The 144,179-nt window shown below is 34.1% G+C and overlaps 1 protein-coding gene across 3 annotated transcripts; it reads right to left on the bottom strand.

The window, feature by feature from the left end:
• Window positions 1–49,250: 49,250 nt before the first annotated feature.
• On the bottom strand, window positions 49,251–132,856 carry SS18 (SS18 subunit of BAF chromatin remodeling complex). Of its 3 annotated transcripts, XM_051970316.1 has the most exons (11): window positions 132,505–132,856; window positions 124,855–124,931; window positions 112,264–112,348; window positions 85,490–85,643; window positions 83,581–83,802; window positions 67,854–68,021; window positions 67,085–67,189; window positions 64,293–64,385; window positions 63,395–63,517; window positions 58,242–58,375; window positions 49,251–51,025 (listed from the first exon to the last, which is right to left on the bottom strand). In XM_051970316.1, exons 1-11 carry the CDS (start codon window positions 132,571–132,573, stop codon window positions 50,999–51,001), a joined length of 1,257 nt encoding a protein of 418 aa, XP_051826276.1. In that variant the 5' UTR covers window positions 132,574–132,856; the 3' UTR covers window positions 49,251–50,998. The 3 variants fall into 3 exon arrangements, with proteins under 3 accessions (XP_051826276.1, XP_051826277.1, XP_051826278.1); XM_051970317.1 differs by lacking the exon at window positions 64,293–64,385 and having other exon boundaries at window positions 132,505–132,852; XM_051970318.1 differs by lacking the exons at window positions 64,293–64,385; window positions 67,085–67,189.
• Window positions 132,857–144,179: the final 11,323 nt, after the last annotated feature.

The following is a 144,179-nucleotide window of genomic DNA, read 5'->3' as shown; positions in this document are numbered from 1 at the left end:
AATGAAGGGAACAAGAATTTTTATTAAATACCTACTATGTACCTGACTCTGTGCTAAACACTTTATAAATATTATCTCATTTGATCCTCATAACAATCCTCTGAGGGAGCTGCTATTACAACTCTCATTTTATATATGCGGAACTGAGATAGATAGTAATTAAATGATTTGCCCAGAATCAACAGCAAATGTCCAGGAATCTCTGAAGTTCAAAATGAATTGAGACCATCAATGAAATCTAAGGACATGAAAAAGGGTTTTTCGAGTTATATTGAAGGCAAGAAGATAATCAAAGAAGAGAATAAAACACTATTTTAAAGGTTGGATGGTGCTAAGAGATGTAAAAGAGAAAGAAGAACTACTTAATTCTAATTTTACTTCTGTTTTCTCTGTCAAGGAAAGTAATCTTTGGACTGAGGTTAGAATAAAACCAAATTAAATGAGGAAGGAAGAGGTCACTAATTCCAAGTACCCATACCAACAAGATGAGCTACATGGCAGAGTATTGAAACCACCAATAGATGAGACTATGAACTGTCATCAAATGATCCTTGAATGATGGAGAGAGGTATTGTAAAACCAGATATGGGCAAATATTTCCCTGATATCTCAAAATAGAAATAAAAGATAGTGTCTGAAAACTACAGATTGGTTTCAATTCCTAACAAAGTTCATAACTGAATTATAAAGGAATGATTGGCAAGCATTAAGGAAATTGATAATAACAAAAATTCACCATGGGTTCATCAAAAACAAATCATCTCCATAAAATAGTGCAGAGAGAAAAGAGCAAAACCAAGAGAAAGTTGTATATTGTGCTAGCAATAATGTTCAAAGAGTAACTGAATTACTACTCATTCTAAGTAATGTGATAATTCAAATCAATTATCAAGGACTTGTAAAGGAAGATACTAACCACTCCATAGAAATAAATGATATATAGTAGCAAGTATTGCATGGTTCTGAATATATATCAATATCAAATATTGGCCTTCATTCATGTGGGGTTGGAAAGGAGAAAAACAACTCAAAATTTAAAATGTAACAAACAAGTAATACGTTTTAAAAGAGAAAGAGAGAAGAGTTCATGCCAACAATGGGAGATAACAAAACTCTTGCCAAATATAATGGCTTATGTTAATACCCTTCTATCAAAATTAAAGAAAATATGCCTTCTTTTTATTAACAATAGATAGATATTTTCTGAAATGGTACTTAATAAGAGAACTTGTTTGGGTCCTTACTGGGAAGTGAGTGCTGGTGCAAAACAAAATACATCAGTGAATATTTTTGATGTTCAAAAACAACAGTCCATGCCAGATTAACCTCATTTCCTAATTTTTTTTTTGACAAAATCATTGGAGATAAGTCAAGTTATCTATAGGCGTGGTATATCTACATTTCAGCTAAGCATTTTAAAAGATAAAAGAGGAGATGCAAGTTGGGTTTTATAGGTAGGGTGCTTTCAGGATAAGTTACATGCTCATTAATGATTCCTAGTGGAATACCTAGGGGATTTATTCTTAGTCCTATAATATTTAAAATTACTTGTATGAAAAGACAGAAAGAGGGAAAGGAATCAGGTGTGGGAAAACATTGTCTCAATCTCTAAAAAGAAAAGTGTTTTCTTCAAACCATAAGCTGATTAGTTTCATATGAATTCCTAGAATCTATTATTAAAGAAAGGGTTTCTAAGCCTTTAGTAAGTGAAGTTATGAACAAAATAGACCACCCATAGTCATACAAATCAATGTTACCTCATCTTTCCCACAAGGATATCGTGAGAGATTTTGTCATATGCCTTTCTGAAATACAAGTATATCCTGTTTATGTTATTCCCATTATTCCCTATTCATAATAAACACTAATCCTGTTTTTCAACTCCCCCCTGACCTCTATTCCCTCTACCACTCAGTTCTTTCTCAGGCCATCACTCTCCCCCTTGAAGATGCTATTCCCTATGCTATTCTCTAATCTAGAATCATCATCACCTTCATCAATAAACATTTATTAAGTCCTACTGTTTGCCAGTCATTGTGCTAAAACTGGGGATACAAAAAGAGGCAAAAAAAAAAACTGCCTCGTCTAGTGTTTCATAAGTTTAAATAATCTAATAATAAGAATCTCATAATCATAATCTCAAAATCATCCTTATAACTTAATAATAAGGGAGACAATATGCAAACAATATATATAAAGCAGGCTATATAGACATTAAATAGGAAATAATTAATAGAGGGAAAGCTGGGATTGGAGAAGACTTCTTGTAGAAAGTAGGCTTATAATTGGGACCTAAAGGAAGTCAAGGAGAGCAATAGTTATAGATATGAAGGTCAAGGACAGAAACTTAGAGGAGGACTCTAAATTTAAGTGGCTGGCAGACAATGAGAAGCAACAAAAGAACAAAGGAGACAGAAAAAAGTCAGGAGAACTGTGAAAAAGTAGTCATAAAAGCCAAAGTAAGAAAAAAAGGAAATAAGAAGGAAAGGTAAACCAAGTTAAATAACCACCTTCTAGGGATATCATAGAGGGGACTTATGCTTCAGGTAAAAAGTCTGTACTTTCTTCCAACTTTGAAATCAAGTGACTATGACTATATAGCAAAGTTTCACCAGCCTTAAGAAGATTCTAGTTACATATTCTGCAATTCAAGGATGAGGATAGTAAAAACATTTCTCTAAATAATGTAATTTCCCAACAACCAGAATATTCTGAGTGTAAGATGCCCTTATAGGCCAACCTTGCTTCTAGCTGACTCTCACAACACAGACATTTTTGGCACTAATATTTACTTCAAAAATATACTTTAAAGGTAAAAATTGAACCAAAAATCTACATTTTCTTACTTGGTGACTGAGGCGTAAAACAGAACCATGTGGGATGAGGAAGTGACAGAGTAGAACAAAGAAATAATACCATGAGCACAAAAAATGAGTTTTTCCCAAGCTCTAAGAAATATGTTTGAAGAAAGTTAAATCCCCAGGAATCACTTGCTTCTGTGTTGTAGTTTTTTTTCTGTTCTATCCTACCACTTCCTTGTCCCATGTGAATCTGTTTCATGGCTCAGTTGCTGAATAGGAAATGTATATTTTAATTTTGAAGTGTGAATTTTGAAACATCTCTGAAGTGTGTGTTGGGGCAATGAAAAACCTCAATCCCTGGGCTTGACAGATCACCAGCAGAGGTAAGATTGATGAAATGAAAGCTGAGACTTTTAAAAGTTGATTCAGCAAGAAAATTTCAGATGACATTGAGTAAAGAGATATAAATAAGTGGCACATGAAGCCTCCATCTTTTCCAAATCTGGTAAAAATGAGAGTCACCAAGAAAGTAATTCAGACAACAGCAGTCAGTAACAAAGAATAGTACAGCAAAGTTTTGTGTTTTGAGTTTTCTGGGAGAAAACACTACAATATTTTATCCTAATTAAAATAATTCTAATAATTTCTTCATTCCAAAAGAAGTATAAATCTACAAGAAAAAAAGAAATATACAAGAAAATATATACAATGCTTTTAAAAAGCACTAGGGCAGCATTTTAAGTGTTGGGTTACATTTTTTTTTCCTTGAACAAGAAAACTACAATTGTTTTTACAAGATAGTTGTTCAATATTTCTTATACTGTTTGCTCCTCCAGAGAAAATCTTTGGAGAGAAGGAATTGATGGTAGTGGAGGCAGCAAGACCAGTAGTGGAGGTACTAGCACAAATGGGCTCCTTATGTCTAGTTGACAGTTTTTGCCAAAGTAAAAGGCCATTTGGGGCCTGAATGTCACAAGCTATTTATGCTTATTTATTTATTTATTTATTATAATTTCTTTTTGCCTTTTTAAAAAACACATTGAGGAAAGAATCAACTTATTATATCCTAGGGGGTAAATTTATATCTCAGTGGGAAGGAACTTTATCCTCATATCTTATCCTAACAATAATGGTATTCATGTAATTCAAACAGCCCCTCCCTAGCTCTGAAATAAAAATCTATTCCTCAAAAAGAAAGATGATTCCCAAAGAGATTTATCCTATTTGGTTTTATTTATTGAGGCAAAGGAGAGAGTATTTTGATCTCTAAACCACTTCATGGCACTTTGGAAAGTATTCCAAGAATCAAAATTTGATTTGGAAAAGAGTCTCTAAAATACTTTCCTTGGGAAGTAACCACACATGTCTGGGCACCAAGGGAAATAAAGATTGGAAGCCTTTGATAACCAATAAAGCAGCCTCTAATTGTAATTTCTCTAAATTCCCAGCCATTTTCTAGATATTTATCTTTACATAGACTTAATACTAGCATCTCAAACTCAGTGTATCCAAAACTGAACTCATCATCTTATCTGCTCTCAATTACCCTACTTCTACGGAGATTACTACCATCCAACTCTCTAGTCTCTAATCCCATTCTCTTCTCTCTTCATGCTAGCATACAGTTATCAAAATAATCTTCCTAACGCAAAGATCTGATCACATCACTCCTCTCCTCAAAAACTTTCAACAATTCCTTATTTTCTATTGAGGTAAATATAAACCTCTCAATTAGGAATTTAAGACCTACCACAATTTGGATCCATGTCTTTCCAACTTTATTTCATAATTTTTCTTCTTAACCTAGCCATACTGAAACACTAATTGCTTCCCTATCTCATCTTGCCTTTTCTCATCTCCAGGCATTCATACAATCCAGCCATCATGATTAAAATGTATTCTTTTCTCATTTTCACCAGTTCAAACACCTTACCTTCCTTCAAGGTTCACCTCGGATATCACATCTTCTGTGGGGTCTACTTGATTCCATGAATATGATTTCTTGAATTTTCTTACAGCATTTTATCCTTTTGCTACCTTGCATTAGGCTGATATAGTTACATATTCCCTGCTGCCGCTGCCCCCCCATTCAATTGTAAATTTCTTGAAGGCGAGGATTATTTTTTTTTAATCTTTGTACATTCAGAGTATAGAATATGTGTTATTTTTAAATAGCATTAGTCAATCTGACTCTTCATGACCTCATTTTTATGTGGTTTTCTTGGAAAAGATATGAAAGTAGTTCACCATTTCCTTCTTCAAAGTTTCTATTTTACAGGTAAGAAATTGAGGGAAACAGGGTTTGCCTCCAAGTCCAGAGTTCTGTCCACTGTGTCACCTACCTACTCCATAATATATTTATTTAGAACAATGGAAAAGAGCACTGGAATTACAGTTAGAAAGACTTGAGTTCAAATCCTCTCTCAGACATTTATTAGTTGTGTGATCCTGAGCAAATTACTCAGCTTCAATTTCCTTATCTAATATGCAGGCTGATTTCAAAAAAAAAAAAAAAAGCCTGGAAAGACTTAAATGAACTGATGGTAAGTGAAATGAGCAGAACCAAGAGAACACTGTATACAATAATGGCAAGATTATGTGAGGATAAACTTAATGTACTTAGCTCTTCTCAACAATGTGGTGATTCAAGATAATTCCAATAAACTTGGGATAGAAAATGTCATCCACATCCAGAGAGAGAACTATATAGGCTAAATATAGACTGAAACAGAGGCATTTTCACTTTTTTTTTTTTTGCTTGTTTGCTTTTCATTTCTTGTGGTTTTTCCCCTTTGGTCTGATTTTTCTTGAACAAAATGACAAATATGGAAATATGTTTAAAATAATTGTACATGTATAACCTGTATCAGATTGCTTGCTGTCTTGGGGAGGGGGGAGGTAAGGGAAGGAGGATTAAAAAAAATTGGAAAACAAACATAAAAGTTGGAAACTATAGTTATTTGTAATTGGAAAAATAAAATACTGAGGAAAAATTCCTGCTCTGTAAAATGAGGATAATAATAGTAATTATTCTATAGGTTCATTGTAAGGATCAAATGAGAGAATATATGGAAGTAGTTTACAAAATTTAAAGCATCTATAAATGTGAGCTATCTTTTGATATTCACTGAATACAACTCTTGTTAATATTCTTAAAGAGAAAACAATAGCTTCATTAAGGAATTCAGAGATAAACACTTAGAAATATCTTTGAAAATGCCTCTACTGTATTATACTAGGACTAAAAAATTAAACACATATGAGTCAGGAAATTTAATAGTTACTGGTTTCTATAGCAACAATAAAGCTGCCAAATTTCCTGTGGCAAGTAATCCATGCTTTTTTAAGATCTATGGGGTGAGGTTTTTATTTGATGCAATTCCACAGGGTCTTTCCCCTAAAGATATTTGTAAAAGACCCAAAAAGTAACACATTAAGGGAAAGAAATCACACTAGACTAACTTCCAGAGAATCTGCATAAAAGTTTTCCATTCAATTTCTGTTTCTAGCATGAGATATCCAAAAACAGCTAACTTATAGTCAGATATCTAATAAGCTACACTTTCTAATGTTCTAAATAGTAATAATTTATTTTATATAGTTCTTTATAAAATTGCTTTACTTGTGTAATTTCATTTTCATCTTATTCTTCTGAGGTAAGTATAATTATTCCAAATGACAGATGAGGAAACTAAGGCTAAAGAGCAGAGACAGGTTGTGAACTTCTGTCTTCCTAAAATCAATTTCATCATGCTGTCTATTATACCACACTATCCTTAAATTTGGGATAACACAGAAGATATCTTATGGGTAGAGAAAAAGCAGGAGTAAGAAATACATAATATCATTTGTAACAATCTAAGTTTGCATAAGTAACAGTTTTCTGTTCGTTCCCATGGGTTTTCTAAATGTTTCTCAGAGGGAGGCTTTAATAGATATCTCAGAATTATTGGCCACCCCTCTGCAAGGGAGAAAATGATTTCTGCCTGGAGGAGAGGAGGAAAAGGAGCCATGAGATAGGGTGCTCTATTATTCTCAGAAAAGGAGTACTGGACTAAAATTATATCCACCCTCTTAAAAAAAAAAAAATCTAGGGATATGATTTTTTTCTTTTAGGTTCAAATTTCTTTCCTGACCATTCCAAATATCTTTGAAAATTTGACCACTTCCCACCAAATACTTATTCCACAAAAAGCAATCACAAAAAATAAAAAGCAAGTAAACTCATTAATGAAAGCAGATTATAAACAGAAATCAGAAAAATTATACATATTAGAATATACCAAACAATACACAAAAAGAAAGATCTCTTCTCCTGGGAACAAAACATCTCAGCTCAAATCAAGAAAGAGAGAATTCAGTCACACCCAAAGAAAAATTTTCCAAAGTCTCTAAGAAAGTAATGTGGATTGCTGGCATATTAAGAAGCTGATTTTCCCCTAAATTCCTATCTTCCCAAAGTATTTTTTCTCTCCCAAAATACTCTCCCTAAAGAAAGTCTGGAACCTCCAATGTACTCTCTCTAAGAAATAAAAAAGAATGCTTCTCCTTTACAAAAGTCTTTTACCAATTCTATCCCTTGCCTAGGTTCCCAAATTGAGTCATTTTTCTCCCTAATAGCAGGGAGAGTCTTATGCAAAAACTTCTGTTCTAATTTTTCCCCTTTTTCCCTCTACCCCCTCCCCTAGATGTCAAGTAATCCCATATATGTTAAATATGTTAAAGTATATATTAACTACAATATATGTATACATATTTATACTGTTATCTTGCTGCACAAGAAAGATCAGATCTAGAAAGAAGGTAAAAAAAATCTGAGAAAGAAAACCAAAATGCAAGCAAACAATAACAGAAAGAGAGGAAATGCTATGTTGTGGTCCACACTCATTTCCCATAGCTCTCTCTCTGGATGTAGCTGATTCTCTTCATTACTGAACAATTGGAACTGATTTGATTCATCTCATTGTTGAAGAGAGACACGTCTATCAGAATTGATCATCATATAGTATTATTGTTGAAATCACATAACATCAGTTATGGTCATTTTTTTACAGAACAATAATATTCCATAACACTCATATGCCACAATTTATTCAGCCATTCTCCAATTGATGGGCATCCATTCAATTTCCAGTTTCCAGCCACTACAAAAAGGGCTGCCACAGACATTTTTGCACACATGGGTCCCTTTCCCTTGTTTAAGATCTCTTTGGCATGGACCCACACTTAACACTGTGTTGGAATCCTTACTAACTGTTAACTAATTAGAGTTGATCTAATCTTACAAGAAGATGTTTTGGGCAGAACCTGAAACAAGGTACTAAGTAGAACTAATTAATACAAGGCTTGTGTTCACACCTTTACTCATTGGAGTTCAATGAGTTCATACCTCCCTTGAAGCTCTTTGGGCCAGAGAGCACTATGGGAGAAAACCCATAATCCCTCTCTCTGGAAGGAGCATAAATAGGCCAATGGGCCAGTCGAAGAAGTTCTTCAGAGGAAGACGCTACAAGTCGGGATTTTCACCGGAATGGCATGAAGAGTTGGAGCTGGCTGGAGGCTGAAGAAAGCAGAGGCAGAGGCTGAAGGACCAGACCTTTGGATTTGGCGACATTCGGAGAGAGCTCTTGGAACCAAGCAGAGAGATAGGCCTCTAAGCTAACCGGGCTATATTGGAGATAATAAAAGATCTGAACTTTCATCACCTGGCTGTGTTTTGAGAAGAAAAAGCTCACCACAACATTGTACACCAAGATAAGATCAAAATGGGTCCATGATCTAGGCATAAAGAATGAGATTATAAATAAATTAGAATAACATAGGATAGTTTATCTCTCAGACTTGTGGAGGAGAAAGAAATTTGTGACCAAAGATGAACTAGAGACCATTACTGATCACAAAATAGAAAATTTTGATTATATCAAATTAAAAAGCCTTTGTACAAACAAAACTAATGCAAAAAAGACTAGAAGGGAAGCATCAAACTGGGAAAACATCTTCACAGTTAAAGGTTCTGATAAAGGTCTCATTTCCACAATATATAGAGAATTGACTCTAATTTATAAGAAATCAAGTCATTCTCCAATTGATAAATGGTCAAAGGATATGAACAGACAATTTTCAGATGATGAAATTTAAACTATTACCACGCATATGAAAGGGTGTTCCAAATCACTATTGATCAGAGAAATGCAAATTAAGACAACTCTGAGATACCACTACACATCTGTCAGATTGGCTAAGATGACAGGAAAAAATAATGATGAATGTTGGAGGGGATGCGGGAAAACGGGGACACTGATGCATTGTTGATGGAATTGTGAACACATCCAGCCATTCTGGAGAGCAGTTTGGAACTATGCTCAAAAAGTTTCCAACTGTGCATACCCTTTGATCCAGCAGTGCTACTACTGGGCTTGTGCCAAAATGTTTATGGCAGCCCTGTTTGTAGTGGCTAGAAACTGGAAATTGAATGGATACCCATCAATTGGAGAATGGCTGGGTAAATTATGGCATATGAATGTTATGGAATATTATTGTTCTGTAAGAAATGACCAGCAGGATGAATACAGAGAGGCTTGGAGAGACTTCCATGAACTGATGCTGAGTGAAATGAGCAGAACCAGGAGATCATTATACACTTCAACAACGATACTGTATGAGGATATATTCTGATGAAAGTGGATTTCTTTGACAAAGAGACCTAACTCAGTTTCAATTGATAAATGATGGACAGAAGCAGCTACACCCAAAGAAAGAACACTTGGAGATGAATGTAAACTATGCATTTTTGTTTTTCTTCCCGGGTTATTTTTACCTTCTGAATCCAATTATCCCTGTGCAACAAGAGAACTGTTTGGCTCTGCAAACATATATTGTATCTAGGATATACTGCAACATATTTAACATATATAGGACTGCTTGCCATCTAGGGGATGGGGTGGAGGGGGGAGGGGAAAAATCAGAACAGAAGTGAGTGTAAGGGATAATGTTATAAAAAATTTATCCTGGCATAGGTTCTGTCAATAAAAAGTTATTATAAAAGAAAATAAATAAATAAATAAAATAAAATCTCAAAAAAAAATCTCTTTGGGTTATAAACCCAGTAGTAACATTGCTGGATCAAAGGATATGCACAGTTTGATAACTTTTTGTGAATAGTTCCAAATTGCTCTCCAGAATGGTTGGATCTGTTCACAATTCCACCAACAATGTATCAGTGTCCCAAGTTTTCCCACATCACCTCCATCATTCTGCATTATCTTTTCCTGTCATCTTAGCCAATCTCACATGTATGTAGTGGTATCTCAGAGTTGTCTTAATTTGCATTTCTCTGATCAATAATGATTTGGAACACCTTTTCATATGTCTATAAATAGTTTCAATTTCTTCATCTGAGAATTGTCTGTTCATATCCTTTGACCATTTATCAACTGGAGAATGGCTTGATTTCTTATAAATTTGAGTCAATTCTCTATATATTTTGAAAATGAGGCCTTTATCAGAACCTTTGACTGTAAAAATGTTTTCCCAGTTTATTGCTTTTCTTCTAATCTTGTCTGTATTAGTTTTGTTTGTACAAAACCTTTTTAACTTAATATAATCAAAATTTTCTATTTTGTGATCAATAATGATCTCTAGTTCTTCTTTGGTCACAAATTCCTTCCTCCTCCACAGATCTGAGAGGTAAACTATCCTATGTTCTTCTAATTTACTGATAATCTCATTCTTTATGCCTAGATCATGAACCCATTTTGACCTTATCTTGATGTATGGTGTTAAGTGTGGGTCAATGCCTAGTTTCTGCCATACTAATTTCCAATTTTCCCAGCAGTTTTTGTCAAATAGTGCATTCTTATCCCAAAAGTTGGGGTCTTTGGGTTTGTCAAACACTAGATTATTATAGTTATTGACTATTTTGTCCTGTGAACCTAACCTATTCCACTGATCAACTAGTCTATTTCTTAGCCAATACCAAATGGTTTTGGTGACCACTGTTTATAATATAGTTTTAGATCTGGTATAACGAGGCCACCTTCATTTGATTTTTTTTTTCATTAGTTCCCTTGAAATTCTTGACCTTTTGTTTTTTCCAGATGAATTTTGTTGTTATTTTTTCTAGATCAGCAAAATAGTTTCTTGGGAGTTGATTGGTATTGCACTAAATAAATAGATTAGTTTAGGGAGTATTGTCATGTTTATTATATTCGCTCGACCAATCCAAGAGCACTTAATATTTTTCCAATTGTTTAGATCTGACTTTATTTGCGTGGAAAGTGTTTTGTAGTTTTGCTCATACAGTTCCTAACTTTCTCTTGGCAGATAGATTCCCAAATATTTTATACTATCAGCAGTTATTTTAAATGGAATTTCTCTCTGTATCACTTGCTGTTGGATTTTGTTAGTGATGTATAAAAATGCTGATGATTTATGTGGATTTTGTATCCTTCAACTTTGATAAAGTTGTGGATTATTTCTAATAGCTTTTTAGTAGATTCTCTGAGGTTCTCTAAATATACCATTATATCATCTGCAAAAAGTGATAATTTGGTTTCCTCATTACCTACTCTAATTCCTTTAATCTCTTTTTCATCATTTATAGCCAAAGCTAGCATTTCTAATACAATATTGAATAATAATGGTGATAGTGGGCAACCTTGTTTCACTCCTGATTCAGCTGAAAAAAGAGTGCAGACATTCTAAAGTGTTCTGTATACTTTCCAAGTTGATGAGAAGTTTTCATTACATGACCTCCCAAAAAATTGTCCCTGGTTATCCTATTCTATATAAATAAGATAAGATGTTCTCTAAATCTCTGCACCAAGTACTCCAATAAAGAAGGGAGATGAACTCAATATATGTAATATGAATAATGGGGCCATGTTAGGAAATCTATTTAGAAACCTAATAGGATTTCAAGCTTTTTGCCTGCTTCATTTTCTACTCTGGCCATTACATTAGCATACATATTTGCATTTCATTTTTTCTTCTTGAAAAAAAGTATCAGGAGAAAACAAAAAAAGTCAAAAACTAGATTCAAAGACCTTCATTTATACCTTGCCTGAAGTAGCTTTAAAAGTTCTGGGGATATTCCATGGACTGGAAACTGACTTGTAATTTTTAATCTTCACATTTAAAAAAATATATTAAACCATTTTCCTTCTAATTTGGCATCAATTTCCTTTCTCAATGAGGACTCTACTCACATTCAGTTTGAAGTTTATGGCTTCAGCTATTTGAGTTATATAAGCACAAAAAGGTCAAAGTACTTTTTTTAGAGAGGAAAGTGTATTTTTTTTCACCCTCACATAACTCAAAAACGGCTAAAGTGACCTAGCTTAAACTTTTTAAAAAATTTTTGGGACTTGTCTGGAAATTTTTAAGCCAGAAGAACTTAATAATTACAACCAAAGTTGTAATTTTCCAATATTGTTTTCTTAACCTATCTTAATCAAAGATTCTTTCAGAACAGGCATTTGCCATTGATTAAGCTAATGATTCCCAACATTTTAAGAACAACAAAAATGCTTATTGTTTATTTGATTTCTTTCTGTCCTGACAATTTAAATAACTACAATTACTTGCTAATGAGATTTGTGTACCAATTGGCTACAACACAACTTCTCAAACCTTGGATACCACTATCCTCATGTCCTGCTCCACTTTGATTTTCACTCAGTGCCTAATCTGCTTTGTTTGTTTGTTTGTTTTTTAATCACTATTAAACCCAGTGTCACAAATACATCAAATAATAAGAGATAATCTGAGAAGTTGAAAGTAGAGATAAACAAAAACATATCTCAAGCCTTTGAGAATATCATCAAAAAGAATGTCATATGATTCAAACTGTGAACTACTTCAAACCAATAATTCACAAGAAATCTAACAGATGTTGGGTACAGCTATGTTTTCCCTCCTAAAATTTTAAATTTTTAAAAGTTATTGTAATTATTCATCAGTTATTTAATTAAAATTTTTTAATGATTTTAAATATCCACCATCCCTGTGAGTTTGCTTAAGTGCCCCCTAGGGGCATAGTTTGGAAAGGAGAACTCTAGACTAGGGCCTCTTAAACTTTTTTCACTCAACACCCCCTTTTAATCCAGAAATAGTTAAGCAACTCCAGATATATAAATATATAAAATAGGTATACAAATCAAACATCAATGATAATAAATATAAAGAATTTATTTTAAAACAATTCTTTGGTATACATATAATTTTAGCATTCATTAAAGAAGAAAGCAAATTTGCGTACTAATGAGGTGGGTGAGTTTATTTATTTTTACAAAAAGGATTAAATCTAGATGGAATACTTGATACTTTTTACTGTTGCCAAATTTTTCACGATCCCCACATTCAGTTATGTGACATAGGGTTGGGAGTCACAATTCAAGAAGCTTTGCTTTAAACAAATCTCTAAGACTATAAATTGCAGATAAGATACTTAGTAGTGAGTAGTAGAAAGGATTTCTTCACACAGGAGTTCCCTATCCCAATGGATCCAATCCCTCTCCTTAGGGTCCTCAAACTTTTTAAATAGGGGGCCAGTTCACTGTCCTTCAGACTGTTGGAGGGCTGGACTACATACAGTAAAAACAAAAATTTTGTTTTGTGGGCCTTTAAATAAAGAAATTTCATAGCCATGGGTGAGGGGGATAAAAGTCCTCAGCTGCCACATCTGGCCCGCAGGCCGTAGTTTGAGGACCCCTGCAAGGGGTAGATAGGGATGCTCTTATTCTGTCAATAGGTCCTTGTCCTTTATACAGAAGTCCCTATAGGGAGGAAAGACAATTCATTAAGCTATTCTGACTTTATGGAAATTTTCCATGTAAACATTCAACTATATTTGTTCTAATTCTTTAACTCATTCACCTGAATGGTTTTATGTAAAGAGAGAGTACCCTGCAGATGGTCAATACCTGCAAGTGGTCAAGTGCCTGCAATGGTAATAGGACACCAGTCCTATGAATTTGGTATACTAAATGGACTTTAAAAAAATCAAAGCTTTGAGCCTACAAACCTGAAGATGGTACGTGAGGAAACTCCTTCATATTCCTGATGGTGCTTCATAGATCTAAACAACCCAGCTCATGACAGCCAGCCTCAGTGAACAACTAGTCCTTTTTTAAAACTACTTTTTAATGGAAGCAATGGTCCTTCACGGTTTTCTTCTCTCCTTTCTTACATTTGTATAATTCTCCATTCTATTTTTTAAGAGAAACTACATATAAAATTCTTTGTAGTCCTCTTTTATCTTTTATAAACTGGAGACAGAGGGCTAATCTGACCTCAAGGCATGTTTATACATCCAAATCCCTCTCCTTCCACCCAACCCTGCTAGCACTATTTATGTAGCCCTTGGTGTACAAAGTTTAAGAACAAGAAAAGGATCTTAAGAGCTAATTAGTCTAACCCCCTTAAATAATGAAACTGAAACCCAAAGAAGTAAATGACTTGCTAAAGATCATTTTTGGACAGACAGCATGACATAGTATAAAGAGCACTTTATTTGGAGTCAAAAGATATGGATTCAAATTCTGACTGTTTCTGGATTGCTTATTAGTTTTGTGTCTCTGGATAAGATATATTTCCTCCCTGGAGCCTCAATTTTCTTCATTATTAATGGAGACGATAAGACTCATAATGTCTACCTTACTCACAATGCCATAAGAAAAATGCTATGGGATCAATGCTTTGAGAAGTAATATTGTTATTATTTGTCTTAATATTGTTATTTTATTCATATAATAACAATAATTAATATAACTGATAACAACAATATATGCTAACAAGAACAATTATCATTATCATCATTATTATTACCATTAAGCTAGTTTGTGGCCAAGGCCAGGGCCCTTGCAGTTCAGTGTTTTTCCCCTGCATTCTGCTGCCATCTTCTCCACACTCCTTCCATAATTCTTGAGGGGAAATATGAGAAATCTGATGCACAATGGGAAGAAGCTAGTTGGAACAGAGTAATACTGTGCTTCTAAGCACAGTAATTTACACATCAGTTAAACATTTGATAATTAATGATTCTATTCAATGATTCCATAGGATATTAGAAATTTCCTATCTTATGTGTCTTATTTCATTTTCACCATAACTAGTGCCATGAAACATAGGTTTCACTGCTATATATGGCTGCCCTTGATTTAGGCAGAATAGGTAGTCATCAATTCTTCAGTCAATCAACAAGTATCTATTAAGTTGCTGTTGCATGCTAAATGAAACAACATCTGCTTATGTTTGGAGGGGATGACAACAAAAAAATCCCCTTTCCCCCAAAACATCTTGCCCAGCCAGCAATACTGCCTCAAATGCTAGAGATTCCTTCTTTTGGAATATGGATTTATCCCTAGAAGCTCCCTTCAGAATGCAAATGTTCCTTCAAGAATCTAGGCAAGGCAAAACAGCATGCAATTATTAAATGTTTCCTATGTGTCAGGTACTATGTTATACAAATTAGGCAATGATAATAATAAAAGTCTTTCATTTTTTAAAAAGTAAGTTACTCAAGAGTAGGGGATTCTTCTTGAGCAACATATTCTAATGGGGGAAAGACAATAAACAAAAAGGGGCTGAAAAACTGAAGGGGAGTGGCTATACAGCAACAGAATGTTAGTCTGCACTGCCCTGAGAACTCAACAAGGAGCCAATGGGTCAACCTGACAAAGGGCTGTTCTAGGATTAGACAATAGCTTAGGCAGGATGGCAAAGTCTGGGAAATCAGAAGCTGAGTTTGGAAGGGAATCTATCATTTTGAGCAATTCACTATTCACACCTTCCAAAGCTAATTAGTCTATTGAAGGTTAGCACTTCAGTCACTTAGCAAAACCCTGTGAAAATGGAACACAGACTGGATAAATTTTGTTAAAAACAAAGGAAGAAGAGAAAGTATGAGCTTCTATGTCCAAGGAGAATAGGATTAATAGAGTAATGAAGAGGGTATTCTGGGAACCAGGAGGCAGTGTGAGGCTATCTGTAAGCAATATCCTAAATTATGAGGGATTTACAGAGAATTAGTCCTGTTGCTCTTGTGGCAAAGGAAAAAACAAAACAACAAAACAATAACAACAACAAAAAACACAGGAGTCATCTATAAGAAGAGAAGAAAGGCTTCTAACTACCCTCTCTATAAGATGATCATTGCTCTAAAACTAAAAGAGACCTCAGAAACCATATAGTCAGTTCCCTTCTTTTAAAGATAAGGAACTAAGGCTCAGATAAATTTCCCAAGGTCACATAGGTAAAAAGCATCAGGTGCGGAATCACCAGCATCCACCTGGATGAGGGACCCAGAATATTTAATAACATCCATCCATGTGGCTCACTTGACAGCACTGGGAGGTGACTAAGTGAAGGAAACACCAGAGTCATACCTTACAACACCTCAGCAATAGCAATATTGTCTGATTAGACATGATCTTCATAAAGGTGGTTAGGGAGGGAGGATTTTGCTAAGTTGGTTTCAGTGAGACTTTCACAATCTTCCTTAAGCAGTTTGCCTCATAGCAGGCAATATCCAGCTCTTCCTCCCTCTGTGCTATTATGTGGGGGTTTGGAGCTTCATTAGCCTCTGCTTAATTTTTACCAGATCCCTACTGAGTATACTCAGAAGTGATTTTTTTAATTGGCTATTTTTTTATATTTTGTACTTTTCCTTTTTTTTCTTTTCAAATTTATACTGTTTAGAGTCATTTATGAAGTTTTGAGTTTTATTTTTTAACCTGGTTTGAAGGTGTCCATGATAAAAATTAGCCTTTCCTTTTTACAAAATGGCGGATATATATATATATATATATATATATATATATATATATATATATATATATATATATATGGAAATAGATAATAGAAACATAGAAACATAGAGATAGGTAGACAGATCCCTCCTATAACAACACAAAAGTAATCAAAATTAGTTTTAAAAGAAAATCAATCCATCTTTGGTCTGATGGGAAAGACAAAAAATTTTAACACAAAGATGTTTTTTCCAGAAACTTTTGAACTCATAAAAAAAATAAGACATTCTTTATTTACATAATTTCATCTCTGAAAATGCTAGGTATGCACATAAATATATATACACATATTTGTATACATATTTGTACTATACCTATGATTTCACTAGTATAGCAAAATCCTTGTATCAATGCAAGCACAACATATTAGTTCTACAATTTATAGTCTGAAAGAACTGTTTAGGGAATTGAGAAATTAGGTGACTTACCTCTCATACATGTATACATGTTTGTAGAAATATATGTTTATTTTTCATACAAAAAGAAACAGGTATATCAAAGAGCTTTCTGAGCTATTAACCTTTCAGATATAAACTGACACATTAGTGCCAAGATTTTTTTTTACTTTTAATTTGACTGTTTCTTGATTATGTTCCAAATGCTTATAACCTACCAAAAAAGATACAGCTTTCACTCAAGGAAGCCCTTTAATTATGCAGCAGTTGTAACTCACATTTGATGAAAAACCAAATATTTTTCGGTTCATTCAGGGCACTTTTGTGGGGCCTTTGCTACCAGTAGTATGCACTTGCCATGTTGAAAAGTCTTTCTCCTGCTATTTTGTCACTGAAAAGTTAATGTTATTTTAAAATGTCCCATGTCGCAAACCAGATCTCCTGAGGAGCATATTCCTTTCCGTAGAATGGGCATTTTTGCAACTTAATATCTTACATTTGATTACCACTGGTACATATTTAAGTGCTGTCTTGCTCGTCTTGTTTATTACATATATGTATTAAAAACTAATAAAAGCAAAATAATACAAAAAATGAGCATTTCATTTGGCACCCTCCCTGCTACAAAACCCTGCAGATGTTTGGCTGCCTGTGATATATTTTAGACGATAGAGCTTGCAACTGTTATAATTAAGCAATACCATTAAGTCACCCGAGAGTAAATTAGAAGCTAAACTGGTGCTGTGTGCCGAGGAACCCAAGATTATGGGCTGAGATCTCTATTCAATGTGTGAAGTCAGCTCCCTTCAAACAGAACTCAACATAAAAGGTGTTCTTTCTATTCCCCACCCTCAGAATACATAAGTGAATTAAACATGTCCCTAATATTGTTTTGATGTGTTAGTTCATAATTTAAAATTGTTGGGGGAAAGAGAGGATGTGATGAAATGTTTGTTTTTTGTGTTGTTTTTTTTAAATAGAGCTATTTCAGCTTTGCTACTACTGTTTTAGTTGTAATGGGCGCGAGAAATGTGTAGGTCTGGATTGTTTCCAGGGATTTGGCTGGATTCCATAGATTCAGCAGTGGGTTTTGAAAAGAGAAAAGAGAAAAAAGAAGAAAAGAAAGAAAAGGATCCTACTACATTCTGTTGCAGTGAGAATTAGATGAAGGTAATATCACTTCTCCCTTTATAATACCATTGGAGGAGGACAGTCAAGCCCAAACAACCAAAATTATAAACCACTTATCTAGAGCAACTCAAACAACCACCAACCAATTCAGTATGTCCAACATATTAACATTTAAAGAAATCAAATTTTTTCTGTTATAGTGAATGCTTCAATATTGGACCATTTCCCATATTAAATTCCTCTTTCAAAGAGATGTTAAGAAAATATTAAGACAAGCAAAAAACACATAATTCCAGTCCTCCTTAGAGTGAACTTTGACTTTATCCATTACACAACAACACACACACAACACACATACACACACACACACACACACACACACAGCCGTCAGGCAAGCCAACAGTGCAATTAATCCCCCCAAAGTCTCACAACATTTTGGCAACCCCCAAGTATTATTCACAAACACCACATGTCAAAAACCTTAAGTCTCCTCTCCTCTCTTCAGAAGAGCTGCCTTCACTCTGCTCTCTACAGAACTGTTGACAACATATTGATGTTGTACATTTTCAATTTAGTTCCTTAGACTGATCTTTCTGCACCTGAATTGCTGTTAGGATGAATTGCTTTTCTCCCCAATCCTGACATATGTCTCCCCTGATCTCACAATCTGCTGCAATTTGGCAGCCCAAGCAGATGAAGTTTTCCATTCTTCTTCCAGTTTCTTTCCTACAAACATGACTTTGCTTTCCTTCTTCATTTGTCTGGCTTTGATCAGTTTTGATTTGGTAGCTTTCCTACAAAGGGCAACCTTTGCAAAGTGACATTGTCCTTTATTTATGTGACCAACCAGTAAGTCTTTCTCCTACCTTCTTTACCATGTCCTCACAATATTGTCCTCCCCTGCCACCCCGCCTCCAAAACTGAAATGGGAAGAATAGAATTTCCCTTTCTGCCCACCAGAACAGTCTGCAAATCATACCTGTCCCCAAGGTCATGTACTGTTAATGATCTTCAAAAAGAAGAACTAAACTCCATGGGGTCCATTCCAGTACGTACAGAAAGGTACAAAATGATTGAATTATTTGGCAAAGTCAAATTAATCAGTCCCGTTATTGGAGTGTCAAATACTCTTCGAAGATTTTCAAAAGGCTAAGATCTGCTTTGTACTTTCGACAGCCTCAATAGACCGAAGAAAGAAAGAAAGAAAGAAAAAAAGAGGCTTGTTTGTCAGCTGCCTCCTTGATTATGTTCAATACGAGCACACAGGGTTTGGTTTTATTTTCACTTGGCAATTTCTGTGTTGCTATGACTTCCATAATCTCAAGTCCATAAATCATTTGAGTAAACATTGCACCAACCAGCTCAAATCTAGGAGAAATTTCTACAAAGATAAGTTTTTCAACTCTCTATTGTCATCCAAGAATTCTAGAGGTACTTCTTCTTGGGGGATGTCACCAACTGAAGCTACCTCTGGCCATCGCCCCCATTTAGCTTTAAATTGTATTCTTAAGTGTATGTAACAAGAACTAAGAATAAGCTCCTACAGCTAGAGGATTTTTTTTTTCCTTATTTCTTTCAGGCCTGTCCGCTCTCAGCCTTAATGTTAGGGCCTCTCCTCTAATTAAAGGATCTCTGTGGCTCGTCCCACTTCTGAACTATTTCTCTCAGCCCCAGGGAAGCTATCAATTCAGAAGAGGGTTTGGAGGCTTTTCAAGTCCCCATGGAGTCACTCTCTTGAGCATCAAAAGGGGGAGAAAGCTCAACAGCAAATCAAACATAATTTTAGTTAATATATTTCTTAGTTATTTCAGTTTAATTTTTTCCCTCCCCTCACGTGAACCATTTTTCATGCTATTTCCAGTGGTTACAATTTCCCAGCCTCTTGAAACTCCATCTACTCCAGCACTGTGGGACCTAATCAAGTTTTCCAAGCAGTTCCACGCTGTGTTGTCAGCACTTTGGGACAGTAGAAGACAGCTCTAAAAACAATACTGAAAAACTCCTGTGTGTCTTTCTTCTTTTGCTCCTTGGTCTGTCATTGGTTCTCTGTTTCACTTCTGGTCTGATAGTCAGTAATAAAACCTCATCACTTAATGGATAATCTGTGTGTTGGATATTTCCAAAGGTGATGAGTTGAACTGGATTACTTAGCCCAAGTCACTTATTATTTTGACTCATTTATTTTGTTGTTCTTGAATGTCTTGGGTTTTCTAAATATTCATTCAAATACTGAATTGTTGTTCAGGCAATTCAGACGAGTCCAACTCTTCATTTTAGAGTTTTCTTGGCAAAGAAACTGGAATGATTTGCCATTTCCTTCTCCAATTCTTCTTATAGAGGAGGAAATTGAGACAAACAGGATTAAGCAACTTGCTCAGGGTCACACAGCTAATATTTGAGATCAGATTTGAACTCAAGAAGAAGAATCTTTCTGACTCCAGACATGGTACTCCATCTATTGCACAATCTCATTACACTAAAAATAGTACTACAAAACTGTTTCAGTATCTTCATTGATGAGGTTTTTCCTTTCATTTTCTTTCAGTAGAGGGCAGCTAAGTAGCTCAGTGAACAGAAAGTTAGGACGGGGATCAGGAAGATCTGATTCAAATATGGCCTAAGACATTTACTAGCTGCATGACCCTGTATGTCTCAGTTTCCTCATCTGTAAAAAGAGGATAATAATATCTCTTTGTCAGGGTTATTGTGAGAATCAAATAAAATAATATTTGTAAAGACATTAGTACAGTACTAAGTCTATGAAGGGTATCATGTGAAAGAAGCATTAGCTTTGTTTCATCTGGCTCCATAAGACAGAATGAGAAGTGATGTTTAGAAGTTAGAGAGGCAGATTTTAGCTCAGTGTGGGAAAAAAATTCCTGATAACTAGTGTTACTCAAAAATGGAAAGCACATAGTAGGTACTATATAAATACTTATTCCCTCCTCCTTAGTGATATGGAGTTAGGATTAGGGTTAGAGTTGGAGGAGAATTTAGACAGAGTCAGTGTCCCTATAGTTGTCATTTCTATGTTACATTGAATAAGAATAGTGAGTGGAAAAGCCTGATTTTTGCCTATTTTTACTATAGAATGCCTCTGATTTATCTATTATCCATAAGAGGATGGTCTGTAGAGTCAAGGATCTTGAGTACATGCCATACAAAAATCATTTGAAGGAACCGGAAGTGTTGAGCTTAGAGGAAAAAAAATTAAAGAATATAATGGTTGTCCTCTAGTCTTTGAAGGCTATCATGTGAAAGAAGCATTAGTTTTGTTCCATCTGGCCCCATAAGACAGAATGAGAAGTGATGTTTAGAAGTTAGAGAGTCAGATTTTGGCTCAGTGTGGGAAAAAAAAATCCTGATAATTAGTGATACCCCAAAATGGAAAGCTTTAACTTGGAAATTAACAGATTTCTCATCAATGAAGTTATTCAAGTAAAGCTAGATGGTTATTTATTAAGGATGTGGTAGAAGAGATTTTTGGTCAAGTATATGTTAAATCCCTTATATTGTAAGATTCTATAATTCTGGATTTGAGAGGATTTCTAATCATGAAGAAAAGACCAAGCAGAGTGCAGATAGAAAAATGAGAATTTAAACTGAACCCTGATCTGTATATCATCATCTGAGTGAAGTAAAAATTACTATAAGACCCCTGTCAATTTAAAAATACTTTTTCAAATTTAGGAAGGGTTTTAATAGAGTCTTTTTTAAAAACTTGGAAAGACAGATCACTCCATTTTTCTAAAATATTCCCATTAGGTTCTTCTCTTTCACATTGGGTTAAATCTTCTGCTGCCAAACCCTTCCCAACTAAGCTCAACTAGAGCTTCATGCAGCCTCTCTCAGGGAGACAAGCTAAGAGAAAATGTAAACAGAATTATAATATTTAGAGAGAAGCTGACTGATTCAGTAAAACCCTTTAAAAAAATTAAGATTTTGCAATTACCATTTATAAAAAGAAACTCTATTAATAAATAACATCTTTGTGGTGCTCTCTACCCTATTCTTTGCAGATCTCTTCTACCATCTCATTAGCCTCCCCTCAGGGTTGGCCTGAAGGGCATTGGTGCCCTAGGTAATTTTTTATTTTTGGCAACCCCCTCCCCAAAACAACAAAGTCAGTTCCCCACTGCTTTCTCTTCTCCATTCCTCAGGTTGTCCCATCTCTCTAATTGGTATTCATCCAAACGGAGAACAGTAGCTATCAGTTCTTGATGATTAAAAGCCTTGTGAGACCTTGTGATAGCAGCAAGAGTTGGCTCTTGTATCTACCATTTAAAAGGGATGCTTGAATGTGGGATTCTGGTTTCAAAGAGATACAGATGGATGGCATGGTGCTTCTGCCATCTGAATGGGTCACCAGAACATGGGGAGTGAGGACACCGAAATCCCTCCACAGGCTGGCTGGTCCCAATGATGCCATTTTGCCTTGCAATTTTTTTCTACTTGTTCTGATTGTGTGGGGCTTAAGCATCACTAAATGATTGGGATTATTTGACCTTTAGATATCACTTTGTATTTCAAAGCGCCTTGTGTTAATTTATTCATTTTTCTTCCCAACCTTCCTATCCCAGTCATGGGAACCCTCAGAATTCACAATTCCTGACTCCCTACTCGATACCAGTTTCACTGCCTAGCTGGAAATTGAATATTCTTCTGAAGTTTTTGCCTTCCCACTAATATTTATGTGCTTGCCAGCAGGTAGCGCAGAGATACAAGCAAAAAAATGACTTCGTTTCTGAAAGACCCTTAAGGTCTCCTGATTGAGGGAGAACCATTTATGCCAGATTTATGAGTGCACAGTAAGGGGGGCTTTTTCTTAGCAATGTAGCTGGGCAAAAGATTTTGAAAGCATGTGGCTTGGTCTCATAGAGCTACCAAGTACGTCTGGCCTGTTCCAGATTTGACAATCCATGGAGCAAATGGTAAATACTTTTGGATACAGACACACATTTTATAAATAGCTCTGGCAGGATTTTAATTCACAAACACTTTGGAGGTTTGTTAAATTTTCAAGTTTTCTTTATTTGTGCTTTTCCATGAGGCCTTATTTATGCAAACACAACTGTGGCAGTGATGGGGTGAGGAGGGTTTGTGGGGAAATGGAATGAGATTCAGATTAAGCAAATATAAGCAGGCCATTATACAGAAATTGGAACTGAGCAGGGGTGAGGTGAACTGATTGAAATAGTGAAAAGCAGCTTGTAAAGTTTGAGAGTAGGTTCTACTTTTAAAATTCATTGGACTCTATTCATCCCCATCCCCTTAAATGTGGGCTTCATGTTTCACATGGGGAAAAGATGGATGGCATTATACTTCTGCCAAATGGGTTACCGACTCGTAGCATGTGGTAGTGAACAAAATGAAGGGAAGATGCTGATATTCCTGCCTGGTTTTATCCCAAAAATGTCACATAAGTTCAAGAGGGTCATTATCTGGCTCCCCTTTGAGGTGAAAGAAAATGTGAACTCTATAGTCCTGCCTTCACTTTCAGAAAGTCTTATGTTTATAAGGCTTCAGGCTGAGGAGAGAGAAGTAGCCTTTGCTTCCTTAAAGGAAAGAATAACTAAGTGGTCTCTGCAGCATATATGTAATCAGTAAAATCATGCCCACCCTGGATATTATTAACAACTCACTGAAATTGGGGGGAAGAAGGGTCATAGTGCTGCTAGGGATGGACAGTGACTCAGGGAGATTAGGGGCTGGCTGTGCCCTCTGGTGCTAAGAAGAATTTAAAGTACTTATATATGGTACACAGTCCACTTCTAAAGGAGCTGTCCTGGCTGGCACTCAGGAAGCATGAGTAATCACAACTAGCTCTGCCTGCTAATCAGGAATACAAGGCTGATAGGGAGTGTTAGTCCAGAATTAATAGGATAGACAGTAAGGAAAGGAGATGTAATAAGTAATAAGTCACCTTGTTCAATGGAACAAAGAGAATAATGAAGGAGACAGGTGTGGCTCTCTGGAAAAACATAACAGTAAATACTTTTCTCCCTGATTTTCTCTAGAATGATTCTTACATAACACACCCTAAAAAGTCTCTGGGACAGTTATAACAGGGCAATTTAGCAGGACCTGTGCCACCTTTTGAATAAGTCAGTCCAGACCCCTTCTTGTTCTAGATCCAAGATACTAAATTACTGTGACCTATGACATTTTGATCCCACCCAAGGATATACCAGGGAAAATACAAAATATGTTGTATGAAGACAAAAAGGGACTTTTCATGACAAAGTACATATGTATGCTATATTTGTATATCTAAATTTGAATCCTAATTTTCCCATATTCATTACGTATATGAGAGAATGCGACCCAGGTTTTAGGGAATAATATTGTATATCAACTCTTCTTCCAAACCGTGCTTTAAAAAAATTATTTAAATCTACTGGCTGATTGTTAATGGAAAGCTCATCAGTGGGGGCTTATGAGCTATAGTAGTGGGAACAGCCACTCATGAGATTACTTCTAGAATACTGTCTATGGACAATCTGCAGGTGTGGGTATAAATTGAGAGATTAGCCTAGAGTGGGGTATTATACTAGCATTCACCCTGCATCAAAGTAGGGTAAAAAGAAATCACAGGTGCTAAAGACAATAAGAAATCTCCTGCCTCCTTCCCTTGCAGGGGTCTTCAAACTTTTTAAGTAGGGGGCCAGTTCACTGTCCCTCAGACTGTTGGGGGGCCGGACTATAGTAAAAACAAAAACTTTGTTTTGTGGGCCTTTAAAGAAACTTCATAGCTCTGGGTGAGGGGGATAAACGTCCTCAGCTGCTGCATCTGGCCCGCCGGCTGTAGTTTGAGGACCCCTGCACGGTTTAAGGTATAATTTGTCCCAGCTAATTGAATTACCTCTGGAACTCACATGATTCATTGTTGTTGCTGTCTCAAAATCATAATTCTTGTGAGAACCTATGACTTTCTGAGATAAGTAATGCCAGTGCTGTCATGCTTTAGATTAAAAAGTTCATTTGAAGGGTCTAGCTAGTCTTGTTCGTAATCAAGCCCATAGTCAGTCTGTAATTGTTTGTTAGACTCTTGCCAGATAATAACATGAGGTCTTATGTTCAAGTAGGTGTAGTAGCTAATAACTAGAGCAAGTACAGGATTATACTTTGTACCATGTTTCCCTTTTTTCTTTCTTAAAATGACAGAATAGAGAGAATAGAGGGGAAAAAATTGATCCAGCCACACAAGCACAGAAGATAGATCCTTCTGGGTTTAAATATGAATTTTTAAGCAGAAAGGTGTCCTATTAAATGTTTCACTTTTTTGATATAAACATTATTTACAATTTTGGGGAAAAGAAGGAAAGTAGAGTCATCTCAGTAGGATAAAAATTGTAGAAAAATGAAAATTTTCACATATTAATGGCAGAACCATCTTTGACTACACCATATCAACAAGAAACTTGTGTTCTGAAAAAATGAAGGTATAGTTTGTGAAAAATGACATTTTGTTGGCCCAAGTAAATGGATCTATAATAAAAGATTTGAGCTGGACAATAAGAAAGATTAGGGCAAAAGTCATCAGCCAAAACACTTAGAAACTTTACTGTTTTTCTCGAATTAAACGGGACAGCAGTCATTGAAGATAACTTAAAATACCTAAAAATATAGCATAGTGCAGTGGATAAAGCACCAGACCTGAAGTCAGGAAGACCCAAGTTCAAATACAGACTCAAATACTTACTGACTGCATGATTCTGGGTAACTCTTTTAACCTTTGTTTGCCTCAGTTCCCTCATCTGTAAAATAAGAATAATAATGCCCTACCATCCCAGGGATGTTGTGAAGATTAAATGAAGTAATAATTGTAAGGTATTTAGCACAGTGCCTGATATGTAGTAAATGCTTTATAAACATTAGCTATTACTATTTTCATTCAACCGTCCAATTGCAAGCCTTTAGTGACTTGAGATTGCTATTAATTAGAAAGTCAGAAAATTTGTTGTCCAGGGAAGCTTTTGATGGCATTTTTGTATAGAAATGGAAAATTTCAAGCATGAAAAAACTGATATAGAGTGAATAGACAGAACCAGGGAAAACTATAACAATGACAATAATGTAAGTGAGGAGAACTAAAAGCATAAGCGATCTCTATGTAATTATAATGACCAAACATCCATTAAGAAAAGAGGAGAAAATACAACTTCTTCCCTTCTTTGCAGAGGCAGGACACTATGGGCATAGAACATTACACATACTATCAGAATCCATTGGTGTTGATTACTTTTGTCAAAGTGCTTTTTTTTTCCTCTTTCATCTTTCTTTTTTATTCTTTTATACAAAGAATGAATGAGAAGGGAGGGAGGAAGAAAGAAATTATATTCAAAAATGAATGATTGAAAAACAAAAGATATCCATACTTTTAAACTTTTTCTTTATTTAAAACTAAATTTAAAATAAAAAATAGAAAAAGAAAAACTAAAAAACAAAACAAAATTTTTTCATGTGCCCAGCAAAACATCAGAGAGGATTCAAAATATGTAACAATAAAATTTCCATTTCAAGAAAGGATATATAATAATATAAAATATTATATTCATGACTGTCAATCTTTTCTTTGCTTCCTTGGAGGTTATTCTTTTGTTCTCTGCTGTGCACTTTTTACTTTATTGTTTTTCCCTTTCACCCCCCTCACCTGCCCCAAGCAGACTACAATTGAGCAGGATAATTTATATATGTATGTATATATCCACATTCACCCACATATCCCATACTTCTTTTTTAAAATCTCATCCTTTTGGTTCGTCCAGTGATATGAAATGACATCCATCTACACTTCCCTGTTAACCTGATGGATTCTTATCTTTAACCTCCTATGAATCTTCTCTAAGCTATACACTCAATATATTGGAGTTTTCCTTGTTTAAAATGATATAGGTAATTGGAACCTCCTTTTCCTATCATATGTATTTGATAATGTATTTTATGACTCTTCTGGCATACAACTTATAGTCTAGTAATATGACACAACCTAATATGTCATATATGTCTTCATTGTTCCTTGTATTACCCACAATTTTAATTCTTTGGAGATTGTGGTATTATTTGATTTAAGAGTTACAGTATGATAACATTATCAGATTAGCAGTGGAAAGGATATCTCAGAGAACATATAGTACAGTCCCCTCAAGTGATACAGTATTATTTCCAGAGGAAATGTGGAAAAATAAAAAGAGTACTATAGAATTTGGAATCTGAGGAACACAGTGGACTTTCACACTGTATGAATTAAGGTTGAAAGAATATAAGAATTTATTAGGTACCTATTTATTAATTATCCATTTATTAGACACCTATTTATCAGGTACCCATTTATTAGGTACCTATTATGTGTCAGACATGGTACTAAATACTTTATAACTATTATCTCTTTTAACCCTCATTGACAATTCTGGCAGACAGGTGCTATTCTTATCCCCATTTTATAATTGACAAAGTAACTTGCCCAGTGTCATACAGGTAGTTTCTGAGGCCAGATTTGAATTTAGTTCTTCCTGACTCCAGGCCCAATGTTCCCTCCATTGTACCACCTCCCTGCCTTTAGTGTATTGATGACCTTGGGCCAGTCAACTTAACTTATTTATACCTCAGTTTCCTTGTAATGACCACGTATTTAAAATCAGCCGGGAGTCAGGAATTCAGGTTAAGGGAAAAATCTTCAATCTTTATTGAAGTGAAGAGATGAATAAGGATTGCAATAGCAATATGGGCAGCTGCGACAGGAAGCCAGCTAACAGAGGGGGATCTGAGCTGAAAAGCCCTAGCAATGGCAAATGCAAGCAGTCTCTCCTTCCCCTTCCTTTTCCACTCCCCTGCCTCCACCCACCAAAATCATCATTTCCTATACAACACATCAGGACTTGCACAAAGAGTGGGTGGGGGCCATTCTTTCTCCAAGCTTATATATTAATAGAGTATGGTCCAATTACTATTTAGTCTCATGTGCTTGGGATCTCAGTGCATCAACTCAACCCTCAGCCCATTACATTGCCTCATCTTCAAAGTAAAGTATTTTGGCTAAATGATTTCTGAGTTCCCTTACAAGCTATAAATCTATGAATTTGATTTGATGATATTTAATCTGTTTAGAAATGTAAAGGATGGGAATAAAAGGGGAAAAGTAGGGGAAATTCAAGAAAAAAAATCTTTTTTTATGTTTAGAGAGACAGCCAAATAGATCCTCAGGGCAGGGGACAAGGAATCAAAGGGCATGTATTGTTTCTTTTGTTTCTAATCATGCTATCCCCATCTCACCCAGGATATTTGGATGCAGTGACTTTTCAGAGATTTAATCTCAACTGTTGATTAGCATGAGAATATTGACCTGCTTCACGTCTGACCTAGGCTAATTTGTCCCACCTTAGGCATCCTTGTGGCTATCTCCCCTCATTTCACCTCCAAACCCTGGTCCAGAATATTCACTTGTTGCCAGACTAAGTGATGACACTTAATTGGTTTTATCCACTGCTATTCAGAACTCACCAGCTTCAGCCTATCTAGTATCAGGGATAACAGAAGTGCACCACCATTTTGTTTTCTGCATTTTTCCCTTGTTTCCTCCAGGTTTTGTGTATATTGTGTATCTATCTATATATATTATAAATGTTATATATAGATAGATACACAATATACACATATATTTCTAAATATTGGGAGATGCCGGGAATAGAGTGCCTATGTTCAAAGTGAGTGTCTGTGTTCAAATCCGGCCTCAGACATTGACTAGCTGTAGGACTCTGTTTGCCTCAGTTTCCTCATCTGTAAAATCAGCTGGAGAAGGAAATGGCAAATCACTCCAGTATCTTTGCAAAGAAAATCCCAAATGGGGTGGGCACAACTGAAAAGTGAGTAGAAAACAATAAATAAAACTACTAGAATCAGATAAAGTCAACTTGCTGTCCCCACAAAATTCACCTATTTTATGCATGTGAGCCTAACATGGCAACATGAATGAACTAAATGTGCCAATTAGACCCTGAAGAGTATTCTCAATACTCTTTCCCTTTGGGGAGCTATTATCTTTGTTTTGGATCAGAAGGACAATGTTATGTTTACACAATAATGTGAGGACTTTCTCAGTATACAGATATCCAATAGCTTGTAGTATTGTAGGCTTTCCAAAAGCCTCAGGAGAAGGGAAGGGCCAATGAAAATGCTCCCCCAGGGAGTGCGTACCTCTCATTATCTCCTCACAGAATATCTCTTTTCCTTTAAGATGCAGCTCAGGCACCATCTTCTCCATGAAGCTTTCTGATGCCCCCAAACTACATAGTTTTTTTTTAACTACAGATACTTTGTGTACATATGTATTTATCAGTTTTATATTTATGCCAACATATTTTTCTATGTATTTACTGTCTCAACAGAATGCAAATGCATTGCAAGTAAAATTCGCTTTATTCTTTGTACTTGTATCTTAGAATTGTATCTGGCACGTAGAAAATATTTAATAGATACCTGATTATTAATCTTGGGAGTCAGGAAAATCTGGGTTCAAATCCTGCACTTATTATTCAGCTGTAAGATCCAGGTAATTCAATTTACTTCTGCAAGTCTCAATTTTCTCAAAATCAGGAATGAGATGGTCTCTAAGATACCTCCCAGCTCCAAATCTATGAGCCTATACACCTATGAGTTTATGAACCTCTGTGCATATCTATGATCCATATGCATAAGCTGTTTTAGTGTAGCTTACTACAGGCAAGATCCAGTTGTGGAGAAAGGAAGGGAAGGGAAGGGAGCCAGGACAGCCATTTGTACTGGAAGAGTGTCTCAACATTTCCTCTCTCGCAGGGGCTGTCTGCAGCCCATATATTTCAACTGGAGAGGGAATGTAATCATTGCTAGTATTGACCAACCCATTTGTGATGCTGCTGACACCAAGTGATAAAGTGTAAGGGAAGCAAGAGGAAGAATCAGTTGGGATCTTTCTTGCAGAAACATGACACAGCTGGTACCCAGGATCCCCAGGCATGTTTCTCCAGGATGGGAGCTCTCTGCACTGCTGGGACCTCTCTCTCCTAAAACAGGAAACAAGCAAAGCACGTCCTTTCTATATCTTCTTGATATAAATTCATTTGGTGTGGCTGCAGCCACATTTGCCAGTAGTCCCAGCATATGTCACACCAAGAGAGGGATTAGTGATTAGCTAAGTGCCCCAGGCTCATCCTCTCTGCCTGCCGGGAGCCAGCATTTCCAAGGCCATTCCCTCTCAGTGTGTGTCTGGGTCAGAGAGAAAGGATGCTCTGATATGACTCCCCACCTCCACCCCAGCCAATATTAAAAGATACAGGACAGAAAACTTTTCAAGTTTTACAATTGCTGAGCCAGGAGTTTAAAGTCAGGTGGGAGGCAGTTGGGGAGGGGGGATTTCTATATTCTAGTCTCAAGGTTTAAAAACAAGAGTGATTCAGAAAGAATGCATTTTCCCCTCTAAATTCAGACAAGCATTCATTCTCTTTACATTCTACCTTGCTACAAAAAGTTTCTCTAACACTTTCATCCATGACCAACTCTTTGGACAACAAGCAGAAACAAAGAAGTCCTCAGTTTGAGTCCAATAACATGACAATTTATCTTGAGTCATTCATGTGAAATTGGGTTCATTTTCACATTTTATTCAGTATTAATAATCAATTTGAGCTGTAAAATGACATATCTTTTTCTTTTCTTCCTCAACTCCTGGACTATTTCCAAGAGAATTATTTCAGAATTTTCAAAGTCAACCAAACTTTTCTTTCATGTTTTTAATTATTAGAGAACCAGTGCAATGGATAAGATGTGGTATCTACAGTCAGAAAAATGAGAGTTCAACATCACCTACTAGTTATGTGATCTGAACAAGTCACTTAACCTTTACCTCAGTTTCCTCAACTGATAAAGCATCTACCTCAAAAATATTTGTAAAGCATTTTGGAAACCTTTAAGTTATACATATGCTAGGCATTATTACATTAAAAAATTTAATAATAGGTTTTTATTTTCAAAATACAAAGATAGTTTTCAACATTCACTCTTGCAAAAACCATGTGTTCCAAATTTTTCTCTCTCTCTCCCCACCTCTCACCTCCCCTAGATAGTAATCCAACATAGATTAAACAATTTTTCTAAACATATTTCCACATTTATTATGCTACACTAGAAAAATCAGATCAAAAAGAAAAAAATGAGAAAGAAAAAAAACAAGTGAACAATAACAAAAAAGATGAAAACACTATGTTGTGATCCACATTCAGTCCCCTTTCTCTGGAGGAAGATGGCCCTCTCCATCACAAATTTATTGGAAATGGCCTGAATCACTTCATTGTTGAAAACAGCCACATCCGTTAGAATTGATCATCACATAATCTTGTTGCTATGTACAATGTTCTCCTGGTTCTACTCACTTCACTTAGCATCAGTTCATCCAAGTCTTTCCAGGTCTTTCTGAAATCACCCTGCAGATTGTTTCTTCTAAAACAATAATATTCCATAACATTCATGTACCATAACTTATCCATCCATTCTCCCAAAGGAAGTCTCCACATGCTTGGGGTAGATGTATCCCTTACTCACTGACCAGGTTAGAGTCTGTTGGATACTCTCAACTGCTGAGATGGTTCACCAAGGTGTAGCAGCTACACTCTTCCCTGGAGCCACAGGGAAAAGATGAGTGCCAGGTAGACAACAAAAGATGAGCAGTCCTGAAAAGAGCTAAGCAAGACCTCACACCAGAGGCACAAGTCCTTTCTGAACACTTCATAGACTCTAGTCATGGCTCTGAAGAATGTGAAACTTCTTAGAAGTGTCATATACATCCTAAACAAGCAGAGTCTAAGGATCTGGGATCAATCTGATACTCTGATTCCTGTGTAACTTTTAGCAAATTAGTAAAACTCCCCAGGCCATTCATTAGATTGTAAACTCCTCACAGCCCACAGATTGGCTAAGAGAACAGGAAAGAATAATGAAAAGTATTAAAGGGAACACTAATACATTGGTGGAATTATGAAATGATCCAAATATTCTGAAGAACAATTTGGAACTATGCCCAAAGGACTCTAAAATTGTACATATCCTTTGATCCAGCAATTTCACTACTGTGTCTATATCCCAAAGAGATAATAAAAGAGGGGAAAGGATCCATATATGCAAACATTTTTGCAATGGCAAAAAACTGGAAACTGAGTGGATGCCCATCATTTGGGGATTGGATGAATAAGTTATGGTATATGAAAGTAATGGAATATTCTTTTTCTATAAGAAATGATGAGCAGGAGATGTCAGAGAAGCTTAGAAAGATTTACATGAATTGATGCTAAGTGAAGTGAGCAGAACCAGGAGAACATTGTACACAGTAATAAGAAGATAATTTGATGATCAGCTGTGATGGACTTGGTTCTTCTCCACAAAGTAGTGATTCAAAGCAATTTCAATAGACTTTTGATGGAAAATGCCAATCACATTCCAGTGAGAGAACTATGGAGACTGAATATTTATCAAAGTATAGTATTATCACTTTTTTGTTTCTTTGTCATGTTTTTTTTCTCCTTTTGATTTTTTTTTTTGCACAACATGACAAATATGGAAATTTTTTTTTTAAGATAGTACATTTAATCTATATCAGATTGTTTTCTGCGTGGGAAGGGAAGAAGCAAGGGAGAGCAAAAGAAACATTTAGAACACAAAGTTTTACAAAAATGTATGTTGAAAATTATCTTTACATATATTTGGAAAAATAAAATACTAGTTTAAAAAATATATATTGTAAGCTCCTTGAAGGTAAGGAGTCTTTCTTTTGTTTCTTTTTGTATTCCCAGCATTTAACACAATGCCTAGCATATAGTAGGTGTTTAATACATGTTTATCAATTGATTTTTCATTAAAACTAGAGAGTTGCCCTTAATTGAATTGAAGAAGATCCTTTCCAGTTCTAGAGTTATGATTGTATGATGTCCAAAATGTAATTCAGAATGAAGTCTCAGGTGTCAGGAGTATAGGAATGGAAGTGAATTTAAGTCTTTGAGAAAAGCAAAGCTGGTAATCAATTCAGATTGCTTCTACTGCATTAGTACTTCATCCATGAGGATCCTCATATCAACATGACAGATGACAGCCATATAAAACCTTAGTAATTTCCCAAGTCTTTGGGAAATGCTAAGACCAAAACAGTTCATTAGCTCATAGCCAACTTTCTGATGACCAGCCCCCTCCAAACTTAGCACAGTTGGTGCTTGGATGCCTGATATGCAATCTATTGTTGGGTCCATCCTAGAAAACTTGCCAGCTTGACACAACATGACAGAACTTAGTTTACAAGAAATCAAAATCATCTTCCAGACACATGGAGGCATTTAAGAAGAACTCTAGCCGAGGAGTGCTTCCATAATACTTAAAAGTCAGCCTCTGTTCTGTGAGTGCTAGATGGAGGAAGGGGGTGGGTGGGGGACTTTTTTATAACAATCGGGGCAATAATATTCAATTATTTCAAGAATAGCAGAGGCAAATTATAGACAATTTCACAATGTACCTTGAAAAAGGTTTTAAAGTTTGACATGTACAAATGTCGAACCAATATTACTTTGAAGAGGGTAACAACAATGATGATGGCATTTAAAATCTCTTCTAGTTTTCTTCCCCACCTACACTTAAACACTTATTTCACATTACTCCCCTTCACCTGTTCTCTGTTCCAACCAAATGGGCTTCCATGCTATTCCCCAGACTGTGTTCTTTCTCCCACCTTAGTGCCTTTGCATGGATTTACCTGGAATGTACAACCCCCTTCCCTGTTAGAGTAGCAGAATAGAAAAATGAATAAGAATACTTTCTCCACCATCAATTTATCTTTTATTCAATTATATTTACATGTTTTTAAATCTTTTTATTGCAAACTTTTAAAACAATAATTATTTTTATGTACAACAGTAAAATGAGATATTTGTAAAATAAAATATGCTTTGCAAACTTTAAATACTATAAAAATGCTACTGTTGTTACTATTTTTATTGCAAAGAAGAACAAAGATTATCTTTGAAATTGTAAATTAAATGTATTACTTACTGGATTGTAGACCAAGGGATGATAGAGACCTCAGAAACTATCTAGTATAATCCTTTCATTTTACAAATAAGGAAACAGAGTCAGGCAAGCTAATTTACGCAAGGTCACACAGATTGTAAATATTAGAATCCAGATTCAAGTTCAATGCTCTTTCCACAGAATTTAAATTCTTTCCCTTGTGTTTTTATTCCTTACTTTTTGCATTCACTCAAGGAATAGTTTCCCTAGCTAGCTCAAATTATAAAAACTGATTTTTGTCTTTTAACTTTCCAGGTGCCTAAGAGGCAATATGGCAAAGCCAATAAACTTTATGACCTTGAATGCAGAGGACCTGGGTTCCAGTCCTGCTTTTGGCACATAACTTACCAAGTGGCTATGAGCCAGTCATTTATTCCCTATGCCTTCCAGTAACTCTATATGACTATAAATTACAACTGGACTGCTGATATGAATAGAGAAATTTCTCCACTGATGAAATCACATAAAATACTATCCCTCCAAAAAAAATTCCTATGTTCTTTCATATGATCGGTGCTTAATAAATGCTCACTGAATAGAATTGATTTAACAATATATTAATGCCAAAGGCACCATATGTGACTGTCTCATTAATTTGAGGTTTAATAAGAGCCTTACTCTATTCAGAACCAATTGAGAATCTATACAAAAAGCTGCATTATAAGAAACAGAAGAGGAAGTATGGTTATCATGCACTCTATTCCACAGGAATGGTTTTATTCCTTTGAAACAGTACCTCTGCAATATTGAAAATCCAAATGTTAGTTTTCCCACATCTGGATTTTATCATTTTCTAATAGGAACTGGAAAAAGTGTGGTTACTGTATAGTACTTGTTGCTGGAAAAGCAGAGGTGAAACTATCCTTTGGTCCATAAAGCTTTCAAACTGGGAAAGATTCAGGAAGTCATTTCAGGTGTAATTGTAATGTCATATCAAGTGCAAATTTGAAAAATTCATTCAAAATCTTAAAGCAGATATTTTCTTAGATCCATAACTCTTCATTAAGAGAGAACCATGATTAGAAGAGAAAGAAAAAAAATTGAGAAAAATCAAAACCAGTGAGATCAAATGGGAGTAAGAGAATGGAACAAGCATTTTTAAGTGCCTACTGTATGCCAGGTATTTTTAAAATATTATAATATTTTATCCTCACACTAACTTTGAAAGAAAAGTATTATTATTATCCTTATTTTACAATAGAGGAAACTGGGCAGGTAGAGGCTAAGTGACTAACCTAGGGTCAAACAACCAATAAGTTTCTGAGGCTGGATTTAAACTCGGGTCTGCCTGACCAGAGTTCTAGTACTCATTGTTCCACTGGGCAACCAACTGTTTCATGGGAAATTGTTTTTGCTCTTTCTTTGCTGCATTCATTCAGGGAATATTTTGCCTGAGTAGCTCAAGATGTATATATTAAAAAAAGATATATTACAAAAGTAATAATATTTTGACTAGATGCAACATTTATTAAAGCACTGGGCTTGGAATCAGGAAGAATCATCCTGAGTTCAAATCTGGTCTCAGACACTTATTAGTTAGGCAAGTCACTTAACCCTTTTTGCCTCAGTTTCCTCATTGTAAAATTAGCTGGAGAAGGAAATGGCCAACCAATCCAGTATCTTTGCCAAGAAAACCCCAAATGGGGTCAAGAGTAGGCACAACTGAAAGTCAAAATCTTAACTTTAATACCTTATTCTTTTTATTATTTTAAACTAGTATTTAACTTTAAAATGACAGAAGACCCTACCTGCCAGCCAGCACTAATAGTTTATACACAGTGAATATAAGATTGAAGCCAGAATTAAGCTCTAAAGATGAGCTTAATAGTTGGTAAAAAAGAACTTAAGTTTTCTTCATTTCTTTACTGCTCTTACCAAACCTTTAGAAAAAGTTTTAACTGCTACTGTAACCAGAGTAGTCATTCTAGATAGACAGTACCAAAGGGGAAAGATGAAAATTATAGATTATATCTCTCATTAAATTATCTGACCTACTAGGGAAGGACTAGAAGAATACATTAAAAGAAATATGAGTAAATATGGAATTTCATGACTGACAACATTTTGGTCTACTAGTAGTATAATTTAGAGGATTGGACCTTTTTTTAACAATTTCTGTAATTCATGAAGATATTTTTAAGTTTCACATTAGGCAAAAGAGGCCAAGTACATCCAGCTAAATTGATTATTTTTACATCTGCTCTAACACAAATAGCCAGTAGGCATATTATTTCCAGATTTCTAAAGGTAAGTGAAAAGCAGCAGAATTAATTCTTTGGTACATATAAGATGACATCATCTCCCCGTGTTTATATCCTATTTTTTACTTTTACACATGACATTCCAACATAGCTCCCATTCACTAGCCTTGATCTCTTCCTAAGACCAGTCTGATCTTTCTGAAAATTGGAATTTAAAGATTTGGAAGACTCTATCAGACTAAAGTGGCAAAAGCTGTAACATTCAGAAGAACCAAGATCCTGGATTTGTTTGAGGTAAGCTCTCAATAATAGAACCATTTCCAGCCTTGTTTCATTTCATTTTTCCTCCATCAGGCTTATTGTGAGACCCAACAATCCATACAAGTCCAGGTCCCTTTAGGGACTATAATGTGACTATGTCAAAAAACCATCTTTAGACTGTCAAGGCTGCTTCAGTTCCTGATGCTGTTGAAAGCAGAAAGGGCCAAGGGAATGTTAATGGAATCCAAATCAGAGAAGTAGCACCTTCCCCCCCTTCATGGATCTTTTACATCTACAATATCTGTTAATTGCTTTTGATTGTCCTTCTATGTTTTGCAGTCATTTCAGAAATCATCAGGAAGTTAAATCAGGTCCAGAATGAAATTAGTGCCTTAAATTCCAGATTTCACTAATCTGTATCCCAAATACTCACAAGAAAAATAGAACAGACTGACATCTTATGTGTAAAATACAAAGCTTTGTTCATAGTTGGCACTTGAAAATATTTTATGATTGATGGACAGATTGATCTCCAAGTATACTATGGTTGTGCCTTTTGAGGACACAATTGGATTTACTGTTAAGAATTTACTGTTAGAAACTGTTGGATTATTTTCAACCATGATAGCAATTGATTCCTAAGCAAAAAATCAGTAACCAAATACTTTATGCTATCCAAGCCTAATGATGAAAATAATCAGAACTTGTCTAGCTACTTTGGTCATTGAAAAAGATGGATTGGCTGTGAATTAGATCCACTTCTCTATCAAGTTACTTAGCTGTTGACCTGCAAATAGTTATTCCAATTGTATGTATGGAAATGACCAAAGATTAATTATAGATCAGAACCAAATCTTGGGTCTAAGCCTTTACAAGTCTTTCAGCATAATTCATTTTCTAGTTTTTCTGTACCAATTAACCAGCAACTCCTACTACTGGAGAAAGAGAGTGGTAAGTTTTCAAAATAATCCCTTTTTCTTTTTTAAAAGGGATTTCTTTCTTCTTTTATAGTAACTCTGTAAACATGTCTTCATTCCCCCTTTGTTGTAACCCATTAAGATATTAAGATTATCAATGTAAGAGCCACTGCTTCTGACCATGGCATTTTGAACTAATACTATTAACACCTGTTTCTCTGATTTTCTCAGTTACTTTGCCTGTAAAATGGGGCTAATTCTATTCACCTAACTGGCTCACAAAAAAAGGATGTAAAGATTAATTATTCAGAGTTTGTCTAGTGATCTGAAGATGAAAGGCACTATATAAGTGCTAAGTATGTCACAAACAGAGGGCTATGACTTCGGGGAAGACCATAAACAGCAGGCACAGATGAACTCTAAAAAAACAAAAACCCTATTCTCATGTAAATACCCATAATAATAAAGGCTGCTGAAAGAAAGCTGAAGGAAATATAAACTAAAAACAGAATATTTTCCACGAGGAGTCAGCAGATTTTATCAAGTTAATAAATTATTACAATAGAGTATATAAAATCAAACTCATGCAGAATCAGGCCAGAGAATATAATGTGTAGCTGCTGGGATTATCTAGTGGGAAAGATCTCATTGATTTTTGTAGAGCATTGGATCCTGGAGATTTTAAAATTAGGCAAGGATGATGACCCAGTTTGGGTGGAAAAAGCTTATAGGATCCCAAGGAAGAATATAGCCCAAGGAAAAGTCTCTGGAGGCACAGTTATTTTTAACCTTTCAGACCTGCATGACATAGAGAGAATTCTGAAAACTGCATGCAAAAGGAGACATTTTAAGAGCTTCAGTATCCTTTTCCCCTGATGGTGACCCTGGCATAGAAATTTAAAGGGGCAGGCAGACTTTGCTTATGAGTAAATGGGAATTCAAGAAGAACAAGACCAAGATTGCCATCTTATTTCCTCAAATGTGTCACAGAGCTGAAATCAGGTTTCTGTTAGATAAGTGATTTGACTATGAAATTATTTTGTACAAATTGGATAAAAGTAAGACATTAGAAATGTTGGTGCCAAAATCAAAAATCGATGTAAAAATTTAACAGAACACCAAATAACTCAAGAAGAAACTGTATTTTGTTTAAAAAGTTATGTATCAAAAATGCTTGGGGGAAAAAAGTTTCACAGGAAAAGCGATCAAGAGGTTCAATACAAGAAGATATAACAGACACAGCCTTTCAATAGAATATGTTAGAATGATATGGCTTAGCAATTATGTCTTCACTTAACTGGAAATATAAAAGGAAGTGTGCCATGGAAGAAAGGGGGAAAATGTAGGCTGGGAGTCACTAGAAACAAAACTTTCAATCCTTCCTCACATATTTAACAGCTGTATCACCATTGTCAAGTTACTTAACGTGAACCTCAGTTTCCAAATTTATAAATGGGGTTGATAATGCCTATTGTTGCTCAATCATCTTTCGTCATGTCCCACTCTTTGTGCCTCCATTAAGGATTTTCTTGGCAAAGACACTGGAGTGGTTTGCCATTTCCTTCTCTAGTTCACTTTACACGTGAAAAAAACTGAGACAAACAAGGTAAGTGCCAAGGGTTACATAGCTAGTATGTGTCTAAGGCCAGATTTAAAGTCAGGTCTTCCTGACTTCAAAGGTCTGGAACTCTATCCTCTGTACTATCTCACTGCCAATACCTATTGTAACTAATAGAATTATTATGCTGAGCTAATGAGTAAAAAAGTTTATACAATTTAAAGCTATAAAAAGGTCAAAAGTATGTAACAATTCAAGACTATTTGCTGATAAAGAAAATCCAAGTTTTTTTCAGTGTTTTAAACTGAATTTATAATAGCTTAAGAATATATTTTAAGTGTTAGCACTAACATAGGGTCAGAGCTCTCTATGTTGAACATTGTGAAAACTGGCTACTTCGCTGCTATCCTTTATATTCCACCCATTCCACATTTATTGAAAACTTAGTATGGCCCAGTGATAGATACACACTGCTCCCTATCTTCCAGCTACCATCCTCATCTTACTTCAACCCCAAGTTGAACACTATACTCTGAGCCTGGGTCTCCTGGGTCTCCTAATTGAACCTTCACCTAATATTGCCTGAATCAAGGCCATCTTCCCACCAAGAGAAACTCCTCTTTCTTCATTAAAATACAGATTCTTTAAACTGTACCCTCAGTATATAGTGCTTAGAGTATAGTATTTAATAAAGGCTTTCATCTATCTGTGAGGGGTTGAAATAAAAATTCACATTTTTAGGATAATACTTGAGATTTTCCTACAACAATCCTGTGCAATTATTATCCTTTACACTTTACAAATGAGGAAAAGTTCTAAAGGTTAAGCACCTTACTTATAACATTATAAGTGTCATAACTATTAAATAAACCTAAATCTGGTATTCTTTCCTCTATATATTAAGCTGCATCTCTTTATGCTACTTTATAATTATAATCTCCATTTTATAGATGAGAAATTGAAGTTCCAAAAGTTAAACATCTTACCTATAAGCATATAGCTAGTCATAACTATGAAATAAACAAATCTCATATTCTTTCCTCAATATATCAACCTGCACCTCTTTATGATACATTATAATTGCAAAGTTCTTCATATAGATTGCCTCAAGTCACAAAGATGACTAAATATAGTCTTTCCTCTAAGAATTAGTCCAGTCCAAATCTCAAAAATGTTTATTATTGTAAACTTAATCATTGATAAAAATAATAAAAGCAGCATATAAAATAAGAGATAAAATCTTGCATGAAACCTCTAACAAAGATTTAAGAAAGTAGTACCAAATAAAGCAATATGGTGTAGAGGAAGAGTGTTCTCTGGAATCCAAGGAATTGGTTTTAAATTCCACATCTGAAGTCACTTAACCTTTTTGAACAAATGACTAAGCCTCAGTTTCCCCAATGGTAAAATGAAGCAGTTAAGCTAGATAGCTTTTACATTCTCTTCCAATTCTAGATCTATGGATAAAGGGGAGAAAATAGTTTAAAAACTGACAAATAAGTAGAGAACAACCTTTGTTTCCTGTGCTCTTTTGGGTCCTCTAAAATCCTTCCCCAGTTGCCAAAAAAAAAAAAAAAAAAAAAAAAAAAAAAAAAAAAAAGCTTGTAACAATTAAATTTATTCAATAAAAGTACATCCATACATTGGACATATCCAAAAATAAATACTTTATATTCTGTAGTTTTGATCCTATATCTTTATGTCAATAGATGAGTGCCTTATTTCTTCAGTCTTGAGTCATTGTTGGTTCACATGTCTTGTCTAGTCTTTCATAATTTTTTTTTATAATTTTATAATCATAACTATATTATCAAAATAATTGCATATTGTTTCTTCTGCATGGTTCTCTATTTGGCATAACTTCACACAGGTCTTTCCAGGTTTTTTTGAATCCATGTCTTCTGCCATTTCTTGCAGTGAAATAATCTTATATTCATGAATTGACTTGTTCAACTATTGCCCAGTTGATGGATATCTCCATTGTTTCCAGTTGCTACCACAGAAAATGCCACTATAACTATTTTTGTCATATTAGTTCTTTCCATCTTTCTTTTGAGTTCTTTGGAGTATAAGTTTAGTAGTGATATCATTGGGTCAAAGGGTTTGATGACATTGGGGGCATAATAAATCATTTTGGACTCAGTTCCACCAATGGTATATGAGCATGCATATCCTTCTATACGCCCTCCAACAATTATTTTCCATTTTTGTCACTTTTGCCAATCTGAGATATTTATTACTGATCTGCAATATTTTTTCATATGGTTGTTGAAATCTTCCCATTTATACCCTTTGACCATTTGTCTATTGAAGAATGGCTCTCTACACATCTTAGAAATCAGACTTTTGCTAAAGACACTTCCTGCAAAGATCTTCTTTTCCAAAACTGCCTCCCTTCTACCTGTGTATTTTAATTGAAAGTTTTTCAACGTTATGCAACCAAAACCAAAATTGCTCCAAATTGTAATTTTTCTCTATCACTTTTTTGATCAAAAACGCTCCTAACCATGGTTACAAAACATATCTCCTTCCTTGTTCCTTTAATTTATGATGTGAACCTTTACTTCAGAGCTTTTTTATGGTATATGATGTGAGATATACGTCTAACTTTAATTTCTGCCAGAATGCTTTCCCATTTTCCCCACAGTTCTTCTTCAACAGATGGCGTCCTTGTACAAATACTATGTACATATTTATCTTTACTTTTTTAAGTTGTACACCTAATCTGTTTGACTTACTAACTTTTCTATTTTCAACCAGGACCAAAGAATCTTGATAACTGCTTTCTAGTATAGTGTTAGACCTGTCAGTGCTAGGTCTGCAAATAACATTTTAACAATTATATGAAATCACCACTCCACAATCTTGCTAAGTTCAGTTTCCATGAATTTTGGTGTGTTTTCAAAACTTAAAAGTCATTGAAAGAGGGAAAATACCAGGATCTCTATAGTAATTTAATAGTCTAAAGTGTTTGATATTTTCATGGGGAGGTCTCAAGAGTTTTGAGTCCTGAATTGTTGTCCAGGGAATGGCTAAATAAGTTATGGTATATAAAAGTAATGGAATATTATTGTTGTATATGATGATGAACAAGCTAATTTTAGAAAGGCCTAGAAAGACTTATACGAAGTGATGTTGAACAAAACAAGCAGAGCCAGGAATACATTGTACATAGTAATGGCAAAATTGTGCAAGGATCAACTATGAAAAACTTGGTTCTTCTCAGTGATTCAAGGCAATCCCAATAAACTTGAAGATAGAAAACGGCCATCTGCATCCAGAGAGAACTATAGGGATTGAATGTAAATTGACACATGCTATTGTTCATTTTTTGTTTGTTTTTTCCTCTTGTGGTTTTTCCCATTTGTTCTGATTTTACTCTTCCAACAATGCGTATTTTAAAGAGTTAACATACATATATAACCAGAAAAAAATTATCAAAAAAAATGTTGTCCAACAACTGAATTGAAGTTCATAATATTATAGCATTTTATCCAAATTTATTTTTCATACAAGGTAGTTGCTAAGCATTGGACACCAAGGACTAATAATTATTTAATCTCCATACTGGCATGGCTGAGTCTTATAATTTGAATAAAATTATTGAGATTGGAGCAATAGCATACTATTTTATCCCAAACAGTCTATTAGTTTTTCCTTAAAAGGTATCAAACATCCTTGAGACTTATTTGAGTTAGGCAATTAATACTTATTAAATCAATGCTGTATCCTTGCCGACTATCATCTCCATGTTATGGCTAAGTAAACATTCTTTTATTAATTGTTAGTTGACTAAGTGCCTCATTTTATTCTAATCTCAAATTCAAACCACCAGAATGTCCTAAAGTGATACATGGCTTACAACAGTTATTAAGGATGGTATTGATTTTGGATGGTTTTGGTTTTTTCCTTCTGAAAAGACTTTACATCCAAATAGTCTCTCTGAAACACTTTTAGTATCAACCTAACATTCTTGACCTGATCCTACTAAAGATAAAAACCTAAACAGTTGTTCAGTCACTGAACTTTATGTAAAATCAGCAATCAATCAACAAGCATTTATATCAAACCAACTATAAAACTAGGGTTAGTTGAAGTTGGAAGTCAAAAGACCTAAACTTGAAGCTTAGTTCTTTCCCTATTAGTTATGACTTTGTAGAGTCTCTTACTCATCTTACATTCTTCTATTCTTCACTATCTGACAGGGCTGTGGTGAAGTTCAAATAAGATAATTACATAAGGCTTGTGAGCTGCACAAAACACTATGATGTCAGTTATTTTTATATATATAAAAGAACTAATATCTTACAACACCATTCATTCAGATAAAAATTACCCCAAAGTATTAAACACAAGTACAATGGATTATAAAAGAATTTCAACACTAGCCAGTATTTTGGAGATCAGATCAAATTAACTGACAAATATTTATTAATTAAACATATACTGTTAGCCAGACATAGCACTAGGCTTTGGTTCTTTCAAGACAAATATGAAACTGTACCTGCCCTCAAGAAGCTCATATTTTATTGAGGAAAACTATATATAATAAACACACCCAAAATAAAGACAAAGTGTTTGAGAAAAGGAAACTGGCAGCTGGGGAATGGGGAAATCTGAAAAGGATTCCTGGAAGTAACATGACTTAAGCTTTGAAGCAAGTTAGAAATCTATGAAATGCAGGTAAGGAGGGAGTGCACTGCAGGCTTAATAGTCAACCTGTCAAAGAAATGAAGACAAAATGACCTTATGCTTTCTGAGGCTCATTTGACTAGATAAAGGAGAGTACAACAATGTATAAGCCTGTAATGTAGGTTGAATCCATTATCAAGGACATTAAACCCCAGATTTATTTACATTTGATTCTAGAATAGGGAAGGGAAAGAGAACATGCATTTATTCGGCACCTACTATGGACCAGCACTATATTAAGTACTCAATGAAGACCACAGTTAATGATTGAAAATGGATTTAAACTCAGGTCTTTCTGGCAAGAGGTTCTGTGTTCTATCCACTGCACCAGTCAGCTCTCTAATGTGAATATGATCACACACCTGAGCTTTAGGAATATCCAGTGAGCAGCTATGTGGAAAGTGGATTGAAGGCAGAGAACAGAGAGGAAGCTATTCAAATAGACCAGAGGAGCTGAGGGTGTAGAACAAGATGATGACTCTGAGTGAAAAAAAGGGACAGATGCTAGAAATACAATAGTAAAATTAAGCAGTGGGAAATGATTTTGGTGAGTGAAGAAATGATTACGCCAATGTTTTGAAACTGGATGACTTAGTAAGCAGGTAGCGCCTTCAATAGAAATTGGAAAAGTTCAGAAGAATAGATTTGAGGAGTCAATGATAAATAATGTTCCTTTTGTGGTGCTTAAAGAACAGCAATTGTGAAGTATCCAATAGGTATTTGGCACTATCCCTGGCATGTAAAAGATCCTTAAGAACATTATTGACTGATATGAGACTAGAGCTCAGGTAACAGAGGGACTGGATAAATGAATCTTAAAATCATCTTCACAAGAGATAATAATTAAACTATGGGAACTGGTAGAGTAACCCAGGAATAACAGTCATAGAAAAGAGGGTTCAGGATTATATCTACAAATAAAATGGGATATATTTGATTTTTTAGTAGACTGAGAAGGAATGTCTGACAGGTAAGAGAACTAAGAAAGCAGTACCATAAAAAATCTAAGTTATCTAAATATCTAAGAAAAGTCTCTGGAGACAGGCAAAGACATTATTCCGACTGTGTGTGGACATGGGGGGGGGGGAGGGAGGGGGGGAGACAGGGGTGAGTCAAGACTTTCTCCTTAGAATTATACATATCTGAGTGTATTTTTAAGTCTCAGGTCAGGAGCTAGAAAAGAGAAATGATAAAACAGCAACAGAGTGGAGGGATAATTGATGGAGGAAAGTCTTGAACAAAGCAACAGAACAATCCAGAAGCCTGCCTCGTCACAGAGAAGCCACCTGCTCCCTTTAAGAGATAGGTTAGAGAAAAAACAATTTTAAAGTGTGGAAGCAGAAAGATGAAGCAGCTTTCAAGAGACAGCTTTGATCTCAGTTAAGGAAATAAGTTCATCAATACATACCTTGAATAAGTTGCCATATGGATCTAAGTATAGTGCTCTATTCTGTGTGTGTGCACGCACACATATAAAGTGTGTGCACTTTAAAATTCTCTTTTCCATATCCAAATTACAACTGACCAAAAAAACACATTGATCTCCAGACTTAAAGGAAATGATTGTACTTCTCAGTTTTTATCCTCAAAGGAAAGTGCATAAGTAAAAATGAAATATAAATTCACATTAACAAAAGAAAATATGCAAAAATATCACCTTCCAAGGCTCATTTATTATTCCAAAGACATGAACAGTAGCTCAAAGTCACAGCATCATCAGAAAACACATGTAGATCTCAATATTTTACTAAAGGGTTAAATACTATTGATTGTCCTGCTTGAAATTCAATTCCTCAAGAAAAAAAGCATTTGTAACTTATTAAAACTCAAGATGCTTTTTTGGAGGTGTAGAAAGCTAGTCTTTCAGAATAGCCTGAGAATCGTGAATAAAGAAAAACATTCCTGTGTTTATTTAGAGAGTATAACCCCTTGGAGCCAGCGTTCCCACTAATGCATTTTACATTAGTGTGCCGCATCAGGAAATCCTGACTTTTGGTGCCAAGGGGGTAATTAATATCAGTTCATGTTTTCAAAATGGTTGTGTTTATGTGGGAATGAGGACTGAGTACTAACATGTAGAGCTTGAAGTATGAAAGCTTGCTGTGAAGCAAGATCTTGGGGAAGAGTGGAATACTGAAATTAATGAACAGGAAATAGGATTTCTATGGATAGAAGGATATTAGTACTGAGAAGGGGAAAGTCACAACACACACTTCTCTGCTCTTAAGCTACCAAGCAGTAACAGAAATGTTTCCCTGGAGTAGCTGTATTCACAGGGGAAGAAAAGATACACGCTTGAAAACTGTACACAGTATTTTGCTCCAATTGACCTCAGGAGTCCTGTGAAGTTACTAAATTTGTCCCTATTGGATATAACGGTTCATGAAAAGGGATAGCTACCATCCCCAGGCATCTTTCAGTATTGTGGTGCTGCTGACCATACCTGCTCATCACTTACAAGTTCAGAGTAGGATTCTCTTCATTTGTTTACACCTCACAGATTAACTACTTTGGCTATTTTTTTTAAATGCTACAAAATTTTATCACAATCTCTATTATGAAAACATGAAGATAAAGAAATCAAAATAATGTTAGTACTCTTCAATCTTAGGTCACAAGTAGCATTTTGTAATTAGCCTTTTATACAATCACAGATTTAAACTGAAAGGGACTTTAAAAACTATCTACCTTTACATTTGATTCTAGAATAGGGAAGGGAAAGAGTTTTTTTTTTTTTTTTTAAACTCTACCACTTTACAAATAAGAAAATTGAGGCCCAAATTAACTCACCTATTTTAAACTCATTCATGTATGTAGTATATGAGAAGTAGGATTATACTCAGGTTCTCTGATTCCAAATTGTTCTGCTATAGAATACTTCTTTCTCCTCAGAAGATCTGTCTTGCTTTCAAAGATAAGTTTCACATGAAATATTTTAGGAAGCTGTGGTTTAAATAGCAAATCCTGGACTGTTCAAATCAAGAAGCAGAGGTTAAACTCTGCTTTCAAATTCTTTAGTCCTCAGTTAATGACCCTAAAATCTGTGAGCTTGGACAAGTTTTCAGGGTCTAGACTAGATGAGATGAATGCTAAGGTGCCAATTCTATGATTCTGTTCTATTTCATTCGTCCCTAGGACTTGGCTTGCATTGAAGCTCCCACACAAACAAAACGCATACACACAGTTGTATTTTAAAACAGATCATTGTTTGCCATTATTGTGCAGAAACAGTGGTCTAGATGTACTGACCACTTAGAAAACAGACATTCTTGATTATAAGACTTTTAGGTGAGGACAACTGTAGTGAACTTTATTTTCCACAATCCAGTTTCTCTACTGCACATGACAAATGTTTTCATTTCTTTAAAATTCAACAAGAACTGTGTCAGTAGCAGCAAAAGGGATAAGTTAATCACTGCTTTCAAAGGTTAGCATAAACAAAGGAAAAACTATCAATCTGTAGGACTATCGAAAGACATCTTGTAAACAGTGATACAAGACTACTGTGTTAATTTTCAATAGTACAAATATACTGAAAACAAAAGTCTGAGAACCACTTCTCTATACCATGCTGTGGATCACAGGTTTTTAATCTGTGGTCCATAAACCTGGTTTTTAAACTATTTTGACAACAGTATTTTGATTATCCTTTGAAATAATTTCACATTTAAAAACATTATTCTAAGAAGGGGATCCACACATGTCACCAAACTGTATGCAAAAAAGACACCCTTCTAGTACAAGTAGTTCTTTTTGGCAGAAAACAGAAAGTGAATGGATGAACTGTTGGTATTGGGAGTCAGAAGAGCTGCATTCAAATCCTGCTTCAGATAATGCTGTGTGATTCTGAGGAAGTCAGTTAACTCAGATCCAGTTTCTTATCTGTAACATGGACATTAAATAATAGCATCTACCTCACAGGGTTGTTTTGAGAAGATAAAATATGTAAAGAGCTTTCCACACTAGCTAGTATTATTAATAAATATAAAACCATTATTAACACATACAGAACCATTCAGCTTTAGAAATAAACACATTCTTAATTATTAGAACACAAAATAATCTTTTTGAATTTAACACACTTTCCAATAAACTCTCTATAGAAAAATTTCAATTATTTGAAGGAAAAAAAATACTTTTTAAAATCTTATACTCATTAATCTAAAAAAAAAAAAAACCATCAATGACAGTAGTCACCACTTTTTTTTTCCATCTAATCATTATAATTTAAAAAGGACTCAAATAGATTTTAGAGCAGCATAAATTAGATGTATTTTAAAAATACAAAAACAAAAAATAATTATATGCTGATTATTATGCCCATTGTCACCACTATCCTCTCCAAAACAATATTGAATTGGAAATCCTAGCAACAACAATGAAAAGAAAAAAACATTCCGAAACCAGGGAATTCATTAAGTCCCATCTTCTCATTTTATAAAGGAATTTGAACATAACTTTCCTAAGTAAAAGAAAAATAAGTGTCACTGGTCTCACATTCCTAGTGCATTGTTTTCTAATATGTCACTCTAGTATGTATGTTTATTTCCAGAAAGTTCTCCATTTTCTCAAGTAGCAAAGTGTTTTCCAAAAAATGCAGTGGTTTCAATAGGCTTCCATAAAATTATCAACAATTAAATTCTCAAAGAATCTAGTACTTAATTTTCAAATTGATCTATATTCAATTTTTATTTAATGCTTTTCTACATTTTATTTTTATATCTTTATAAAACAAATTTTTGCCTATTACTGTAAACTTTCAAAAAATAAAATATCATTTCCAAAAATATATAATCTAGATGGGAGTACCAAATTTGGTGAGAAGCTATAGCTTAGGTTATTCTTCTAACAAGGTACCAAAGGAATATGGTAATTTTTGTCACCACCAATTAAAAACTTTTACGAAATAGGACCGTTATAAAACAATTAAACCTTGCAAATGCACTAGTCTCCAGGAAGGAAGTCCTAGAGGAAATTCTGCTTATTAAAATTGCAATTTTAGTTTCCATTAAAAGGAGAATAAGACAACAGAAGATGGGTTGGCAAGACAAATTATTTCTTAATGTCAGTTGAGCTTATTTCAAATGAGATAACATATCTACACCAGGTTGGGTTCAGCACATTTTTGTCTCCTCGACTCATTTATCTAATTCAGTCATCTTGATTATAGCCTCATGGACTTCATTTTCTGAGAAAGAATTTTGTAACAAACAGCCTACACAACATGCTGATTACTGAACAGTTAATTCTAATTAACTTGGGCATGGCAAGAGAATTTTGATAAAGTCCTAGAATACAAATACAGTTTTGCTTTTACTGGACCAACTTACATAAAAAAAAGCCACAGCAAAGTCTCTAGATGAGACAATAGAGTGAAAGAGATCTAATTTAAAGAAACAAATGAGAAAATTAAAATCACAAATAATTTATTCTTCCGTTAGAGTTGATACAGTTTTAAATAGCAATGAAGTACACAGTGGTGGAAAATTGGCACAGAACCTACAAGCACTTCACTCACAATAATGCTGTTCACGCTTTATCTGTTCAAACCTTGATATGCATTTCCTACTGACCAACTTAATAAAAGAAACAAAATTTTTCTTTTACAACAAATGAATTTAAATTCCTCCATTTGAGTCCACTGTATGTTTTATCTCATTCAAATGCTATGGTATCATAACATACACTTAGTTCTTACAAGTAAAAAAATCAAATTGAAAAGTCAAATTCAGAAATAAAAGAACATCCCCTTCCAAAGCAGACGCAAGTGATAAAAATGGTGTTTTACCTTTAGGCTAATTATGTTTTCAAATTATAAATGCACAATTGTTGAAAACCTGTGAAAGCATGGAGTCCTACACACTTCAATATTAATCTTGAATTTAGGCAAAATTATTAGGGATATGTAGTTCTCAAAATAACAAATAAGTACCATTCTATTGAACAAGGTGCTGCTGCTATCTCCCATGCAACATTTGTAGGCTTTAATCCATTTCACAACAAAACCTGATATAAATGCATATATATTTCACCATTAAATATTTTCCTAAACATTTCTTGGTCTCATCTTAACCAACAGGAAAATAGGACAAACACAAAAATGTCCCTTTCTAAAGATATTATTCCCAATTAAGAAAGTTAGATAAGGGTAAAGTCTCCTATGCTAAATTATAAACCAATTATTCATCTAAAGGTTAAAAAAAAATTGACTGAATCAAACTCTCCTTGACATCATTTATTGTATTCCCCCCCACCCCCACTTACTTCAAAGCAAGTAAAATTAATACTTTTGGTCTATTTGTTTGTTTTGTTATTGCTCTTAAGAAGAGATTAACATTTGATTTACACGAAGCTATTACCAAAGATTTCTCAAATCCAACCCAAAGTAGTTCTGTTATTGCCTCACATTTTAAACTGTATTATAAATGATCTTTACAAAAAGATTTCTCTCCACAAAACAAGGCGGCTTTTAAAAAACGTATTCTTTTTACTCAAAACAGCATCACATTACCCTTGATTATCTTATAGATAACAGGGATTCAAATTTCCTACACAAGATCTCTGGATAGTGGACATATGGCGTGCTTTGTCTTCTCCCTCACCTTTATCTTTATGTTACACCATTTTGAGACCAACCCAATCAAGCATTTACCATGCTCGGATCCACATTAACAGAGGGTTTCTGATCTTGCCCACAGCATAGTGTACTGCCTTGCATATGAAATAAACATAATATACAAAATATTGCTGCTGTAAAAAGTGTGCATTTCCCTCTTCCCCTTACAAAAGAATCTGTGGAAAAGTATTAAATTCCCTTAACCTTCATAAACATACAAAGCTGTTCACACCTTTCAGTCTGTAACAGGCCATTTGAAACACAGTTCTAAAATCATTGCAAATTGGCTGTTGTATTTTCTGTCCAATGTTGCCATCTAGAGTAGAGATGTGAAATCAGAAGGTTGGGGTTTTTTTGATACTATATAGCCTTTTTACAACTAGCCCATTAAGACTGCTTACTGAAAAACAGTCATTTATCCACAAGATTTTTCCAAAAACTAGACGGAATGAAATATTTTCTTCACAGGGAGGTGTCCACAGTGCTGAGGTGACAATATGGCTGCTAATAGATACTGGCTACTGGAATGTAAGTACTTTTTTCACTGCTGGTAATTTCCATATTGACCCTAAAAAATAAAATGTTAAATATGATTAGGTTAATAGCTTTGATCATTTTCTCTGCTTAAACAAAGAAAAGTAACAACTCATTTAAAACTATATCTTTATATGTATATATCTTACTAAAAATGAAAAATTATACATTAAAAATCAAGACTTTTTTAAAAATATCTTGGAATTTTTTTTAAAGGCCACTTAATTGCAAATTATTTTGGTAACTGAATATGGAAGAAATGGTCAGCTAAACCAAATATTAATTGTGAAGCTATATTTTTAACTTGCATTACGATGTACAGAATATATATTAGGTGTGTCATCTCCCAATATTAAAGAACTATACCTACTAATAATACTAAAAGATTTCCAATTTCTAGAAAAATAAAGAAAATACAGTAGTGATTGCTTTTTACTTTACATTTTAAAAAATATAATGGAAACTACATGGTAAGTAAACATATTTAACTAGATATCACATTAAAACATATTTATGAAAATTTAAGTTTTAAATCTTTTTTTTTTTTTACTCAAAAATTTCTCACATTCAGGACCAAATACTAAAATTTATCTTCTTTATTAAATCATTAGAAAGGCATAGGTAATAAAGCTTATCCATAGTATGACAGTATTGAATGAGTTATACATAAAGTCTATGAAAATATTTAAAAACAATGAAAAGTACTTCCAAATTAACCAAAAAAGTTATCACTTTCAATGCAAACATTTTTAAACTCTTTCACAACATATGCCCTAGTTCAGAGTACAAGCTAAAAAAGCAAGAAAACAGAATTCCTCCAAGAAAGGAAACATTAAATTTTAGAACTTTTAAATTCTTCTCAGTTAATCTAAGTCATGTAAAAATGTTTAATGTTTAAATACAACTTTTAACTGTTTTCATCTAATACTTATCACACTATGAACATTCGTAATAAGTATTCAATTAAATAATATTAATATGTTCAATCCTCAACTTCTGACAAGTTGTATTCCAAAAATTTGTTTTTAATTTGGGTGCTTGCTATTTGTAATAATTTCCTGCCAGAAACATTATAAATTACAATTCAATTACCAGACTATTTCTCCACCAAATAAGTTAAATTTAATCCATAATTCAGGTAGCATTTTGTATGCCCCTAATGAAAATAGAATTGGAACACAGTTATAGTAGAAAACAGAAATCCACAGGTTAAGTTGACTGAAAAAAAAATCTTTTTAAGTAACTAGTAAACAATAATTGCAAATAATAATTCTTTTAAAAGTTATTCTGCATACTAATTCCTGACAGGATGATCAAGAAGATAATGAGCCACATGATAAAAGAGTCTTATTAATCAGCATGGAGAGTTATTCCAGAAGGTAGGAAAGTTTTATGTCATAAAGTTAGGGGAATGAAGAATAATGGAGAACTAAAAGAAAACATGACCAGTGCAAGGCACAATGGATCACTGGGCCCAGAGTGAAAATTCTAAGGTAGGTAAGCTAATAAGAAAGGTTTGGAAAAAATTAAGAACAGCATTGGTCTCAGGAAAAAACAGACAAGCTAAAGGAAGAACATAAGAGGAATCAGAGGCCCAACAGCAAATGCATACAAGCCACCATGTTTTGATGGTAAATGCAAGAAAGAATAAAAAACACAAAGGTAACAGAAAGTGTAATTCATGAAGAGCAGAACACTAGGGTTCGTGCATTGTGACTCAGAAAGTGGGACTCTTCTTTCCCCTTACTAAAGAAGAAGTGAGACACAAGGGTAGAGGAAAGAAGAGTGAGTAGGAGGACTGCAGAGGGTGACTATGGGAATAAAGCAAGAGGGAGGGTAAAAAAGAGAGGAAAGAAGATTCCTGTGACCAAGGGAAAGCATTTAGCACAGCGCCTGGCACATAGCAAGTGCTTAACAAGTGTTTATGGGACTTACTGATTTTCTGAAAGTAGAAGAGGAAGAAACAAGATGAGATGGAAGAAGTGGGCCTTCCCACAAATCACTAAACAGCCAAATCAACATCTTTAAGTCATCCAAGTTTAAATTCTTATTGTCAGTGTTTGAACCTTCCCTTTTTTTAACCCAAGAATAAAACAACTGCCAAATCTTGTCAATTCTACATCCACAATATTTATTCGCTCCTTTCTACTTAAATTGTAAGCATTATAGTTTTTGTCTTCATTTCTTCTCATTTTTAAAAGCGAAGGAAATAGACTTCCCAAAACCAATGTATAACACTATTTGAATAATCTTCTAAACCCACTATTCTGATAGTATTCCTCCTCTATTCAAAAAACTAGAGGTGTTAAACTCAGAATATATGAGGCCTCCAACACTCTTGAGTAAAGTCTGAACCAGAGTAAAATACTGATCCATTATTAAAAAAGAAATGTAGATAATATGTGATTTTCTAAGTAGATATGTGACCAAAGATTTAGGAATCATATGGGTTAGTGGGCCTCTATTTCTTTGGTTCTGATACCACTGATTGAGTCACTTAAGTCTTGTTTAACTCTTCATGAGCTCCTTTGGGGTTTTCTTGATATAGATACTAGAGTGCTTTACCATTTCCTCTTCTAGCTCATTTTACACCTGAGAAAACTGAGACAAACTGGATAAGTAACTTCCCATGGGTCTATGTCTGAGGCTAAATTTGAGTATTCCTAGTATCATTTTCTTTGGCTAATTCTTATTATCAATTTCCTTAGCCAATTCCAAGAAATCAAGAAAGTTCAGATGTTCACTTAGAATCTTTCGTTTTTCACTCAGCTTGCTAAAGCTTGCTAAACACCAATAAAAAGACTGTCTTCAGTGACTATCTAGTGTATAAAGAGCTAAGTTCAATTCAAATCAATAAGTATCTACTGAGGGCCTATTTTGTGCCAGAAACTGTGCTAAATACTAGTACTGCAAAGAGAAAAATGATAACAGCTCCTGTCATGCATAAGCTTACATTCTGATCAGTTGGCTTTTCCAACACTAAGGAATAATTTATCTTCTCCATCCACACCAAAAAATTGCCTTAAGGATATTTTAACTTTTAACCACAAGTTATTTATTTATCCCAAGTACAAAAACACACTGGTTGTTCCAGTGTCCACTTTTTTTAGCAAAGTGTCTAGGTATTTAATAAGTGTTTAATGAGTAAGCATGAAAAAAACACAAAAAAATATTGGCACCAGAAACCTCAGATTCTAAGTATAGTCAATTAGCTTCTCCTTTCTACAAGTTGTACTAGAGCTCAGAACTTTTTCCACTTTTCAACTCCTACACTGATGCTTGGATTATTATAGCTTCTCCATCTCTGAATAAGACATATTCTGAGGGTGGGAACAATAGCTATATGAAGGTGCTACCTCCTTAGAAAGCCTTTCTAAATATTAGTTGTTAAATTTTTAACTTCTCAAATTATCTTCTATTTATTGATCTAATAACTATTGTACCTCTCCCAGGAAAATGTAAGCTTCCTGAAGCCAAGGGCACATATTTGGTATTTTTGTCTTTGCATCCCTTAGGTCTAGCTCAGTGTCTCATACAAAATAAGCATTTAAGTAATGCATTTGAATTAAACTGAATTCATCTAAGTACATATCAGTCAAGTAGCCTTGGAAAGACCAGCACTAATCAAATGGGTGGGGATTGGTCAGACTGCAAGGGATTGCAAGCAAAGTGATTAGGAAGAGAAGAAGTGACATCAACAAATAGTATTAATAATTTATTAAGCTCTTACTATGTGAGTCACTAAGCATTTATTAAATACCTCTATCTTAAAATGTAATTTTTCGTTTGGATCTCTGAATCTTCTCAAAATATCTTGGAGTTTACTAGTTAGATTGCTTTCTTAAGAACCATGCCTTAAACCAAAACCATTCAGATTCTCTTAGATTGGTCAATAATAGGTCCCAGGCCAAGTTCCAATTAGTCTTTGGCCCAGACTGACTCAGAGGACCTTATCTTCCAAGATTTATTTTATTTATTTTGGGTGTTGTTTTGTTGTTGTTTTGACTAGGTAAGAGACTATTCTTTGCTTCAGTTGCAACCTAGCACCTTAGCACTGAATGGATGTGACTTCAATCAAACTGAGAGTTGCGGAAGAACTAAGCTTAAAAAGGCCAATATCTCCCATCTCCAGTCATTCTGGACCCACATGACTCTGATGGGGAAAGTGAGGCAGATTACATACCATGGCATTACCTCCCAGATGTCAATTAGAATTAAGGACAAACAACAACAGTAACCATCACTAGCCAAATCCTAAATATCTATCAAAAAATTTTTTTAAAAGGTTAAGTTTACTTGGAAGTAAAGAATTTTTCTCCCTCTTTTATAGGATAAGACAAAATTAATTGGTAGTCCTATTAACACCACCTATACACTCCATTCTGCCTGACTTAAAATTACAAAGTCTTAGGAGCTGATTCCCTGTAATGCATCTAGTTCAATTCCCCATCCAAGACCCATTCATTTAAATTTCTCCTAATCTTATAACAGTCCCAGGACTCTGTAAAGACTAATGTAAAAATTCATATTCTTAAGTTAGCGTCTCCGGTACCAATCTTCTACCTATGAGACACTTTCATTTAAAGTCCTTTTTTCCCCAAAATTAATTAATACTGGGATTAGTTATACTTACATGTAGAGTCAGTATAGTTAAAAAAGTTTTTTTTTTTTAAATTCTAATATTAAAAGAGCGGCATTATAGTGCTACAGAGTTGAAATTAAAAAATGTAAAAAAAAAACAGAGATGAATGACTGAAGAAGCAGATGAACTGGTTGTAGAGGCTTCAGCTGGGAAAGGTTGGGAAAATAAGCAAACAGAAAAAGATTCTGATCACAGAAAGTTACCAGAGTGACAATATCAAAGTGCACAACTCAGAAGATGATTAAAAAAGTTCCTATATCCAAAGCCTTCAAGAAAAATAAGTGATCTCAGGCCATGTGGTAGGGCTCAAAAGGGATTGTGAAAATCAAGTAAGACAGGTAGAAGAAAAATGAAATTGATGCAAAAGAAAGTACAAAATGCTAATAGGAAAAGAATGCCTTATAAAGCAAAATTGGCCAAATGAAAAAGAAAGTACAAAACTCGCTGAGGAAAATAATTCCTTAAAAATTAGATTTGAGCAAATGAAGCTAAAATGATTCTATGAAAAATCAAGAAACAATAAAACAAAACCAAATGAATGAAAAAATACATGAAATATTTAATTGGAAAAACAACTGGAAAATAGATCCAAGAAAGATAATTTTTAAATTATTAAAAAGCATTGTCTACTTGAAGGCCATACTCAAGAAAAGAACCTAGATATCATCTTTCAAAAAATTATGGATAAAAGTTGTCCTGATATTCTAGAACCAAAAGGTAAAATAGAATTGAAAGAATCCCAATCACCTCTTGAAAGAGATAGCAAGAAGAAAACTCTAGGAATATTTATAGTCAAACTCTGGAACACTAGGTCAAAAAGAAAATATTACAAGCATCCAGAAAGAAACAATTCAAGTATAATGGAGCCACAGTCAGGATAAGGCAAAATTAAGCAGCTTCTATATTAGATGCTCTTTGACAAGTATTTGTTCTATACTATGTAACTGGTAACTAGAGAAAAAGAGGCCATAATACTTGGTAGTCCTAATGAAAAAGATTTAATAGCAGACTACAAAGAAAAAAATTCTCAAGATGAAGTCTGGATGATAGCAATCTATTCCTTAGAAGAGAATATCCTCCAAATTCAACTATTATAAATATTACTTACTCAAGATTAATAGTTTTCATAGACGCATGAATTTTTGAGCTAGAAGAGCCAACAGAAATCAAGTTCTCATTTATAGATAAATAAACTGAGACAAAAGAGGGTGAGATTTATTTTTAAAAAAAAAAAAATCAATAGATAGGAAGTGCAGAGCTATAATTTGAATTCAAGTCCAATCAAAATCCAATGTTTTTTCCATTAAATAAAGAAGCTAATCATTCAATCTGTAGATTATCTAGTTTCTTGCTTTTTTTCCTCTTGCATAGCTGGAGTTCATTTTACTTTTTACCAATACTGTTCATCAGATACAAGAAAATAATTAAAATTCAAACATCAAATTGTCTACTCAAAAACCTTTGTTAGGTTTGAGGAAAAACAATTAACTAACAGTTAAAATACTATTCTTTCTGTCTATTTCAATTATTACTATCTCCTTATCTCTATTATTGTTCATAGGTGAGAGTAGGAAGGTAAAATATTAGTGACTAAACTTTACAAATTCTGTATTTTAATTCTGCATAAAATATACTAGCTGTAATATAAGTATTAAAATTAGTAAATTTAAAAGTATGAACTATGTACTATGTTTTAAATTAAAATAAGGACTATGGAGGGAAAGATACGGTATAAAGGGTATGCCATCTTGCTGTGAAGATAAGATTTAAACATAAAACAATGAGATAATAATGTTAAACAGTATACAGCTATTATTCAAGTTCAAAAAAGGACAAAATTAATATAATCTGTAATTATTTGGAAGTGAACATGTAAAATCTGAGTTAAGCCTTGAAAAACGAGTACTTTAGACAAATCAGAAGATAAGGTAGTATTATTCTATATAGAAAGAGCAAAGGATAAGAAATAGGGTGTGAAGAGTTCAAGGGAGTGGTAGGTACTAGAAATAAGAACTGAATTACTATACATAAAATGAGATTACATATAAAAAGTGCTTTTTTAACCTTCAAGAGCTATATAATATTTATTATTACTATTGTTGTTATTACATGGGATTTATGGGAAACCGCTATGCGAAAGAAATGGACAAGAAAATTAGAGTTAAAATAAAATCAAATGATCATGAGAGGCTTACACATCACACTGAGCAATTAAGACTATTATTGTGTAGCCTACAGCTTTCCAAATGGTTGATAAAAATCATTAATATCAACAGGTAAACTGAGAACTAGTATGCTACAAATACGACCTCATTCCCATGACTTAGAAACATTTCCAATAGGCAGATGGGCCACTAAAATAAATTTAAAGGAGAGAAATGGGCTGTCAGCAAAGTGACAATTTATAAATGATAATGTATCCTGTTCAATACCTCCCCTCCCAACAAATGACATTTCCCAAAAAAGCAGGGAATTCTGGTTATAGACAAATGGAAAGCCATTAATAAGAATATTGAAGGGAAAATGGAGCCTTCTAAACTAAAAACCAGTATTAATGAAAAGGGAAACAAAAAAAAAAAAAGCTGAAATATAATCACAGGTACTTTACCTGGTCATATCCATAAGGCCTCTGTTGGGGTGGTTGTGGTGGTCCAGGCTGTGTAGGTCTGTACCCCCCATATTGCTGACCTTGTCCTTGTGGATAGTTGGGATATTGTGGTCCTGGACCACTCTGTGATGGACCTGTAAGATTTTTTACAAAAAATAAGGATTCATATCCCAAAACATAAAATATATATCAATAGAAGTCCCTTAGAACTAAATGGTTCATTTAGTAATAAAGAGGTGGCACAGCAGAGCAGAAAGAACATTGGATTTGAACTCAGAATCCTAGTATTCATTTCCCATATGATCTCAGGCAAGTTACCTATCTGCATCTATAAAATTAAGAGATTGGAACAGATGACCAAAGAGTACAAATATAGCCATCATTTGGCCTCACTTAGACAATCCTGTATAGGACATATCTATGTTTCTAAAGTATTTACAATTCTTTTGGCATCTTATTTCTTAAGTTACACTATAAAAGGGGGGCTACATTTAGATTTTTAAATAAAGTTTACCAATTTTGAATCAGTAATGATGATGAGGAGGAGGACAATGACAACAATAGCATTAATAGAATGTTTATTAAGTACCAAAACACTGTGCTAAGAACTGTTAATTATTGCCTCACTTTACTTTATAGATGAGAAAATAAAAGTAAAACAGACGCAAAATGATTTGCATAGGATCATCATAAAGCTTTTTAAAGAAGGAACACTTTGCCAACAAAAGAATTTAGCTTTTGACATTTCATTGATGAAATTATATTTTAACTACCAAAGCAATTAGTATCTTATATCCCAAACATTTCTAACAGCCTTAAAAAAATGGATAGCAGAAAGAGATTGCTGTAAAATAATTAAGAACCATGATAGCCAGATATTGTAACAAACATATCACTGCCAAGTTTACAAAGCTGAAAATATTTCAACATATAAAACAATGGGATTTATACATTTATATGATTTTAGAGGCATAATTTCAAACATTATTAACTAAGAGAGTCAAACGATTACTTTTCCTCTGCAGAATATGTTGCAACATAACATTCTTTTTTTTTTAAATAACTTTTTATTGATAGAACCCATGCCAGGATAATTTTTTACAACATTATTCCTTGCACTCACTTCTGTTCCGATTTTTCCTTTCCCTCCCTCCACCCCCTCCCCCAGATGACAAGTAGTCCTTTACATGTTGAATAGGTTACAGTATATCTTAGATACAATATATGTGTGTGGAACCGAACATTTTTCTTGTGCAACATAATATTCTAACAAATAAATAAATAGTGTCTCAAGCTGTATATTTTATAACCAGAAGTACCTTTACAGCATTGTTGGGTATCACTATTTTAAATGTCTTATTTGACCATGGCAAAAAAAATAATTTGGCATGAAAAAGATTGTAACGGATTGATGTATTTTTTTCTGCCTAAGTCTAAATCTAGTTTTCCAAATGGAAATGTTAGCTCTAAAAAAATTGCTATCTACCATAAATAATTCTGTATAGAGCTTAAACTGGAAAGCTTTGACACTTGAATGTTTCGTACAACAAAAATGAGAAAGCTAGCTATTCAAAATCTGCCTTAGAAAACAGATCTCAGAGGGAAATAAGAGGCAATAATAAATCAGCATTTTAGGATTAAAAATAGGAGAAAATAATTTTCTCATGTAATCCTAATCTTAAATAAATTCCATCAGTCTAATTATAACTCTAATTTTTTCCACTATAGAAATACTTGGCTTTTAAGGTTGGAGGGAAAGACAAAACAAACTTTTCCTCAGGTTTTCTTGATGTTTAGATGGTGACATTTAGCTACTTGCTAAAAACTTTATTTAATTCTATATTTCACCATATCATCCACCCCTCATGATCATTAATTATTTTTATATATCAATGCATGTGCTTCTTTCTTTAAATGTTAGACTTTCAACTAATGAAGTCTTATGTTATTTGTTTTTTGTTATCTATTATAACTATTTTCATTTGATAGCATTTAAACAAAAACATTTAAATATATGTATGTATGTATAGGTCTCTACCTGTGTATATAAAAGGTTACCTTCTCTATGCGTTGGTTTTATCATCTGCAAAATGGGAATGATATTACAGCACCTACTTCACAGGACCAAAGGAGGCAACAGATGTAAAGTGCTTTGCAAATCTAAAAGCTATATATAAACTCTTATTATTAAATCTAGAGAACAAAAACTAAATAATAATGAAATATAAAGTTTCCTCAAAACTACTCAAGTGGAGGAGGAAGTAATGAGCTAGAAGGTTCTGCTGTGAAAGACACGAATAAGCCGCATATGGGCAAAACATGATACAGCAAGAAAAATTTCTAAGACTTTAACATGAAATGGGGAAGGAATATTTTTTTAACTATCTCTAACAATTCTTTAGGACTATTAAGCTGCAATTCTATATTGGCAGGGGTAGTTAACTTCTTTACCAAATGTTCCTTTCATCAATGAAAACACAGAATCCAAACAAAAAATAATTTAAGATGAATTTCTTTAATGTTTTTAAAACAAGCAAAGCTAATTATGATGTATGGAAGCAAAGAAAGCATCATGTCAAAGTGAGACATGCTACAGAATCTCTAGGACCTAAACTTTACAGTACATGGGATTGCTACTGTAATACTCTGAAAATACTCTGAGACTGGTAAAACTCATGCCATTCCTTATTCAGTACTCAATGATTTACATTATTCATAAGTGAGAGTTTGAAATTAGAGAATTTTAAATCGTTGCCTAATATCATGACCAAGAGGTAAGAATAAGAAAATATACCTATACTTTACTATAAATTCTATAATAGATGCCCTAAAACTTTTTTCTTCCTCCTGAGGAAGCAAATATTGTGATTTAAAGCCAAAATACTAAAGGAAAACTATTTCTATACTCCTGGTTCTATTTCCCCAATCCTCTTCCCTTTTCCATTAAAAAAAAAAAAGATCTTGTTCACTGTTGAATACAAGCTGCTATCTTTGGACAACACACTGGTATAACAGATTACCAAGATACATCTATGAATTCTTTAGAAAACTGAAATAAGACTTACAAAGCATATGGTTAACTATCTTCAAATATCTAAAGGCTTGTCCTTTAAAACAGAGATTACCTTTCTCCTGTAGTTCTAAGACAGAATCAGCACTAATTCAATTCAACAAATATTTATTAAGAACCTACTATGTTCAAAATACTGTTAGAAGTTCTGGGAACACAGACAAAAATAAAAAGTTTCTCTCCTCATTACAAAACATAGAACCTGATAAAACAAAAGAACACATTTTCTAGCTGTTTGATAGAACAGGACTGCTGTATGGCACAATCATCTATAACAGAAAATGTTTAGTTAAGAGACTAGATGATCATCTTGCTGGATAATATAAAGGAAAGACTTGGGAACATTTATTAAGCACTGTGCTAAGCACTAGGGATACAAAAGGAGGCAAAGGCAGACTCTGCCCTTAAGGAATTCACAATCTAATGGGGAAGACAATATGCAAACATACATACATAAAACAGGATAAATAGGAAATATTTAAGAGAAGAAAGGTGCTGCCATTAAGAGGGGTTGAGAAAGGCTTCCTGTAGAAAGTAAGATTTTAGCACAGACTTAAAAAGAAGTGAAAGTATTCAGCAGTCAAGAGTAGTGGAGGGAGAGTATTCCACTACTGAGGGAAAATAAAGGACAAGCCCAAGACAAGAATAAGCAGAGCTAGAGAGATATAGGCACCTTTTTTGTTTTTGTGTCTTCAGTGCCTAGCACAATACCTGGCACACAAGTGCTTTATGAATGCATGATGAATTGAATCAAAGGCAAAAGAGGAATAAGCTTAGAGAAAATGGAGAACAGAATGAAGCCAACTATCCTCTACTAGCTTGGCAATTAATTTGTCCATGTGTATCAAAAGAACAGGGAGAGAGAAGTAAGATTTCAAATGACTAAGGAAAGATTATGTGGTGATAAAGTAGAGTTATCAGATGGAAACACTGGTACCAAACAGGAAGGAAGAAATGGGAAGCTGGCTGAAAAAAGGGTCAAGCAAAGTTTTTTAAAGGCTTGGGGAGAGAAGATATAATTGTTGGAGTAAGTAAGATCTTAAGAGGAGATATTGATGTAGTAAGGGACAAATGAAGAGGGATTCATCAGTCCTGTAAAAAAGTAGGAATGCCTCTTCCTTGGGCTGGAGGAAAGGAAATAATGAATGGTAATGCCAAAAATTTTAAGTGCTAGAAGACAAAATTTTTTCCTAGTGAAAAGCATCAATATTCTCCGCAAAGGAATTACTCTGATTATTGTAGTTTTGAGGGATCTTAATGCTTCCTTTTGATAACTATATCATCTCTTACAATTTATAGTTCTTCCCCTCCTGGTTCATCTCCCTGCTGCCAGAACTTTAGACTCAGTCTCTGGGAAATTTTATCTTATTTAACTGTGACTTCAACTTCAACTCCAACTTCCCAGCTATCTCTAAACAATGGTGTCATAAATATTCCAATCCTTACCCTTTTCTAATCACCTTTTATATGTTGTTTTCCTCCATTAGGAGGTCCATTTGTATATTTGAAATGTGTATATTTTCAGAGGTTTTCAATATATTGCTCAATTGTGCTCATTTTTTTTCTCCTTTTGATTTTTAAATTTTGGTCATATGAGAAAGCTTTCTGGAAGAATAGAAGAAAAAGATACAAGAGGAAATTCAAATGATACAGAAGGGCAAAAGATATCAAGAAAAAATTATTTTTAAAAAAAAAAGCATATAAGATTCTTGAGGACAGGGATACTATCTCATTTGTTTTTCTATCACCCATGCTTTGAACAGCAGCTAATCTTCATAAAGATAAATTTTAAAATAACTTAATTAAATATTTTTATCAAAGGTTGATTCATGACACAAAAAAGGAAATTATTAACTATTTGCTTCATTTAACATTATTATTATTATTGTGAGTAAAATGGCTGTCAGTGTCTTCAGAGGTTTTTTTTTCCTTTCTAACAAAGTTGAATTCTAATAAATTTATCAGAATTATAGGCTGCAAACAGTAGGGAGGATTCTTCTATATATTCTTCAATAATATACTCTTTCCTACCTGTCTGACCACCACCACCCCATCCCAAATTTACAATAATCTATGTACATACCATAACCCTGTTGCTGTCCTGGATAAGGCTGCTGACCTGGATACTGCTGCTGTTGTGGTGGATAACCTTGTTGTGGAGGTGGTCCTTGATATGCATCTTGCTGCTGACCATACTGTGAATTCCCTGCAGTACGATTGGAAGAGGGAAAAAAAGAGCCATTGAGAGGTTTGCTTAATTAATTTATTTTTCCTTCTAAGATGCACAGCCAACAACACAAGAACAAAAATGAAATGCAATCTTGATTTTTAAAAGTTAACAAAACAAAGAAAACTCAAACCAAACAGAAGGATTCGGCCAAACAAACTGCAGTTAAAGCCAATTTTGCAAGGTTGAACTGCAGCATTTTCAGCGTCTCTGCCATACGAGCATTTACATTTACTGGAACATCACAGTCATAAGATCATGACTATGCTAAATAAAATAAAAAAGACAAAATTAAAGACAGCTACAAGAGCACATACTAGCTACACAAGATCAGCAAGCTGTTCCTAAAGGCACTATATTTATATATGAAATTATGTATGCAAATGTGTATATATATATATATGTATATATGTAAACACACACAGGGGGGGGGGAAAAACAACCAAACTGATGGATTTATGTTTAAATAGAAAGTTTCCACTGAGTAAAAAAAAAAAAAAAAAAAAAAAAAAACTAAAGATCTTTTAGTCATTTTACTGTTGTTAGAAAATGGGCAAATTATGGTTACACATTTTAGGTGTTTGCAAGAAAATTATTTCCATTGCTGTGGAGTCTCCATGACTTTCAAGATAGCAAATAACTAGTCCTCTACCAGAGTTTTTGTTTGGATATAAGTTGCCTTGTGCAAGAAATATCATTCCTGGGGGAGGAGATATATATATATGTGCATATGTGTGTGAAGGTATATAGATACCTCCTTCGTAGTAATGTTGTGAGGAATCCTCATAAGGCCTATCGTAGCCTTGTTCAGGATACGACGGTTGCTGATAACCGTAATCATTATGACCTACATCAATTCGACAAGAGACAGGAAGAAACGTTAATGGCCAATGAGTGAAAATTCTAAAAATATTTTAAACTTTCAGATAAAATGAAAAAAAATTTAACTGGAAATACATAAAAAAATTTTTTTCAATTGCATTAGCCAAGTATTTACCAATATGACTGAATTTCATATTGAGTCAACGTGCAGAATTTTTTAAAATAAAAAGCAATAGTTTTAGAAACATCACAGAAAGGGACAATCTTAACCCTCTGATAATCCTCATTGGGAGAAAAAAACTTTATTTTTCATTTAAAAAAAGAGAATGAAAGCATTTAGGTCTTTCACATGTAAATAACCTGAATTAAATTAGAATGAACAAAGAAAGCAATTATCATATTTTGTCAAACACCTGTTCTGCTGATCTCCAATTCCACAGCATATGCTAAAGACAATACAAAATATAACAGAGCTTCATAAGGTTTTTTTTTCCCCTGAAAGAAACTGAGACAAAATTTTTACATTATATTTTCCTGTTTAAAGCATTAGGAACTGAAAATATATGCTTTTTTCTAAAAGCCTTTCAATTATTTCTCAAAGTATTTTTCACATAAAATCTTTACCAAATTATTGTAGCTTTTATGTTGATTAAAAATTACCTCTACCTTAATAACTCAAAGCACACCCTATCTGTATGTAATTCTGAGAAACAATCTACTTCTCCTGCAAGATTACCAAAAAATATTCCTGACTCCACAAGTGTGCTTAACAAGGAATGCACAAATATGGTAAAGCTATATTTATATATTTAGTTATATAGCTAAAGTGCTAAAATTTTGGAAATGTAACTAAATAACATAAGAAATTATAAGTATCATATTCACTGCTCTGCTCTATATTCCAAAGTTCTAAGAAACACTACCTTAGAAATACTTATGCTGTTATTTGCATATTCAGAATATAATAGAGTATGCCCAATGCTGCTTAACATAATTCTTGAACTTAAAAGAAATGGTGCGAGTAAATGTCAGACGCATATATAAAAATGCAACTATGCAAATATAAATTTTTAACTAACAATATTTAATGAAAAAGACTAAAATAAGTTATCTGATGAAGAATACTAAAATAAGTTCTCTGGTAATTTTTAAGGTTTGATAATTTATACAATTAACCTTTATATTTCATCTAAGCAGACAGGTCACATACAGAGCAATATAATTTTCAGATTTAAGAAGTGTGCTATGGAAGAATACCGAATCTTTGTTAATATACTACAAAAATAATAAAATGGATCTATGAGAAAGTTTTTTGTAGTGCCCAACTCAATCATTTCATTTATTTTAAAATAACTTAAAAGTATATGATCAAAACTATCATTGTGGCTTAACTATAATCAAGTAGTCATCCTAACACACACAATTTAATAAAGTGGACTTTTTTATTTCTTGAAAGAGCTATAAGCTATATAATAAAACTTTTCCATTAAATTTTAAGGCCACAAATATATTCAAACATAAAAATAAAAATGAGTTAATTAGCTATTTGAAGTGAAAAGCACATCATAATGGAAAAATGGAATTTCTCTGACAAATTATCCAATCATTAAATAAATCATTATCCCTAAGGATAATTAACACTAATAAGAATATTTATTAAATCTATTATAACATTATGTAATTCATTTGATAACTTTTCCAACTGTGCACTTCACTTTACTTATGTAATTAGTGCCAAAATACTTACTATATCACTAGAACAATATTAATTTCTTGTGTATCTCGCTTTATGCAATAGGCTACACGCCTATTAAATTTTTATACATTTAAACAAATGTTTCCATTTACTTATATTATTTCAGCAATGCTTTGCCTTTAATACTTAAAAGCTCCCAAATATTTTAGTTTTAAGTTTCCTTCCTCATAAATCTATTAAGTATAATTCAACTTAAATGTAACTTAAAGGAGCTTACTTTTCAAAGGAATCCTCTATTAAATCCTATTATAAAGTGAAGATTTCTTTTTGATATGAATAATTATTTCTGAATTTATCTATTATAAACATTTGGACTGTGATACCCAATGGATTTTCTTAAAGTGAGGCACACCTGTATTAACAATTGTTTCACAACCTACCTTCTTTTTTTTTTTAAACTAAATTGTCTCCCACTTCTTCTTCAAAATCCAAAGTAATTGTGCCATGAATTTCTATGAATTCAGTACACTAAAACTGAAGAATTTGTCAGATGGCAACTAAAATATCTTAAAATACATCACAGTCCCTGATCAGTATGTAAAACTTGCAAAAGTAATACAACTTGTAAATAGCTTATAAAACTGTATTCTCGATGTATACATACAATGGAAGACAACAAATCCATGTAACAAAATTGCTATGGCTGAAATTAACAAATTAACAATTTGGTTGAGAATGTACTAAAAGATCCCTTTTTATTGGTTGAAATTCTAATGATAAAACATGAAGCTCAATGGCACAAATATGTAAGTACATATTACACAAAACCTAAAGTAAATTAATTGTAATAAATTATTCTTGATGTCTTAAATTATTATAAACATTTCTGACTTTTTTATTTTAAAAAGTACCTGTCACTGAAACAGAATGCTAACTTTTTCACCCCAATTAAGTGGTTTTTAATAGCTGTCTATATTAATATTGGGCAGTTATAGAAAAATGGGAAAGTTAACATTAGGAGAGATTACCATCAGGGTAATATTGCTGGTTCATGCCTTCTGGAGGACCTTGTCCACCATGACTGTATTGGTCCCCATAATAGTCTTCCTGGCCTGAGTACTGCTGTGGTGGGCCTGAAAAACCACAACCAGTCAAGATGTAAATAATTTATTTTCTCTTTTATCAAAGGCTTTCTTTCTAATCTGATCTTAGAGATAGATTTCTCAAATGTAGACTCCCCAACCCATTCTTTGGCATTTCAGACATTCTAATTATTCTGTTATTTTACAGCTACACACAAATACATACAACACATTTCGTAGCTTTCCTACTTGGCTCTTACACACTAAAGTTAATCCAAAGAAAACATGTACAATATCAACAGTTCAGAATCTTGTGGCAAGAAAAAGAAAAGCTAAAAGACAACAACAACAAAATTAAATGAGATGATGGAACATATAATTGTTTTACTTTTTTCTATTGTCTGAGGAATGTTAGAATAAAATGTTTTTAGAACTCTTTACTGTACACTAATGTTTTTGTGATAAAACTTTTATGTTCTTCCTTCTTTGTTTAAATAAGAAAAAAGAAACAAAGAAATGTATACCACAAGGTTCAAGTCCCCTTAATGATTCTTTTATTATATTTTAGGGAAGAAAAAAATGTTGGAAAAAGAAAAAGCCCAATTTTGCTTCATTATGTTTTAAGTTGAAAAGTTAATTAGAAATGAAAACAATTTAAACTCTTGCAGTTATAATTATCACTATTTTAAAATAATCAAGAAAGCTTCTATATTACCTTGCTGAGGTGGCCTATAAGGAGGAATCTGTCTTTGACCCATCATATGATTTCCTTGATTAACTTGACCCATCATTCCCATTGGAGGCTGCTGTCCTTGATAATGCTGACCACCTCCCTGTGGCATATTATACTGTTGTGAAGGAGGCTGCTGGTGCATCATTGGACCTGAGAAATATATATACCAATTGTATGTAAAACTTTAATCTTACAAAATAGAAATAAAGATAACAGTTTTTATCACAAAAACCTCAAAAGTTTGGCAATTGTTCTCAATAACAATCTTAACTCCAATCTTTCTCCTTTGTATCACTTAATTTAAATCTTCCAAATATGAAGTTAAAATCACATACATTACTAATAATTCAGTTAGACTCAAATGAAAGATCTGAGCACCATAGAATACAAAAAAAAAGATTATCTAAAATTGGCCCTTTTTTCTTGAATTCTTTGTTTACTCAGTATTTTAAAGAATCCAACATATACAAATAACATTGGTTTCATATATTTTTATTATACTATTTTATTTATTTTATCCAAACAATCCTTCTATCAAGACAACCATCATCCCCATAATTAAACAAAGAGAGAAAAGGGGGAGGGAGTTACATCATTTCCATTCTTGGTATTTTTAAATTTCGGTTCATGTTACTAATAACACAAAGAATTTTTTCCATTAGACGAAATATTTGCAAAAGTGACCCACCACTACCCTCTATCACAATCATATTCAGAAACAATTGACTGTACTTTGGATCTTGCAATCACCCACAAGTGTTCCCACTTTCTTGTTTAAAAACTCTGAAATTATTTTTCCAATTCAATCCTATCATTTTGTCATGTTATGTCTCCCTATGCTTTATCACTTCTATTTTTCATCCTCATAAGCACCTCCAATTCTTACCTTTTAGTACTTGACAATGCCGTCATTCTTTGTCAAATTCCATGTTTAACGTCACAAGCCACAAAACTATACTAAATGGATTCACCTCAAACTTAATCTAATCTCAAGTGAACCATCAATGCAGCAGAGCAACTCTTCAGTCCTCCCTAGTTCTCTATCCTCCAAGCTTCCCAAGGAATCCACTTCCTCCCATGTAGATCTCCATTCATACTTAACTTCCCCACCTGGAGACAGTTTATTGCAAGCTCCCTTATCTACCTTCTCTTCATCTCCTGATATTATACTCTACTACTCTTCCAGTCTCTAATGAAATAGTCTTTTGTTCTTCCCAAAGCCAACTCCTCTTTTTAAGACTGCTTAAAACTTTTTCCATTCACAATGTCTTTTCACTGGAGAAATTCTTAAGCAACCCTATCTTGAATCTGAGTTGAAAAAATGGTTTCCAGCACGTTCCCTTTTCTCCAGCAACGCAGTCTCCTTTTTAATTTAGATTTTCAATAACAATGATGAGATTATTTGTTAATAGCCCTCTAATAGTCTTACTACTTCATCTCCCTTTACTCAAATCCACATCCAGATAACAAAGTGATTTTCCTCAATTAAGAAAATTGGTAAGGAAATAAGGTCTTTCCTAGGGACAGCTAGATGGCATAGTGTATAGAGTGCCATGCCTACAGTCACAAAGGTTCATCTTTCTGAGTTCAAATCTGGCCTCAGACACTTACCAGCTATATGAACTTGAAAAGGAAGTCAGTCATTTAACCCTATTTGCCTCAGTTTCCTTATCTATAAAATGAGCCAGGGAAAAAAATAGCAAACCACTATATTATCTTTGCCAATAAAACCTCAAAAGGGATAAAGAAGAGTCAGACACAACTGAAAAATGACTGAAACACCAGAAGATCTTTCTATGCCACACCATCTTTCCCTAAGATGCTATCAATACTACTAGGGCTCCCTATTATCTCTGGGATCAAACAGAAATTACTGTTTGGTTTTCAGAATGACCTTTCATGATGTGGTCCTAACAAATCCTTCCTTCATCATTATAAAGCAATCTCCCTTCCTGCCCTCTGTATGGTCCAGAAAATTGACACTCTTCCCGTATCTTGCACAAGGATGGCACTCAACTCCTATCTCCTTTGTCCCTTTTTCTACTGACTATACTCCAAGTTTAGAGTGCCACCATTCCTCACTGCCAACCCTCAGATTCTCTGATTTAAGTCTCTGTTTAACCTGCACTTTATGCAAAATATTTTTTCATGCCCATCTAATTCTTCTCTCAAAGATTATGTTGCATTTACACTGTACATAACTTATATACACACATATCTATTTGCATGCCGTCTCTTCCATTGCAACATAAGCTCCTAGAAAGCAGGGGCCAAGTTTTTGCTTTTGTTCATATCTCCAGCACTTAGCATAATAATGTCTAACATAATAACCACTTACTGAATATCTAATGACTGGCAACAATTCTGTGAAGTAAATGTTATTAATCTAATATAACCAACTATTAAACAGGGGTTTACAGAGATAAATTAAGTGACTTACCCATGCAGTTAGTAATGGAATGAAGCAAGATTTGAGCTAGCAGCTATCCTATCTGGAATGCACTCCCTTCATCACCACTGGTATAAGACTCTCTCTTTTCTATTAAAGAGTAGCTTGAGCACTACCTTTTACATGAAGCATTTTCTAAGGCTCACAATTATTGGTGGCTGACTTCTAAGAAAAGAGTCAAGATGACAGGATAGAGAAAGTTCTCAGCTGTGCCCTCCAGAGAGTTCCCTCCAAACAACTTTAAAATAATATCTCAAATTCAATTCTGGAAGGGCAGACCCAACAAAAGATCAGAATGAGACACTGTTTCAGGCTGAGACAACTTAGGAGTTCAGGAAGAAAAACATGTTAAATAAGGATAATGACTGGCACAAAATCCAAATGGATGAAATACCAGTGAGAAGATTAGATAAGCCAGAAACAGTAAGGGGACCTGGCAACTGGTCAGGAAGAGACTCCAAGAGACCCCTTTGATAATGCTGGTCACTGGATCAGATTATGTTTAGCAAGAATATTGCCACTTCTGGGTCATACTTAACTATAAGGTAACTCCATTTTCCATAACCAATTCCTAGTTATTTGACTCTATTTAAGTCACTTAACTCTAATTACCCTCCCACCCCCCCCAAAAAAGGTTGAGAAACAAAAACAAACAAAAATTTTAAAATGATGGCTCATATAAAAACTCGAAGTAGTAGATACTGCTCTTTGGACTTCAGTAGGCCACAATATTAAGTAATTATACATTTCCTTCAAGACAAAAGTATTGCCTTGTAATTCCTGTCCCAAAGATGTCTAAAAACTTCCCCTTTTAAAAATAGGTAAAATTAATTTTTAAAACTGCAAAGCGTTTAAAAATAAATACAACGCATAAGACAAATATCAAAAAGGAAGGAAAAACATAATCTAAGCTTTGTTCTTAAGGAGAAAAGTAATTCTAGACTAATTCCCTTGGTGAAAAAGTTCCTGCCACTTATCCTTTATCTTTTGGGATTGTCAGCAGTTCCAATCCCAATGAGCTCAATTACTACTTCTCTTTTCTTCCCTTCTGCTCTCTCTCCTTCTGGTTCTCCCCTCCCCAATATCTTTCAGTATCAAGTCAAAAATTAATGGAGGGGGACAGCTTTTCTAAAGCAAGACTTTTGACCTCTTTTCCTTGAAGCCTTATCCATATTTTTAAAAAGGAACTAAAATTATGACTGTTCAATTTTGATTATTTAAGCAGTGTATTTTATACACATACACACACACACACACACACACACACACACACACACACACAAAGATATTTTCTGTATGGTAATGAAGCATGCTGCAACAGCAATGTATAAGTACTGACCCTTGACCTACTATTAGAAAAAACTGCAATTTTTAAAGCCACTCATATTAAGTAAAAATAAAATGCAAGCATTATAGAACAACAAAATGAAGTAAGATTGCAAAGAAAACCTATTATAACAAACTCCTAAACAAAATGAAGCACTATACAGTTGTAGTATACTGAAAAGCTACTATTCATAATCTTAACACATCAAACTTTTTTTAACATCAAGACAATCAGGGTTGATACAAGAATTTGAAAGATGTCCCTATCACCTCACTTATTCAGATATTGAGCCTGTAGTTATATGAATAGCATTACAAGGACAAGTACTACAAGCGCTGGTCATGCCTTACCAATGTCCTATATTTGTATTGATACCTCACTATTCTGTAACATGTTTCTAAATATGAAATATTCTGAAATGACTTTAAAATGTTATAGAAATTCATTTTATTTCCATTAGAATAGGATACTGAAACAAACTGAGAAGCTGTCATCCAGAAATTAAAAGGAGATTTCTTTAAAGAAGCTAAGGTAAAAGAATAATATTCAACAGGAAGAGGCACTGAGGACATATCCAGTGAATTCAATTAAGCAAACTCTCTTACTTGAGGTGTCCAGCATGATCCATCAAAGAGCAGTATTCTCATGACAAGTAACAGGGAAGTGAAGTCAATAACCTGAGTCTTGTTTCCTGAACTAATGAGTCTTATGGATGGTCGCAATACTTTTTAAGTAGTAGCCAGCATAACTTGTATAAGGGGCCAGGACTTAAAATAGTGCTCCTCCCACAACAAGTGAATGCATAAATTACAAGAGATGTAATATGGTATAATGGCAAGAGTACTGGACTTCGAATTGCATATACATAACATATATTGGGTAGGGGGAAGGGAGGGAGAAAATTTACAACACAAGATTATGTAAGGGTGAATGTTGAAAATTATCCATGTATATATTAAGAATTCAAGCAGAACTATAACATTGTACATAGTAACAGCAATAGTATGATGATCAACTATGACTGACTTAGCTCTTCTCAGAAATATAATCCAAGACAATTTCAAAAGACTCAATGGAAAATGCTATCCATATCTAGAGAAAAAGAACTATGAAATCAATCAGTGCAGATCAAAGCACTACCATTTTCACTTTTTTTTTTGTTTTTCAAGGTTTTCCATTTTGTTCTGTTTCTTCTTTCAAAGGATGACTCTATATAAAGAAATGTTTAACATTATTATTGTACATGTATAATATATATCAATCAAAATGATTACCATCTTGGGGAGGGGAGTTGGAGAGGAAGGAGAAAAATGTGAAACTCAAAATCTTACTGAAAATTAAAGTTGAAAGAGAACTGTTCGGTTCTGCACACATATATTGTATCTAGGATATACTGTAACCTATTTAACATGTATAGGACTGCTTGCCATCTGGGGGAAGGGGTGAAGGAAGGGAAGGGAAAAATCCGAACAGAAGAAAGTGCAAGGGATAAGTTGTAAAAAATTACCCTGGCATAGGTTCTGTCAATAAAAAGTTATTAAAAAAAAAAAAAAAAGAACATATCCAAAATAACTGATTATCATCATGCTTTACAGCTCTGGAGTCTCCATGACAAGAATTTTGTTGTTGTTGTTGTTTTTGAAACTGTTTATATTCACATTTTTCAATTTTTTTATTAAATTGAATCATTGCTCCATAAAAAGAAAAGAAAAGAAAATTAATGTTGACTATATTGGATTTCTTGCTGACTATAGGAGAGGGGAGGTGAGGAAGTAGGGAGAAAAATATGGAAAAAAGTTTTCCAAGGATGAATGTTGAAAACTTATCTTTGCATGCAGTTTGAAAAATAAAAAGATATTATTTGAAAAAGAAAAAAAGAAAAGAATGTTAAGGGGGCTCAGACACTTAATACTTACACTAGCTGTGTGGCCCTGAGTACATCACCTAATCCCAATTGCCTCTCCAAAAAAAAAAAAAAAAAAAGGCAAAATGAATATTGAAAACTATCTTTACATGTAAGTGGAAAAAATGAAATATTATTTACAAATTTGTTCAACTGTGTCTTACTTTAATCTAATTCACTTGTGATTTCATTGGTCCTCTTCAAAAACAAAGTACAAACAACAACCCCTCCTTTGAATAGTCTCCAATTTATCAATGTACTTCTTAAACCACTGAATACAATATTCCAGATGAGGTCTCATGAGAATGGAGTACAGTATGAGTATTTCCTTACTAATCCTGGAAATTATGTTCCTTTTGAAAAATCACAAAATCTTTGGCTACTACATCATACTGCTAACTCACTCTACAATTGCAATCCACTAAAACCACCATATCTTTTTCAAGAACAAAAGCCTCCTCCACATTGTATTTCTGAATTTGTTTCATTGTATCAATGTACAAGATTCTATATTTATCTAGATTGAATTTCATCATTACCTTCAACTCAATATTATGGCTAGTCAAAATCGTTTTGTACCCTGTTATTTACTATGTTAATTATTCTTTTCCAGCTTTATCATTATTTCCAAATGTGATAGACATACCATCTTTTCCTTTATCTAAATCACTGGTAAAAATGTTAGAATAACATTCTAAGGTCAAGCATAAATCCCTATAAGACTTCACAGGAGATTTCCTCCTACACAAATATAGAGTATAGACATTTAACCAGGTCTAAATCCACCTAGTTGTATCAGCATCAATCCATATCTCAACTTCCTCTTCATAAGACTTATATCACAAGATAGATATGGATTGATGTTGAGGGATACTGGTTTCCTCCATAACTGGGCAAAAGGAATACACTAATATAAAATAGTCAAATATATATCCAAGCATACTATATATATATATAAGCATACTATATATAAGCATACTATACAAACACAAAGAAAAATGTGAAAGAGAGGGCATCAAATGAATCTTAACTGACACAACCAATAGAGAGTTGAACACATTCAAATTTGCCCCACCGTTTTGGTGTGGAAATGCATCAAAATGATCAGAGAAACAAAGGAGTAGGAATAGAGAATATGGTGAGAGAGAAAAGCAAAACAAACTTCTTGATCCTGAAATGGGTATAAAAGAAGTATTTTAGTAAAACAGTATCCTTAATTGCTTTTTACCCAATAGAAAATAGCTAAAGTAATTGTAATAATGAATATAATGAAATGTTATTACCATAATACATATTTCAGAAAATCCCATACAGTTTGAACTGACAAAAAAGTGAGCAAAAGTAGAATAAATTTATACAAAGACAACAAAACTAAAGAAAAATAACTTTCAAAGTTTTAACTTAAATCAAGGAAATGAACAACCATGTCTCCAAAAGACCTATGAAAATGCAGATTACACACCTTTTGAAAGAAGTGATGGAGTCATATAACCTAATTTCAAATCTGGCCTCAGAAACTAAATATGTAACCCTGAACATGACCCTGTTTGCCTAAGTTTGCTTATCTGTAGTAAGCTAGAGAAGGAAATGGCAACCCCTCTAGTGTCTTTGCCAAGAAAAACGCAAATGGGGTCATGAAAGCTCAAATATAACTAAAATGCGTAAACTACAATAACTACATTTTTTAGTGTGACCACTGAGTGGATTCAATTTCCTTATTGGTTTTTTTTTTTTTGGGGGGGGGGGAGGAATGTTAAAAGAGTTGGCTTTTTTTCTCTTTCTCTGTTCCTGAAGGAGGGTAAAGAGAGAAAGGTAAAGATTAGCAATAATAGCATCAATAAAACATTTTTTTTTAATGCACAGAGTAGCCTAGACAAGAGCATTTGCACTTCTAAAGAAATGTAAAGATTCATTACATCATAAATTTTTTTTAAGTCAAATGGAGATTATTATACCGAATGCCCTATTTTTTTTTTTTTAAAGATGCAGTCCAATTAATTTAACCCATACCAAGGGTAGAGAATATCCAGCCTGCAGGCTATATGGTAATCATAGGTAAAGATGAGTTAAAAGCTAGGGACAACAACCTCCATCTGCTTGAGCTCTATAAGACGATAATTCTGTAGAACCCACAAATTATGTTATAATATCTCAATGGAACTTGATAGAAAGATTCCCCACTCCTGATCTCTACAAAACCTCTTCTGATGTTCTCAGCCAACAGTAACCTGCTTCCAGAATTGTCTTAGAATTTGTTATAGAGTAACTCTGAAATATTTGCATACATACATATTCTTTCCTCCAAAAAACAGGAATGTTAAGTTAAAATTGTAATTGTTTCTTTTTTTGTCTTTGTATCAATTATTTGTCTTTTTATCAGCTGATACCAAGGTTTTCCCTAAAAACAAAGGACCATATTTTTGAAAAATGATATTCCTCTAATAATAACCATAAAAGTTTTTTTGATTTTACCAAACTACAGTAGTACAGTCTCAGAAAACTTTAAGTTGAAGATTACTAAAAAGACAAGGCATAGAGTGATATAAGACATTTGCTAATTATCACAAACAAGAAGTTACACAGAAGATTTAAGGAAAGAAATGTATAATCAGAAAAAAAGATAATCAAATCATAATAAAGGTGAGACATAAAGCAATGAACTATCCTAGTAGTGCCATGGTATGGGCATGTGTGTATATGTGTATGTTTGTATGTATATGTATATAAATAGTTTCACAAGTACATACATCATGAAAGGAACACCCATACTGATCATAAACTCATAGTGTAGAGAAATATAGTATGTATAAAATGTTTATAACAAAAATTTCAAAATCCCATGTAATTATCAAGGACAATTTAGAAATAATAAAAGAAAAAAAGCTAACTTAAAAATGCAGCTACTTATTATTTAAAAATCACTTTTCCTAATGCCTTTAGTTTTATGTCAAAATCATTTGCAGGAACAGCTTCCCTCTTTCTCCCTATTTTGTATTAAAAAAAAAAAAAATGAAAACAGGTACAAAAAGGAATACTTTCAAAGCATACAGCAGTATACATAACACTGATCACCAGAGACCCCTTTGTCTCTGCTTAGAAGATGGAGGCATTTTTCCATTGTATGTTCTCTGAGACCAAAATTGTCACAATTACTCAGAATTCAACTTCTCGATAGTGTTCTTCTCATTTATGTAATATAGTGAAATAATTTTGTCAATTGTTTTCCTAATAGTGAAAGTTATTTCTCTCTACATTAATAAATACAGGTTTTCCCAGGCTTCTCTGAATTCCTTATTTCTTAAATCTTATTTAATATTTTATTTTTCCCAATTTAATGTAAAAACAATTTTAACTTTTTTTTTGTTTCAAATTCTGAGTTCCAAATCTCTCCCTCTCTCCCTTCCCCTCCTCACTGAAAAGGCTAGCAATTTGACATAATTAAGTATAATAGAGTTCCATTTAAGTCATTCTGTAAAAGAACAAACAGAAAAGAAAAAAGAAAGTAAAGAAAATGTATCTTCCAACTGCATTCAAGCTCTACCAGTTCTTTCTCTGGAGACAGACAGCATTTTTTATGACAAAAGTTCTAAAGAATTGTTTTAAATCACTGTATTGCTGTGAATAGCTAAATTATTCACAGTGTTTCATCATATAATACTGCTATTACTCCTAGTTCTGTTCAATTTATTTTACATCAGTTAATACAAGTTTTTCTGTTTGTTTTTTTTTTCTGAGAGCACCCTGCTTCATCATTTATTAAAGCTCAATGAATTCCATCACAATCATATAAAACAACTTCTTCAGTCACTCCCCAAGTGACATTCTTCAATTTCCAATTCTTTCCCACTATGAAAAGAACAGCTATAAATATATTTGTACATTTAAGTCATTCCTTTTTGTTTCTTATTTTCATGTTTCTTTTGCATCTTATTTTTGAAAGTATAATTTTCTATTCAGTTTTGGTCTTTTCACCTGAAATGCTTAAAAGTCTTCTATTTCTGTGAATATCCGTTTTTTCCCCCCAAAAGATTATTCCCAGTTTTGTGGAACAGATAATTCTTGCTTGTGGTTCTCTTTTATCCTCTGGAATATATCATCTTCCAAGCTCTCTGATCCTTTCATGTAGAATCTGCTAAAATTTGTATTTTCCTGTTATCCTGATTGTGACTGCAAGAAACACGAGTTGCTTCTTTTTGGCTGCTTACAGTATTTCGTTCTTGATCTTGGAGGTCAATAATTCCAAAGAATTCATTTTGAGATCTTTTTCAGGAGGTAATTCATGGAATCTTTCGAGTTTTATTTTACCCTTTGGTTCTAGAATAAAAGGGCAGCTTCCCTTGATAATTGCTTGAAAGGTAATGTCTAAGCTCTTTTTTTGATCATGATTTTATTTTGTTAAATATTTTTTATTTATGTTTTTTATATATAATATATAATTATATATTAATATATAATTAACATTGTATATATTAATATATAATAAATGATATTTATTCTTATGTTAAATATTATCCCATTTGGACCTATTTTTTAAGTTAGTTGTTTTTCTAATGAAATATTTCATATTATCTTCTCTTTTTTCATTCTTTTGATTTTGATTGTTTCTTGATTCCACAAAAAACTCATTTGTTTTCATTTGCCCAATTCTAATATTTAAGAAATCATGTTCCTCAGTAAACTTTTGTCCCTCCTTTTCTATCTGATCAATTCTATTTTTTAAGGATTTCTCTTTAGTGAATTTTTGTATATATTTTTTCCATTTAACTAATCCAGCTTTTTAAGGCATTCATCTCTTCACTGGATTTTTGTAGCTCTTTTACCCATTTGGCCTATTCTGTTTTTTAAGGTGTTTTAGGGTTAGGATTTTGTAACTCCTTTACCAAACTGTTAAGCTCTTTTTTCATAATTTTCTTGTGTCTCATTTCTCTTCTCCACTTTTCCTATCACACTTGCTTGATGTTTAAAATCCTTTTTGAATTGTTTTTTGCCATAAGACCAATTCATGTTTGTCTTAGAGGCTTTGGATGCAAGAATTTTGACTTGGCTATCTTCTTCTGAGTGTGTGTTTTGTTCTTAGTCACCATAGTAGCTTTCAATGGTCAGTTTTTTTTTTCTATTGTTTGCTCATTATTTCAGCCTATTTCTTGACTTTTAACTCTACGAGAAAGTGGAATTCTGCTTCCCAAGTGCATTGGTCGTTGTCCCAAGCATCAGGGATTTTGTGCAGCTGTTTTCAGAAGTAATTTTAAGAGCCTGTAAGTTTTTGTCCTCTTCCAAGGTTGTATGATTAGGGAAAGATGTGTTTTCTATTCTATTGTACAATGCACTGATTTATAAGAGACTATAAGCACTCTTTTCAACTTTGGAACTGTGATCAGGGTCCCTGCTTTCTTGTGGCCACAAGCTCTAGGTGCTAATGCTTCACTTTGCAGTGGGACTAAGACTCAGGACTGCAACCCAGAACCAGGTATAGTCAACGCAAGAGAGTCCTGATTCTGATGTCCAGCAAAGGGATACCTGTAAATCTCCTGACCAGCTATTCCAATCCCCTTATATCTGTGGGTTGAGAGGTCTGGAAAACACCACTGCTGCCACTGACTCAGTCACTCTAAGGCCTGTTCCTGGTTTGCTAGGGTGTAGAGTGATTACTTAAAAGCATTTGTAAGAGTTTCAGGGAGAGCTCAAGAGAGTCAGTGACTTTATACCTCCATTTTGGCTCTACCTTCTTAAATCAATTTATTCAGCTATTCTTCAATCAATGAGGAAGCTACTTTGTTACCAATTCTTTTGATACTATCAGAGTACTGCTAGGAATTTTTTTTTTTTTTTTACTATTTAAAGAGAAATTTCCTCCTGTCATTGACTTGCTTAGAGTGTATTTCAATGTCAATGGGTATAAAAAGTTTAACCACTGGCAAGGAAGTGGAAACTGAGTGGACATCTATCAATTGGGAAATGGCTGAATAAGTTATAGTATATAAATGTTATGGAATATTATTTATTATTCTACAAGAAATGATCAGCAGGATGATTTCAGAGAGGCCTGGAGAGAATTACATGAACTGATGCTAAGTGAAATGAGCAAAACCAGGAGATCATTGTACAGGGCAACAAGATTATACAATGATCAATTCTGATGGGCACGACCCTTTCCAAACAATTAAATAATTCAGGCTAATTCCAACGGACTGGTGATGGAGAGAGCCATTTGCACCCAGAGAGAGGACTGTGGGAACTGAATGTATGTAGATCACAACATAGTATTTTCACCTTTTTTATTGCTGTTGGCTTTCATTTTTTTTCTCTTTTTTTTTTTCTTTTTGATCTGATTTTTCTTGTGCAGCATGATGAATGTAGAAATATGTATAGAAGAAATGTACATTTTATATTGGATTACTTGCTATCTAGGCGAAGGGATAGGGAGAAGGAGGGGGGAGAAAAATTTGGAACACAAGGTTTTGTTTTTACAAGGGTAAATGTTGGAAACTATCTGTGTATATTTTGAAAATAAAAAGCTATTATTTAAGGAAAAAAGTTGAACCACTTCTCTTGGATAGTTTCAAATTATTTTCCAAAATGGAAAATTTTGTCAAAGTTTATTATTTATTATAAGGGACAACTCTCTTGAAGGGCTAGGGGAAGTGACGGGAAAATATAACAGTAAGAATGCAATTTTTGAAAAATGAAAAGTAGGTCAACATTTAAAAAGTCAAGACAGTTGACATAAATTTGGTTGTCATTAACAGTGAACTGAGAGCCAATGGAAGACACAAAATTAGATGGTCTTCTAGGGGGAAGAAGAGTAAGAGAAGGGAAGGAAGATGGAAGGTAAATGGGAGTATAAGAGGAGAAAGAAAAGAGAAATAAGAGAGAAGGAAGAGAGAATGAATGGTAGGAAAGGAAAAGCAAGAAAGGAGAGTTAAGAGAAACTCTAAAGTTTGTCCAGGAAAGGAGAGAAATAAAATAGTAAAGAAGTCAAAAAAAAAAAAAAAAATTAAAGAGAGAAGAAACTAAAATATGTCTGAAGGAAAAACAAGATGAGAAAGAAATTTTAAAGATTCAAGAAAAAAAGGAATGTAAGAAAGTAAAAAAGAAAAACAGATAGTACTTAGGCAGAAAGGAAAGAAGTTTATGCCTATTGGCCTTGATCTCATTAAATCATGAGGTAAAGTCGTGATTGGGGAAGAAATGTGCAGGAAAGTGGGAAGACTGAAAGTACCTACTCCTTAAAATGAGAAAATCCAAATGAGACAAAGAATTGTAAAAGAAATAACTAGCCATATGTAAAGCAATCACAAATATTTCTAGCCAAGTATCCAGCTTTTATACTTTTTATTTGATTGTACAGAAATCTGTGTTTAAAATATAATTCAAAACTATTGAATTTTTTTTCATAAATTTTGTATAGTTCACCTGTCATTATTTAATAGAATTGAGAAGTTCTTTCCTTCTATTAATAAATGCATTTCAAAAATATACTAAATAAGCTAATCACTTCTTTATTTTCCTTATTTCCACTGATACAGTGGAAACATGAAACTATCAGAAAAAAAGTGAGTTTCAACATTGTTTTTGAACTACATAAAATAGAAGCTCTTTAGTTTCTGGTTCTCCTCCTAGTTCCACCATAATTACAGTACAAACACAAACAAGGCATAAGACCTATTTGGGTCTTGAGTTTCCTCATTTATAAATTCTAGGAGTTAGGATAGAGGATCTCTAAGGATCTTTCCACATTTAAATTCTACACTTAATTTTTTTTTTAATTAATAATTTTTGACTAGTGGTAGTTTAAGATTCTTTTGACTTTCCTCCAAAACGGGATAATGTTTAAAAAAGATTTTACTGTCATGTCTTGCTTCTGTGCTTTAACCATAGTTTTTCTAACAGTTGAATTTGAATATAGTTAAAGCTTTACTTTATTTCAGCATATGAAATTCCTTTAATTGATATCTTATAGTAGAAATGGACAACTGAGATAGATCTTCAAGCTAGAAGGGATCTTAGAAAACATCTTATCTGGCCTCTCATTTTAAAAATAAGGAACTGAGAAACTGAGTAACTTCTCCAAGATTATTGTATTTACAATAGCAAAGACAAAATTGAAAAAATCCTCTAACACAAAAACTAGTACAAAAAATTCCAAACACAGATAACTTTTAACATAATATACAATTTGTTCTTCCTGTCCTGCAGTACCACTGCTTCAAATGATCACTTTCATATAAAGCATTTTTGTGATTACAGAAAATGAGTATCTATCTGCATTCAATAACAAGTGAATTCTACAAGATATTTTTTAACTATTTAGCTTATTTGAAAGATCTAGAATGTTGATACAATAGAACACAGTTAATATAATAAGTAAATGCTGAATGGAGAGATAAGAGTAGATGGCTTGCCACAGAATTCAAGGACATAAAGTACTGCAATATTTTAATCAAAATTTCCTCAACAACGTGCTATCTTCATTTCAAAAACCTTTTACCATCTTAACCAGACCTACATGTTGCCATTTACTGCACAGTATATATTTTCTAATGAGGAATTTCTGAAGTTGAGAGCATAAGGTAGTAAATTATTTAAATGCTACAGCTGAAGGAAAAGTCATAAGCATGATATATGACAGTGAATAGAACAATCACTGACTCCTAAGTATAAGAAAAAAGTGGTTATATAATGCCTCAACTTCTTCAAAAAATATTGAATGTTTTCTACATGCACATTGCTACATGCATTATTTTTTGTTTATAAGGTCTTGTGATGAGTCATATCAAACCATGCTACAACAACCACTTGTGTGCACACACCCTACCTTTTCTTAACTATAGGTTTTCTAAGAAGTGTGCCATCATTATTGTAGTTGTTGTCAGAATCATTATCAATTTTCTCGTTCTCACTGCGGGTAATCAAACTGTGTGTAGAAACATCTGAGCTGGCTCAACTCCCTTCTGATCTAGCACTGCCTGGATCTTGCTGTTGCTTTGAACCTTTAAATGACCTAATAAGAAAAAGAAAACATTCCATCATGGGCACTAGATAAATTTGGAAAAAGAGTAGAGTAAGTGCCAGTCTTGCAAAGCTACATTTTGAATGATCTTCCTTTCTTTTTAGCACGTTTCATAAAAAAAATTATCATTCTCATAATTAGTGATAAGACTATATCATTTGACTGTAACATTAAATAAACTTGCAAATTTTGTAAATATTGGTAAATTTTAGCAATTTTTAAAATAAAAATTTGAAAACATTAAATATGAAAAATAAATTGAATTGTATATAATGTTCTTATTTTCCATTCTTTTCCTTAATAAAGGTATCTTTAGAATACCAATATGCCACATGTGGAAGGAGACAATTAGCAGGACAGAGCGCCACTTGCTGGTTTAAAGATATTATTCACATGAATACTTAAATATATATATATATGGCAACTTCATTCTCTGAAGTTGATAGTTAATTTTAATTATATTATTACTAGCTCCTTTAAAAAGATCCAATAATATAGCATCTCTACCACATATTCAAAATAAAAAACAACTGAATTACTATAACAGAAAAAAACAGCACCAGAAAACATTCAGAAGAATCAATAACCAATAATTTTCTTTAAAAAATTCTTATAAAAAAGGCATTTAAAATGGTTTCAATTGCCATAAATAATGAATAATCACTGTTACAAAAAATAATTATCTCAATTTCCTTTTTATAATCAACTGTGAACTAACGAAAATGTGTTATTTTCTAGTTTTTAAAGATAATTAATTCAAAATTAGAAGGTCTTAGGTGAACTGTCAACTAACATCATATAAAAGCAAAATATAAATGGTATATAAAAAAATACAATCTCAAAAGACAAAATAAAAGATTTCTACAATTGATCTCAAATTCAATTGTTTTTATAAATAAATAGTACTGTTCTTGAATTCATTTATGCATTATATGGAAGAATAAAATGAAATTTAAGCTTTAAAAGAATTAAGTAGTAATTCTTTTGGACCTAAAGAAAATAACAACAAAGTTTGTTTACCTTGGTTTGGTTGCATATTCATATTTGGTCTAGGGCCATAGTTTCCCATAGGCTGTCCTTGACTCATTGTCATCTGATTCTGTACTGGCATACTTTGTGAGGATGGCACTGAATGGTTGTAACCTCCCATGGAACCATGATTACTTGAAGGCATGTTCATGGAACTGTTTGTCATATTAAGCTGATTGGGTCCAGGTCCTTGCATAGGCATATGGTTTGGCCCTTAGAAGAAAAATTAAGAGCTTCAGTAAATAGATGGTCCCTTCCAAAAAGAAGTTTTCATAAAATAATACTATGAAATAAAATCATAAAACACAAAGCCAAAATGGAGAATACGGAAAGTGGACTTAATGTAAAATTTACTACTAAAAGACAACTTTCCACCTTTTAATAGATAGAAAGTAAAAGTCAAAAGCACTATTATGCCAGGTCCATCTCTTATCTAAGTTGATCATAAGCTAGATATGTTTGCAAGTACCTGGTTTTTCATTTTCCCCCCTTTATGTCATCTGACAACTATTCAGAGGATACTTCTGCACAGACTCTTAATTTCCTTAACTATTCCAAATGGCCTTACAACAGATTTCATCAAAGACCATGTCAAAGGTTACTTTAGCATATGATAAGGAGGGAAAAGGCTCACATCCAAATGTCTGGTTTCAGAATGTAGTAGAGGTTATATCAAAATTCTGAACCAAAACCTAGACAAAAATACCACAATACAAGTGGTACAATATTTGCAAGCATGTTTCCAATATATTAGCTAATGATAAGCTTCAAAGTAAGATGAAGAGGCAGAGTGAAAGAATCATTTGAACTGTTTCCCATATAAAACAAGTATAGAAAATGATATTATGTGTGAGAAAATTAGGCAACCAAAAGTGAGGCAAATTGGGCCCTCATTCCAACTATATTTGTTGCACTACCTTGAACTAGTCACTTCCCTATCTGAGTCTTGGAATCTTCACCAATCACATGCAGAAGCTAGACAAAATAATCTTTGAGGACCATATGAGTCTGGACCAGTGAATAGGAAAGTAAGCTAGAACTTAGCTGCCAAAGCAATACGCTTCTGAAGTGCCACATGCTACGTTTATCAGGCTGTCCTCACTCTAAATGCCATTTTTAATCAAAATGTGGCTGGATGGAACATAATGTGATCTCTTCTGCTTTCATTTTCTCCTCTACTATTAGGAGTCAGTGACCTAATTAGCCACAAAAGAAACTGACACTCAAAAACTAAAAGGTTTAAGATCACTAATTTTTCAAAGATACTTCAAAACAATTTAATAAGTAAACAGCATCCAATGGCCTGAGAGTTAAGACAACTTTCAAAGGGGATGCACTTACAACAAGGGAATAAAAATACTGGAGCTCTGGCTTATATATAAACTTTTTTCTCACCTTAATGTGTGAGCATGATCTCTCAATGAAAATGAAACTGCAAATATTGCTAATAACATCAATAAAGAATATGAAAAGTTAGTGGCAAATTTTGATTTTTTCTGTTTCTTCCACCATGTTATTTTTTAAATAAAGTTAAAATAAGCCATATCCAAAATGCACTTTTATAAAAATCTATACATAAACAGATAAATCATGGGGCCAATACTTTTTTTTCCCAAAAGCTTTTAAAGCCAGCTACATTGCATGGTTTCAGACAGACTAAATTTAGCCAGTTCTGTTCATCAGAGGAATGCTGTGTGTCAGCTACATCAAAGCCCAAGGGCAGCCTGATAAACACTGAATACAGGTCACGTAGCTCTGTAGCTAACAAACTCTAAGAGAGCTTGTACTCGGGGGCATTCAAAGCAGTTTTGTCATCAACAATCTAGTATCCCTTGAGCCCCCATGTCGTTTCAGTTGCTAAGCAACTCTGGTGTTAATGTCTTAGAAGAGAAAAACTTACCAGGCATCTGGCCGTTCATCTGGTTCTGCATGTGTGGTGCAGGAGGACCCCCACCTACCATTCCATCTGAAGACATGTTGTGAGAACGTGGAGGTGGGGGAGGGCCACTCTGATTCATCCCTCCTGGACCCATAGGCATATTCTGTGTGGGTGGCTGAAAGAAAACAGTTTAGGGAAACAAGAGAAGCGGTTAGTCTAATATATCATGTATACATATGTTAAAACAGTTGCCTATGTTGTTAAGTAAGGATTGAAGGATAAATGAATTTCATATTTCCAATAACTTAACACATCATAATATTAATTTCAGTGACACACATTTAATATTTCCATCAACTTTACATAATGAATAAATTAACATGCATACAACGTTAAGTATATCTTATAACATTCCCCCCCCCCAAAAAAAAATTACACTTAAGGTTTGTTCAGCTTGTTAAAATTTAAAGTAATGATGAAAATAACCAAAAATTTGGAAGTTTCATAACAAGAGACTTTTCCTCATCTATGTAAAACTTCCAACCATCTGTTATTTCTAAAATGCAAAACTGGGCAAAAATAAAACAAATTTAAGGCTTGATCCTCCTTTCTGTCAGTAATACCTACACATTTCTTCCAAGGCCAATAATAAATTTATTTCTGAAAAGAAGGAATGACTAAAAAACTAAGACATAAAGAGCCTTAAAATGTTGATAGTACATTTTACTATTACAAAGGATATATGTGTATGTAGTAAAGGGGAATTTTTTTTTTCTTTAAGCACCAAGGACCTAGCTTAACCCAACACTTTTTGTTGAATACCTCATGGACTAGAAACACATTACTGATAGCCTCCAAGGGTCCAGAGACAGCTGCCTCGAAAGGATGCCTTTGGCAAATTTCCTAATGAAATTGTGAGGAAAATAACTGACTAACCTTGAGAGTTCTAAAAGGGACATAAAGAAAAAGAACAAATCATGAACTGATCTGCACCACCTGGTTTCAATCTTAAGAGATATTTCAGAACAGAAACTTAATGAGTACTTTCTCTAATTAGACTAGCAGAAACATGTAAAAATTAGACTGGCAAAACATGTAAGGAATCCTCATATCTCTATATCCACTTCCAGTTCTTAGTAACCTCTAGGATCATCTTTGTTATTATATATACACAACTGAATGCTTTGCAGAAAGACTAGATGTTATCCTGATTCCATCCCTATAAAATTCACAATATCAAATCCTCACTGTGCCAGAAAATAATGATTCTTACCTTCCTTAACATGATCTCAAAAAAATAATACTGGCACATTTTCCATAAAACTTTAAACTCCTTCCCCAAAATCTGAATCTTCCTTAATAATTAGTATCATTTCATTTTTCAAAAAAACTGAAAACATAAACATTAAATACTAGTACATCCATTATTTTTTATTATTATTTACTTATTTATATCCTTCTCTCCTATCACCATGAACTCATATCACTAACTCTGAAGTATTGATTCTAACCTCTTTTGCCTTTTCCTACCTTCTTCTCCTTAAAAGTCTTAACTCAAAACCTTCTTTCTTTCTGTTTCTAAATATCTCATATGTTATCTGCTTCTACTGTTTCCAATTCCTAATCTTTAGTACCTTTGTGACTATGCTCCCTTCAGGGCTGCTTGGACAATTACTTTTTTCAAGACTTAAGATTTCTTCATCAAAGAATCTCAATTACTACCAAAATTTTATTTGCCAACATTGTAATGAGCTTCCCAAATGTCTGCATCTAATTCACTTTTCTCCAATTAATACCCCACCATCAGCTGGGGTATTACACTACCACCTTACCCTCCTGCTATCACACAAAAACATAAAAAACAAACAGAATTCCTCACTATTCACTTACCCTTCAACTTAACCAGAAGTAATGCTTTTCTTCCTGCCTCTGAAGTATAACTCCTGGGACTATTTTGAATTTACTGCTATTTGTTGCCCCTTACGTTTTACCTTGGAGATTCTTAAATGATGACTCAAAATCTGTAGTTTTATGCCTAGCCTCTGTACCTCACAGAAGGCTAACAAGTAGAGCAGGATAGTTTGTGAAGAAAAAGTAAAGACAATGGAACTAAATCAGAAAAGCATGGTACAGAACTTTGGATTTGGATATTAGAGGATCTCAATTTGAATCCCAGTTCTGCTACTTACTACCTGGGTGACCTTCGGCAAGTCATTTCCCCTCTCTGGGCCTCAGTTTCCTCATCTGTAAAATGATGGGGTTGGATTCAATGACCTCTAAGGTCCTTTTCCAGCTCTAAATCTATGATCCTATGAGAATAAGACAGGAAGATGGAAAAGGAGTGAGATTCTAAAATTGCAGCTATTAAGGGACTTCTCTGTTCCTAAGAAAAATGAGTAAAAATAAACAAATAAACAAAAATTTTTTAAAAAGATTAATTTTCATTCTCTCCTACTATTGACAAAATAGTTATTTTAAAATTTCCCTAACATACACTTTATTCATTAAGCTCTCAATTATTATCTACCTAAAAGCCCTTATAATTGCTAACAATGTAGGGGGGAAATTACAGCAAATCATATCTAAACCAAATATGGTTATTAATAACTGACTAAAAATCCTGCCTTTCTCATATCATAATCACAAAGCCAAAAAGGAATTAAAAATAGCAAAAAAAATTTTGCATATTTTAGCACACTTAAAATATCTTAGGTGAAAACATATACAAATGTACAAACTAATTAGAGGCAAATTGCCTAATAAACATTCATAAATATGAATTTTATAGTTACTAATGTAATTATGATGATTATGAACCACAAAAATAATTCTGCCTTATTAGCTAATATGGAATAGCCTAAATTAAATAATTAGGCATAAAACCAAATCTTGATCTAAATTACCTAAGAATATTTTTTTCATGTCACTTTTTTGCAAAGCATTATTTTTAAAGTAATATAATCTCAGCTTTTGTGATTCATTTGTATTATTATCAATAATATAAATCTCCACAAGGAGGCACCAAAATAACACATTAAGGAATTTTACTATAACAAGTATAGGTATTCTTCAAAATAGGAAATACAATTCCTGTAAGTTTTTCTATAAAGTATAATTATTCATGTTAATAACCATATTTTTCACTAATTTACACTAAAAATTATATGCTCACAGGCTCATTTTCTTAAGAGGATTCTTAGAGTGAGTTCACTTCAGAAACTCATATTAACACAGATCAGCAAACATTTCAAGCACATCTATTCTATTACTACAAGGTTAAAAACATCACTTCTGGCACCACTTCTAGAGCCAGCACCTTACACTTAATGGCCAAAAAAAAAAAAAAAATCAGCAAGATTTTTTAAAATTCCCTAATTACAGGTTTAATAATGCCCATCTAATAAAATCTGTTCTTTTCTTCATAAATTCTGTAACAGTGAAATTTTGGAGATTATTCCTAGCTATTGCAAAAATGTCTCAAAGAATGTTTACATACCAATATTACACTTGGAAAAGGGACAGGGCAAGAAAATCAATAACTGATTCTCAAAACTATTTTCTCCAGTAAATTTAATATGATTATTTAATTCTCCTTCAAATATTTCATACGAATTTCATTCTGTTTAATAGCAGCTGGTGTGAAAAGGAACAGAACTTGCAATAAGGAGAGCTGAGTTCAAATCCCACTCAGCTATGAATTTGGAAGAAGAGGGAATCACAATCTCATTAATTTTTTCATCCATAAAATGGGAATAATCATCATCAGTCCCTACACATCCCAGGATTATGAGGATACAGTTGAGTTAATCTAAGTTTAGCACTTTATAAAACAAAGTGCTGTAAGAAAGCTATCTAGCTATTATAAACTACAGAAAAATAAATTTTGCATTAGTAAAATCTCATCATGTACATAACAAACATGCTTTCAAAACTTCTAACTAGAGAAACAGAAGTTCTTCAAAGGAAAAACTACTAAAATGAAATAAAATGTCCCAAAAGAGAAATAAAAATAAAGACAAAGTTAGTGTACTACTTAGATTTCAAAAATACACAATATGTTGGTTTTCATTTGAACTGATATATAAACATCAAAATTACTTCAAGTATATTTTACCTAAGATGAATTTACAAGTGTGCTTTATATTTATAAACATATTTTACCTGATGTCTTAGTCTCTTAAATATGACTATCACTATTTTAAAAAGTATATAGGGGTACCCATCTTAGGCATAATAATGACATTGGGTAAGGTAAGGGTGTGGGAGCCTGAGGCCTAAGTCTAGGTTTATTCTTTGCTTTTCTTTCATTTGGCCAAAGAAATAACAATAATTGTACAATTCCAGCAGCAATTCTTAAGTCCCAAGACTAATTTGGCCTCAAGTGGGACAATTTGGCTAGACTATTCTTTCTGAAGGATCTTCTGAAGGTTTAAGAATAAAATGCAAGGGCAACTAGATGGGATGGCACCAGCCCTGAAGTTAGGAAGATCTGAGTTCAAATCCAGTCTCAAACATTTAACACTAGCTGTGTGACCCTGAGCAAGCCACTTAATCCAATTGCCTTGCAAAAACAACAACAAGAAGAATAATAAAATGCAATTCAAGAGCAGTGAATAGTAGGCAATCATATAATTAGCATCTCACAGGCAGTGACAATACTGTTCAATCAGCAGGAATAGTATAACAATTTGACATTCAAACCCTCAGAATACAGGCCTTTATCTCTTCTTTATTTTGGGGTCTTAGAATTGTTATTCTTTCTTTTGGGAAATGCACCAAAATTCACCTCTTTCATGAGCTCTTCCCAATTCATAGATCAAGATGGTCTTTGCTATCTCAAAATTGAAGAAAAAAATTGAAACCAGGCTGACTGGATTCACTACAAGTTTATATATGGGTCTTCACTCAGACAAGGCAATCCTTTTGTATTTCCCCAACTGATTTACTATTCCATTTTCTACAGTGCCTTTTCCAAACTTTTCATCCCTCCTCAAACTTATCATGTCTTCTCTTCTCTGCTAAAAAACTTGCTTCACTTTTGAGGCATATAAGATAAGAGTTCCTCTTATCCCCTGTTTATCTCCCATTTGTCCATTGACTGATTCTCTTAATCCCTATGGATTCAATTATCATCTCAGATGATTCTCAGATCTATTTATTCAAATCTTGCCTTTTTCATGGCCTCCAATGCACATTTCCAAACACCTATTTGACTTCTCAAGTTTCAAATATCCCAAACTGAACTCATTATCATTTCCCAAAAATCTTTCCCTCTATTTTTTGAGGAAATGATCTTGGAAGCAAACAATGATAATGATAATTCAGTAAACTGCAAAGTTTACACCAATATTTCTCAATTCTTCATCCTTCAACAACAATAAAGTAAAGACAACACTCTACAACAGTTGTTAAATTTCTTATACATTTTGATGACCTTTTTTTCCCTTTAACTTACCAAAAATGGCTTTTTCCCTTCCCCCATTATTATAAAAATACTCATGTTGGTAATTAGGACTGTATTATTCCACATTTTTCTTCACTATATCTTATTGCTAGTTTCCTCAAACTTTAATTCAAAAACTGATTTAGTAACAGTTACTACTTATTTGTTCTAGATAGATCTAAGCTTTTGTGAACAGCTACACTTGGAAGGAATTGGTCAAGTGAGGGAAAATCTGATTTATGACTTTTTTAAAAAAAAGTTTTCTTTATGGAATTATAACACAAATCTATGGATAATGAAAAATATAGTCTAAAAGTTTCACTACTACAAAATCAGTGTACTAATCAATCACATACTACTTTTTGTACTATGGGGTCTTCTATCAGAAAACGTTCTTCTGTTATTTGGTTTTTAAATTTTATTTAACCACTGTTTTTTCTGCTTTATGGTACAATTTACCACAAATTTATCCTAAGTTGCATTAACTGTTCACCAATCTAAAAAATAAAAATAAAAAAATTCTTTGAGCCTGTTACTTCATGTGTAAGGAAAAAATAATACCGATGGCAAATACCACAAAGTGGCTTTGAAAATGAAGATTTGTACAAAATATTCTCTACCTCTTAAGTCACTAAATGTCTCTCATTATTACTGCCTATATTTCCTTGTGTCATCTATATTTCATTTACATAGTAACAAAAATAACTAAGTTAAGTTGCTTCTTATAAGTAGTCCTAAAATGAGTGAGATTTTTTTAAATGGATAAGAAGCTCTCAATAGAAAAACTGACCCTCTTAACCCTTGTCTTTCATTTAAAACCATAAACTCTTATAAAATCTTTTGAGCTAATTAGGATCAGATAATATTATATGCACTACCATAATAGTTATACTAGTTAGAAACATTAAAATCCAGTGCTCAAATCTAATAAGGCCCAAGAAACTCTACTGAGCAACGTAGGTGACAAAGTGGATAAAAACATGAAGCCTACAATCAGGAAGACTAGTTCAAAACTGATTTCAGACACTAAATTTGAGACCCTATTTAATTCACTTAAATTCTATTTGCCTCAAAGACAGTTTCCTAGAATGTAAAATGAATATAATTAAAGCACCTACTTCGTATGATTATTGTGAGGATCAAATAAGATAATCACTATAACATGCTCAGCACTGAGCCTGTCACATAGTAAGCACAATATAAATGGTTACTATTATCATCTTCCATCAATACAAAAAATTAGAGATGTTGCTGTTTTTTGTACTTTATTCTTGAAGAGAACCATGACTTCAGGGAATTGATGCCATGACATATAAGAGAATTGGATTTAAGTGAGGGTGGGCTGGGCAAAGTTATCAGTCACATTGTCTCATCTAGAACCATCTGCGTCCAGTGGCAAGATATAAACCAGGATAACTCAGATGGCCCGGGATGCAGTGGGAGACCTTGGCTTTTTTAAACTAAAGACTCTGATTGCATCAATGGTCCTTTTAGGGATTAAAACCTAGGTAAGAAATGAGGCAAAGAACAGCCTCTTTTACCTAGTCCAAAAAAAAAAAAAAAAAAAAATCAGGAAGGGGAAGATAAAAGAAAAACAATTGCTATTTACATTCACTGAGTCAATGAAGGCCTCTAAATAAAGACCAATTGGAGTTTGGCCTGAGACGTATTATTGGCTAATCAATGAGAACCAGAGTGATTTGGGTTTAAGGCATGATTCTGAAGAAAAGAAATCTATCAGCGAACCCTAAGATATCCTGGGAGATTTCAGCAATGAAGACAAATTTGATATTTCCTTGGAGGAAAGAAAGAAAAGGAGGGAGTGAAGAAGGGAAAGAAAGGAAAGTAAAGGAAGGAAAGAAGGGCAAGTATAATAAATGTTTGCTATTGTGTTCCACCAATATAAAAAATTAGAGATGTAGCATGGCTTAAATTGTATATAGAAAGCAACTGAGAGCCTATGAAATCCGTCTCAGATATATAATAGCTGCATAATCCTGAGGAAGTCAACTTCTGGTGCCCTAGTCCAAAACTTCTTAAACTGTGAATCATAACTCCATATGGGACCATGTAATCAAATGCGTGTGGGGTAGGGGAAGGGTCAAGAAAAATTTGACAACAGTAAAAAATGCAATGAATCTGAGGTGCATCAAGCAGCATTTGCCTGCTGTAAACTTCATTCTGACTATATAACATGTGCACTTTGCATTATAAATGGACAAATACTGCCAAAACCTTAGCTCAGATTCAATATGAGAACTTAAGTAAAAATTTCTCAGGCAAAAGGATGTCACAAGTGGAAAAAGTTTAAAACGTCTTGTCCAAGCTAATTCAAGTTCTAAATGCAGAAAAAAGTTTCCTCATCTGGGAGTTTCCCATACCAATAAAATCACATGTCTATTCCCCTATCCCCCTATTTAAAAAACTTGAAATATACTTTCAATGTTGTCAATATAATAATAATTTTTTTTTAATTCCTAATCCTCAGGAGGAATTTAGACATTTTCTATAATATAAAAATATTTTTTATTTCCCCACATTTACTAAAATCACTTAGCAAATTGAAAGAATCCCTTCTACATATTACATACACCATCACAAATGTTCAATCACCCCTCAAATTCTCAATCTCTTTTTCTTCTCACTCCAATCTCTCCTCCTCCCCCCACTCCCTACCCCAGCAAGTCCCAAAGGGTAATTCTGAAATATTAAACTTCCTGGCTCAATAAGACATAATATGCCCTCTTCTAGTGATGTCACAGACTCAAGGGATGAATATTTTATCATTTATACTGAAGACTGTCCATAGGGATATAAAAATTGTCAGCTGAGGGCTTTGGAGGGCATCTAACAGAGCCAGAAGTACAGCATCACAGAAAATTACAGTTCTAGGACCCAAAAACAATGTAAGATATAAGAACAAGAAAATTCTTAATTCACACTAGGTTTATGTTCTTCTAGAATAAAACTGAAAATGTTATGAGGAACCTTCTAATCCTGAACGTGAATTAAAAACATATAAAATAGATTTTATAAGCTTAAAATGAGTGAAGTTTTATAAATTACAATATTTAATAAAATCACAGCTCAAGTTTTCACAATTTTCACATTTCTTTTTTTGTTTTCTCATATTTCAAATTCATTCAACAAACATTTATTTAGTATCTACTATCTAAACAGCCATGTCAATAGCCTCCTGAATGTATCTGATCATAAAAGCAAAGTAGAAATGAGACTGTAAGTAGTGAACAAGAGATTTCCTGAAATTACATGGTACTACAGAGTAAATAGTCACAAAGTCCTACTCTTGATACTTCAATCAGTTTCCTAAAAGGCAAAGTATTAAGAGATGCATTATCTATCAATAGACGACCACTAGCTGAGGAAACTCTTTGGTCATGACTACTCTTAAAGGAAAAAACTGCTTGTCATTCTTTGAGGATGGAGGGGAGATCTTCAATGGTTGTTCTCTGTAAACAAGAGTAACCATCTTACAATAGTGTCTATTGGTGTAAACAAGCAATCAACATCCATTTCTCTATATTTGGATATTACTTCCACCCTAGTTCTACAAGGTTAATTAAATTAAAACCTGCCCTAAAAGGCAACAAATAAGTTGAAATCTATATTTTCTTTCTTTGAAAGAAAGGAATTATCCTGTCTTTCTTTGAAGGTCAACTGGGACTAAACTGTGCTTGCCTTTTTTTTTTAAACGCTTCATTTTATTCTACAAATACTGCTAAGAAATGACATGCTGTTAGTATTTTGACTTTCTCCTGTTGTTTGCTTGCTTGCTTGTTTTTTTCTTTCCCATTTCCCCCCCCCCCTTTTCATTCAATTTTTCTTGTGCAGCATGATAAATGTGGGAAAATATTTAGAAGAATTACACATGTTTAACCTATATATTGGATTACTTGTTGTCTAGGGGAAGAACAGGTAAGGGGGGGAGGGGAAAAAAAATGTGTAACAAAATGTTTTCTAAGGGTGAATGCCAAAAAATATTTTGCATGTATTTTGAAAATTTAAAAACTATTATTTTTTTTTTTTAATGAAATGACATGTAGTAAGAGCCTATTTAACTTTCAGAGGAAACTTAAGGATTAGAGTTCTTATCATGTCTTATAACATATGACTAAAGCTCCTATCTAATTTATGCCCTAAATTTCAGATTGTGGGTCTTTTGTTCCAGGATAGGACTATGTGAGCCCATCTCTTTTCTGCCCTGAGTGGCAAAATAGCAGAAAAGGAAACTAAAGGTACTAAATTTAAGTTTTCAAAACATCTTTAAACTCTGACTTGGCTGTTAGTAATCCAAATGTTCAATGGGTGAACATCTTATTAGAGAAAGTGAATGAAGAAACAAAATTATCATTTTTTTAAAGATGATATGAGATTCTAAATACAGAATTCTAGAAGATCAACTAAAATTTAACTGAAACAACAGTTTCAGCAAATTTGACAAAAGATAAATCCACATAAAAAAAAATCAGTATTTCTAAATGTTAACAACAAAACCCAAAAAGTAAAATTCCATTCAAAAAAATTTTAGAATTCATCTAACATTTGAGAGTCTACCCACCAAGGCACACACAGAAATTATATGAATACAACTATAAAATGCTCTTTTGGTATATCATGACAGACTATTTAGGAAGATAGTGACTGTTTGTCTTTGAAATGTGGCAAAAGAATTTAAAATGACAATACCATTTTACTTCCTCAGCATCATGTCAATAAAACTAAATTGCTTTTAGAATTAGAACAAATAATAAAACACGTCTACGTCTAAAAAAGCCAAAAAGTTAAGAATCTCAGCAAAATAATAGAGAAAAAAAGTGAAAAAGAGGAAGGTCTAGCTGTACAAATTTTCAACAGTATTATAAAGCAAGAGTCATAAAAATAATTTGAAAAATCCATCAATGAAGCAGAATAGATATGTAATCTACAATAAACCCAAAGACTTCACCTACTAAGGTAGATCTAGGCAGCTCCCATAGCACAGTGTCTAGAATAAAAGATCTAGAGTCAAGAAGCTGTAAAGTTCAGATGTAGCCTCAGACACATACTGCATGACCCCCAGGGCAAATCACTTAACCTTGTCTGCCTTAGTTTCCTTATCTGTAAAATGAGCTGGAGAAAGACATGGCAAACTATTTTAGCATCTTTGCCAAGAAAACTCCTAATAATGTCATATGACAAACAATTTGTTGATGTTTCAACAACAAAAACTGTCGAAGTATGATTTGAAAAAAATTGCTAAGGAAACTGAAAGAGTTGCAGAAATTAGGATAAGACTAACATCTCACATCATATACTAAGTCAAGCTATAAACAGATATGCCGGGACTTCCAGTTAAGATGGCGGAGAGGAGGCTCACAGCTGCATAAGCTCCGCGCTTTCTCTCACTATCCACTTCATTACAAGCCTCTGAATTAATGCTTGACTGAAAAAAACCCACAAATAGTTACCAAGAGAAGCCATCCTTGAGATCCGCCAAGAAAGGTCTGTCTTTACTGGAGGGCTGGGACGGTTTTAGATCGGGCGCAGGCTGAGGGCAGCGGCAGTGAGAGCACGGGAGCAGACTGGAGAGGGGGTGGGGAGTGATCGCAGCCGTCTCTGCGGGGAGAGCTTCGCTACAGGTTTGGATACTTTGCTCCAGCAGCGAGTCAGCAGCCCAGCAGAGAAGCTAAAAACACCGGGGCTGAAGAACACAACCCCAAACAGCTGGAGTCTCCCGGGACCTGGACGCCCCCCTCTCCCCCCCCTCAGTGACTCAGCACGCTCTGGGATCTCAGAGCGCAGGCGCAGCACAGTCCTGCTAGTGCCTCACTGCTGCCCCCTGCAGTCTGTAGAGGAAGCTCGATAACACACCCAGCCCCCCCCCCCCCCAAAGAAAGACTCCAATTTTTTCTGTTTTTCTTTGGTAGTTTGTCTCTGATTAATAGACAGAATGAGCAAGAAGCTGAAGAGGACTTTAACCCTTGACAGCTTCTACACAGATAGAGAGCAGACTCTAAATCCTGAGGAGACTAAAAACAGACAGTTCCCAGGTGAATCCCCAAAGGAGGAGATCATCTGTTCCTCAGCACAGATGAACCTCATAGAAGTAATTAAAAAGGCTCTCACAAGGGAGCTAGAAGAAAAATGGGGAAAGCAGAGTGAGGCTTGGCAAAAGGAGAGGGAAGCTTGGGAAAAGGAGAGGGAGGCTTGGCAAAAGAGCCTGGAGAAAGTTAAAGAGAGAGTGGATAAAGAAGTAAAATCCTTGAAAAATAGGATTAGTGAACTGGAAACAGAAAACAGCTCTCTAAAAAACAAAATTGGCGAAATGGAAAAAAATTCCACAGAACAAAAGAACTCAATTGGACAATTAGAGAAAGATTTTTAAAAAGTGAGTGAAGAAAATACTTCACTGAAAATCAGAATTGAACAAGTGGAATTGAATGACTCGAGGAGACAAGAAGAATCAGTCAAGCAAATCCAAAAAAATCAAACAATGCAGAAAAATGTGAAATACCTTCTGGGGAAGACAACAGACCTGGAAAACAGATCTAGGAGAGACAATCTGAGAATCATTGGACTTCCAGAAAAACATGATGAAAAAAAGAGCCTGGACACTATTTTCCAGGAAATTATCAAAGAGAACTGCCCAGAAGTCATAGGAACAGAGGAAAAAATAAACATTGAAAGGATTCATCGATCACCCACTGAAAGGGATCCTAAAATCAAAACACCAAGGAATATAGTGGCCAAATGCCAGAACCCTCAAATGAAGGAAAAAATACTGCAAGCAGCTAGAAAAACCCAATTCAAGTATCAAGGAGCCACAATAAGGATCACCCAGGATCTGGCAGCATCCACATTAAAAGATCGAAGGGCCTGGAATATGATATTCCGAAAGGCTAAGGAACTTGGTATGCAACCAAAAATAACTTACCCAGTGAGAATGAGCATCTTTTTCCAGGGAAGAAGATGGACATTCAACGAAGTAAGGAAATTTCATCTATTTCTGATGAAAAAACCAGAACTTAACAAAAAGTTTGATCTACAAATATAGAACTCAAGAGAAATCTAAAAAGGTAAAGATTAATCTTGGGAACTATATTTTGAATATATAGATGTATAAAGAATACATGTATACCTTGTTCTAGAAATTGATGTGGAAAGGCCATTGTATCAGAAAAAGGGTAAAGTGGGGGTAGTACATCTCATGAAGAGGCATAGGAAACCTATTATATCTGAGAGAAAGAATGGAGGGGGATGAATATAGTGGGTATCTTACTGCCTTCAGAATTGGCTTTAAGTGAAAAATCTTAAGACATATTCAATCTATGGTGAAACTTCTCCCACCTCATTGAAAAGTGAGAAGGGAAAAGTGAAAAGGGAAGGAATAAGCTAAGCGGAAGGGAATACGGAAACTGGGAGGGAAAGGGGTAAGATAGGGGGAGGAACTCTAAGGCGGGGGGAGGGATACTAAAAAGGGAAGGCTGTGAGAAGCAAGTGGTGCTCACAAGCTTAATACTGGGAAGGGGGGGAAAGGGGAAAGAAGGGAGAAAAGCATAAACCGGGGTTAACAAGATGGCAAGTAATACAGAATTGGTCATTCTAACCATAAATGTGAACGGGGTAAACTCCCCCATAAAGAGGAAGCGGTTAGCAGAATGGATTAAAAGCCAGAATCCTACAATATGTTGTTTACAGGAAACACACCTGAAGCGGGGAGATACATGCAGGTTAAAGGTAAAAGGTTGGAACAAAATCTACTATGCTTCAGGTGAAGTCAAAAAAGCAGGGGTAGCCATCCTGATCTCAGATCAAGCTAAAGCAAAAATTGATCTAATTAAAAGAGATAAGGAAGGGCACTATATCTTGCTAAAGGGTAGCATGGATAATGAAGCACTATCTATATTAAACATATATGCACCAAGTGGGGTAGCATCTAAATTCTTAAAAGAGAAACTAAGAGAGCTGCAAGAAGAAATAGACAGTAAAACTATAATAGTGGGAGATCTTAACCTTGCACTCTCAGAATTAGATAAATCAAACCACAAAATAAATAAGAAAGAAGTCAAAGAGGTAAATAGAATACTAGAAAAGTTAGATATGATAGATCTCTGGAGAAAATGTAATGGAGACAGAAAGGAATACACTTTCTTTTCAGCAGTTCATGGAACCTATACAAAAATTGACCATATATTAGGACATAAAAACCTCAAACTCAAATGCAGTAAGGCAGAAATAGTAAATGCATCCTTTTCAGACCACGATGCAATGAAAATTACATTCAACAAAAAACCAGGGGGAAGGAGACCAAAAAATAATTGGAAACTAAATAATCTCATACTAAAGAACGATTGGGTGAAACAGCAAATCATAGACATAATTAATAACTTCACTCAAGAAAACGATAATAATGAGACATCATACCAAAATGTATGGGATGCAGCCAAAGCGGTAATAAGGGGAAATTTCATATCTCTAGAGGCCTATTTGTATAAAATAGAGAAAGAGAAGGTCAATGAATTGGGTTTGCAACTAAAAATGCTAGAAAAGGAACAAATTAAAAACCCCCAGTCAAACACTAAACTTGAAATTCTAAAAATAAAAGGAGAGATCAATAAAATTGAAAGTAAAAAAACTATTGAATTGATTAATAAAACTAAGAATTGGTTCTATGAAAAAAACAACAAAATAGACAAACCCTTAGTAAATCTGATTTAAAAAAGGAAAGAGGAAAATCAAATTGTTAGTCTTAAAAATGAAAAGGGAGAACTCACACTAACGAAGAGGAAATTAGAGCAATAATTAGGAGTTACTTTGCCCAACTTTATGCCAATAAATTCGACAACTTAAATGAAATAGAAAAATACCTCCAAAAATATAGCTTGCCCAAACTAACAGAGGAAGAAGTAAATATTCTAAACAGTCCCATCTCAGAAAAAGAAATAGAACAAACTATCAATCAACTCCCTAAGAAAAAATCCCCAGGACCAGATGGATTTACATGTGAATTCTACCAAACATTTAAAGAACAATTAACTCCAATACTATATAAACTATTTGAAAAAATAGGGATTGAAGGAGTCCTACCAAACTCCTTTTATGACACAGACATAGTACTGATACCTAAACCAGGTAGGCTGAAAACAGAGAAAGAAAATTATAGACCAATCTCCCTAATGAATATTGATGCTAAAATCTTAAATAAAATATTAGCAAAAAGATTACAGAAAATCGTCACCAGGATAATACACTATGACCAAGTAGGATTTATACCAGGAATGCAGGGCTGGTTCAATATTAGGAAAACTATTAACATAATTGACTATATCAATAACCAAACAAACAAAAACCATATGATCATCTCAATAGATGCAGAAAAAGCATTTGATAAAATCCAACATCCATTCCTAATAAAAACACTTGAGAGCATAGGAATAAATGGACTTTTCCTTAAAATAGTCAGGAGCATATATTTAAAACCATCAGTAAGCATCATATGCAATGGGGAAAAACTGGAACCTTTCCCAGTAAGATCTGGAGTGAAGCAAGGTTGCCCACTATCACCATTATTATTTAATATCGTATTAGAAACACTAGCCTCGGCAATAAGAGTCGAGAAAGATATTAAAGGAATTAGAGTAGGCAATGAGGAAACCAAACTATCACTCTTTGCAGATGATATGATGGTATACCTAGAGAACCCCAGAGATTCTACTAAAAAGCTATTGGAAATAATTCATAATTTTAGCAAAGTAGCTGGCTACAAAATAAATCCCCATAAATCCTCAGCATTTTTATACATCACCAACAAAACCCAACAGCAAGAGATACAAAGAGAAATTCCATTCAGAATAACTGTTGATACCATAAAATATTTGGGAATCTATCTACCAAAGGAAAGTCAGGAATTATATGAGCAAAATTATAAAAAAGTCTCCACACAAATAAAGTCAGACTTAAATAATTGGAAAAATATTAAGTGCTCTTGGATCGGCCGAGCGAACATAATAAAGATGACAATACTCCCTAAACTAATCTATTTATTTAGTGCTACACCAATCAGACTTCCAAGAAAATATTTTATTGATCTAGAAAAAATAACAACAAAATTCATATGGAACAATAAAAAGTCGAGAATCTCAAGGGAATTAATGAAAAAAAAATCAAATGAAGGTGGCCTAGCTGTACCTGATCTAAAATTATATTATAAAGCAGCAGTCACCAAAACCATTTGGTATTGGCTAAGAAATAGATTAGTGGATCAGTGGAAAAGGCTAGGCTCACAAGACAGAATAGTCAACTATAGCAATCTAGTGTTTGACAAACCCAAAGCCCCTAACTTCTGGGAAAAGAATTCATTATTTGATAAAAACTGCTGGGATAATTGGAAATTAGTATGGCAGAAATTAGGCATGGACCCACACTTAACACCATATACCAAGATAAGATCAAAATGGGTCTATGACCTAGGCATAAAGAACGAGATTATAAATAAATTAGAGGAACACAGAATAGTTTATCTCTCAGACTTGTGGAGGAGAAAGAAATTTGTGACCAAAGATGAACTAGAGACCATTACTGATCACAAAATAGAAAATTTTGATTACATCAAATTAAAAAGCCTTTGTACAAATAAAACTAATGCAAACAAGATTAGAAGGGAAGCAACAAACTGGGAAAACATTTTCACAGTTAAAGGTTCTGATAAAGGCCTCATTTCCAAAATATATAGAGAACTGACTCAAATTTATAAGAAATCAAGCCATTCTCCAATTGATAAATGGTCAAAGGATATGAACAGACAATTTTCAGAGGATGAAATTGAAACTATTACCACTCATATGAAAGAGTGTTCCAAATCATTATTGATCAGAGAAATGCAAATTAAGACAACTCTGAGATACCACTACACACCTGTCAGATTGGCTAAGATGACAGGAAAAAATAATGATGTTGGAGGGGATGCAGGAAAACTGGGACACTAATGCATTGTTGGTGGAGTTGTGAACGAATCCAACCATTCTGGAGAGCAATCTGGAATTATGCCCAAAAAATTATCAAATTGTGCATACCCTTTGATCCAGCAGTGTTTCTATTGGGCTTATATCCCAAAGAAATACTAAAGAAGGGAAAGGGACCTGTATGTGCCAAAATGTTTGTAGCAGCCCTGTTTGTAGTGGCTAGAAACTGGAAAATGAATGGATGCCCATCAATTGGAGAATGGCTGGGTAAATTGTGGTATATGAATGTTATGGAATATTATTGTTCTGTAAGAAATGACCAGCAGGATGAATACAGAGAGGACTGGCGAGACTTACATGAACTGATGCTAAGTGAAATGAGCAGAACCAGGAGATCATTATACACTTCGACAACGATATTGTATGAGGACATATTTTGATGGAAGTGGATTTCTTTGACAAAGAGACCTGAGTTTCAATTGATAAATGACGGACAAAAGCAGCTACACCCAAAGAAAGAACACTGGGAAACGAATGTGAACTATCTGCATTTTTGTTTTTCTTCCCGGGTTATTTATACCTTCTGAATCCAATTCTCCCTGTGCAACAAGAGAACTGTTCGGTTCTGCAAACATATATTGTATCTAGGATATACTGCAACATATCCAACATATAAAGGACTGCTTGCCATCTAGGGGAGGGGGCGGAGGGAGGGAGGGAGGGAGGGGAAAAAAAATCGGAATAGAAATGAGTGTCAATATAAAGTAATTATTAAATAAAAATTAAATTTTTAAAAAATAAATAAATAAATAAATGAGTCCCCCCAAAAAAAAAAGAAAAAGAAAAAAGAAAATCCTGCAATTATATCTATCAATTCAATTATATTTATTCAAAAAAATTTTATAGGCTTATCATCTCAATGGGCAACACTTATGGGAAAAGAGCTTTATGCAATTATTTTGTTATTAGGTCAAATTCCTTTTAAATCTTTCAATCTTTATATTGTCTACGCCTTTTAGATTGTGATTGATGATAAAGAAATATGCTATAGAAAATTGTTTATAAAAGCATTAGTTTTCTTTTCAGATTTTCATCAAAGATACCCTAATTTTGATGTATAGAGATGGTTCTTCTAAACATTTTAGAGATAAAAAAATAAACACATAATGTAGGCTGGTAGTGTTAGCAAAAAGTATGCCTGGAACATTAGCCACTAACAACTGTATTTTTTTAAAATTTTTTCAATTTTAAACATTTTGTTAATATCTTTTGTTTTGATATCCTTTCCCTCTCCAGCAAGCCATTCTTTATAATAAAGTACAGAAATAGGAAGAGAAAAAAAAAAGCAGTGAAGCAAAACCCACAAACCACTGTTTGAAAGCATATATAATATTCCATAGCTATAGCTTCCATCTCTGTAAAGCTAGGAAATAACTTTTTTTTTCCAGAGCTCTTTTACTGGGCCAACTTTGATTATTATAATTCCTTGCATTCCATTTCATGTTTTGTATTCTTTTATTTACATAGTTGTTCTTATGGATCCTATTTTCTTGGTGCCATTTACCAAACTCTGCATTAGTTTGCATGAGAAAATCAAACAACCACCATTTAAGCATGGAGAATATAAATATAATGAATAAAATAATCCCTACTTGCAAAAAGCTTTCATTCTAACAGAAGACAGATATCAATATATGCAGGCAATATGTAGAGAAGAAACACTCATTGGAATTTATGAAAAATGTGCATTGTCCAACCACGGCATGAACAGAATGATAAGTTCTACAACTTAAGTCTATTTTTGTTAAGTACCACAGATAGAAAATGAACCAGAATCATATGAAGTACATTTGGAAAATTACAAAACTCTGTCTTTAAATACCAACATTATTGTGGTGAACTTCACAGGCACTATAAGAAAAAGCATAGCATGAAAGAGAGTGTTAGACTTCAAAGTCAGAAATGAGGAGTAAAATTCTATCCCACTAGCTCTCTGCATAGAACAAAGCCACTGATATTTTCTAAGCTTTAATTTCTTCATTCATAAAAAAGAAATGATAATATCTGAAGTCTCTGCCTCACAGAATAAGAATCAAATAAGATATAAATTTTGGCTACAAATCGGAAACTTAATCCTAAAAAGAATGAAAATTGTGGGGAACCCAAAAGGTATTAGAAAGACATAAAGGAAACTTTAAGTTAGCTGCAGACTTCTGATAATAATACATCTAGTACAAGAAGTAATGGGAGGGAAGGAGGGAAAGAGGAAGAGAGTGAGAGAGGGAGGTAAGAAACTGATTACACAGTAAGAACAAGAGATGAGAGAAACATCCTGAAAGGTACCATTAGTTAAAAAGTCTAAAGAAAGGCCTTTAATCCATCAGAAATACTCTCTTCAGAAAAACCTGGAATGAACAGATGCCAAGTGAACAGAACCAGAAGAACACTGTACATAGTAAAAAAAACCAAACCAAAACATTGTGCAATGATCAACTATATCTCTTCTCAGCAATGCAATGATCCAAGGCAATCACAAAGGATTTGATGGAAAATAATGGCCTCAGCCAGCAAAAGAATTATGAAGTCTGAATGCAAATCAAAACATGCTATTTTCACTTTTTTTTTCCTTTCGAGTGGTTCCCCTTTTGTTTCTGAGTCATGTTTCACAACATAACTAATATGGAGATGTTTAACACAATTATACACGTATAACATATCAGACTGCCTGCTGTATTAGAGAGGAGGGAAAGAAGAGAAAAAAATTTGGAGCTCAAAAATCTTACAAAGATCAATGCTGAAAACTGTCTTTACATATTATTAGAAAAAAGATAAAATGGTATTAAATTAAAAAATAAATACATAAACAAATCCTCTCTGAATAATGTATCACATAAAATATGATACCCAACTAAATATGAATGGATGGGTGAGAATCAAATTATAGATACATTAAAATATCACAGAATAAAAACCTTTTCTATCTGGAATCATATGGGATTAAATCATTGTACACAGAATAGTATTTTGACTAACAAATATTTATCTCTTCCCATTAAGCAACAAAGTCGTAATTCTAACTATTTAGAATGAAAATTTTCTAAATACATGATATTTAAATCATTTTAACCTTGATAATTAAATTTTAACCTTGATATCTCTGATAAAGGTCTCATTTCTCAAATATAGAGAAGCCCGTCAAATTTATAAGAATACAAGTCATTCCCCAATTGACAAGTGTTCAATGGCTATGAACACAAAGTTTTCAGACAAAGAAATCAAAGGTATTAATATTCATATGAAATGCAGATTAAAACAACTTTAAGATGCCATCTTACACCTATCAAATTGTTAACATGACAGAAAAGAAAAATGATAAATATTTGAGAGGACACAAGTATATTAGCAAAGTTGAGAACTGATCCAAAGAGCTATAAAACTATACAAAATCCTTTGGTCCAGTAATACAACTAACTAGGATTCCCAAAGAGATCAAAAAGAAGGATGAAAGAACTACTTGTCAAAAAAATTTCATAGCAACTCTTTTTGGAGTGGCAAAGAATTGGAAAATGAAAAGAAGGGACTGAATGATCAAACAAGTTATCGTATTGTGATTGTAATGGATACACTATTGTACTATAAAAAATAACAAGCAAGATGATTTCAAATGTGGATTTACATGAATGCATGCAAAGTGAAGACAGCAGAACCAGAACAACAACATGCACAATAACAACGATATAGTTATGATGATCAACTGTTAATGATTTCGCTAATTTCAGCAATACAAATGTCAAAGAAAATTCCAATGTACCAAAGATGGAAAATACCATGAACCTTCACAGAAAAAAACTGATGAAGTCTGAATGCAGATTAAAGATAGTATTTTTCACTTCTTTGTTGTTTTTTTTGTCTGTTTTCTTTTACAACATGACTGATATGAAAATCTGTTTTGCATGATTTTACATGTAATCAAATTATTTATTTCAGAGCGAGAAGAGGGGAGGTACAGAATTTGGAACTCAAATTTTTTAAAATGAATGTTAAAAATTGTTTTTATATATTACTGGGGAAAAAATTTAAAGAAATTTATCTTGGTAATTATGGGTAGTATCATTAGGAATAACCATTATTTTTACATTATATTTTACTGAAATTGTTACTATCTAGATCACAGAGAGGCTAAATTTTGGAATTTTGAAGTACTTAAGAATTTATAATTTAGTGCCTACTAAGGCATATCAAAAAGTTTGCTTCTTAAGATTCTGTGAGCCCAGACAATGATACTTTTTAAAGTCTTATTTTTCTCTTATTTTGCTATTATTCAGTGATAGCACAATACAGTCAATGGAATATTTGGACTCCAGTCATCAAGACCACAGTTTGGATCCTGCTTTAGACACAAGCTCTATGATCCTGAGCAACTAAACTATATAACCTATCTAAATTACCTTTCTCATTTGTAAAATGGGACCAATATTAACACCTACTTTACAGTGTTGCTATGAGGAACAATAATGAATATAAAATGATTTCTACATCTGAAACTGCTCCATAAATGATTGTTCTCAATGCACAGTCTTTTCCCCCTTCTGATTTATGACCTCTAATCTGTTCATTAAGAATATATTAGAATTTGGTACAAAATAAAATAAATTCAATGTTATGAATCTTAGAGTTTATGAGTTTCAAGTACCTGATATTTCTGTTATCAATCTTAGCTACTAGTGGCTTATTTGGCTCAGTTCTTGACATTATACATTATCTAAATAGGGAAGCGTTTTTAATCTTTTTATGTAATTAAATCATAAGTTTAATTAAAAAGTTAACATTAACTTTTTCAATCAAGATAGATAAGGTGAAATACATTAAAGTGACTTTCTTTAATAAATAATTTTTAGACTGTGCATACCCTTTGATCCAGCAGTGTCTCCATTGGGTCTGTATCCCAAAGAGATATAAAAAAGGGAAAGGACCCAAGTATGCAAAAATTTGTAGCAACCTTTTTTGAAGTGTCAAGAAAATAGAAACTGAGTGGATGCCCATCAATTGAGGAATAGCTGAATAAGTTGTGGTATATGAATGTAATGGAATATTATTGTTCTATATGAAATGATAAGCAGGATGATTTCAGAAAGGGCTAGAAAGGCTTACATGAACTGATGCTAAATGGAGTAGAACCAAGAGAATATTGTACACAGCAATAACAGGATTATGTAATGATCAACTGTGATGAACATGGCTTTTTTCAACAACGAGGTGGTTCAAGGCAATTCCAATAGACTTGTGATGGAAGAGCCATACAAATCCAGAGAAAGAACTATGAAGACTGAATATGAATAAAAGCACAATATTTTCAATTTTGCTGATGTCACTGTTTGCTTTTCTCGTTTTTTTTTTTTTCCTTTTTTGATCTGATTTTTCTCATGCAGCAGGGAAACATGTTTAGAACTGCATGTGTTTAACCTATATTGCATTATTTGTTGTCGAGGGGAGAGGGAAAAAATTTTGGAACACAAGATTTTGAAGGGGTGAAGATTGAAAACTATCTTTGCATACATTTTGAGAAATAAAGAGCTATTTTTTTTAAATAATAATTTTTTAAATGTTTTAAGGAAGTTATACTAGAAAACAACTGAAATTCTTCACCAAGACCCAGCGTTATCAATTGTTATCAATTATTGTCTATTCCCTAAAATGTATATGAAGCTTTCTCTGTACCTTATATACTAAACTGTTCTATTCCCAAATTAACTTGTTTCTTCTGGGGAAACAGAACAGGCAGAGTAGACTGAGTATTTAATATGAATCCAAAGATTCAGGTGCAAGCACAAACTTTCCCAAATATTAGTATAAATGGGAAGACATTTATATAGTATTTACTTTGCACCAGATACTGTGCTAAGTCCTTTACAATCTCATTTGAACCTCACAACAACCCTACAAGGTAGGTGCTCTTATCTCCTTTTTTTACAATTGAAGAAACTGAGGCAAAAAGTTTTTTTTTTTTTTAAACTGACTTGCCTAGAGTTCCATAGCTAGTAAGAGTATAAACCTAAATTTGAACTAAAGTCTATCTTACTCTAGGCTTAATCATTATGTTTACTAAGACAGGAAGACAAGGCTAGACAGCAGTTTGTTTGGAAGAGATATGGAAATTTTACTGAACTGCAAATTCCCAAACCAGTAGTATATTGTGGCAACCAAAAAAGATAATGTGATCGGCATTAAGAGAAACTCAGCTTCCAGGAATAAGGTGATAAGTCTCTGTATACTTTGCCATTCTTGGACCTTATCTGAGATATTTTTGTTCAGTGTGTGGATTAAAACAGTACAATAATCCAAGGACAACCAGAATGGCAAAAGAAAAGCAAGTCATATAAAGTATCAAGTGTGAAAGAATTAGATGTAACTAATTTTTAGTTGTTAGTTTTTTTTTAATTTAACTTGGAGAAAAGAACATTTTAAAAGAATATAACTACCTTCCAATATCTAAAGAACTCTCTTGTAGAGAAGGTATTGGACTTTTTTCTCTAGCAAAAGAGGACAAAACAAAGAGTAATGGCTGGCAAATTTGTTATTCAGTCATATCTTACTCTTCATGACCCAAATAGGGATTTTCTTAGCAAAGATACCATAATGTTAAACGCTTTCTTTTTCCAAGGAATTTGATGAATGAGGGAACTGAGGCAAACACAATTAAGTCACACTGCTAGTAAGTAGACCAGATCTAAGACCAGATTTGAATTCAGAAAGAGGAGTCTTCCTGATTCCTGGCCTGTTGCACTATCTATCCATCGTGCCACCCAGCTACATAGAAAAAGGTCCTAACATTTGGGGCTGAGAGTGAACAAACATTAAGATGGCTAAGGAGAAGAAAACTATATTCAATTCACCACTACAATACTAAAAATGTGATCTGGACACAACCCCTAAAGTCAAAAAACAGTCAAGAGTCATATCCCTCAAAGGGCAAAAGTGAAAATATAAATGAAAAGCTTCCAGCAAAATAAATAAATAAATAAATGAAATAAAAAGAGCCAAGGCAAAGAAAAATAATTAGAATTTCTTAAATAATAGAAAATTTTTGAAAGAATTTTAAAATTACATTATAATAGCAATGAAAGCTATGGAAGAGAACTGCAGAGGCTCTGTAATATCAAGCAGGGTGTGGTAATAAGTGTCAACTGACAGCTTTCACCCATTACCTATTTCTATCTAGGTCATGGACCAGGAAGGAGAGATTCCAAGGGGAAACTTCTGAAGTAAGGTTCTCTCAAAGACCTTGAGGCAGTCTGCTTAGAAAGGAGGAAATTCTGCAACTAGATAACACAGTGCATAAAGCTCCAGCCCTGGAGTCAGAAGAATCTAAATTCAAATGGGCCTTAGACCCTTAACACTTCCTAGCTGTGTGACCCTGGGCAAGTCACTTAATCCAATTGCTCAGCAAAAAAAGAGAGAGAAAAAACTCTCGAAGTTCTAAAGTGAGCACATACATTGTGGTTCAGATCCAAAGAGCACAACAGAGTCTCAATTTCTAATACATTTCGAAGCCTGCAGAGGAACAACCAGGGCAGTAATCCAAGAGCAATGGGGTGTCTATATGGCTCCCATTATGAACAAGCTGAGTTTTCCAGCTGACCGAAAGGATGTTATCCAACAGCATCTAACTTAGCTTAGACCCAAACACAGGTCAGAAACTTGCAAAGATCAGACACGGAGAAGATGGATGAGGGGCAGCAATCAGATCTTTCCCTAGATCTGACCACTCTGGGGGCTCTGAAAACTTGCAGGTCCCCAATCCAAGCAATCCTTGAGAAGTCCGAATAATGTAACGTCCCCAATCCAAGCAATCCTTGAGAAGTCCGAATAATGTAACACTCAACATCCCAAGAAAACAGCAGCAGAAGCATGCCAGATCTTCCCTCCAAAAATATGCAAAGCATAGCCCTAACACCAAATCTAAAGTCAAAAAGGAGTTTAGAAGAATGAGCAAAGAAAAAAAAATCCCACCATAAAAAAGGATGTTTTTTAGAATGATAGATTTTTTTAGCACAAACCCAGAAAAAAGAGACTCAGTGATCATAGTAATCTAGTGTTTGATAAACCCAAAGACCCCAGTTTTTGAGATTAGAACTCAGTATTTGACAAAAATAGCTGGGAAAGTTGGAAAAATAGCATGGCAGAAAAGAGACACTGACCAACACCTAACATCCTATATCAAGATAAAGTCAAAATGACTTCATAATTCAAACATAAAAGGAGCTACTATAAGTAAATTCGTCAAGAAAGGGATACACTGACTACCTGTCAGATCTTTGGAGAAGGAAGAGATCTGTGGCCAAAGAACTAGAGAATATTATGAAATGCAAAGTGGATAATTTTGATTACATTAAATTTAAAAATTTCTGTACAAACAAAACCAATATAGCCAAGACTGAAAAGGAAGCAGAAAACTAGGAAAAAAAGTTTACATCCAATGTTTCTAATAAAGGCCTCATTTCTAAAAATAAATAGAAAATTGACTCAAATTTATAATACAAGCCATTCCTCAATTGATAAATGTCAAAGGATATGAACAAACAATTTTTAGGTGTAGAAATTAAAGCCATTTCTAGTCATATGAAAAAATGCTCTAAATCGTTATTGATTAGAGAAATGCAAATTAAGGCAATTCTGAGACACCACTTCACACCTTTCAAATTGACTAAGATAACAGGAAAAAATATTGATAAATGTTGGAGGGCATGTGGGAAAACTGGCACACTAACACATTGTTGGTAGAATTGTGGATTGATTCAACCATTCTGGAGAGCAATTTCAACTATGCCCAAAGGACTATAAAATTTGCATACTTTTTGATCCAACAGAGTCTCTATTGAGTCTGCATCCCAAAGAGATCATAGAAGTGGAAGAAGAACCTACATCTGCAAAAATGTTTACAGCAATTCTTTTTGTAGAGACAAGGAAATAGAAACCAAATGGATGCTCATCAATTAGGCAATGGCTAAATAAGTTATGGCATACGAATGTTATGAAATATTATTGTTCTATAAGAATTGATCAGCAGGATAATTTCAGAGAGGCCTAGAGAGACAATGCTAAGTGAAGTGAAAAGAACCAAGAGAACATTGTACACAATAACAAGATTATGTCATGATCAATCACTGGAATGGATGTGGCTCTTTTCAACAATGAGATGATGCTAGGAAGGATGGAAAGAGCCATTCCAATCCAGAGAGAGAACTATGAAGATTAAATGTGGATAAAAACATAGTATTTTCACCTTTTTAAATTGTTGTTATTGTTTGCTTTTTTTTTTTTCTTTTTCATACTTTTTTTCTCCTTTGATCTGTTTCTTCTCATGCAACATGATAAATGTGGAAATATGTTTAGAAGAACTGCATGGGTTTTTTTTTTGTTTTTTTGTTTGGTTGTTTTTTTTTTTTTAATAATTATAACTTTTGATTGACAAAGCCCATGCCTGGGTAATTTTTTACAATATTATCCCTTGCACTCACTTTTGTTCCAACTTTTCTCCTCCCTCCCTCCACCCCCTCCCCCAGTCCTATACATGTTAAATATGTCACAGTATATCCTAGATACAATATATGTGTGCAGAACCAAACAGTTCTTTTGTTGCACAGGAAGAATTGGATTCAGAAGGTAAAAATAACTCGGGAAAAAAAACAAAAAGAAATGCATATGTTTAACCTATGTTGGATTGCTTGCTCTCTTAGAAGAGGGGGAAGAGAGGGAGAAGAAAGGGAGAAAATTTTGGAATACAAGATTTTAAAGGGATGAATGTTGAAAACTATCTTTGTATTTTGAAAATTAAAAAGCTATTATTACTAAATAATGCAGAGAGGGAAATATACTTAATAAAATAAAGCCTTAGATTGACTCAGCCCTACATGACTCAAATGATTCTTAAAAAATAGCAAAAACAATTGTTTCCAAATTTTAAATCTTTCCTGCTTAAAGTTGAATTACCGTCTTATAGTATCAACTATCCTTTATCTTCTTTGTGTCAACCTATCAAGTAGATCTCTATAGAAATGAGAATAAGAAATGTTCAATTTTTTAAACATTCAAAGTGGTTTTTCCAACTAAAAGATATGTTAAATTCAGGGCTTAGTTTCCCATATAAAGAAATGCTACACATTAGGAGGAGAAAAGGAGTTGGGAAGTGATTAAGGAAAAGGAAAAGGAATTCACTCAAGTGAATTATGCGATTAGCACCTAAATCTGGCCAATAGCAAAAACAAGATTTCCACTTCAGATGGAAAGACATTCATTTAATATGTTAACTTTGATATAAATTTACTGTTTCAGAAGGAAATTAAAACCATTTCTGAAAACTGCCCAATTAAAACCATAGTGGAGATACTTACTGCTGGTAAAAGAGACTGCATATTTTGATTGGAGTCTGCTATCGTAGCAAGATAAACCAAATTTGTGTGCAACATCTGTTGATACCTATTAAAAATAAACAAATATCAAAATTAAAAGCTAAAATATATGAACGATGTATTATAATCAAGTCAGAAATTGTATATAAAAAGTTTCAATTCAAATACCTAATAAGCATTGCAACCCCAAATGTTTTTTTTCAAATTTTTATATAAAATAAGTCTTAAAACCATTTTATCTACTTCTTGAAATGAATGATTTCCCTAGGAACCAAAAAAAGATTTGAATGAAACTTAAATTTCACTTTACCATTTTCAGATCATAACTCAACTCAAATATAAAGACAATATTTTGCTAGAATGAAAAGTGGAAGAAAAATTGCATAATCTTCTCTTCTCACAAATGAAGAAGCTTCCAAAGATCTAGATCTTCTAAAATCAGCAAATTCATTGAAACTTAATGGTCACAAATGAGCAAAACCAGATCATTATATACTTCAACAATGATACTGTATGAAGATGTTTTCTGATGGAAGTGGATTTCTTTGACAAAGAGACCTAACTCAGTTTCAATTGATCAATGATGGACAGAAGCAGCTACACCCAAAGAAAGAACACTGGGAAATGAATGTAAACTGCTTGCATTTTTGTTTTTCTTCATGGGTTATTTCTATCTTCTGAATCTAATTCTCCCTGTTCAACAAGAGAACTGTTCAGTTCTGCACACATATATTGTATCTAGGATACACTGTGACATATTTAACTGGTATAGGGACTGCTTACCATCTAGGAGAGGGGGTGGAGGGAGAAAGGAGAAAAATCGGAACAGGAGTGAGTACAAGGGATAATGTTGTAAAAAATTACTCTGGCATGGGTTCTAGCAATAAAAAGTTATTATAATAAAAAAATAAAAATAAAAGAAACTTAATGGTCACAATAAAATGAATTGGAATCACTGTTAATTTATTCTCATTCCAGTAGATGCAATATCAAACAGTCACAACACATAAGAAAGAAATATGCATACTACATACAAGGTGTCAAAATTTTTTTTAAAGCTCATTAATTTCGTTTACTGATTAAGCATTCCCCCTATAATTTCACTTATGTCATTAATTTGATACATTTGGCTCATCCCTCACAAAAGTATAAAAGTGAACTCAAGTATAGCCCAGCTTGCTTTTTTTTTATTATACTTCAAATTAAGACAACAAATAGTCACCAAGCAACTGTAAGATCTATTAGGGAAAAAATTTAAATAACCTAATAGTAATTCAAAAAACTTTTGATTCAAATTAAATATGCTTCCCCAATATAAAGGCTATGCTTTATTTAAAAAAAAAAAAAAAAAAAAAAAAAAGCCTTTCCTTGCTAAATCCTATTCAGAAATCTACAAGCCTTATCACTAAATATAAAGTCTTTCTTTTCCAAAATATGCCATACCATGTTTTTGTTTTTTTATTACCTCTTAGTATGTAGAGAATTATATACAATTATCAGTAATTCAATGTCTAACCAATTCATCAAATTTTTATTCATTTTCTTTTCCAATTTAATTTTGCATAGCTTATGTACTACGCAAAGAAAATGTATGCCATTACCACAACAGTGAAGTCAGAATAATACTTCAAAAGTAGGGATAAATTTGCTTGACCAAACTAGAGCAATGATTCTGGACCTCTGTTAAGTAGTTTGGGCCCTAATCATCTCTCCCTTGAACTACAGTTAATAATTTCCTATTGGTCTCAAGTTCTTTCTTATTCCACCTCTTCTCTAATTCATTCTTTAATACAAATGCCAAAATGAATTTTCCTCAGGCACAGATCCAGCTATCACATTCCCCTTCTTCTTTTTTTTTTTTAAAGAAAAAATAGCTACCTATAAATTCTTTAAAAAAATTTTTTATAAAGTGACATATGAATGTAATAGAATACTACTGCATAAGTAATTATGAAGACTTCTAAGATGTATTAAATGAATAATAATAATATGTAAAGAGGAAGAATCACAAAAAAGCAAAACTTAACAATTAAAATAACAGTTTGACTCAAGAAAAGAAATGAGAAACTGCACTTTCCTTCACAGAGATAAAGAATTATGAATGTAGAACAGTGCATGAATCATCTGAGAGGATAAGTGCTAGTTAGTTTTGTTGAGATGTTTCCCCCTCTTTTTATTCTTTATTAAAAGAGATATATTGCAGTTGGAGAGGGATTTGTATGTGTGTGTGACATTCAGAAATGAAGGTGATATAAAAAATTATCACTAAAAGATTTTAAACCAAAATGAGTGCTGCTGAAATTTTCTGAAATATTAAACTGTTAACTAAAGTAGTAATATAACTTTTAATTATATTAGAATATATGAATATGAAAGAATTAATTCTAAATCAAGGTAATCATTTGAGAATTGAAAAATCAGTAAGACTCATGATTTTTTTCTCAATCTATAATCAGATAGGAAGATGAAAAAAAGTTAAAGTCCATTAATCAATATTTTAAGTTTCTCAGGTAGCACTAACTGAAAATCTATTTAATTTCTTGGTTTTAAAATTCTAATTTGCAGCTAACTTCCAAAAATAGACCTTTCACTGCCCTATTATATTCAAAGTTCTTCAGAAACTAATGTCAAACAAGTAAAAATGAATTCCTACTAAATGCATATTGACTTAGAAAAATACAAACTAAAATTATCTATGTTGTAACATATTTTTAATTTGTTTAACATTTCCCAATTAATTTTAACCTGGTTCCCTAGGCATCCAGTCAACAAGTTGGACACATTTGTCACATTCTAAAGAAAAGTATCAGATGAGCAAGAAAAAGATGCATGTTGACAGCATGGAGCAGGCTGTAACTTATAACCAACAAACAACAAAAATAAAGGATGCCATAAAGGAATTAAGTGGCAAGAAAATTGGTTGGGCATGTCGAAAGAATAAAGTCAGAGTGATCCATAAGTATCCTTGCAATGTCACATTAAATCCCAATGTCATTATCTCATTTCCTTCCCCAAACTGTTGAGAGAGCAAGGACAACAATCAGATTGGATGGGAAAATAGGAAATGATCTTCAAATCTACCAAATCAAAACTACCAAATGATGAGATCATAGATCAATGAGAATGTTTAAAATATCTCCTTTGCATCTATTAAAAGTAAGATATGTATCTACTTAAAAGGGAAAAGAAAACAGAACACATAAGCTTCTTGTTTAAATAATACATTTATTAATCTCTTGCATTAGAAATAGCTCAGATTTCAATAACTCCATAAAAATCTAAAACTATCTTGGATAAAGTACTATCACTCGGTTTTCTTATATAGCTACAAAATTAATTTCAAAATACCTTAAACTACTTCATTTTAAGTATAAACCTACATATGGAGTTATAGAAAAATGTGTTTTAATGACAAATAGAGAAATATATTTGGAAGAACTACACATATTTAACCTATTGGATTGCATGCTGTCTTAGGAAGGGGACAAGAGGGAAGGGAAGGAAAAAAATTTCAAACAAGATTTTGCAAAGGTGAATGTTGAAAACTATCTTTGCGTGTTATTTGGAAAAATAAAATGCTATTAGGAAAAACTATGCTTTAGATTTTATAAAGCAAAATAAATGTGTTTTTGATAATCTTTCCATTAATTTTTCTAAAAATCTTCTACATCAAAGTAAATTGTGAATGGAAAATATCTTGAAATTCAAAACACCTCTATGAAAAGATACACTGTGATTTTTAAAACCCATAATTTCTAAAAAATTGAGATAGGCAATTGTAGCATGAAGCTAAATATATTTAATCATGGTAGTAATACTGCCCTCTCAGATACACCTAGCAGAGATGCAGCTTTAGCTTTATGCTGCTGTAGTAATTTGAGACTATGGTTAAGAAAAAAAAGGCCTTATATATCTGCAACCATATACAGGATCCATTAAATACTGGGCAAAAGGATATTAGAAGTGTGAAGTAACATAATTAATTTCCAATATCAAATTTCTGTACTGTGAAAGCCCTAAATGACATAACTTTCTATATAGTAGTCTTTCACCAGGATTTTTCCTGAGTCACAAAGTTCACAGAATCACATTATATTTTATCTAGAAAGGATATCAAGGATTACCAAATCCAACCTATCTATTTTAAAAATTAAGAAAACAGAGGCTTCAAAGAGAAGTGACTTGGCCAAGGCCACACAAATAGTGTGGCAAAACTAGAACAAGAAACTTAACTTTTAGTTCAATGTTCTTTTCATACAGTAAGAGTCTCAAACATCTGTGTATTTTGTATATTAGCAAAGGTTTCAACTATACAGTATGTTAGAAAAATTTACACAGCCTTAACAATTTGCTGATTTTTTGTATTTATTTTTCCCTTCTCTTTGTATTCCTTTTTCTTCTTTCATTAACCCTAGAGGAAGAACCACCAATTAATCATCAATTAATAAGTGAATTTTAAACACCCATCTTTCAGGCACTGTGTTAAACACTGGGGATACAAAAAGAAGCAAAAGGCAGTCTCAAGAAGTGTAATGGGAGAAACATCCAAATGTCTGTTAAGCAAGCTATATACAGGATAAACAGGACATAATTAACAGAGAGAACCCCCTAGAATTAAGAGGGGTCCAGAAGGCTTCCTGTAAGAATTTAGGCTGGCATTTAAAGGAAGTCAGGGAGATCAGTGGTCAGAGCAGAAAAAGAAAAGCATTCCAGGCATGGAGGACATCCAGAGAAAATACCCAGAATCCAGAGATGGAACGTCTTAGTGGAACAGCCAGAAGGCCAATGACATTGGACTAAAGAGTCCATGGCAGGGAGTAAAGCATAAGACTGGAAAAGAAAGAGGGTGCTAGGTTATGAAGGGCTTTGGATGCTAAAGAGAACATTTTATTTCATCTAGAGGCAACAGGGAGTCACTGGTGATTATTGAGTAAAGGGAGTGACGTGAGCAGACTTACATTTTAGGAGTCATGTTAGTAACTGAATGGAGAATGGACTGAAGTAGAGAGAGACCTGAAGCAAGCCGACCTACCAACAGGCTATTTTACAAGGTACATAGTGACCAGAACCTGTACTAGAGTTGGAGCAGGATGGAAGAAGAAAAGGGTTGTAGAAATGTTACAGGCCTTGGCAACAACTTAGAACCACCTGTCTACAGAGAGTGAGAGATAGTGAGGAGTCCAGAGTGACTCTTAAGTTGTAAGCTGAGGAACTGGGAGGAAAACATTGTTTTCTATAGGAAAGGGAATATAAAATGGGGTAGGATTGGAAGGAAAGATTTTTTTTTATATTGTTTTGCGATAATAAGTTTAAGATATCTACTGGAAGTCCAATTCAAGATGTCTGAGAGGCAGTTAAAGATGTGAAACTGGAGGGAGCAGAGAGACTAGGGCAAGGAAGGTATATTTGAGTATCATCAACATAAAAATGGTAATTAAATTCATATAGGACAGAAATCATCAAATGAATTAACAGGACAGAGCCTTGAGAGACACCTAATTAGAGAGCATTAGCAAGAGGAGGATTCATCAAAGGAGAGAAAGAGCAATCAGCTAGGTAGAAGAAAAACCAAGAAAGAGGGGTATGCTAAAAACCTAGAAAGAATTAAATTGTCAAGGAGAAAAGAGTGATCAACAATATCAAAAGCTGCAGAGAAATCAAGGAGAATAAAGACTGAAAAAAAGGCACTGGATTTAGCAATTTAAAGATCACTGGTAACTTTAGAGAAAGTTTCAGTGGAATGATAAAATTGGAAGTCAGATTATAAACGGTAAAAAAAAGAATAGGAGAAAAGATTCCAGGCTCTCCAGATTTCTCCCAAATAAAACCAAATTGTGTCTCAGAGTGAACAGACTGATAAAAACCAAAGAAGAGGGCAGAACAAGCAAAGGTTCCCCCCAGAAGGAGATTTTGGATTGTATGAAGTGTAAGCACCTTCAGGCTAGCTCCTCCTAAAACACCTGAGCTGTGGAGTTAGCTAAGTTCAAATTGGAGGTAGCCTCAGTCCCAACCACAGTTAACTTTCACCTTTCTCAACAGTGTACTGAGTCAAGGATCTGAATCAGAGAAGATCAAAGGTATCTCTGCTAATAAGGTACACTAGGCCCAGCTGTGTTGCTGAGTGACCCTGGCCAGAAGCAACCAGCACAGACCCCTTAGTCCTTGGGTGGGTGGAGGGATATTGGTTCCCTCTTTGGGTCTCCCTTCAGTTCTCCCCTGTGGCTTGAAATCTAAGAGCTCCATCTTCTTGTAAATGCTGGTAACTAGCCAGCAGCTCCCCTGCCCCACTGACTGTTTCTATGCTCACCAGGTTATGCTGATTGCTTCTGGACAGGGCTATAGTAATCTAGGGTTTGATAAACCCTAAGACTCCAGCTTTTGGAGTAAAAACTCACTATCTGACAAAAGTTGCTGGGAAAATTAGAAAATAGTATGACAGAAACTAGGCAGAGACCAACATCTAACATCCTATACTAAGACAAGGTTGAGATGGGTTCATAATTTAGACATAAAGGGCAATAAGCAAATTAGAAAAACAAGGAATAAACTACCTACTAGATCTTTAGAGAAGGAAGGAATGGATCACTTTGACTGTATTAAATTAAAATGTTTTTGCAAAAACAAAATCAACATAGTCAAGATTAGAAAGGAAATAGAAATCTGAGGAAAAAATTTTACAGCCAGTGTTTCTGATAAAAGGCCAACTCAACCAACTCAAATAAGAATACAAGTCATTCCTAAATGGATAGTCACAGGCTATGAATACACAATTTTCAGATGAAGAAGTTAAAGCCATTTATACTAACATGAAAAAAATGCTATAAATAACTGCAGATTAGAGAAATGGAAATTAAGAAAACTTTGAAGTACTACTTTACACCTCTCAGATTGACTAAAATGACATATTATTTGTCATTTATGATGAATGATGAATACTGGAGAAGATGTGAGAAAATCGGAATACTAATTCATTTTTGATAGAGCTGTAAAATGAACCAACCATTCTAGAGAACAATTTAGAACTACGCTCAAAGAGCTCTAAAACTGCATACCCTTTGATCAGGCACTGCCACTACTAGGCCTGTATCCCAAAGAGATCATAAAAGAGGGGAAAGGATCTACAGGTGCAAAAATATTTGTGGCAGCCCTTTTTGTTGCGGCAAGGAATTGAAAACCGAGTGGATGCCCATCAGTTGGAGAATGGCTGAATAAATTATGGTGTATGAATGTTATGGAATATTATTGTTCTATAAGAAACGATCAGAAACAATGACTTCAAAGAGGCCTGAGGAGATTTACATTAACTGATGCTGAGTGAAGTGAGCAGGACCAAGAAAACACTGTATACACTAACAATAAGAATATATAATGATCAACTTTGATGGACTTGGCTCCTCTTGACAATTCGAACGGAAAATGTCATTCACATCCAGAGAGAAAACTATGAAGACTAAATGTGGATCAAAGCACAGTATTTTTGCTTCTTTTTTTTTTAAATTTTCTCATGTTTTTTTTCCCCCTTTTGGTCTGATTTTTCTTGCACAACATAACAAAAACAAAAAACAAAAAATGCTTTAAAAAACTGCACATATTTAACCTATAGCAGATTGCTTGCTGTCTTGGGGAAGTAAGAAGGCAAGGAGAGAGAAATCTGGAACACAAAGTCTTACAAAAATAAATGGTGAATACTATGTTTACTTGGAAAAATAAAATACTATAGGAAAAAAAATTAGAATTGAGCAAGAGGTAGCCAATCAAGTTATGAGATCGAGAAATAATAAAATAAAACATAAAGAATGAAAAAATAGAAAAGAAATGTGAGACACCTCATAAGAAAAACAACAAATCTGAAGAACAGATTGAAAAAACTTAACAATAATCGTACTACTTGAAAGTTATGACCAACAAGAATTTCAAGGGAATTGATGAAAAAAAAAAAAAAATCAAATGAAGGTGGCCTAGCTGTACCAGATCTAAAATTATATTATAAAGCAGCAGTTACCAAAACCATTCGGTATTGGCTAAGAAATAAATTAGTTGCAGCGGAATAGGTTAGTTCAAAGGACAAAACAGTAATAACTTTAATACACTAATGTTTGACAAACCCAAAGACCCCAGCTTTTGGGATAAGAACTCACTGTTTAACAAAAATTGCTGGGGAAATTGGAAATTAGTATGGTAGAAACTAGGCATTGACCCACACTTAACACTGTACACCAAGATAAGGTCAAAATGGGTTCATGACCTAGGCATAAACAATGAGATTATAAATAAATTAGAGGAACACAGGATAGTTTACCTCTCAGACCTGTGGAAGAGGAAGGAATTTATGACCAACGAAGAACTAAAGGTCATTACTGATCACAAAATAGAAAATTTTGATTATATGAAAAGTTTTTGTACAAACAGAACTAATGCAGACAAGATTAGAAGGGAAGCAATAAACTGGCAAAACATTTTTATAGTCAAAGGTTCTGATAAAGGCCTCATTTCCAAAATATATAGAAAAATGACTAATTTACAAGAAATCAAGCCATTCTCCAATTGATAAATGGTCAAAGGCTATAAACAGACAATTCTCAGACAAAGAAATTGAAACTATTTCCAGCCATACAAAAAGATGCTCCACGTCATTATTAATCAGAGAAATGCAAATTAAGACAACTCTGAGATACCACTACACACCTGTCAAACTGGCTAGAATAACAGGGAAAGATAATGCAGAATGTTGGAGGGGATGTGGGAAAACAGGGACACTAATACATTGTTGGTGGAATTGTGAATACATCCAACTATTCTGGAGAGCAATTTGGAACTATGCTCAAAAAGTTATCAAACTGTGTGTACCCTTTCATCCAGCAGTGTTACTACTGGGCTTATATCCCAAAGAGATCTTAAAGAAGAGAAAGGGGCCTGTATGTACATGAATGTTTGTGGCAGCCCTATTTGTAGTGGCCAGAAACTGGAAACTGAATGGATGCACAAGGCTGAATAAATTATGGTATATGAATATTATGGAATATTACTGTTCTGTAAGAAATGACCAACAGGATGCTTTCAGAAAGGCCTAGAGAGACTTACATGACTGATGCTGAGTGAAATGAGCAGGACCAGGAGATCATTATACACTTTGACAACGATACTATATGATGATCAATTCTGATGGACCTGGCCATCTTCAGCAATGAGATGAACCAAATCAGTTCCAATGGAGCAGTAATGAACTGAACCAGCTACGCCCAGCGAAAGAACTTTGGGAGATGACTAAGAACCATTACATAGAATTCCCAATCCCTCTATTTTTGTCCGCCTGCATTTTTGATTTCCTCCACAGGCTAATTGTACAATATTTCAGAGTCCGATTCTTTTTGTACAGCAAAATAACGGTTTGGACTTGTATACTTATTTTGTATTTAATTTATACTTTAACATATTTAGTATGTATTGGTCATCCTGCCATCTAGGGGAGGGGGTGGGAAGGAGGGGAAAAATTGGAATGAAAGGTTTGGCAATTGTCAATGCTGTAAAATTACCCATGCATATAACTTGTAAATAAAAAGCTATTAAAAATTAAAAAAAAAAGAAAGTTATGACCAAAAAAAGAACCTTCATACAATAATACAAGAAATAGTTAAAGAAAATTGTCATGAAGTGACAGAGAGGGGAAAATAAAAAAGGAAAAAAATCCATTGATCACCACCTAAAAGAGATCCTACAACATAAAGGGACATCATTGTTAAATTTTCAAACTCTCAGATCAGTGAGAAAATTTTATTAGCAGCCACAATAACCACAAAACTCATATATGTCAGAACTACAAAGACCTATCAGCAACTATAATAAAAGATTGAGAATACTATATATTAACAAGCAAAAGAACTAGGGTTGTGGCCAAAATTATCCAGCAAAATTAAGTAAAATACTGAATTTTAAAAAAACACCATTGAACAAACAGTCAGATTTTTAGGATTTTGTTGCAACTAGATGATAAATAGCACATCAGTCCTTTAGTCAAGAGGACCTGAGTTCCAATGTAACCTCAGACCTTTAACACTTAACAGTTACTAGACTGTGAGACTCTGGGCAAGTCATTTAATTCCAAATGCCTCTCAAAATAACAAAACAAAACAAAAATTTGACTTAAGAGTCAATATCAAAGACTATTTTCAAGAAACTCAATAAGTACAAACTATTTATGTGTAATACATGGAAATGTAAACCATATGTCTAATATTATCATTAATAATTTAATAGTATAAAAGAAAGTGGAATATATGATTTTAAAAAACAAACCATGTAGGAAAAAGTAAAAACAGCAATTATGGTATACAAATAAGATGTAAGAGCATTTAGATGGCGGAGGAGGGCTAGTAGTTCTGAAATCCTATTCATTGGGAATGGGTTAAAGAGGGCACACACACATACATACACACCCACATACATACACACACACATACATACACACACACACACACACACACGAATGTAACTCCTAAAATCTATAAAGAAATAAGAGGGGGAATGAATAGGATAAGGGAGAGTATAGAAAAGTTGTATAGATTAACAAGAATGGAGTAAAATACACAGATTAATGGGAAAGGAATAAAGATGGAAGGAAAAAGTAGGGGAGAAGATACAACAGAAGCAATAGTTGGGCTAGAAAGAAAAGTAATAGCTGGCTATAATATAGCAAGTAGAAGAGTTGGCAGGGATAGAGTACTAGAGATAGTATGAGTGGCAGGAGGGAACAATTCATGCTTAACTGTAGCCCATCTAGGGAAAGGTGGGAAGGCAGGGAAGAAAAAGGAAAAAAGGAATAAAGTAAAAAATTTATAGCAGAGAACAAAAGAAAACAAGGAAACAAATAAAAGAGGACAGTTCTGAATATTTACTACTATATATGCTTTCTTGAAAAGGAAATTTATATTTATGTATTTTAAATCCTCACATATGCAACATGACAATTTTTTTTCTTTTTCTGTTTTTTATTTGAATTTTAAATAAAAGGAAAAACAATTTTTTTTAAATGGGAGAAAAGAATGTGGAGATACCTATTGTAGTTGTATTGTAGTTTAACTATAAAGGACAGAAAAGACATAGGAACAGAAAGGTCAAGTGTAGGGTTTTTTTCAGGATAGGAGAGACACAGGCATATTTTTGCGGGTAGTTTAGGGAATGAGCTATTAGAGAAAACAAGTGGGAATAAGAGTGTAAATGACAAAAGCAATCTATTCAAAGAGACAGAATGGGATTACCTGAATAAGTAGAAAGGTTAGTCCTGCCAAGGAGTAAAGTCACTTCATCCATGTGATACAAGAAAAGTTAGCTTCAAACTTATGATTCTTTCCTACCTAGTCTAGCATATATCTACTTTAAATACTATCCCTTAAGAAATATAAATTCCTTTTTTTTTTAATCTAAAGCCTTTTTTAAAAACTGATTAATAGTAACAACTACACTTGACAAGATCAGTATTTTCCAAGCTTAATCATTCTATTGTATATAAATCCCCAAATTGGCTTGTATAGCATAGAACTTGAAGATACTCTACCCAATAATCAAATTGTTGAGTATAGGAATTATAGGATCAGAAGTTTAGAAGTGGAAAAGGACGTTAAGAGATTACTTATTCTAACCTTGTCCTTTTACAGATTAGGAAATGAGGCCACAAGAAGTTGTCCAAGGTCACAAAGGCAAGAATAACTAGAATTAAAACTCATTTCCTCTGACTTCAATTCAAATTCAATACTCTTTTTACTGGATCCACACTGTTGATGGAACATGCCAAGTGGCTTTGTTTAAAATATATATATGTATATATATATGAGTTTTAATTCTAGTTATTCTTGCCTTTGTGACCTTGGACAACTTCTTGTGGCCTCATTTCCTAATCTGTAAAAGGACTATATATATATATATATATATATATAACTATAAAAAGAAGGCAAAAGAAAGTCCAAAAGAGATAAGGAAAATGAGAGGAAAGGTTTCCAAAGAGCAGAGGCCAGAGGTATTGAAAAAACCTAGTTTGTTGCAGCACACCAACAAGCTCTTCCTGAAGCATTAATCTGTGCTGACACACTGGGGGAACACAAGTGTTCTTTATTCCCTTTAAAGATTTCAATTCTTACTCTTCCATTGCAGAAATCATAAGTTATTACATAAACTTAGAAAAGATATTTAAGTCGTCATCTTAAACACAGGTAGAGAGCTTGGTTCATTTATACACATGTACACAAGTACATGTGTGTATATGTTCATATACATATATATCTATCTCTACATATAGATACACACACACACACACACACACACACACACACTGTAATCAAGTATATACTTATTACAAACTCCCCATGTTTCCTTAAGCAATAAATCAGGGTGTAACAATCTCCTAACACAGAAAGAGCTAATTTTTCATAAACAATAAAACATATGCTTTAAGGTATTTATTTGCATAGCAGAGTAAGAAATCTTTAAAAAAAAATATTTAAATCCCTCAAATAATACATTTCACTTTTTACAAAAATGGAAAACAATACCCCAAAAAAAAAAGTTTCAGATCAATCTTACTGAGAGCATTCTGTAGTCTTTCCTTTATTCTGATAATCCATTATACATTGAATAAGATGGTTATTTTCATCCAACATCTGAAATAAAATTTGAAAAAGTTTGTCATAAACTTGAACATTAAATAAAAGTATTATAAAATCAAAAACCTACAACATTAATTTTTTTTAAAAAGTGTGTGAAGGACACATGATTAAAAACTCCAAAGAAATTTTATATATTACCATAAAATCATCATATAAAAATGTAAAGGAAAAAACAACCTTAAAATTCTTAAGTGCTCTTACTCCAACATCTTGCTAATTTTTAGTTTAGTTTAATAAGCATAGTTTATATAGCTTTCTAAAAAAGAAATGAATTTCTTATCTATCATTTTATATAAAATTATGTACTCAACTAGAATTTTAAAATGAAAATGTTTACCTAAAACTTATGAAAATGGATTGTTTTATGCAAACAATAATTGCTTTTGAATGAACTGTAAATTCCTTAAGTACAGAAAGCTTTTCCTAGTGAGGTAATCATAACACTTAAGTTGTGAAAGTGATGTGCCCAGTCACAGTACTCCAGAGGCTAAACTTAAAACCAGAACTTCCTAAGTCAAGTCAGGCTTTCTACATCTCACCACAGAACTTAACAAAGGCTAACACTTTTTAAGTGAGAACTTTTGCATTTTATAAAGCACTTTACATATAAAATCTCATTGGATCTTTTTAACAAACTGTAAGAGGCAATGAGGTGCTACTAGTGGCCAACAGATGGTTATTACAAAGACCTAATTCAAGCTTTGTCCCAGCCTGGGCAGTTATATAACCTCTCAGTGACCCAACTCTCTAAGCAGGTAAGGTACAGGAGAAGAGCTGCAGACCTGCATTGATGAAGGGAGTTTTCCTCACTGGAAATTCCCTGTATCATTTCAATCCTGTACCAATCAAGCACTATCCAGACCAAAAACAAAGCCACAGAATCACCCTGCAAAGTAGATAATATAGGTACCCTTATCTAAAGTACTTTGCAACATTTTCAATGACAGATCCAGACCAAAAACAAAGCTTACAAATTCCATTTACTTGACAACCAGAGGGTTTATTTTTTCTACAAATGATAGAATGTGTTTTAAGTCAATTATTTGTATAGCAGAGTGAGAAGTCCCAAAGTAGATATAGTACAGGAATTTTTATCCTCATTTTCCAAATGAGGAAAATCAGAGAAACTGAATATTCTACTTGGCCATAGAGTTCACAAGATAATGTCAAAAGAGGGACTTGAATGAAAAACCTCTCTGCCTTTAAGACCATGGTCTTTTCCATTATACATTATTGCCTTGCTATCAAAGATTTGTAAAAAAATATATATATATATATTATTATCTTCTGTTTAATTTACTGGTAACTTTTTACTATTTGAGAAAGAAATAGTTAGGATTAAGTTCAAGTTATCACTGTCTCCTCCACTAGATCTAAATTATGGCACGAAGCCTAGAAGGGAATATTGAAAGTTCCCTTCTTTTAAATTTAAGCATATCTCTAAGTAAAACTTAATTCTGGAATGTTCAGACTGAATTAAAGATTTGATACAATAAAACACATTAAAAAACAGTTAAAACAAAAGTTATGAAAAATTAATACTACTGAGGCAGCTAGGTGGCACAGTGGATAGAGCACCAGCCCTGACATCAGGAGGATCTGAGTTCAAATTTGATCTCAGACACTTAACATTTCCTAGCTGTATGATCTTGGGCAAGTCATTTAACCCCAATTGCCTTAGCCAAAAAAAAAAAAAAAAACTACCTCCTCTCAGGCAAGTTAACACCATACAAAACATTCCTGATTTTAACACTTTAAAAGTAACGTAAAGTCTTATATATATGTAAATATATATTATTATTATTATTATTATAACTTAATAAATATACCAAGTCACAATCAACTTAATCATTAAGTTGATTAATTAAATCATTTAAATTAATTAAATCATTTAAGTACTAGTGATTTAGAATAATGTTGGAGAATCAGGGGTAAGTAACAGTGATATCAAAAAGTATTTATCAATTTTTAAAATAAGAAACAGCTTGTCAATGTAAATAGAATGCTAGGCAGGAAAATTTGGGATGAACTCCACACCTCTGCCATCAACTAGCTGTGTGACCATAGAAAATCCTCTTTCTTCATCCAGACTTAAAACCTATCTCACAGAGGTTTCTAGAGGTTCGAAAGAAATACTATTCACTAAAGTATTTGATGAACTTCAAAACCTTCAAGTCATTACCTCAGATGTACTTATTAAGTCACAGATGGATTTCCAGGATGTATCTGAAATGGAATCATTACCATATACCTCAAAAGCCTGTTTCCCTACCTCCACCCTCTTCAAATCTACATATCAATGACTTATTAATTTTAGTGGACAATTCAGATCATTATTCCAACAAATACTGCTTACTAAGTAAAGTCCAAATTCCTTAGTCTAACATTTGAAGTTCTCTACAAGCCTCTATAAGGCTTTCTAGTCTTAGTTCATATTTTTTCAATCATTAAATCCATAGCAAACTTTCAGAACAATCTTCCCACTTTCCACAACACACAAACCACTACTTACATCCTAATAAACTCTTAATTACAAAATCCTGCTCTACCTATCAAGATTCAACTAAAAAACTCCCTCTTCCAGATTGCCTTTCCTGATTACCTTAACCAATCTTCTTTTAAATTCTCTTAAAAATTTCTTTATCACTTATCGCACTCTAAAATTTGGGTACATGTCTTAAGAAATGAAAGAATAAACATCTAAATTTGTACAAACCACTAAGGATATAAATACAAAATGGGAGACCATTCTTGCTATCAAAGAGACCATATTCTAATGGTGGAAACAAGACACACATAGAGGGTTCTGCTTCCAACTCCAATGGAAAAGCCCAGTGATTCTTAAAGAGTGCAGCATCTTTTTTTTATCGCTGGTAACACTGATATTTTGTGCGATGTTGAACCATTTAACAGAAACCAACAACAGCGGGATTGATAACTTTGTCTGGGTCTCAATATCTGTGATTATTGCAGTATTTGCTTCAGCACCTATAGAGGCAATGCCAGGTCTCATCTCCATAGGGGTCAAATCCCAAAATGATAGATCCTGGGCCTGTGATAAAACCTGCACTCTTGGGCTTACCTCTTCAAAAGCATTCAGTAATGAGTGGTTGGTGTTGGTAATGTCGAGGAAGGTCAGAGCCTTCTCAGCAATTACCCCACCCAACAGTTAAAGCACTGGGCTTGGAAATCAGTAAGACATTTTTAATAAGTTAAAATCTTGCCTCAGAAATTTGCTGTGTGATCTGTGCAAGTCCCTTCTTAACCCTGTTTGCCTCAGTTTCCTCATCTGTAAAATGAGTTGGAGAAGAAAATGGCAAACTTCACTTCAGTATCTTTACCAAGAAAATCCCAAATGGGGTAAGAGTAAGAAACAAACTGTACAATAACAGTAACTGGTGTCTGGGAGCACTGCTAATTCCAGGGGTCTTAAATTCAGAGTGCTAGGCTTTTTCCCTCAAAGTCTGAGGAGAAGTGATAAAGTAGGTGGTCAGTGGCATAAGTAATTTGATCTGCTTGGCACAGGATGCCTCTGATCCCTCCTTTAGAATGTCTTACTGCTGTAGTGGTAGATGGCAAGGACAGCTAGCCCAACTGCCAAAGTAGTTGTCCCCTGAAAGATGCCCAAGGAAACTAGGCTTGAAGCAAGATCATTAATAAAAATTGTCATTTATATAATGCCTTTAAGGTTTGCCAAGGACTTTATAAATATTATTTCATTTGATTCTCACAACAATCCTAAGAAGTAGCTGCTATTATTATCCCAATTTTTACAGAAAAGGAAAGTGAGGTAGGCAGAGATTTATGGTTTGCCCAGGGTTACGCAATTAATATCTAAAGTTCCTAATTCCTGATTTTATGCTGTATCAACTGTACCACCTAAATGTTCCATTGACTTCATTTGTGGCACCTAGTCATTGGTGGTGATGGTCATTTCTTTAGCATGGGCTGTTTTTGACACTACCATCACCATGACCAGGGAGGGCTGAGCTCCACTCCATCTGCTGCTCTGCCTGGCCTCAACACTACAGAACAAGAATCTTTACCCAAGCTAAGCTTACAGATTATCACCAAAGTAACTCAAGCCCTGACCAACACCACCTCCCCCTAGTCTCCTCTTCCTTTTAACTGGAGAGCCAGGGGGCAGAGTACCAAACTTCTCCCAATGCCTGCCTGCCTTTCCAAAGCACAGAAATCAGGACTTTTTGATTTACTCCATTCTGCGTCTTCTATCTGCCTAGTTTCACTTCCACACAAGTTGCCCCAACATCAGATATCCCCTGGCTTTTGCCGCATCCCCACTCTCCTATCTCCCTTTTGTATATTGTCTCCTCCCATTAGATTTTAAACTTGAGATTTTTTTTTAAATTATATACCCAGTGCTTAACAGTGCCCTGCATATAATAAGCACTTAATGTTTATTGGATTAAACTGAGGGTCACTGCCATCCCAAAACCTATCCAACCATGGTAGTTGGTCAGGGGTTGGTGGTGTTACTAATAAGGAAGGTAGATCCCTTTTTCAAATGGAATGTTCCCTTCAATGACTATGGGAAGTAGGCTGGTGTTCTGAAAGACCCTATTATTCCTGCAGTTTGGGGGTTCAGGGTCCTGGGTTGACTTTATCATGGTCTAACAGGTGGTGGTTAAAATGGTGGCAAAGGTTTAACATTTAGCTCTACTACATTATTAACTCTTTGCTAACAGAAGGCTGCTCAATGCAGGTTAAATCATTTATATTGAGATTTTTTAAAAGCTCAAGAAATAATTTAGTACACTACCTGCTTTTAAAAAGAGCCATATCTATATGATCTCTGGAAGATGGAAAACTCTAGCCTCTTTTTAAAGACTCCAAATAATGGAGATTGAGAATACCTTGGTAATGCACTCCAGAACTTAAAAATTTTCACTGTTTTTAATCTTAAATTATTGAGGTGTGGGAGGGAAGTCTAACCTGGTATAGGATTATTATTTATACTCTTGATTGCCTAAGGAAACTAAGAGGTTAAGAGAATTTCTCAGTTATCCAGCTATTTTTTGTCAGAGACAGGCCTTTAATTCAACTTACCTCTAGAATTAAGCATACCTTTTATCTTTATTATTTATAACATAAATATTTCACAGAGTTTAAGTCCATCTACTTACATTCTATAGGCAGTAGAAATGGAGTCTACCATTTCTTTTCAAGGGTCAGGTTATTCTATCTTTAGATTTTATCAATATTCTGACCCTATTTTCATTACATAAAACCTGAATGAACTTGGGCAAGCTACTCACTTCCCACAGACTAAGCTTTCTCTCAGATCTGCCTTTCCTATCAGCCAGATAGCACAGTGGATAGAGTGCCCAATGAGTCAGGAAAACTGGCCTCATTTACTTGCTGTATGACCCTAAGCAAGTCACTTAATCTTGTCTGCTTCAGTTTCCTTACCTATAAAATGGAGGAAAAAAATGGCAAACCACTCCAGTATTTCTCTCAAGGAAACCTCACAAAATAGTCACAAGGATGACAGAGTCAGATGCAACTGAACCAGAACAAAGAATATGGTTAAGGAAATTTACTTTTCAGGGTCTCAATTTATTCATCTTAAAAATTAAAGGTTGTACTAGGAACTAGGCAGTAAACCAGGTACCAACCAGGTAGTAAAGTTACATTCTGCTCTAAGTGTATTAATGCGTTTTGTTTTGTTTTTTTAATGAGGTTAAAGTGTGTGATGGAACTAGATTCAGCTTTCTAAAATTCTAGTTTTCAGCTAACATTCCACTTACTATAGAAAGTTTTTCCTGATTCCCCCTTAACTTTATTGCCTTCCTTTTGTTGATTATTTCCAATTTATTCTGTATAGTTTTTACTATACCACTGTATAGTGGTTTGCATGTTGTCTCCTTCAGTAGACTGAGCTCCTTAAGAACAGAAACTGTCTTTTTATCTTTCTTTGTATTTATGTATATTTAACACGTCCAGCTCATAGTAGAAGGAAAAGTAAGAAGAACAAAAGGAGTTAGAAGAGGGATAAGAGTGCTTGACTCACAATAAGAAAAAGTTGGGCTCATGCTACCTCTAACATTTACTGCCTGGTGACTCTCTAACTTCTCTCAAATTCTCTAAACCTCAATTTACTCACCTATTGGCAAAAATAAAGATAACAAGACCTACACTTAATAGGATTTTTGTAGAATTAAAATATAATGTATATGAATGGCTCTGAAAAATTTAAAACCCATTTAAAAATGTAATTCACTTTTGTTTTTAACAAAACTAGGACTATGAACATAAAGCTCCCAAAGATTTAGTGACCTGACAAAGTTATAGAAAGTGGCCTAGCCAGGATCCACAGCAGAGTTCACCCACTCCAAATGCTTGCATTTATTATTATACTTAAATCTAAAAACCTGGAAATCTCCCTAATTATGTTCTAAAATATAAAAATTACATGATCGAAGCACAGCGCAGGCATGAACTTCAAAAAAATAAACACCAAGGCAAACTTTAAACCCATAAAGGAACATTAATTTGATGGGGGGGGGTTTAAGGCTGTTAACAGTATGTCAACAATATTTATTGAGAAATCAATTCTGCCGTGGCAGTGTGACTTGGGGACGTCTAGAGTTGCCTTTTCAACTTAAAAAGTAAAAAGAGAAGAAAAAAAATCGCGAAAGGTTTGACAAGCAACAAAAATCACTTAGGAATTTTAAGTTTTTAGAAGTTCCAAAAGTACAGTCCCCACAGAGTGCAGATGCTGCTGCTCTCTATTCAAGGCCGATAAGGGAGCAAAGACAACATGAGGGTCCGAGACCTGCAGATACCGGACCCCACGGCATCCACCATTCATCCCCACAAGCCAAAGGGAGAGGAAAGGGTGCGAGAAGGGAGGGACAGCTCCAGCACCCCGGGGGCTTTCTCTCCCCTCCATCCCGCTCCCCGCCCTGGATACTGGTCCCTTCCCTCTCGCAGCTCCCCCAGATGCCTCCACTCTTCCCATCTCCCGGGGGGGCTCCAGGACCCTGGGACGGAGAGCACAGAGGGGAAGCGGGAGTCGCTCATCCGCTCCCCACCCCCATCCGCGCGCCCGCGCCGCACAGAGCCTGCGCGACGGGGAGGGGGCGGGGCGTCACAAAAGTAACTCCAGAAGCGACATGTGGGGGGCGCGAGGGCCACGAACTCCCGAGAGACTTGCCCACATTTCCCCTACACGCAGCCCACCCCTCAGTCTCGAGCTGTCCTTCGGTAACCCGGGGATCGCGTGCCCGCCGCCTCCCTCCCTCCCCGCGGCTCCCTCACAAACCAGCCGCCGCCCCATCCCCAGAGAATCAGGCAGTTCTTCACGGGGTTTTTGTGCGTGTTAGTAAAGTAATTGAGAGCGCGGAAGAAAGTCCGACGAAGGAAGAGGTGTTGCCTCCTCCCCTTCCAGCACCCACTAGGCCACAGCCCGCGGCTCTGCTTCCCCCCTCGTCCCGCGCGCGCGCACAAACACAGCCGCTTCTCAGTCAGGCCCGCCCCCACCCGGGGGTGAAGGGTGCCTTTTCCCTTTCCCCGTCCAGCCCGACTCCCCGCAGTGCAGCTCTACCTTCTGAATAGCCGCGGGAGTGATTTCTCCCTTGCCCCGCTGCCTCGGAGCTGCGAATGCCACCGACATATCGGCCTCTCGCAGCCGTCACCGAATCCAGCAAGTCCCGGGCGCTCCGGGGTGAACAGAAAACTGGGGGAGAGAAGCCTGCCTCTCGGGTGGAACCACCGGGAAACAACAAGGGGGGAGATATCGCGTTGGGGCGGGAGAGCCGCAGCAAATTGCGGCCAGCCAGGGGCCTTCTCTCACTCTTTCTAGACGAACCCGCTCACTCCCACTCCCAGAACAACCCTAGGTGGGGATAAGGCTGCGTTTCGTAATCTCGTCGTCATCGAGATTACCCTGAGCGGTCCTCCTTCCCCCGCGTTCCCCCACACACACACCTAGTCATAATGGTACAGTCCTGCTATTGCCCTCCCTACGCTCCAGCGATTCAGGAAATGGTCGGGCGCCTATTTAGAGCCGGGGGGGAGGTCGAAGCTGCCCCTGTCACAGGAAATGCAAGAGGCCGAAACCGACCCGCCCCTTCCACCCCAGCGCAATCCTCATCTCATATCGGCTGGAGCATCCTTTCTAGCCGGTTTTCTCTACTGCGTGGATGACGATTATTATTCTCCAGATTCAAACCCACCCACCTCCTTTCGGGTTTAGAAGTTGTGTCCTAGTTAACCTACCCTGCTGAGCAGGGCGGGAAAAGCACTGGGGGTTTGGCGGACGCACGACGGGAGTTTCTACAAACTCCGAAAGCATCTGCTGAACAGAGCGACGAGGAAAGTGGGGAGGTGGAAGAGCATTTGTTGCCCGAAAGTAAACAGCAAAGCGTAGAAAATATGTCCCCACCGCAGGTCTCAGTGGATAGTGCATTTAGTGCTTTGACTCACACAAAGCCGGACTTGCGGAACGGGGGAGGGGGAGAGTGGAGTCTTAGAGCAAGGGTACATAATGGCCCCGAAACGCAGTAGGTGTTTCCCCTGATGCTGCGCGGAAGCTCCCTGGAGGAATCCTTGAGAGAGACTCTTCTTGAGGGGAAACTTGGAACCCCTCCTACTTTAGACTTAGTGTTTAAAATCAGATCATGCGACGTCGCTTTTCTTTCGCTCCAAATCACAAAATTGGAGGAACAAAGTTAGTTGCCCAAACTTCGGGAGAAATGGCAGGACAAAGTTGACTAAACCGTTCTCTCTGGAAAAATCTTAACCTACTATACAAGCAAGTCCATCGAGATTGTAATATTGATGTTTTAAAAGTGTAAATCATGTCATTTTAAGCAATTCAAATTGTTCCTTCAGTTGTAGGCAAAACCAGCAAAACCTTGTCTAAATACGGAAAATAATAGCATTGGCTCTCCCATTAGAATATATGTTGCTTACGGAGTCCGGTATTTGCTTTTTTGAAATCCCTATAAGTCTTTAATAAATGGTAACTGACATCAATCTTAATTAGCTTGTTGATTGTTACTCCAGAATATATTAAGTTTGCGTTTCTAAAGACTAGGTTTTATGAAGTATTTTAGAGCAACTTGTTACAAAATTAGCACAAATATTATTCTAATTTAAAAGATGTAGAAACGGAGGCTCAAGTGACTTGCCCAAGAGTTTAGGACTAGTAAATGAAAGTCCCAAGTACCCAGCTTTCTCGGTGTTTGTGGCCTCCCATTGAACTTGGATAAGAGTTGCTGATAAAGAACATCACAAAGGGTTTCAAAAATCTCTTAGACTCCAATTAAAAATCTAGCATAGAAAATGTTTCTGAGAAATCTCAGAGATACCTCTGTAGCAACTCATATTTAAGAATTTGGGACCCATTTTCTGAACAATGCTAAGTTCCTTAAGAGTTATCTTGCTAAAAAGAGAAGTTCTTGGGTAGCAGCAGCTTTGGGATTGCCTCTCTAGCAATGAAAAAAATCAGTTATCAAGTGCTATGTGCACTGTGCTAGGAACTGGGGCTAGCAAGACAAAAGTAAACAGTACTTGCCCTAAAGTTCACAGCAACAACATATAGTAGACCCTGATCAAAAGTTTGGGATTCTGACTCTCTCATCCAGTGTGCTTGTCCTATCAGTTTTGTTTCATCTATAAATGTAATTAGCATGCCAAATATGAAATAGTACAGCTTCAAACAGATTCCTGGGGGTACTCTATGGAAGACCTCCCCCACAATGACACTGGAAAACTACACCTTTTAGTCCAGACATACAACCAATTTTAAATTCATCTAAATGGTGTTATTTAGTTCACATTTTTTTCATCTTTTCTACAAGAATAGTATGAGATATACTAAAACTTGGTTAAAATCAAGGTAAACTCATATCTATAGTACTACCCTCATCTATCAGTTTAATAATCTTGTCAAAAAAGAAAATGAGGTTCATTTGGCATTAACTGTTCTTGGTTCTTTGCAATTACTGCTTCCTTCTTTCTAATATGGCCAGGACAACATGATTATCTTGAGATCTTTCATGAAAGTTGAAAACGCTTTTACACATCTCAATGGAGATCCAGACCTAAGCAATTATTTGAGATTTCCCAGAAAGAACTCTGGGCCTGAGAAAAATGAGCCAAAGAGATAGGATTTGTAGGATATACATGCCAAATCAAATCTGATCCATGTATACAGATCAACTGGGATACCAGCATAAGAATTAGAGAAATCAACTACAGCCCAAGAACTCTCCGAAAAGAGATTAACAATGTCCTCCGTGAACAAAATAGGTATCAGTTAAAACTCAGTTGTTTCCTCAACCAAAAATTTTTAAATGCATAAACCAATAGTTTAGTCAACAAGCATTAAGCACCTACAACATGCCAGGCATTATGCTAAATGATAGATCCAATAAGCACTTTTATCCATAGTATAAAAATTAACTCATAATTGCCAATAAATTCTCCTGGAAAGTAAAGATTACTAATTAGGTATTTCACATTCACCTCAGACTTATTCCAGGCTTTTTAGTCCTTTCAGTTGCATAATACTTCTGGTGGAAAAAAAATTGGAAGATTTTGCAATGATGAATCTTGAAAATTATTTTTCCATATGTTTGGAAAAATAAAATACTATAAAATATTTAAAAAAAGTCAGGAGATATGCTCACCTCTATGCTCTTTGCTCCATGTATCTATATGAAATTAATTCTAAATGATCAACAGGAAAGGTCCAGGACATTAGGTGGATACTCTACAGATTTATAGACAGACATGTAGGAGAGATATACAGGATAGGGAAGTAAGGATGACATTTTGACAAGATCACAAATCTATCGAAAAATGAAGTTGAGTTTTCTAGAGCTAAAGTATTTGTTTTATAGTTCATGAAATTTTTTTTGATTGAGGGGGGAAAAACTACCTAGAGGAAGGTTTCAAGTACACAAGTACACACAAATAATAAGAATGAATCCATCAATTATGATCTGAATTGGCAAAAGAATATTGCTGAGGTCATAGGTCTATCATAGCTAGTGTTCACACTTTAGAATATTTTATTCCCCTAAAGAAATACATTTGCATATATATTTCATAGAAAATTGTACGAAACGGCATTGTAGTTAACTCAATTTTATCTAATTATTTTTCTCTCTCCTTAGTTATAATACTAAGTATTTGTTGAAAATCTCTACCTCAATGGAGCATCAACATGACATTCAGAATGTCCAAATGGAACTCTTCTAAACTTGTTCTATTTTAAACTTAATTATTTTTGGTAAGAACACTCCCATTATCTCAGTCACTCAGATTCATAAGCCATGAGTATCTTTTATATTCTCCCTTTCCCCAAGCAAATAAATTACCAAATCAGTTTGATAAATAGTATCTCTGGAATATATCCCTTTCTACATTCACATTACCAACACTCCAATGTTTAGCTCATTATTTCTTAGCTAGATTAGTGTAACAACCTGCTAATTGGTCTCCTTTCCTCTGATTTTCTCCCTTCTCCTACCTACCCTCTACAACACTTACCAAATAGTCTTCCTAGGATAGATCTAAGCATCATATCCCTGCTCTAAAACCATTAATGGTTCTCTATTGATCTGGGTTAAAATACAAACCTTTTACCCAGCTTTTAAGGTCCTCTCTAATATTGTGCTATCTTCCTTTTCTTGTTTGAGTGGGACAACTAGCTATTCCCAAAACGAGATGCTACATATCCTGCTTCTGTATAGTCACAAAAGCTGCTCTACTTTTACCTTGAAAGTACTCCCTCTTATTTGCTATTTTTCTTTTTCTTTTTTTTTCTGCTGAGGCAGTTGATGTTAAGTGACTTGCCCAGGGTCACACAGATAGGAAGTGTTAAGTTTCTGAGGTCAGATTTGAATTCAGGTTCTCCTGACTTCAGGGCTGGTGCTCTATCCACTATACCACCTAGCTACCTCTTATTTGCTATTTTTCATAATTCTCCCATCAAAGATCAGATCTTTGCTGCCCTAAGTAACATTACCTCTTTTCTCAGATTACATTTTGTTATATGAATCACAATATAGTCTTCTGATACAAATTAAGCTTCTTACATTTATTTTTTCCTTTGTACCCCCAATGCCTGCCACGGAACCTTGTATATAATAAATGCTTAATAAATGCTTGTTTAATTGAAGGATTTTTTTGCACTTAATAGTATTTTATTTTTTACAATTACATGTAAAGAGAGTTTTCAATATTCATTTTTGTAAGATTTTGAGTTCCAAATTTTTCTCTCTCCTTCCTTTCCTTCTCTCCCTTTCAGCAAGCAATCTGATATAAGTTAAACATGTATTTATGGTTATAAAACCATGAGAAAGAAAGAAAAAGTAAAAATAGTATGCTTCAATCTCCAATCAGATTGCATCAGTTCTTTCTCTGGATGTGAATAGCATCTTCCATCAGGAGTCTTTTGGAATTGTCTTGGATCATTGTATTGCAAAGAGCTAAGTCATTCATAGTTGATCATTATACAATGTTGTTACTGTGTATGATTTTCTCTTGGTTCTGTTCACTAAGCAGTAGTTCGTGTAAGTCTTCAGGGTTTTGAAAGAATGTTTTAAAAGTCAGTTGCTGAGTGTAAAGGGCACTGGACTCAGCATCAAAAAAAACCCTAGAAGTCTCTAATGTCATCTTACTTTCCTGAGCTTCTGTCTCTTCATATGTAAAATGAGAATACCAATTCTTGCACTAATTACCATAAAGATTGTTGTGAAGGAAGAGCTTTCTAAACTGATACTTTAAGTATTAGGCAATTCTTAATAGAAAAAAAATTTCATATATATATAAATATGTGTGTGTTTATACATATGTACATATATCCCCTTGGCCATTTTTCTATATATAATATATTTACATATATAGTTTATTTCTCTTGAATATGTATGCATATATGTAAATATATACATATATATACATGTATATAGTTTTCAAAGGAAGAAAATATATGAAAAATGCTCTAAATCACTATTAATTAGAGAAAAAGCAATTTATGGAAGCAGTACAGCTGAAATTTCCCCTCTACAAAACTCTTTCAAACAGATCTAGGAAATGCATTAGATTGCCTCCTGATGAGCATGGGGAGTGGGGATTGGGGAAGAGTCACATCAAATCATTTGTCTGACCTAGCTTAGAGTTCAGACACTGAGGACTGCCAAGAGCACTTCTGAGCTGGCTCATAAAGGCTGAGTCTAGCAGTAGCCTCCTCTTGTTCAGATCCAAACCCAAGTCAGCCACTTGCAGAGATAAGCACAAGTGGGCAGCAAACAGATTTTGCCCTGAATCAGACAAGTTTGGGAGCACTGAAAGCTTATAGTTCTTACTGTCTCTGAGATCCTAGAATAACATTTAATATCTCAAGAAAGCAGCAACAGGATCAGCCCAGAAGTTCTCTCCACAAGTATGGCAGAACTAAGTATTAACCTCAAATCTAAATTCAGGAAGGAGGATGGAAGTATGAGCAAAACCCCCCAAAAAAACAAAAAATTCTTCAAAAAGAGTTATGTTATGGTGGCTCAAGATAAATCTAGAAAAGAATGACTTCAAAATCTCTATACGTAAAGCCTCAAAGAAAAACACAGCTTGGGCACAAATTCAACTAGAATTCCTATTAGAAATAAAGCAAGAAGCAGGATGAATACAGAGAGGACTGGTGAGACTTACATGAACTGTTGCTAAGTGAAATGATCATTATATACCTCAACAACGATACTGTTTGAGGATGTATTCTTTTTTTTGTTTTGTTTTTTTAATTTTATTTTATTTAATAATAACTTTATATTGACAGAATCCATGCCAGGGTAATTTTTTTTTACAACATTATCCCTTGCACTCGCTTCTGTTCCGATTTTTCCCCTCCTTCCCTCCACCCCCTCCCCTAGATGGCAAGCAGTCCTATATATGTTAGATATGTTGCAATATATCCTAGATACAATATATGTTTACAGAACTGAACAGTTCTCTAGTTGCACAGGGAGAATTGGATTCAGAAGGTAAAAATAACCCGGGAAGAAAATCAAAAATGCAAATAGTTCATATTCGTTTCCCAGTGTTCTTTCTTTGGGTGTAGCTGCTTCTGTCCATCATTTATCAATTGAAACTCAGTTAGGTCTCTTTGTCAAAGAAATGCACTTCCATCAGAATACATTGAGGATGTATTCTGATGGAAGTGCATTTCTTTGACAAAGAGAAGATCTAACTCAGTTTCAATTGATCAAGGATAGACAGAAGCAGCTACACCCAAAGAAAGAACACTGGGAAATGAATGTTAACTGTTTGCATTTTTGTCTTTCTTCCCGGGTTATTTTTACCTTCTGAATCCAATTCTTCCTGTGCAACAAGAGAACTGTTCGGTTCTGCACACATATATTGTATCTAGAAAACACTGTGACATATTTAACTGGTATAGGGACTGCTTGCCATCTAGGGGAGGGGGTGAAGAGAGGGAGGGGAAAAGTCGGAACAGAAGTGAGTGCAAGGGATAATGTTGTAAAAAAATTACCCAGGCATGGGCTCTGTCAATAAAAAGTTATTTAAAAAAAAAGAAAGAAAGAAAGAAAGAAAGAAAGAGTTGCAAGAGTTTAAAAAAAAAACCTGTTTTATGATTGAAAAGAGCACTTGAAGAAAAATTGGGAAAAGAAATGAATTATAGAAAAAAAAGAACTGAAAAGCAATTTGGCACAAAAAGTTTAAAATTTGATCCATGCAATGAACTTGCTGAAAATTAAAATAGGCTAAATAGAAGCCAATTATTTGACCTGAGAAAAACAGATCCAGCTTTATCAGGGGAAGATTGAGAGACTGAAGAGAAAAAAATTGAAGAATCACTGGACTATATGAAAGCCATGACTAAAAAAAGAGCCTAGACATCACATTTCAAGAACTCTTTAAAGAAAACTGTCCAGCTCTTTTAGTATTAGAGGGCAAAATGAAAAGAGAAAGAATCTACCTTCTGAAACTCCTGAAAGAACCCAAAAGGAAGACTCCCAAAAACATCACAGCCAGAATCCAGAACTTCCAGGTCAAAGAAAAACTAACAATCAGCCAGGAAAAAAAATATTAAAGTATCAAGGAACCACAGTTAATAGTACACATTATTTAGCAGCCACCACCATAAAGTAGTAGAGAATTCAATATGTAATTTTCCAGAAGGCAAGGGATGTAGACTTACAACTCAAAATAGCTTACCCAGCAAAACTGAATATGATTCATGAGGCAAATAAAAGATGTTATAAAAATAGAGGGCTGCCAAGCATTCCTGATGAAAAGACTAAAGCTGCTTAGAAACTTTGAAATTCAAACATAGTAGTGATAAGAAACATAAAAAGATAAACATGAATAAATAATAATAAAAGATTAAATAAGGCTAAACTGTTTATATTCAGATATGGAAGGATTGTGTATGTGTACACTCTGAACTATCATGGGAGAAGGTGTGTTACAGAGGAAATTAGACAAGGCCTTCAAAGAGTTTTGCTTTATCTTTATGATATTAAGAAAATATTGGAGAGGCAGCCAGGTGGTACAGTAGATAGAGCACCAGCCCTGAAGTCAGGAGGACTTGAGTTGAAATCTGGTTTCAGACACTTAACACTCCCTAGTTATGTGCCCCTAGACAAGTCACTTAACCCCAATTGCCTCAGCAAAAAAAAAAAAAAAAATACTGGAAAGAGAGAGGAAGAGGAACATATGGGTAGGAAAGGGCAGGAGGAGGTAAAGAAAATTAACTTACATAATCAAGGTACACAAGTAAACCCCTATATAAATGAGGAGGAAATGGGGGAAAAGATTAACTATTAAATATCACTCTCAGTTGAATTAGTCAAAAGAAGGAATATAGATAGAAAAAATATATTTCACTCAATTAAAAAGAAGGGAAAGAAGGGAAAAAAGGGAAATAAAGAAAAATTCGATTAAGGGACGGGTTAGTCCTAAATAAGAAAAAAATTAAGGATTTACAAAAAATATAGAAAATAGCTTTTTTAAGTGACAAATTTTGGGAATTGAAGGGGTATCCATAATTGGAGAACAGATGAACAAATTGTGGTATATAAATGTGATAGAAAACCACTGCGTTGAACTTTTATTAAGGATATCGATCAACTATGATTCTAGAGGACTAAAAATGAAACACTATCTATTTCTACACATAGAAGCATGCAATTCAAAATGCAGAATAAGATCAAAAAAAAATTGAATATAGCCAATGTGGAAATTTGTATTGATCATATGTTTGGAATGGGTTTTGTTTTTGGATTCTTAGTGAGGGAAAGGTATTGAAGTAGGAGTGGAAAGATAGGAATGAGGACTTTGATTAAAATTTTTTTGATACATAACTAATGCAGACAAGATCAGAAGGGAAGCAATAAACTGGAGGAGAAATTTTACATTCAAGGATTCTGATAAAGGCCTCATTTCTAAAATATATAGAGAAATTATTCAAATTTATAAGAATTCAAGCCATTCTCCAAATAATAACTCGTTAAAGGATATGAACAATTTTTAGATAATGAAATTGAAACCATTTCTAGTCATATAAAAAAATGCTCTAAATCACTAAATGAAGACAACTCTGAGGTACCACTACACATCTCTCAGACTGGCTAAGATGACAGGAAAAGATAATGAGGAATGTTGGAGGGGATGTGGGAAAACTGGGACATTAATACGTTGTTGGTGGAATTGTGAATACAGCCGGCCATTCTGGAGAGCAATTTGGAACTATGCCTAAAGAGCTATCAAACTGTGCATATCCTTTGACACAGTTATACTACTACTATGTCAATATCCTCCCCCAAAATAAAAAAGTTAAAGAATCAACATATACAAAGATATTTTTAATTCTTTTCATGGTGACCAAATGATGGAAACTAAAGAAATGGGAATGACTAAATAAATTGCGGCATATTAATATAATGGAATATACTATTGCACAATGAATATACTAAAAAAAAATGGGAACTTTCCTTTTTCTATTATAGCTTTTTATTTACAAGTTATATGCATGGGTAATTTTACAGCATTGACAATTGCCAAACTTTTTCTTCCAATTTTTCTCCTCCTACCCCCCAACCCCTCCTCCAGACGGCAGGTTGACCAATACATGTTAAATATGTTAAAGTATAAATTAAATACAATATAAGTATACATGTCCAAACAGTTATTTTGCTGTACAAAAAGAATTGGACTTTGAAATAGCATACAATTAGCCTGTGAAGGAAATAAAAAATTCAGGTGGACAAAAATAGAGGGATTGGGAATTCTATGTAATGGTTCTTAGTCATCTCCCAGAGTTCTTTCGCTGGGTGTAGCTGGTTCAATTCATTACTGCTTTATTGGAAATGATTTGACTCATCTCATGCTGAAGAGGGCCACATCCATCAGAATTGATCATCATCTAGTGTTGTTGTTGAAGTATATAATGATTTCCTGGTCCTGCTAATTTCATTCAGCATCAGTTCATGTAAGTCTCTCCAGGCCTTTCTGAAATCATCCTGCTGGTCATTCCTTATAAAACAATAATATTCCATAACATTCACATACCACAATTTATTCAGCCATTCCCACTGATGGGCATCCACTCAGTTTCCAGTTTCTGGCCACTACAAACAGGGCTGCCACAAACATTCTTGCACATACAGGTCCCTTTCCCTTCTTTAGTATCTCTTTGGGATATAAGCCCAGTAGCAACACTGCTAGATCAAAGGGTATGCATGGTTTGATAACTTTTTGAGCATAGTTCCAAATTGCTCTCCAGAATGGCTGGATGTATTCACAATTCCACTAACAATGTATCAGTGTCAAATGGGAACTTTCTTACAAAATTGTGAAGACCCTGAATGAGCACAGAATGAAGAGAGGAGAAATAGATCAATTTATACAATGATAACATAATAGAGAAAAACAATTTTAAAAGGCTTTGGAACTCTGATCAATGCAATGATGAACCTCAAAGCCAGTAGAATGAAGATGAAATATACTATTCACCTTTTGAGAGAAAAATGATATACTTAAAATCCAGAAAGAAACATTTTCAGGCAAAGTAAATGTGGAAATTTGTTTAGTCGTCTTATAAAGCTATAGATTCCAGGTTTTGTTTTTCAAAATTTTTTTTTTGCATTTGTTCAGTAGGAAGTGGAGGGGGAAAGAGAAGGATAGTGAAAGGGACATCAATTTTTAAAACTTCCTAATTGAAAGATTGTGGTGATCTTCTTCTTCTCAAAACGCAGCCAGGTGATAAAAGTTCAGATCTTTTATTATCCCCAATATAGCCCGGTTAGCTTAGAGGCCTATCTCTCTGCTTGGTTCCAAGAGCTCTCTCTGAATGTCGCCAAATCCAAAGGTCTGGTCCTTCAGCCTCTGCCTCTGCTTTCTTCAGCCTCCAGCCAGCTCCACTCTTCATGTCATTCCAGTGAAATCTCGACTTGTAGCTTCTTCACTCTGAAGAACTTCCTTGACTGGCCCATTGAAGCTCTATTTATGCTAGTGCTCTCTGGCCCAAAGAGCTTCAAGGGAGGTGTGGACTCATTGAACTCCAATGAGTAAAGGTGTGAACCTTTTTGTATTAATTAGTTCTTGTATTAATTAGTTATTAAGCCTTGTATTAATTAGTTCTACTTAGTACCTTGTTTCAGGTTCTGCCCAAAACATCTTCTTGTAAGATTAGATCAACTCTAATTAGTTAGCAGTTAATAAGGATTCCAACATCTCCCCCTTTCTTTTGTTAGATGAAAACACCAAAGGAAATAAGAAATCTAATCAGATTAGTGGGTTTCTGAAGGGGTACACATAAATCCATCAATATGATATACATGGTATACATAAATCCATCAATATGGGAGGCATTATACATAATTTACATAAGCACATAGCAATATAACACAGGTTAGTAGTAATGTAACAACATGAATCAACCTGAAGATTTACACATGTCCATAAGTCCTAGAAATAGTCCATAAGCAATCCATTGTCCATTAGTTCATGTGCCAGGAATCTAATAATTCTTGTAAGCTCTGAAGTACTGCAAAAGGTCTCATCAACAATTTTTCATCTCAGGGAACCCAATGATTTCTGAAGATTTTAAGAGTCCTTTTGACAGTCTCATTGTCAGCCATCTGATTCTTTCTTCATCTGTGAAAATATAAGCAGATCCTCTTCTCCAAGCAGTTAACCTAATTCCCTTCTACCATCAGGTTGCTTCCTGGCTGGTTGACTGTGTAATCCCCT

This window comes from Antechinus flavipes, chromosome 1 (genome assembly GCF_016432865.1).
Source record: "Antechinus flavipes isolate AdamAnt ecotype Samford, QLD, Australia chromosome 1, AdamAnt_v2, whole genome shotgun sequence".
Taxonomy (NCBI): Eukaryota; Metazoa; Chordata; class Mammalia; order Dasyuromorphia; family Dasyuridae; genus Antechinus; species Antechinus flavipes.
The sequence above is the reverse complement of the archived record's forward strand: the minus strand, read 5'-3'. Positions and strand labels throughout refer to the sequence as shown.

Excerpts from the sequence above, each read along its gene's own strand:
- SS18 (XM_051970316.1), bottom strand. The coding sequence starts at position 132,573 with ATGTCGGTGGCATTCGCAGCTCCGAGGCAGCGGGGCAAGGGAGAAATC. Across the intron at positions 68,022-83,580 it reads GAATATGCAACCAAACCAAG|GTCCAATGATGCACCAGCAG; the intron begins GTAAACAAACTT and ends TATATTTCTCAG. Across the intron at positions 63,518-64,292 it reads ACAACATTACTACGAAGGAG|GGAATTCACAGTATGGTCAG; the intron begins GTATCTATATAC and ends ATCGTACTGCAG.